The 133,918-nt window shown below is 33.3% G+C and overlaps 5 protein-coding genes and 2 long non-coding RNA genes across 9 annotated transcripts; 2 read left to right on the top strand and 5 right to left on the bottom strand.

The window, feature by feature from the left end:
• Positions 1 to 17,040: 17,040 nt before the first annotated feature.
• MED4 (Mediator complex subunit 4) lies at positions 17,041 to 21,075 on the bottom strand. Its single transcript, XM_023165898.2, has 3 exons — positions 20,895 to 21,075; positions 20,325 to 20,842; positions 17,041 to 17,349 (listed from the first exon to the last, which is right to left on the bottom strand). Exons 1-3 carry the CDS (start codon positions 20,957 to 20,959, stop codon positions 17,177 to 17,179), a joined length of 756 nt encoding a protein of 251 aa, XP_023021666.1. The 5' UTR covers positions 20,960 to 21,075; the 3' UTR covers positions 17,041 to 17,176.
• LOC141481393 (uncharacterized) lies at positions 19,610 to 20,520 on the top strand. The gene is made up of 2 exons (XR_012464932.1): positions 19,610 to 20,185; positions 20,260 to 20,520. It is a non-coding gene; the product is annotated as an uncharacterized lncRNA (long non-coding RNA).
• A 3,906-nt stretch (positions 21,076 to 24,981) lies between the features above and the next one.
• On the bottom strand, positions 24,982 to 26,294 carry LOC141481392 (uncharacterized). The gene is made up of 2 exons (XM_074172828.1): positions 26,131 to 26,294; positions 24,982 to 26,076 (listed from the first exon to the last, which is right to left on the bottom strand). Exons 1-2 carry the CDS (start codon positions 26,147 to 26,149, stop codon positions 25,262 to 25,264), a joined length of 834 nt encoding a protein of 277 aa, XP_074028929.1. The 5' UTR covers positions 26,150 to 26,294; the 3' UTR covers positions 24,982 to 25,261.
• A 109-nt stretch (positions 26,295 to 26,403) lies between these two features.
• On the top strand, positions 26,404 to 36,036 carry Smu1 (Smu1 spliceosomal factor). The gene is given in 9 exon segments (XM_023165899.2): positions 26,404 to 26,569; positions 26,635 to 26,740; positions 26,796 to 26,862; positions 26,921 to 27,598; positions 35,038 to 35,261; positions 35,349 to 35,634; positions 35,691 to 35,748; positions 35,751 to 35,842; positions 35,901 to 36,036. Coding segments are annotated over 8 exon segments (1,530 nt in total). The 5' UTR covers positions 26,404 to 26,569; positions 26,635 to 26,714; the 3' UTR covers positions 36,000 to 36,036.
• A 5,003-nt stretch (positions 36,037 to 41,039) lies between these two features.
• Positions 41,040 to 41,883, bottom strand: LOC141481391 (uncharacterized). Its single transcript, XR_012464931.1, has 2 exons — positions 41,466 to 41,883; positions 41,040 to 41,410 (listed from the first exon to the last, which is right to left on the bottom strand). It is a non-coding gene; the product is annotated as an uncharacterized lncRNA (long non-coding RNA).
• A 1,910-nt stretch (positions 41,884 to 43,793) lies between these two features.
• Positions 43,794 to 88,652, bottom strand: nocte (no circadian temperature entrainment). 3 transcript variants are annotated; one of them, XM_074172826.1, is made up of 15 exons: positions 88,472 to 88,652; positions 85,589 to 85,735; positions 82,996 to 83,355; positions 79,721 to 79,928; positions 75,365 to 75,534; positions 72,877 to 73,115; positions 63,165 to 66,546; positions 59,587 to 60,165; positions 59,329 to 59,520; positions 51,882 to 52,329; positions 51,586 to 51,816; positions 50,159 to 50,491; positions 48,357 to 48,478; positions 47,037 to 47,166; positions 43,794 to 44,989 (listed from the first exon to the last, which is right to left on the bottom strand). In XM_074172826.1, exons 2-15 carry the CDS (start codon positions 85,679 to 85,681, stop codon positions 44,802 to 44,804), a joined length of 6,675 nt encoding a protein of 2,224 aa, XP_074028927.1. In that variant the 5' UTR covers positions 85,682 to 85,735; positions 88,472 to 88,652; the 3' UTR covers positions 43,794 to 44,801. The 3 variants fall into 3 exon arrangements, with proteins under 3 accessions (XP_074028927.1, XP_074028926.1, XP_074028928.1); XM_074172825.1 differs by having other exon boundaries at positions 59,578 to 60,165; positions 88,472 to 88,651; XM_074172827.1 differs by having other exon boundaries at positions 51,586 to 51,789; positions 59,578 to 60,165; positions 88,472 to 88,651.
• A 9,907-nt stretch (positions 88,653 to 98,559) lies between these two features.
• Positions 98,560 to 123,058, bottom strand: LOC111507922 (phosphoserine aminotransferase). Its single transcript, XM_023163307.2, has 6 exons — positions 122,853 to 123,058; positions 120,909 to 121,039; positions 107,703 to 107,980; positions 103,591 to 103,685; positions 103,362 to 103,531; positions 98,560 to 99,050 (listed from the first exon to the last, which is right to left on the bottom strand). Exons 1-6 carry the CDS (start codon positions 122,910 to 122,912, stop codon positions 98,681 to 98,683), a joined length of 1,104 nt encoding a protein of 367 aa, XP_023019075.1. The 5' UTR covers positions 122,913 to 123,058; the 3' UTR covers positions 98,560 to 98,680.
• Between the last annotated feature and the right edge of the window lie 10,860 nt (positions 123,059 to 133,918).

The raw sequence follows: 133,918 nt of genomic DNA, 5'->3' as shown, positions 1-133,918 counted from the left end.
GTCGAAAGCCACTGATCTTTCAAATGCCTTAAAACGTTTAAAGAGCGACTACCTACGGTGTAGGTATCTTGGTATCAGATTTGTGTTGGGTCTCCTGAAAAACACAAAAAATAGGATAGAAAATGCGAAAGTTTTGTTTATCAGAATTTTGTGTGAACTTGAGAACGAGTTTTGATCGCTCAAAAAAAAACTAGACGAATATTTGTTTGGTATTCAAATTTTAATTTACATATCTACAATTTATATTCGTCGAAGTTATTCAGGAACGTTACAAAGGCCGGCCATTTTTCAAGAGTCCTTGCGCATCCGATAACAATCTGTTGATATCTCTCAATGACCTCTACATTTCATTCATATTAACTAATGAATTGATGCTTGCAAAGACAGAAAACATCTCCTCGCCTCTCTATTGGGTGGAGTATTGGACGAGGTATTTGTAGCTGATCTGCCGTTGTTCCTGGTGGTGTTGTGTCCTTCCTATTAGTTGGGCATCGCTGCGGTTTGATTTCCATGCGAGTGTTGATTTATATTCTGGTTATTGCCTCCCCAGGCATTTGTTTTAGGCATTGTTGCTGGAATGATTTTTTTAGAGCGGTTAGTCACTCTTTGGAGCATTAATTCATTTAGTTTTTCTTTGTATGTTGGGCAGTATGAACTATTTGTCGGATGTGCCTCTGCACAGTTCACACATCGAACTGCCCTATTGCAATTGGATGTGGCATGGTCCTCCACAGTTGGCACCGGTGGCATTGTACCATTTGTCTGGACTTTTTACGGAATTGCGTTGAAGATATTTGTCGGTTATTTTCTTGTTTGTGATAACGAAGTATCCGTCCTCCGTTCTCATTTTGAAGATATTTTCATTTTCGAGATGGTATTTTTCTCTTATGTCAGCTGTGATGTCTTCTAATGGAGGTTCAGCGTCTAAGCTCCTGAAGACGAATGCGTGAGTTTTATCCTCAGGTAATGTGTACGATGACCGTTTCGTGGTCATTACGATTTTGCATATAAAAGAGTGTGGTATTTGACCGCAAAGCAGGCATTTATCAATTAATTTAATGCTTATATATTTCAAATTGATGGATGTACGTTAGTACGTGGTAGGAGATCATAATGAAAAAAAGAGAATTGAAACTTTCTATATTTTTTACCACCTTTATAAAAGTTGTAAAAAACATAGAAAGTTTCAATTCTCTTTTCTTCATAATATATTTATGTTTACTACAAATCTAATTTTTTCTAATTATATTACAGATGTTGAAATTGCTTTCGTATTTTTCATACATAGAAAGTTTCAATTCTCTTTTCTTCATAATATATTTATGTTTACTACAAATCTAATTTTTTCTAATTATATTACAGACTTTAAAATTTCTTTCGTATTTTTCATTTCAATTAGAATCAATTTGAGTCTTTTCTTCGAACTGCTAAAACACTGGCATTCATAAATTTAATTTCATGAATTTCAATAGAATATTCATTGGGGGTATCTAATCTAATCCAATTTCAGGGCATTTCCATCGTATATAAAAAACTCAACAACTTCATTTAAATTTGATAAAATTTGTATTATCTGTTTCAAATGATCCAGCTGACTAAACCAGTCAATCATATCGGTTTCATTGTTTGCAAATTCGCAAAGACATCGTTGAGAAGTTGATGAGATAAGATTCATTGAAAATCAAGTACCTATTCACCTTGTTCATCTTTATTCTCCATAGAGAAAGTCTTGTCACTATGGCAAAATTTTGAAATTGTTTAAAATTCACCTGCTCAATGTATTGAATGACGAACGAAATATTAATCAGATAGCAGTGCGACTCCTTGAAATTGCAAATATATTACTACAGGTCAATACATTTCAACTTTTCGGAAAATGACAGGACTCACTTGGAAAAAACACTCAACCCAGGGTGTGAAGTAAAGGAATACGTGTCATCTATAGTTGAACGCAATATGCTTTCCTATTACCATAGATCATTCAAAATCACACAACCTTCTCGCAATATCGAATTGAAAATTGGGCCATTTTTTTCAAAAAATAATAGTGGATACAGATTAGGGGAGAGTGGGGTATTTGCGAACATCTAAGGAAGAACTGAAATTAAACAAAACCAGTTAAGGTTATCAATGCTATTTATTACTTAAAGTTAACTATAACTAATCAATCTTATGTTCTCATAATCAACGTAGATAAATGTTCCATATAAAATAAAATATAAATACCAAAACAAAACATTGGAGTTCGGGATTACCCCGGGATTACTTGGGGTAATTGCGGATGGTCTATGGGGTGATTACGAACATAGTCTAATCAGAACAGAAATCATAAACAAAGCTTCGTGATGTTCTTTCACCAGTCGTACAGTTTTCGTGGGCCCATAAATTACATTTGTAGCATTTTATCCAGTCTAAATTAGGTGGATCTTCATACTTTTCATCACAAATTAGGCAATACTACTCGTTTTTCTTTCCATCACCTTCAATTGCAACTGTTGGATTAGCAAAAGATATGAAGTGGTGTAATCCAACCTGAATCACTGACGGCTGCTATTATATCAGGATTGCCTCCACGTAACAACTGAGCATTCATACGCTTCCTTTTAAAAATAAAAAATGGAGGATCATACTTTCCTGAAGCACTACAAGCGCAAACAACTGTCGTTGTAGTACCTCTTTCACCACGTGTTGCCATACCGACTTATTTTTGGCCTTTTGTATATTCGATTGGCATCAAAGTGGTGTTTGGTTTGTAAAATTTCCAAATTATTGAAGAATATTTTCACTTCTGTTTCATTAAAAGCCGTAATTCCATTGATAGAAGTGGACTCGGATTTACGTAGTGAAATATTAGGGTGCCTTTTGTAAAATCCATAGAACCAGTCCTGCCATATGAGATGTTCTGTCAAAATTGTGCTTTAAATTATTTACTTCGGCAAATTTTATTCCTATTTTTCGTACCATTTATATAGTTAAACCATAAAATAATTTACTGCATTTCATGATATAGTCCTCTAACTCTCTTTCTTATTCTTCAGAAAATATAGCCTTTCTGCCAGTTTTTGACTCCTTTATAACTTTTTTCTAGAGATAGTTGTTTATACTACTTTTCGGAATAGAATAATAGCAGCTGCTGTTAACATCCTGAATAGCCTTTCCTGTCTTCTAATTTGTATTTGGTCTCAGTGTTTCTTTGGTAATTTCGTGGCATCTGAAATATAGTCAGTTGAATATAAGTATATTTTAAAATACATCATTTACAATTTCATATAGAAACAGGGCAGAAAACAAGGATATATAATAAAAAATGGATATGAAATGAACTATATGAACTATGTAGGGGTAATTGCCGATGGCCGGGATTACCCCCCTAAAATCATCCGCCATTAACCGACATACACAATACCACAAACCAATATTTTTATTTGAGGTTAGAATAGCGTGGTGCACGCGGTTACTCCCTAAAAACATTGTTAAATGATACATTAATAAGAAAAAATAATGTAATATTACTATGTAATACCTAAAATATCATACTCCTATTCAATTTTAGTAAAAATATATATGAAATTATTGATAAATCTTCAAATAAACATGCCTTGTAAAACGAGCGCGTCGTCACTTCACTACTTATTGTGCGGCCCTACGTACGTCTGGGATGGACTCACGATTGCATCACTCGGAACATCTTTAATTTTTTTCTTACATAGTGAAACATACACGTCCGCGATTACCCCGCGTCTGTGATTCCCTCACCTTCCCCTAATGAACGAGAAAACTTGGAAGCCTTTTTGTAACAATTTTTTAACGAATGTGTTTGTCATCAACTTTTTTTGAAATCAAAATAATAAAAATTGATTGTGTTTTCGATATTCCGCCCCACAGTTGATTATGGTTGTTACATGATATTTCAAAAACTGACCTCATGTTTTCAAAAACTGCATGTTTCCCGCCAATCAAGGCCGGAAATATGGACCAAAATTTAAATTATTAAAGGTGTTTTCTGGCGATTACTATCGTAATCGAGCATGTATTCAAAAACGATTCGTAGTAACGTCAACCAACCTCACGCTAGTTTTGAACCATTATGAATACGTTTCAAGTCATAGTTGATGTGGCGTCATCGTTTCAACGCCAGAATAAATGTATTTGACTCACAGACGAATACGTTTTGAATACATGAGCGTCAAAAAACGCCTTAAATTTGTGTATTCGCTTCGATATGTGATTTTGACGAACTATATTTTTGACAATAATTCAGTTATCACCCGAAGACGATTGTGGATACTAACGATCGAAACATCGTGGCGTAACTTGGTTTGGAATCCTTTAATTTTTAATTTTCATTTCTTGTTAATAATAATTTTTTAATTTTCAGCTCGTATTGATATTTAAATTTTTCTTTTCATTTTTTTGGTTGTTGCTTGTATGTTATCTCTTGTAATTTTTAGTTTTTGGTTCAATAAAAATTGTTATTTTTCAGTTGAATATTTTAATTTTTTACAGATTCTTTCTCGGATTTCAAATCAATTTATATTATATTAGACAATGGAAGTCCAAACTGATGAAATACAATAATTCAAATCCCAGAGTACTGAAATATAGTTTATTGGAATATTGAAGATTTTTGGTGAACAGAAACAATACAATGATAAACAACAAATTTAATATTGCGCAAATATTAACAAATACCAATGTCTGGCAGAGACGACATAGAACGACAGAATACAAGATTATATTGAAATGAAAATGTGCACAGAAGTATGCGCAAAAGGTTGAAAATCAACATTAACATTCCAAAGTTGACCTATTCTTATAATAATAATGAATTCACGAAATTAAATGTGCGAGAACAATATTTTAACTTTTTAGTGATAATGATAATGCTAAGTCCTAATATTAATTTAAGCTGCATGTTTCCACTCTCAGTAGAACATCCGAAATGGTAATTGAACGACCGTTAAGAAAATAAAATAATCTGAAAGATATACACTCACATTGTTCGAAAATGTTTAAATTCTTTCCTTCTAAATTATTATGATAGTTGATCATGTAGTTCAGAGCCTATAATTCGATAAGTATCTCAAAGCTATTTTGTTGGCCGGGGTTCGTAGGTTTAATGTCTGATATGTTTCATCTACAGCTGCTTTTGTCATCATCTGGTTATCCTCATAGTAGAAACATGTTCAAGGTTTGAGTCTCCTGGTTTATTCCATTGGTGGTGGGTGTGATTTCCTTCTCATTACCCAAGAAGGCGAGTGAGTGTTCCTTGCGCTTCTCATTCCATACTGACAGCGTGCTGTCATACTACGGATTTATCAACAACATAATGCAGCCAACAATAAATTTCCATAGCTGCTTGCTCTAAGACACTTTGAATGTTTCGATTATGATGCCAAACTTTATGGAACAATTTGAACATCTTGCCTTAGAACGAGCAGCCATGAAACCATATTGTTGGTTTCGTTACGTTGGTAGTACCTACCATAGTATAACGATCTTATTATTTTTATAGTAGATAGATAGATTATCTTTATTAGTTCTTTGGTACAAAGACCCTTGCGGGTGTAGAACATGTCAATGTATAAAGGAGTATGATAAAAATTACAAAAAAAAAATAAAAAATAAAAAATATAAAATGAAATATATATATATATATATATATATATATATATATATATATATATATATATATATATATATATATATATATAAAATATATATATATATATATATATATATATATATATATATATATATATTTTTTTTTTTTTTCTGATTGATTCGGCCGTTACTTGATGAAGATCCATAGTAATTTCACAAACTACACTTAAACGATTTGATCTCCACTAACTTTATTGAAAATAATCATAACATGTTTCGCTAAAACATTAGCTTTTTCAAATGATTAATCATTTGAAAAAGCTAATGTTTTAGCGAAACATGTTATGATTATTTTCAATAAAGTTAGTGGAGATCAAATCGTTTAAGTGTAGTTTGTGAAAATATATATATATATATATAAATAAACACCTTGCATACTACAAGACATTTCAGACAAACATATAGTACAATAATAACATTGTAAAAGTATACAAACAGTCAGACAAAGAATATAAACAGGCAGACAATTCAAAGTCTATCAGCGAAATATTCTTCTACCGAATAATAAGCCTTTGATAAAAGCATGATTTTTAGTTCCTTTTTCATTTTTCTAACAGGCAAGTTTTTGATGGAATCAGGTATTTTGTTATAAATATTAATCACAGAAAAAGGAACATTTTTCTGTACAAAAGAAAAACGTGTCATTAAGTTGAGAAGACTGTTTTTATTGCGGGTATTATGAGAGTGATTCCTATCAAAAATTTCAAATAATGACATGTTTTCTTTAACAAAAATAACACATTCATACACATACATACTTGTAAGAGTGAGAATTCTCTTTTCAGTAAATATTTTCCTGCAACTCTCTGTTCTAGGTAGATTAAAAATTTTTCTCAAACATTGTAGAATGAATATTCGCGGAGTGTCCACAGACATTTCCCAAAAGATGATACCATATCTAATGCGATTTTCAACGTATCCATAGTATGCCAGTAGTGCTGCATTTTGAGAAATATTTTGTGTATGGTAACTGTATGGTAACTGAACGAATCAATTTACAATGGACCGAAAAACGCATGGAATAGGTAGGTAATCACTCTGAAGTGTTTTTGTTTCCTTCTACTTTACTATCTACATTCATTCCTTATATATATTTTCTTCAATTTTCTAACACTTTTTTACATCCACAAGTTATATTACTCGAACTCAACAACTTTGAGACTCCCTAATAAGATTTATTACAAATCTTGCTTGAGAAAGCTAACGTATAGCGAAACACGTATTGCGATTTTGAAAATCTTTCAAAGTAAAAATCAAAATAAATCTTATTAATAAGTTTTGATAAGGATAAGGATTTTCATCAAGTATCGGCCAGTTCCTCAGAGTAATAATAAGACATAGAGTTGCCATGCCTATACCAGTACAATACATGTATTTTGAAACGGGTTTCTTACTATCCTTTTCTGTACAACTTATGGGCGAGGGGGGTGACGGGTAATGAGAGGTTAAGGAGAGTTTGCTAACATTTGAAATAAGTTGGACCATAAAACAGTGGCGGTTGATTTAGTTGATAATCGGAGGGATATTATATACATATTTATAAAATGAATCATTTCAGGTGAAAATGTATTCTGTTCAAATAGTTCCTACAGGAAATATGATTCTATTATTTATTATTATGGAAATGAGGCCAGTTTTTCTACCACCTACTAGATATTTATTTATGTATAGCTTTATAATAAAGCACGTGGTTTACTGGGTTAAAATTAAATTATTTCAAATGAACTAATTCATAACAATGATAAATGTTAATATCAAAAGTAATGAACTTTGCTTCATATAATCAGATGAAGAAATTTGTGATTCATTCTCAGGTTTGATGAACAAGCGGTACGGTTTGTGACGTCCGATATAAAAAATTTTCGATTAGAAATCATGAACATTCATAATTACGATTGAGGTTTGATATTATTATGTGATTTCATTCAAAATTGGTATCTAGGGGTCTTTGTGGACCGACATTGTTTTTTTTTTTTCAATAATTCATGCTGACGAATTCTATAATTACGAAAAATCATTAATGTAAATGAAAAAATCTGTATTCAAAAATGAAAATTATGTTTTTCATATGTGTACCATAGGTCATATTCATTCTGTGATCAACAGATTGAAAAGCTTTCGCTCATTGTTCAGTTTGTATACTAAATAGTTATTCTTGTGCAACCGGTGTTATATCTGTTTTTGCCAACTTAACAACTTACGTCACAGAAAGAATATTATTTCCGTTTTGATTTTTCTTTCTTTGCACGAGGCTCTCGAGTTGGATACAAACAATATTCAATAAGAAATGACGGACGGACCATTTTTTTTCTGATTGGGATATGTCAAATAATGAAATAATATAAACCTAGTTTCAAAAACTTCATTCATAAGAGTGAGATCAAAAAAATGATCATTAAAAACATCAAAAATATCCCCTTTCATAATGTCGGTCCAGAGAATAATATCAAACCTCAATCGTAATTATAAGTATTCATGATTTCTAATAGAAAATTCTTTATATGGGACCTCACAAACCGTACCGCTTGTTTATCAAATCTGAGAATGAATCACAAATTTCTTCATCTGATTTTATGAAGCAAAGTTCATTACTTTTGAAATTAACATTTATCATTGTTATGAATTAGTTCATTTGAAGTAACTTAATTTTAACCCAGTAAACCACGCGCTTCATCATTAAGCCGTACATAATATTACTGAAGTTTTTTCCCAACACCAAATCGTTATTTTTAACACCTTGACACGTATTTCGATAACCAAGTGATCATCTTCAAGAGGAAGATAAAACAGGAAACTACGCGAAACTAAAGCTATTTATGCTATACAGATGTATCATACAGGTAAACCATACAGGTATACCACCCTAAATTAATTTTACAATTAACCTTATCTATTATTTTACAATATATCCTTATGTGATATTTAAATGTTATAGCTACATATAAAACAATTTTCAGCTATATAATAATTAATTTCACAATATTGCCTATCTAAATATATTTACAATGTGTCCTTATGTAGTAATCAGTAAACCCAACGAAATTGAATGTAAGGACTGCGATGCCAAATATTATGGACAGACAAAAAGATCTATCAAAGTGAGATATAAAGAACACATAGCACACTTAAAATATGGAAGACCTGAAAAATCAGCAGTCGTCCATCATATTTTGCAACAAAACCATTCCATAGACTTCAGTTCGTTAAGATTAGTTAGACAAGTTAACAACAACGGGCAACTAGATGCCTATGAGAGTGTAGAAATAAGTAAACATAATAATATTATGAGTAACGATGACGGACCAATACCAAATAGCATACTATACAGGGCTTTTCATGATGAGCGTTAATTAGCCGTTTCTGACAAACTATTTAACGGATCAACCTGAAAATTTCACAGTAAGCATAAATCAATATGACCTACACGCCTAAAATATTTCAGACGAAGCGGCGTTGTCGCTTCTACTATAAAGTAGCGGCTTCTTTGATTTTTCAAATGGAACACCCCGTATATAATATCATATTATGATTTATTATCACTTTGTCAACAAATTCACATACTATTTCCCTATACCTATCTATCACCGTTTAGAAGATATAAATTAATTTCGATATTTTTTTACCAAACATGAACTTTTATAAATGCTGATAATCTTGAACTCTCTTGCACTAAAACGATCAAATTTGAAATGGAGTGGAGTGATACTATGAGATACTCCGAGTCATATTTTCATTTGCCTCACACAGGGTCTTCAAAAAATGCAGATACATTGATCTCATGAAAAAATGAGTGGAACTCAAATTTTTTCAAATGGAACACCCTGTATATTTCAACATTTTTGAGCTCTACATCCAATTTTAGATTAACTTTGTTCAGATAATACTATTTCTATTTTGAACCGTTTTCGAGATAAACTGTTTCAAACGAAAACTGACGTGGTTTTCTTGCTCGTTTTTTTGAATTCATCACTTATTTGGATATTCAACATTTTTTTTATACTTAGTAATATTTCTTTTTGATCCAGTTTTCAACTGTCTCAGATCAGTCAATTCGAAATTGGTATGTACCTACCTTAGAAAAAGTTACAATTTGTATACATTGAGGTATTAGTCTCTAACGTACAACAGTACACATTAATATTTTTTAATAGTGTGCTTTGGAAAAATAAATAAACCAATTATTTAACGTCAGACTTTCGTTGGTGGTTTTGACTGATTGTGATAGCTACCAATTATAATAGAATAATGTCAAGATTAGGTTACAGTAATGAAGATTTCTTGAATTTATTAATAATTTAAGGTGAGTTCAATAGAATTGCAAGTAGAACATGCCGAGTATTTCATGAAAGATATCCACAACTTCCAAAACCGAATAATAATGTGATAAATCGACTACTAAAAAACTGTAGGTTGAATGGAACCTTCCGTCCAAAAATTATTCGTAAGAAGACTAAAGTGGATGATGATGACAATGGTATAACAGTACTGGGATACTTTCATGCATTTCCAAATGCTTCTCTGCACGAGACTGAAAGGGAGATAGGTATACCCTACGTGACAATTTGTCGAATTCTTAATAAGCATAAATGGCATCCCTATAAGTTCTACTGTGTCCAACAATTGAAAGAGACTGATTTACCTCGTAGAGTGGAATTCTTTGAATAGTTACTTGTCAAGACTGAAGAGGATGAACATTTCCTTGACAATAGCATATGGACAGATGAGGCCAAGTTCACAAAAAATGGAGTTTTCAATAGACACAACAGTCATTATTGGGCGCCAGAAAATCCCCATGTTGTCCGCCAAAGGGGTTTTCAAGAAAGATGGCAATTCAATGTATTTTGTGCCATAAATAATGAGCCAATTTTTTATATCGAGTTTTATGATGATAATTTGAATGCATCAAAATATGAAGATTTACTGAGGAATGGAATTCAAATGATTTTAAATAATAGACCAGGAAGAGAACGTGTATGGTACCAAATGGATGGTGCTCCACCCCATAATTCTCATTCAGTCAGCGAAGCTTTAACCGAAATCGAAGACAGATGGATTGGTAATAATGGACCTTTTCGTTGGCCTCCTAGAACACCAGATGACAATCCATTAGATTATTTCGTGTGAGGTTTCATTAAAAATATGGTTTACTCTACTCCAATAACAACAATGGAAGATATGAAATCGAAAGTTACAACTGCTTTCAATAGTTTGACTCCAGACTTGATCAGAAGCGCTACACATGACAATCTTTTGAAGAGATTACATGTTTGTTTAAGTAGAGGTGGAGATGTGTTTGAACATATTCTGAAATACACTGACGATTAAATTAACACATTAATTTATGGGTTTATTATTTTCAGTTCGTGTTTCAGCGTTAATAAAACCATTGTTTGAAGAGAAGTTTCATTCGATGGTTGAGGAGTATTTTAATAATTATTTTTTCATTGTATTATCTGTGACTAATTGAGAAACATCAAACGAAATGTGTTTTACAAAAATGAGTGATGAACAAGAAAACCTTGCAATTTCCGTTTGAAACAGTTTATCTCGAAAACGGTTCAAAATAGAAATAGTATTAGCTGAACAAAGTTATTCTAAAATTGGATGTAGAGCTCAAAAATGTTGAAATATACAGGGTGTTCTATTTGAAAAAATTGAGTTCCACTCATTTTTTCATGAGATCAAAGTATCTGCATTTTTTGAAGACCTGTCTGAGGCAAATGAAAATATGACTCGGAGTGAAGATCCTCATAGTATCACTCCACTCCATTTCAAATTTGATCGTTTTAGTGCAAGAGAGTTCAAGATTATCACCATTTATAAAAGTTCATGTTTGGTAAAAAAATATCGAAATTAATTTATATCTTCTAAACGGTAATAGATAGGTATAGGGAAATAGTATATGAATTTGTTGACAAAGTGATAATGAATCATAATATGATATTATATACGGGGTGTTCCATTTGAAAAATCAAAGAAGCCGCTACTTTATAGTAGAAGCGACAACGCCGCTTCGTCTAAAATATTTTAGGCATTTAGGTCATATTGACTTATGCATACTGTGGAATTTCCAGGTTGATCCGTTGAATAGTTTGCCAGAAACGGCTAATTAACGCTCATCATGAAAAGCCCTGTATAGCTTGTTAAAATAATATTGTTGGGTTTACTGATTACTACATAAGGACACATTGTAAATATATTTAGATAGGCAATATTGTGAAATTAATTTTTATATAGCTGAAAGTTGTTTTATATATAGCTATAACATTAAAACATTACATAAGGCCATATTGTAAAATAATAGATAAGGCTAATTGCAAAATTAATTTAGGGTGGTATACCTGTATGGGTGGTATACCTGTATGGTTTACCTGTATGATATATCTGTATAGCATAAATAGCTTAAGTTTCGCGAAGTTTCCAGTTTTATTTTCCTCTTGAAGATAATCACTCGGTGATCGAAACACGTGTCGGGGTGTTAAAAATAACGAATTGGTGTTGGGAAAAAACTCCAATAATATTAATTACTACACCAACGGTTCCAAACAGTACATCATAAGTAAGCCATACATAAATAAAAATATAGTAGGTGGTAGAAAAACTGGTCCCATTTCCATAATCATTGATAATAAATCAGATTTTCTGTAAGAACTATTTGAACAGAATACATTTTCACCTGAAATGATTTATTTTATAAATATATAATATCCCTCCGATTATCAACTAAACCAACCGCCACTGTTTATGGTCCAACTTACTTCTCGTAAACAAAGTTATGCTGCCTTCAATGTAAGGATGGAAAAAGCCCCTCTATTGTCTTGTGTTACTCTGAGGCCAGTTTCATTCAATAACAACTTTTTGGCATCTAGCGAAGTTGCCAAAATTATAATTATGAGATCACAAATTTAAATTGAGATTTCATTATGACCACTTCCTTGATACTAGCCTATCAAGGAAAGACAACGATACCATAGTATCGAGGAAAGACACGACATGAAGCGTGTCTTTCCTCGATTTTTTAAATTCATGATATGAATTTAAAAAATCTTTAAATAAAACAAATTTTCAAGAAGCCACGTTCAAAATTCAGAATATCATTTTATCTAATGAACTGAGTGAGTGAAGATAATAGTACAGTAATTTAGATTCTTAGAAAGAGAAAATAACATAAAAACAAAAAGTAGATGCATGTTTTCAAATGACACTTTATTGTGTTTAAAAATTGCAAACAATCGCAACACATGTTTTGCTTTAGGTACAATAGCTTACTGAAGCGTTTTTATGCTGAATAAATTTAATACAATCTGTGCTTTTTCCATATTATCTTTTGACTTCAATTGATGTGCTTTGTCTGTGTATCAGAGTACTTGATTCTAATTCTGTTACCAAGTTTGGGTAAAAAAAAGTTACACTGTTATTCTGAATTGATGTGATATATGTATTGTGTGGTTTTTTTCTAATATAGCATATGTATCGTTGTTAGAACCAAACTTTCGAAAAATATTCTTGCCAATGTTACAAAAAGTATTCGTTGAAGTTGTCATATGGCAAAATTTGGAGGCTAGAAGGAGAGACATTTTGGAATTTATGAGTGACAATGTCATTTCTTGCTTTTATGATTAGCCAGCCTTGAGTTATGTGATATTTTTCATTTTGAATTGCTAATCTATAACGTTTCCTAATTTCCCTCAAAGAGTGGTACCGTCAACCGGGGTTATATCGGATGGCAGGGGTTATATTGGACGATGTGGTTGTATTTCAAATTGAGCGCGCTACAGATGTTGGGTGACAATTCGGTTACTAAAAAAAATATCCCTAGATTAACGGATAACCTACCAGTCGTACGTCGTACATGTGTTTCGCGATCGATCAGAAAATCAAGGTAAGCTCACAAAAAATTAATTAGTAGTCACTTTTTTTTTTAATTGAGACAGCCAAATAGTGTCCTCTGGCGTGTGAACCCTGTGCATGATAGGTACATGGTGCAATGGGATTAATATTTGTTTTTAATCTTATAAAGACCCTGAAAGTGTGTTTTTCAGGGGTAATATCGGATATGCCACGAAAACACCTTCATAAGCTGGGAACGCCTTATCGGCGCAATTATTTCCAAGAAAGCATGGAAAGAGCATTGAAGACCGTATTAGATGGTGGATATTCATTCAAACAAGCAGCAGAAATGCACGGGGTACCAAAAAGCACCCTTTACGATATTTACAGAGGTGAGCATTCTGACAAACTCGGGAGGCCCCCAATTTTGTCAGTGACTGAAGAGCGTTGGATAGTAGATGCCATGACTACTGCAGGAAAATTCGAATATCCTTTTGAGAGGCAAACAATCAAGGACTTCGTGCGCCATCATTTGAACAGTAAGGGCGTAAATATACAATGTTTTAACGATAATAGACCTGGTGATGACTGAATTGAACACTTTATGGGGCGACACAAGGAGTTATCACTCCGTAATTGTGAAAATATTAAACGAGTGAAAGCTGAAATCACAGAAGACACGATTAAAGAATACTTTAAGCACTTGAACGAGACAATCTAGGGGGTTTCACCTGAAAATATTGTTAATATAGATGAAACAAACCTATCAGATGATCCCGGTAAAAAACTAGTTTTTATTTCTCGTGGAGAGAAGCATGCGCGAAGGATAATGGATTTTTCTAAGATGTCAACGTCTGTTATGTTTGCTGCGGCTGGAGATGGCACTTGTTTACCTCCATACGTTGTGTACAAAAGTGCAAACCTCTACCCAGACTGGATAGAAGGTGGTCACAAAAACACGCAATATAACAGAACACTAAGTGGATGGTTCGATATTCAATGTTTTGAGGACTGGTTCCTCAAAACAGCCCTTCCCTATCTGCGACGAAAGGAGGGCAAGAAGGTTCCTATTTGCAACAACCTGGCAAACCATCTTTCCTACCGCATTATCAAAAGTTGCACAGAAAACAATATTCGGTTTGTTTTTTTGCCGAAGAATTCGACACACTTATGTCAGTCCCAGGACGTTGCAGTTTTGCACCTCTAAAACGGGTGTGGCGAGAAATTCTGACCGAATGGAAACGGACCCATAAAGGAGTTGTGCCAAAATCTGTATTTCCTTCGCTGCTGAAGAAGCTTCTGGAAAAATCGAAAGATAGCATTTCGTATAATATACGGTCTGGTTTCCGAGCATCCGGCATAATCCCATTCGATCCAGAACAAGTTTTGAAAAGTATTCGGAAACAACCAGCAGGAGGCACAGATGATGCAATGAGAGCGTTATTTACAGAAGTGATGAACGCGATTGCTGTTCCTTTGGATCAAACCACGACTAGACCCAAACGTAAGTCGAAGATTAACGTCCCCGCTGGCAAATCGGTGGGTCTTGAAGACCTATGCGAAGTGAATGGTGGTACGTAAACGGTATCTATTTCTCAAGTAGATATCATTGATGAAAACGCATCAACATCTCAACAAAATGCCAATAATGATACTACAAACTCTGCGATCTTTTTAGAAAACGATAGTGTTAACGACGACTCCTCGTCTAAAGTGCCGGACGATGAATCCTCGTTGGAAGTACCTAACGTTAAACTTCCAGTAACTTGTGATACATTACAAGAAGGCTGTTTTGCTATAGTTAAGTTTTTGTACAATGAAGGGACCAAGAAAGAAACGACGCAAGAAATCGCAAATTGAAAAGATTGCAAGAAGGTATATTGATGTGAATTGCCTCAGATCCTATAAGGGTCACAAAGATTCCTTTGTTTTTCCGGACGTTGAAGACAAGATCAAGATCAAACTTAAACAGATCCAGTGTGTTTTAACTGCGCCTAAAATCCATCGCGGTATTTTTGTGTTTGAAGGTCTGCAGTTACAGAGTTAAGGGATCAAGTAGGTATACCTACCTATTTGCGTTTTCAGAATGTTATTTTTCGTTTTTTATCTAATGTTTGAAGTTTTTCTGTTTTATTTTTTGACGTTCCTAAAAGATTTTGTTTTATGAATAAAGACGTTTATTTCCATTATATCGATTTTTACTTTTATTTTTTCTACATCACCCTGTATCCTGTATCCTACATGGTCAATTTTTTTTTAATTGTCCGATAATGGTTTTTAACCAAACCTATACCGGATACCAGGCTCAACAAGTTCTTTTTCAATTTAAAAATGGAATCGTCCGATATTCCCCCAAAACCGGGGTTATATCGGATGCAATTTAAAAAAATAAATAAATATAATCGTGACAATTTTTAAAATATTTTTTAGGTAAATATGTTTACTAGGTTAACTTCTTATTATGGAATGCATTTGTTAGCGTTAATTTCGTATAATAAAAGAAATACAGACAGATAATTAAAAATATCGTCCTATATAACCCCGGTTGACGGTAATTTTTAATGATTTCATCCAGCATAACCAACTAATTTGTGAATTCTTTGATGGATTCAATGATTTCCATTTTTGATTTTTCAAATTTCAATTCTCTGATGGGTAGACTGCTTCATAGCTGTTAATAGTGTTGTTTCACAAGGTTCTGCACATCACATCAGTATTATTGAAATTCTTTCCAATTACAGTTAAGCAATAGTTTGTAGTTATTAATATTATTTGCATTTAATACTGGATGACTCATTTGTACAACATTTCCAACAGAAGTGCAACTATTTTTATATTGAAAACTTGTATATTTATTATCTGATAATCCAATAAGTATTAGCTGAACTCTGTGCTTCATCAATGTTCGTGAAAATGTTTATTTTCGAAGCAGAAATATTTGATACCCTAGTAAAATATTTTGTTTGCCAGTTAAGTCAGACAGGTACAACAGATATTGAGCATTTTCTGTTTCATTAGCGAAGTTGACGTTGAAATCCCCAGAATTACAATTTTCTTATTTGAAGTGATCAAAACCTATAGTCAATTTTTTCTTGTGAAGTTCGAGAATATATAATTCAAAATGTTTCTTTTCACACTTAATTTTCAATTATTTCAGTGATTCGAATTCTAAACCTTTATATATTTATATTTACAGGGTACTTTCATTTTGAGCACACGTCAATTACTTCAGGTAGAAATTGCCGAGAAATTTTCTCGTGAAGGTTCCCGCAAAGTTTAATAGGCTGTTTGGAATAGAACCTTTGTTGCAGTTAATAGTTCTCATGCAACACGCTATTTCCAGACTTTCCAAAACATTAGACACTAGACTTTTTTGGTCTCCGAAATTGAATATCTTTCCAAAAAACTCAATATCAGATTACTGACTTCCAAAAACAAAACTCCATTTGATGCCAGAAATTCTAGAACAATGACTAGGAGGTGCCTTCTATTACCTGTAGATAATAGAAGGCACTAGGAAGGCAATAGGTAATTACCTGTAGGTAATAGAAGGTACTTCACTCTATTATGTAATACAAATTTCATTGTAAAACTAGATATGTTCCTCAAGGAAAAAAAGTTAAGATACCAGTTTAATATAAACAATATAAACAATTTAAGCTAAAATTTTGATCTCATAGGGCTATTGAGAATCACTGGAAGAACTACTACTAGAATCAGTAGACATCACCTCCACATCTTCATTTTCTTGCTTATGATTCCTAGTATCCATAGGAACAGTACCTTGGCCAACACTTATATGCATTTCCCCTGACGGATGCCAAGCAAACTGGTTTTGTTGTGCTGCAGGTATTTCTATAAAAAAAAATTGTCATTGCATTAAAAATTATCGATGAAAAATAAATACTAGTATTAATATTATGACAGTGAATTTACAATACATATATTAATTTTCAATAAAAGGAAATTTGTCTAAATGCATAGTCTTCCCAACAAATTACTAATGTGTAAAATAAGTATGTTGATACTCATTATTATTTTCAAGGCCTATCTCGGGGAATCAAGTTGTCACCCTCAGGAGATGTTCTTCACAAATTCCTCACGACTAACTCAGTATTATTTATATTTTCAATATAGTCCTGGTATATAGAAAAAATAATTTGTGTTTCCAGAGGTTCTGGTTCTACCTATTGATGAGGCTCAAGAAGAGGTCATCAAAACTAAATTTATACCATACCAAGGTTAGGTTAATAGTCAATGATTGACATGTTGAAGTAAATATTGCTAAAAATACTCCAGCTGATGAGTGATTTTTTTGCTGGTATCTTTTTGCCAACACTGTTTTTAACACATCACGCGTAAATCGTGTCTTGTGTCATTGTCAAACTTTTTCAGTTTGGTCTATAATTTAACATGAATCGACTTACGAATGAACAACGCTTACAAATGATTGAATTTCATTATCAAAATTCATGCTCGGAGAAAAAAAGTGCATCGTGCACTTCTTCCAATTTATGGGCAGTTTCGTCGGTCTACTGAAGGAGCTATTCGGAAGCTTGTGACAAAATTTCGAACCCAGTTTACATTTCATCAGTTCGGACTTCCATTGTCTAATTTAATATAAATTGATTTGAAATCCCTGAAAAAAATTAAAAAGATTAACCAAAAATAATTTTATTAAATAAAAAACTGAAATTACAAAGAAATAACATACAAGCTACAACCAAAAAATAAAAAATAAATAAAACCAAGTTACGTCACGACGTTTCGATTGTTAGTATCCACAATCGTATTCGGGTGATATTATATTAGACAATGGAAGTCCGATCCAATTAAATACACCGCGAAACATTGTCAACCACCTTCAAACAAACCAGTTTACATTATTGGACATTAGGCCACCAACACGCATACGTAGAGTGAGGACCGAAGAAAATATTGCGGCTGTATCCGCCAGTATTCGTGATGACCGTGAAATGTCGATTCGCCGCCGTTCGGAGCAATTGGGCCTCTTTTACTCCACTACGTGGAAAATTTTGCGAAAGATTTGGGTGTAAAACCTTATAAGATACAATTGGTGCAAGAATTGAAGCCTCACGACCTCCCACAACGTCTAACATTTGGTGAATGGGCGCTGGCAAAGTTGGAGGAAGATCCACATTTATATCGATAAATTGTGTTCAGCGACGAGGCTCATTTCTGGTTGAATGGATATGTTAACAAGCAAAATTGCCGCATCTGGAGTGAAGACCAGCCACAAGCATCGCAAGAGCTACCGATGCATCTCGAAAAAGTCACTGTTTAGTGTGGATTATGGGTCGGTGGCATCATCGATGCCGTACTTCTTCAAAGACGCCTTCGGTGAACAGTTTATCTCACGCCTTTGGATTATTTCTTGTGGGGTCATGTTAAGGCTTATGTCTACAAGGAGAAACCAGCAACGACTGACGCTCTGGAAGCCAATATTGAAGCATTCATATGAGAAATACCGGTTGATATGTTAGAGAGAGTGTGCCAAAATTGGACCTTGCGCAACAGCCATCTAAAGCGGAGCCGCGGACATTTGCATGAAATCATCTTCAAACATCAAATTTTATTGATCGTTCTATCGATTCCAATAAGGATTTCATCAATTTTTTCAAATTTTTTCTGTTGTTTTGAAAAGCAAATCCTATACCTCTTAAAAAATCACCCGTTACAAAGGTATAGCTTTTTACAATATAAAAATACTTGGTTGTAAATTGATACCTTTACAGGAATATTGTTGAATTAGAGGCATATGAGTTTGACAAAAAACTAAAATATATGCTTGAAAAGATAAAACTTGGCTAAAAGTCAGAGATAAATGTTAGTTGTTATCCAATCTTAAATTTTTAAGAATATGTCAACGTAGAACAAGAAACTTGATAAAACTTGGAGTTCACAAATCAAAGCAACAATATTCTTACTTAAATGAAGTAAAATGTAATCTAAATCTTCAGAACAGAAATTAACCTAGTTCACAATTAGCAGTCAGCCCCTTTCCACCAAAAGCATGCCTAACCAATGTTTGAGATAAATAATTCTCATTCGGAAGGTGAACTCAACAAACGATCAAGACATGCAGCATTATCATTATGGAAACCAAATGTAGACCCTTGCGTAGTAAAACAGGAGTCCATACATTAAAAAATTTAAATATCTATCAATTTGCATAGTTTCAACCAGAAACTTATTTACTAAACAATTTTTTCAGAGTCCCTGAAAACTCTATACAAGTAAAAATGTTACCCACATTGCAAAAACCACTTTTAACAGAAGTTGAATTCGTAGATCTCAATTGAATTATTTATGTCACACATTCATAGATCTACATAGAAGTGGGTCTAGGTGAGTAAAACAAATTTGACTTACAGAAATAATGCTAGAGAATCTGAAGATCTAACTGATTGCAGAAGTGAAGTAAGATTATTACCACCCTGTATACCAATGCTAATTCTATATTAAAAAACAAATATTTTGATGCAATCCCCTTAAGTTTCAAGTAAAAATCATTGTCATCCTTGTTTTCCATTGTTTGAAACTTCTTTGACATCTGTCGCGAAAATTCAAATATAAAACGAATTAAATGAAAAAACTGCAAGTTATTTGACTTTTTCTATTCTGAAGACAGAGGTAGATTTTGGCCTCCGAAACGTTAAGATAAGTATCTGTAGGTCTTTGTTTACACAGTAACTTATAGGGGGCGATTTAAAGATATATTTTCCATTACAAATAATTTTTTAGGTGGTAAAAGGTGAAAAGGATGATGAAAATCTATTAAAATGAACTAATCCAAGTTAGATACTCACCGCCTGGATGACCAGGTCTATGCAAATCAGACATATTATTTTGTTGGGCCATCAAATGACCATTCATGGGGTCACCAAGCCTGCCAAGCAAGCCTAATCTCATTTCAATATCTGTAGGATATGGTCTTCGTGGATCGCCTTGTTGCCAAGTGAGAGGAGCGCAAATGGCATTTGAGGCACTAATTCTGTGAGCAAATTTTATGAGCTCTTCTGACGATACAGGTTTGCGATTTGCTCGAGCAATAGATTGTAATTTTTGATTTGCTTGGTATATAGCCGTGGAGAGAATTTGTTCAGCTTCTTTCAATTGTTTTTGAAGATGGTTTATATCTTGATCTTGACGTTCCACTTCCGCCTTTAGGATATCCAATTTTTTGTTGATGTGAGCTTGCTCAGCTGCCAATTGTAGAGTTTCCTTTAATTCCTGATCTTTTGCAACTAAAAGATCGGTTAATTGGGCATACTCGGGTCCAGATAGTTTTGAACTTTTTGGGGCAATTGCATTTTCGATTATTTCTCTGAAATGGTATTTACATAAAAAAAATATATCATCAGGTATGAAATACTCACTTTGATATCAGTTCCATATCATCAATTATATATAACAATTTTTCCTTTGTGCTTATTTGAGTCATTTTTCGACTGAATAATAGGAACAACTTTCAAAATATTCTCTACTGTTTTACAATACATACAACATAAACAAATAACATACAATTCTTTTTCTTGTCGATTCAATGGCCTTAGCAACTAAGGCTATCCGGCCAGTTGGTAACGATCGTTGTTGTTAAATCCAAATGTGGCCACACTTAAGTGGACCTGGGGCGGGCCAATCCACAATTGGGTTGAAATTACTGTCCAGGAATTTGTCAAGCACAGTGAGCTAAAAATAATCCAGATATATTATACAGGCGAAAACAATGGTCTATGCACTACGAAGACATCGCTCTAGCAAGCACATATGTTTGTTCGCAATGTAAGCATAGAGTCTATTCAATAGGTAAGCACAACTATCGTCAATGGTCTTCAATGTCAGCACAAATCCATCCGTTACAGCTTGAGGTGGGAGAAGGTGAGGAAATTAAACCCCAACAAAACTGTATGGCTTTTTGTAATTAACTTTCTGAATATTTGATTAAGTAGCTGTTACAATTTCATAATGAATCGAACATTTCATTTTGTTAAAAATAAAAATTTTGAGGGAAATTAATTATATGTAAACCCTCTCCAAGGTGACTGCCATCTTAAATCATAATTAAAAATTAACTAATCTTTTGATTAAAGTTTGTTGGCCTGTGAATCAAACACTTATTTTGGCTTATATTTTTTCACACCTTTTTATTATGCGCAGTACCTGGTGTCCCGGGCAGGGTTAGGCAACCACAGGTATTCGTACTTCTCATTCCATAGATACTAGCCCTTCAAAATTTCAGAGTGCATCAAACACTTCATGAAACATGCGTCACTGGCTCTCCGACTAAATGTCGTAAATAATGGACAAATGAGTAATAAATTGACATTCCGCCATACCATTGTATAAAAGGCCATACACTTAATCAATATTCCATATATTTCATAAATTACTTGTGAAAACTCAAAAGAGCCAATGAAAGTTCGCATACATCGACATCATCAACGGCTGAACCATTACCTTATTTTCTCTACAGCATGAAGTTACATCTCAAATAGTGTCTGCCCATAGTCCAACTTCTGACTTTTTCTGACTAGAAATACACTAGAAAAATAATTAGAATAATCAAATGGGGAATGTTCCTCAATTTGGGTTATTACCGCAAATGCAAGTTTGAACAAAATAAAGTTGAGTTTAGTTCATGAGTTTTTCAAATTCACTTCGAAAAGTATTCAAATTGATGTTTCAAATGTTGGGTTTTAATTTTCAAAGGGATTTGTTTCTAATTCACATATTATATATGCGCCTTGATATGATATATCAAGTTGGAATAATTTGTACGTACCTAGATATTCCACTTTAAAAAAGGAAAATTATCTTTATAAATCAACAATTAAGGCAAAATATAAATTATAGTTCAATGCCACCTCCACAAGCCACATAAACAACAGTTGTTTTGTTATTTATTTATATAGAGGAAGATAGGTTAGGTGCACAAAATGTAATATGTCACAGAATGTCATATGTCACAGAATGCCTCGGAACTCGGAACATAAGTAAACAGAACAGCACGCGCCTCTGAAATATGTCATCTTTGTTTGTCTCATACAGGTAACCGATTCATTGTCCTTTATTAGCTATAACCAATGTTGCCAAATGGTGAAATAGAAACGAATCCCTTTAAATGTTGAATGCATTATTTCATTCCTCGTTTTTAAGTATTTTAATAATTTTTTAAAGAAAAAGTTTGAAACGATAAGTTTGAAATGCGTTATTTTAGAGCTTTTTATGAAAACTACTTGATTTTCGTCAGGAGGAACATTCCCCATTATGAAAACGTAATAGATTGTGCTTCAGGGTAACATCGTAATATAAATATCCAATAGTAATACATTATTTACGGAAGTAATGAAATTGAATTGGCAACGCTGTATAAAAGAAAAATGAAACTGTGAAGGTTTGTCTTGTCATAAATTAGGATTACTTGTCACTTATAAATAGGTTTGTTCCAACAACACATCTGATCGGTCATAAACTGTCCGAAGCATGCGCACAACAAATATTCCGTTCCAACAAGAGTCGATTCCGAAATTCTGACTAGGAATGTCATGTTCCAACTAAAACTCTGATCGATTTGCAACTGATTTCCAACCGCTTGATCAGTCCGAAGATTTTTCTCGGATTGCTGCTGACGGACCTGCGCAGTTGCTTTGTTACGGCAAAGCTGAGCTAAATTCAAAATGTGATGGTATGAAAACAGCGGGTTTTGTTTGGGTTAGGTTTAGGTTAGGTGTTTCTAAAGTTTCTATATACAGTGGTCAGTGGTTAAAAGTGTATCTGTCAGAATGATAGATATATCATCAAGCTCTGGTTCCAGTGAAGATCTCAATGAATGGACGGATTCATCCGACGATGAAATTATGCTGGTGGAAAATAGGGCAAGGCCCAAAAACCAGGACTTTTTGGAACAAACAGTTTCACAATATAATCAAGAATTCATGGAACATTTCAGAATTAGTAGAAGGCTGATGGCTCAAATTGTGGAGCAGTACCAAAATGCAGATTCATATAAACATCACTCTGGAATTTATGGTAAAATCAGTGCATCAAGCCAAATTTTAATTTTCTTATGGTTCTCTGGTCATGCCACAGCTTCTTTTCGAGACGTTGCAGATCGGTTTAACATTTCTATAAGCAGCTTATTCCGTATTATAAAAAGAGTTATCCATGTTTTAAGTAATCTATCTCCCCAAATTATAACATGGCCATCTCATGAAGAGAAACGAGAAATTGAGATGTTTTTTCATGAAAAACACTTCCCAGGTGTTATTGGGGCTATTGATGGAACACATATTCGGATTGATAAACCCGAAATCGATCCTGATTCTTATTTAAATAGGAAAAAATATTATTCGTTACACGTAAGTTCAGTATTCAATTATATGAATATTTCATCGTTCTGAAGACATTATTTGAGTTTTTCCTTCTCGAAAATAATATTAAACAAACTTCTATAGTGACTTTTCCATTATTCAACGCCAGACATGCAATAAATATACTTGTCCCATTTGGGTATGAATGAACTGTCTGTGACTGATATAAAAATCCCCCTGAGAGTGTTATTAATATTAATAGTTCTATTTTTTTAAGAAGCCATATTTTTTATACTGGTTTATTGGGGAAGAAAAAACCAAAAGTTCTTCAGAACTTTCAACAGAAATATATTTTTTCACTTCTGATTGTATTTTCTTTTCAGATGCAAGCTGTTTGTGACAATAAAATGAAAATTAGAGATATATTTATAGGATACCCAGGATCTGTTCACGATAGCAGAGTTTTCCGAACAACACTTGCCGACTCCTTGCCTCAAAAATGTGGTAACAATTATTTCATATTGGGAGACAGTGGATACCCATGTCAACGGCATCTGATAACTCCATTCAAAGATAGAGGCCACCTAACTAGAGCACAGAAGGCCTTCAATAGTAGAATTTCAACAAACAGATATGTGATAGAGCATTGTTTTGGCATACTCAAACAAAAATTCAGACAATTATACCATATTAAGCTGAGAAAAATAGATAACATTGTTCATTTCATTCGAGCATGTTGCGTGCTGCATAACATTGCACTGGATGATGGTTTTGAAGATGCCGGGGAACCTCTAGGTGCAGCCGATATTCCAATATTGGAAGAAAACGTAAATATACCAGACATTGAAGAAGAGGAAGTAATTAGAGACGATATCAATGGAGTTTTATTTCGAAATCAATTAATGTATGATATACTTTGAAATAAAGACAACACAATGGTATACCATAGCCATACAGTAGAAACACTGTAGTGTATGGCTATGGTATACTGGGGTAACACCAAAGACAAAATTCTCTATGGGTAACACTAAGAAAAGGATTGTTTTATTTGAAGAAACATCTATTGAATAAATATCGTATTATTTGGCACAAGTTACTAATGAAATTAAAAAATATACCAACCCACTATACTGAACACTATTTATTTAAGTAAGAATTAACACATGAAGATACTCTTCAATACAAATAAATAACTATTGAAAATAATAACAATTGGAATTGATCCCAAAACAAGACAATATAACATTCTTAACTTGAATGAAAAATAATTAGGTTCACAGCAATCTTAGTAAGAATAAATAACTACATTGAACATAATACAATTCATAGGAACTTCAAAACAAAATCACATTTCAATACCAACAATTGGAATGAACCTGGAAACAAATTAACATTACTGAGAGATAGTCTTCCTAAACCCCTACAAAATCTATTCATATATTCTCATTGGGGAAAGGAATGTTTTTTTCGATACATCGTCTAATTAAAGCATTCCTTTCCTCTATTAGATCATTTTTACGTTTCTTTTCTTCAAATTTTTGTTTCTCTAGTAATATTTTCTCCTTTTCTATACTTAATCGTTCAGTATTATATTTTAGTTTATCACATCTAATTTTTTCTAAAATATCATTTCTAGTGAACTTCACTTTATGCCTTTTTATTTCGAAGCGTTTTTCTTTGGTTTGAGGGTTTGGGCTGTTTCCTTGTTTGTCAGATTGATCTTGACAAGTGTTCATAGATTCTTCTTCGTTATCTATAGTTTGCATTGAAACTTCACCTGCTTGTTTTTCCTCTTTGTTTGTTTCTATCAGTCCGCAGACACTTTCTGATGATAACAGCATTAGTGGTTTTACACTTTTTTTGTGTCCTAATATTTCCTCCATCTCTTTTTCAAATTCGAAGTGAATCCTTCCCCTTCCAGTCTTGTTGTTATTGTCAATTAATTTTTTATAATTTCTTTCTAGAACCCTCCACCTGTTTTCACACTGTGATGGGGTTACGTTCACTCCATATTTACTCTTCATTAATTCAGCTAACAACTGCCATAGCCTTCGTAAGCTCTTAACTTCCAGGGTGCCCACTTTCTTTCGATTTTCTTGAAAAATCTCTATTAAATTTAATGTGAACGAGCGTGTCCATATATAAATCTGCGGGTCTTTCGACTTTTCCTCATTTACTGTTACTGCTTGAAAAGGAGGCGAAGAAGCACTATTTGTTATATTTCTCAGAATTATGAATTCTGATAAATCTGAAATTATTAATTACTTATATTACGGCAAATTACAATTTTTTGTTATCTTACCGTCTAGTTGTTCACTCATTTCCAAATTTTCCTAGTTGATCGACAGAAAATCACAATTCAACACCTAGGTAATCTTATTAAAGTTCACAAATTCAGTTTAACCGGTCTGACGTTTGACAATGTGATTTGATAGTTTGGTTTTGGTTGCGTTCCAACAGTCCAGAATCACGGATTAGTTCCCAACTGGTTTCTGATCGAGTATGCCCAATAAAGCAGTTCATCAAACGGTTTGCAAACTGTTTGCAATCGTTTGTTGGAACAAACCTAATATAATAAGCAAAGAGTACACAAACCACAAACACCAACAATAAGCAGTATCACATTATACGTTTTCTGTATCAGTATTTTGTCTAGTTTGGAGTTAGGGGGGCACAATTGAACATTTCTGAATAACAACACTTGACCACAGATTTCCTCTGTGACTTGACTGGCACTGGATGTTAGTAGATTTTGGTTATACCAATGATAAACGATATTAATTTTTATTTTGATTATTGTTTATAGCTTATTGCTCTGTGGTTAGTGTCCAGAAAACAAAAGGGAACGAAATATATTACTTGAAATAATCTACTATCTTTTGGAAAATGTCTATAGAAATTGAATCTGCAGAGTAAGAAATTGAACTTTGATTGAAATATATGTTGTTAATATTTCTTTATTTTTAGTGTTATACGCCTAATCCAACAGTACCTAAAGGAATCTAACTTATTGAGAACATTACACACATTGCAGGTGATAATTAGCCACACATATTTTTTAATTTATCAATTTTATCACAATAATATTCCAGGAAGAAACTGGTGTAACTCTCAATACTGTGGATAGTGTTGATGGATTTTGCGCTGATATAAACAATGGACATTGGGACACAGTTTTGAAAGCTATTCAGTCATTGAAACTTCCTGACAAAAAGCTGATTGATTTATATGAACAGATTGTCCTGGAATTGATAGAACTTCGAGAATTGGGTGCTGCAAGATCATTACTTAGACAAACGGATCCTATGATAATGTTAAAGCAAAATGAACCTGAAAGATATATACATTTAGAAAATCTATTGGCTCGGTCATATTTTGACCCTCGTGAGGCATATCCAGATGGAAGTAGCAAAGAAAAAAGACGTGCCGGCATAGCTCACGCACTATCAGGAGAAGTATCTGTTGTGCCGTCTTCTCGTCTCCTAGCATTACTCGGACAAGCATTAAAATGGCAACAACATCAAGGTTTACTACCTCCTGGAACAACTATTGACTTGTTTAGAGGAAAAGCTGCTGTTAGAGAACAGGAGGAGGAGACATTTCCAACACAGATGGCCAAACAGATCAAATTTGGTCAAAAGTCTCATGTTGAGTGTGCTCGTTTCTCTCCTGATGGACAATATCTCATCACAGGAAGTGTTGATGGTATTATTGAAGTATGGAACTTCACAACTGGAAAAATACGAAAGGATTTGAAGTATCAGGCTCAGGTAAATGATACACTGTTTTGTAGAATAATTCAATGGCATTGTGACACATAACATTAAGTCAATAGTGTGTATTGAACAACAGATATATTTTTTCAAGCTATTCTATCGACTTTGTGGATTTAACTAGCATTTAAGGGAGATTAATTTTTCAATCAACTTATTAAGTAAACCCTCTTTTATGATTCGAGTTTTGAAACATGTCTACTCAGAAGTTATAGGCTTTAAAATTATCAATCACTGTTATATTTAATGTACTTCAAACAACTTGAGCATAATGTGAATGAAGTATTAGGAAAACTTGATAAATATATGAAATTTGTTAAATTGAAATTCAACGTGATGAAGACAGGCTATGGTGATAATTGACGTAAATGATATAAAAATCTGAGTAGATGAGAACATCGAATTTGTTACTTGTATAGAATATTTGGGGTTTCAGCTGGATTAACATATAATCTTTGGAAGAGCATGTTGAATATATTCACAAAATATTATTAAGAAATTGTACTTCTTTTCAAGAATATCTAGTAATTTATCCATTGATAAATTACTACGTGAATAGACTGTCTGAACTACAGAAATTGAAGAATCGAGGAATGAAACCAATCTTGAGAACAAATCAATTAACTACTGTTAATGCTATGTCAAATTCATTACAATGATTTTCTGTATCACAAAGACTGTTATGTCTTACAATGATATTCATATTTAAAATTCTTAATAATGTAGCCCCCTCTTATTTTCGAAAATATATCACGTTCAATTTTGAAATTGATTTCTACTCCACCAGAAATAGATCAAATATTTTCATTCGAAAGCAAAACAAGCAGGTTTTAATGCATTATTTTTTAATGAATTCAACAATCTACCTTTTCAAAAAAGCAATTAGATTATTTAAATAGCATCAGGTAAACATTTTATTTATTGGTATTTTTAGAACAACTTTCAAAATTAAATTTGATTGTCAAGGGTCACTGAACGTATGTTTGTTTTCAGTCGTTTTTAGTATATTTGCTGTCTATATGAATATTTATGAAAATATGTTTGTATATCAGCATATACTATTTGAATAAATACGTTCCTCCTCTCAAAACTTATTAATAAATGTAATCTTTATTATTATAGGATACATCCTAATCTTACAAGACATAATAACTAATTAATAATTTAAATTTCCACAGTGCCAAAAATATTAATAAAATTCAAATATGTATATAGATAATAACAATAATGAAGATAAACTAAATAAGAAGATAATAATAAAAAATATACAATTAATAATACCCAATGTTGAAAACCAATATTGATATAGTAACTATATATATTATACATATTTTCCAACTAACGCTCTAGGTATTCCAATAATTTACTTTTAAACCCTCTTACAGTATTTTCCTCTTTAATGGCATTTGGTAAATTGTTAAATTCCCGTAGTCCCTTGTAGAATAAGTTTTTAGTTCCGCCACCAGTGTTGGTTCTATATATATGAAAATTATTATAAGATCTTGTCTCATGTTCATGTATTTGATTATTAAAAACCAAAAATTCATTAAAATTTGTTGGTTGGAGACTTTTGGTTATTTTAAATATAAAAACCATTGTTAAAAAGAATAATCGATTTGAAATCGACAGCCATTGTAGTATATTTAACATGTGATCAATGGAAGTATAACGACTGCATCTTAATGTAATTCTCATGCTCCTATTTTGGAGTTTTTGAAATTGGGAAAGCCTATTTTGGTTCATTAAATGCATTAAAGTTGGACAGTACTCAAAATGAGGTTTAATTAAACAATTATATGTTAATATTCTGGAGTTGATAGTCAAATTATTTGCTATCCTAGAAAAAAAATATAATTTTTTTGAATTTTTTTTATAACGTATTCAGCATGACTGTTCAAACTCAAAGTGTTATCAACAATAACTCCCAGATACTTTATTTCAGACACATATTCCAAGGTAGTGTTACCAATTTCAATTTTTATTTCATTATAATCAATAGAGTTCAGTTTATATTTAGTTGTTATCACCATAGCTTTTGTTTTATCTGCATTTAATTTTAATTTATTCATATGTAAATATTTTTCGATGTTCTTCATTGAACCTTTGAGAGTATCTACAGCATCATTGAGTTCTGTATTCGAAGTATAAACTAACGTATCTTCTGCAAACAGATTAAGTTCATGTAGCCCAGGAACATAATAAATATCATTTAGGTATATAATAAATAAAAGTGGACCAAGTACACTTCCCTGGGGAACACCAATGTTGATATCTATCTCATCAGATATTTTTGAACCAATTTTTGTTTTCTGTTTTCTTTCACTAAGATAACTAAGAAACCATGCCAGCACAGAGCCTGTTAACCCATAATAATTTAATTTTTTTATCAAAATGTTTCTGTCAATTGTTTCAAATGCGCGCTTGAAGTCAAGAAAGACAGCTACAGTGTATTTATTTTCATCATACGCATTTTTCCATCTAGAGAAAGTATACTGAATAGCTGATTCACAGGAATGATTTTTTCTGAATCCTGACTGTTTACCTAAGAATAATTCATTGTCATCCAAGTATGCAACTAATTGTTCGTAAACTGCTAGTTCAATGACTTTCTCCAAAGTTGGTAGTGTACTAATTGGGCGAAAATCGCTTGCTTCAATTGTATTACTAACCTTTGGTATAGGAATAACAGAAGTTATCTTCAGTTGATCGGGAAATATTCCTTTATCCAGAGATGTATTCACCAGGTTTAATATCACATACCCAAATACCTCGAATGTTTCTTTTAAAAATTTGCTATTCAGTACTTCAGAGTTGTTTTTATTGTCTAAGGAATGAATAATCTTCCGCAGTTGAGTCATCATTAATAGTTTAAATTTGGAAAAAGAACTGTTTATAACTGAATAATTTGTGGATGACCATTCATCAGATTGAGGGATACTCTTGGAGATATTTGAAATACTATTAACAAAGTAATTATTGAAATTCTCAGCTATCTCATGTTCATTTTCACTAATTGTTATTGAATTGTTTTCACGAAAGATGATTTTATTCATTTTACTATTGTTAACCGGATTTATTATTGATTTGAGATGTTTCCACATCTTTCTTGGATTATTACGATTTGCGTCAATTTGTTGTTCATAAAAACGTACCCTTTTCTTTTTTAACATATTAACATACTGATTTCTAACAATTTTATAGTTTTCCCAGAATTGTTCACGCTGAGGTGAGCTGTAATTATTTTTAAATGTTTTATATATTGTATTTCGTTCCTTAGCTTTATTTTTCAATTCCAAATCATAGTAAGGTAACTTGTTATTTTTTATTGAGATAGTGTGTTCAGGTGCAAGATTATCTATAATTATTTTAGTTTTATCAAATATTTCATTCAATATTTCGTTAACATCGATTGAATTCAATAGCCATGTTTGATCAATTAGTTCAATATTTATGTTTGAATATGTCTCGGAAGTAATATTTCTAACAATCAGCTTTTTTTCAGGAATATTTATATTAGATTTGAAACAACTGACAGATATCATTAAATGATCTGTTATCTTAGGCGTATGAAAGACAGATGCTTGAACATCGCAACAGTTAGTTACCACATAATCTATCAAGGTTTTTGCGTTTATTGTAATTCTAGTACACTGCGTCACTATTTGAGCAAAACCATACATATTTAACAAATTTTTGATTTTTCTACTATAAAAAGCATTGTTATCTGCATAATTAATATTGAAATCACCCAACAGTATGAAATTATTTTTAAGAAAATAGTTTTCAAATAGTTCCTCCAAACAATCAATAAATATAGCATCACTTGAACTGGGCGAGTGATACAGACCTCCAATTAACCACCTCTTATTTGATATGTTTACTTCAATACATCTCATCCAATAATTTCCAGGAATAATACTGCTCTTTCGAATTCTGTAGTCCACTCCCTCTCTTATGAAAATTAGAATTCCTCCTGTATGTCGACTATCACTGTCACAGCGGACTGCACTATAGTTATTGATTTGTATTTCGAAATCTTCTACATCCTTGGTAACTCTTGATTCACTAAGCACTATTATTGTGGGGTTATAACGTACAATATAAGCAATTATTTCAGTTTTATGTGGCAAAAAACTTTCAGTATTTAAATAAATGATGTCTTCATTAAAATTGGCAATCATGCACTTCCATACCTTTTCTTGTTGTCAATAGTTTTTTGAAGGAGGACAAATGTATGATTTTCACTATGCTTGAGAAAGCCATTGTATAGCAAAACACGAGTCGCAGTTTTTGTAAAACCCTTTATAGTGAAAATCATACAATAATGATTGTGTTAACCACAGAATACTGCTGCTACATCATTATGGAATGGCTGGAAACTGCCTGAAATGGTTTGAATCCTACCTTACAGGACGTAGACAGTTTGTTAAAACCAATAGTTGCTCAAGTACAAAGAACGTGAAAGCAGGAGTGCATCAAGGATCGATCTTAGGACCCATACTTTTTTTATTATATGTAAATGACCTGGCTACTGTACTTATTTCTGGTACTTTCACAATTTTTGCAGATGATACCACAATTTTGTGGCATAATATAAATCAACAGAATTTATATGAAAACATCTGTAATGACCTCAGCGAAATTAAACAATGGTGCGATGCAAATCTGCTGTCATTCAACACTAAAAAACTAGTATAAATACCTTTAAGTGCAATCTACCAGAAACTCGTATGCAAAATACAGTAGAAGAAAATAAGATCTCTACAAAATGCTTGGGAATTAATATCAATGAGTGTCTGAAATTTGAGGAGCATATAGGCATTATAAACAAGAAACTTTCCTCCGGGTTTTTTGCACTCAGAATAGTATCAAAGGAACTAGGATTTTACACAGCAAAAAATGTTTATTATGCCCTCATAGACTCTCACTTACGGTATGGCATAGCATTTTGGGGTATATGCAGTAAACAGCTGTTTCAATCTGTTTTCATATTACAAAAACGTGCGGTACGGTATCTCTGTGGAGCAAAGTGGAATGATCCTTGTAAGCCACTGTTTTTAATGCATGGAATTTTAACTGTGACTTCATTCTTTATTCTTGAATCAGCATCCCTTATACACAAGAACAAAGGTACCTTTACTTATCTGCCTCACTACAATAATACTAGACAAGCTAGCCAATTGAAGGTTCCTATTCCAACAAGTAGTTAAATCAAGAACTCAATTATATATAATGGAGTGAAAATGTATAACAAGTTACCTAAAAGTTCAACAGAATGCGTCACACTACTATCTTTTAGGAGAAAACTTGAAGGCAATTCTGGTCAAAAAGGCTTACTATACTAATGTATAGGATAACCTCGACACATAATAATACTCATGTGTAAGTATGTATAAACACACACACACACACACACACATATATATATATATATATATATATATATATATATATATATATATATATATATATATATATACACACATACATACATACATACATACTATTTGTTGTGGTTTCTATTAATACTTTTATACAAAAATTACTCAGTCATTACACTTTAACAAAGATACTGTTTGTGAATGTGCTCATTTGTGTTTATATATTTACTTAACAGTTTATTAATATTTATAGTTGTTTTTTTTAGCAGTAAAATGTTTGTCGACAAGATGTATTTCTTATGACATTAAACGTATGTAATATATCTCTCTCTCTAATGAGTATTAATGAGTTTCAATATAAATTTTCATTTTTCAAGTATTGGCCAGTTCTATTCAATAATTCCTTGTCTTCCCTTTAACCTGATTCAAGACTCGATTTTTCTTGGCATGCTCTGGATTGAGGTTGGAAATTGTATTCTGAGGATTTTTATTTTATGCCTCAGGAAGACTATCACCCGAATCAGCAAAGATTTTTTTAACAATCTCATGAGATCTGATTTGCCGCTCTAGTTCATACCATTAATACCAGCTTGGGTTTATTTTGGAAGATAATTTTGATTTTTGAATCGGATGTTGCTTCAAGTGACAGCTTCAGGCAATAGGCTGTTTCTTTTGAACCAGTTGAGATAGGGATATAATCCAAAAACTAAACCGTAAAATAGAATTTAAAGTACTGGTAAAATTTGTAGGGTATTCTGGAAATAGCATGAAAACATCGACCTTTTATTTTGGTTGGATGGAAGAGCAAGGTCTGCTCATGTTGCGATTTCTCCGTAGCATGCTCAGAAATTGAATCCTGTCATTTGATAGGAGGTTAGATTTTTGTTTATATATATATATATATATATATATATATATATATATATATATATATATATATTATTTGTATCTTGTTCCTATCAATAAAATCAATTATTATTATTATATCACAAACTCCTATATTAATAGTATCAAAATTTTTGTTGTTCCTGCTTCTTGAACCATCAGTGTATAATTGTCAAATGTAGTAACAAAGTAATGACAATGCTCACCATACCTATTGAAGAAGTCAAAACGATGATGAATTAGTTACTTTTGATTACTATACTCAAACTTTTTAGGGCACTATTTATTGTTTTGCCTTACTAATAGTAGTATTTAAAATTTATATGAAATATAATATTATCCATACAATAATAAGAAGTGATGAATGGTTATTGAATTTGTAAGAATACAGTACCAAAAGATGACTCACAATACATTTCAAAATTATTCAATATGAAAAAAAAATCATGTCAAATGATTGCAACTCGTTAGTATAATAAAATAAAAGTTAAAACTGGAACATCTGGCCTAGAATTAGAATAAATTAAAAACAAGCACTTTTTCTGAATACCAGAAATGCAATACTCTTCTTGATGCAAGCTTTACCAACTCTGTTGGCTTCTTTGGGAGATGAAGAAAACTGCTTGGCTTTATACCGAACCATAGCTAGAACCACCATTGTTTATGTTTGTTATTCATTTGACTTTTCTGTTGAATCCATATGCGGTTTAAATGGGGATTTTCAATTATCACATATTGTCAAATGACAATCCGTCAAAAGTCAAAACTTGTGTGGTCTGATCATTAACGAGTTCTTTTGTGCGATTCCTAGCACAGATAATACTTTTTACTCAAAATATTCCACTCAGAGATAAGAGCTTTAAACCCTTTCACTACCCCTCCTAGTAACACTTATGAGATCTATGACAAATCAAAACAGCACTGTTGGTATAATAATATAACGGAATCACGACCATATAATTATTGGATTGGATAATTTTCCCTGCATATTCATAAATTATTTTGAATCATTCAAAAAATTGTTATGTTAATGTGGAAATAAATGCCAGTTTTTTTCAGTATTATATGTTATGGACGTAACACAACTAATGAATAATAAACAAAATTATCAATAAGCTGTCCCTTATAATTTTAAATTTCTACATCGTAGTTCAAAATATATATTTTTAGGAAAATTTTATGATGATGGACAGCCCCGTTTTATGTATGGCATTCTCGCGGGATAGCGAAATGTTGGTGACAGGATCCCAAGCAGGAAGAGTGAAAGTGTGGAGAATAAGTTCTGGACAATGTTTGAGGAAAATTGAAAAAGCACACTCCAAAGGTATAACTTGTTTGCAGTTCTCCAGGGATAACAGTCAAGTGTTGAGTGCATCTTTTGACAACACCGTAAGGTATTGATTTATGAAAAATTAATTATGTACCATTTTTATTAACAGTGTTGAACATAATTACTTTCACATACATTCATTTCATTACAGGATACATGGATTGAAATCTGGAAAAACTTTGAAAGAATTCAGAGGACATACCTCATTTGTTAATGAGGTCATTTTCACTCAAGATGGACATAATATACTGAGTGCTTCCTCTGATGGTACAGTGAAGGTATGGAGTATAAAAACAACTGAATGTACGAATACTTTCAAATCTCTCGGAGCAAGTGACAGTGCTGTAAATAATATCCATAATTTTGCCAAGAATCCTGAGCACTTTGTTGTTTGCAATAAAACAAATACAGTGGTTCTGGTTAATTTACAGGGACAGGTAAAAATATGAGTGATTGTTAATAGTTTTTGGTACTTATATGTTACTGTTTTCAGATTGTTAGGTCTTTTGCTAGTGGTAAACGTGAAGGCGGTGACTTTGTGTGTTCAACTGTTTCCCTAGAGGAGATTGGATCTACTGCGTTGGTGAAGATATGGTTCTGTATTGCTTCTCCACTAATTCAGGAAAATTAGAGAGAACCCTAAATGTAAGTCTCTTTTTCATTTTTATTCAGGTTTTTTATATTACTTCTTTTTCTGTTTCAGATACATGAAAAAGATGTAATCGGTATATCACATCACCCTCATCAGAATCTTATTTGTTCATATAGTGAAGATGGACTTGTTCGTCTTTGGAAACCATAATGTGTTTATATTGATTAAAATAATATTAAAAAAATGATTGGGTGTACTTTTATGGAGTAGAGTAGATGACGCCAATAATAATTTTGATTATTGCAACAGAATCTGCAATCTGGAAGTATGCACACATTCATTTACAGATTTTTCCAATTTGTAAATGAACGTGTTTATCTCAAAATTAAAAATCAATACCTCTACCATGCTCATGAGGATAGAAAAGGATAAAACCTGTGGTATAAAAACATAATGAAAAGGAGACCTGATTTTTTCAAGCATATTTTTTATACTATAATTATACTTAGCAAAAAATATGAAAGATTAAAATCACGGTATGCAGAGTGAAAGAAAAATTGAAGTGAAAAAATGTAATTCGACTGGAGTTTTTTAGTTATAAAATTCTGAATGTTCTCATTGTGAGCGATTCCAGAATGAAATAAAAAAGTATTCTTGGGCTACATGAAGTTTAATATAGGATAAAGGAAATAACCTTTTTCTCATTTCTGCTAAGATTTTTTTTTGTTACGACTGGTTTCGGTTTATTGAACCATTTTCAAAACCGGTCGAAACAAATAAAAATCTTGGTGGAAATTAGACAAAAGTAAATTTCTTTATCCTATATTTGATACGAATTTCTACAAAATGAATAGATCATTAAATGAACAAACATGAAGTTTAGTTTTTAAGTTCATCACAGTTAACATATTCGTCCCCAAATTATATAAAAGAACAAAAGAAATATTCGTCCTCCTCACATCAACACCATGAAACTGAATTGAAGATTTGATCCTGTCGTCATTTTGCTTGGTGATTCTGATAGCATATTTCATAAATGCACTGTCAAAACTTGGTTAAGTCACATTTTCTCAATTTAGTTTTGTTCATATGACTGCATAACGTAAATCTACTTCTTTCTATTTCATTTTGATTTTCTCCATGCATTAGGATTTATGTTATGAAATCCTGATTATGTAAGTGAACAATTCTAGAATGAAAATCACGCGCGTTGAAAACTGATTCTTTGCCTCCTGAAGACGCCAACTTAGTTGGTGAAACAAACCGATAAGAGTATTGCATTTTGGTGCTTATTTTGAATTTATTCTACGTCATAGGTTTTAGTTTTTTTTATTCATGGATTTAAAAAAATAGTTGTTAGTAATCTGAATTAATACGAGGCAAATTATAAAGAATTTCATTAGTTCGAACTTCCATTGTCTGATATTATATAAAATGATTTGAAATTCCTGAAAGAACTAAAGAAGAAGAAAATTTAAAAATGAATTACTAAAAATAACAATTATATTAAGCAAAAAACCTGAAACGAAATAATAATAGTGAAACAAAATACAAGTAAAAATAGAACAATTGAACAAAAAATAAAAATAAAGAATGAAACAGTTAAGAGATTCCAAGCCAAGTTAGTTCACGACGTTTCGATTGTTAGTATCCACAATCGTCTTCGGGTGATGACCCGAAGTAAAAATTGAACAATTGAACAAAAAATAAAGAATAAAAAAGTTAAGAGATTCGAAGCCAAGTTAGTTCACGAAGTTTCAATTGTTAGTATCCACAACCGTCTTCGGGTGATGACCCGAAGATGATTGTGGATACTAAATCGAAACGTCGTGAACTAACTTGGCTTCGAATCTCTTAACTTTATTATTCTTTATTTTTATTTTTTGTTCAACTGTTCTATTTATAATTGTATTTTATTTCACTATTATTTCATTTCAGGTTTTTTTGCTTAATATAATTGTTATTTTCAACTATTTAATTTTTTTCTTTTTTAGTTTTCTCACGGATTTCAAATCATTATATATAATATCAGACAGTGGAAGTCCGAACTAATGAAATTCATCATCAAACATTGTCAATCACCTTCAAACAAAGGCAAATTATGGTCATCAATATATTTTGGCTTTGTAACCTTCCACGATCTAAAAAATGAATAAATCTAAAATCTAGATAAAAACAAATCAAAAAATTTATCCCAAACAGTTACCTATAATAAGTGCAGAGGTAATAGTCCCCCTTCTCTTTTGATTGAAACTAGATATTAAGATAGGACAAAATTTAGATAAAAAGGTGTAATTTCTAGTTCTTTTTGATGAGGAAGATAACAGTGTTAAATCACTCTTCGCCGAGAGGGCGCTACTTCTTTTTTTTAATGGAACTGGGGGTCTTGTTTTAATTGTTATGATAGCCATTTCAATTCTCTATTCAAACTTTTTCATTTTCGGAAATCGGTTAAGTAGTTACTGAGTACTTAGCAGTTCTATATTCGTTTGTTTGAAGGTGATTGACAATGTTTCGTGATGAATTTCACTAGTTCGGACTTCCATTATCTACTATATAAAATGATTTGAAATCCCTGAAACAAGTAAAAAGGAATAATTAAAAAAAAAAGAATAGCTGAAGATAACAATTATATTAAGCAAACAATAAACCTGAAATGAAATGGTAGTGAAATAACCTACAAGTAAAAATATAATAATTGAATAAATAAAAATTAAAGGAATGAAAAAAGAAAATAATAAAGTGTAGGGATTCCAAGTCACGTTAGTTCACGACGTTTCGATTGTTGGTATCTACAATCGTCTTCGGGTGATGACTGGACTGATTCCTCCGAGAGATGACTATTTATAGGTCGTTGAAATATTTTCACTTTCTCTGCTTTCCATTTTCCGCTTCACTGATTCCGTGAGAGATGACAGTTTTGGCGTGAGTTGGCCATTTTTCGTTTGATGATGGGTTTCCATATGTTTCGTATTTCTACGCTGGCCTGGCTGAATACGTTGTTGGACAACATGTATGCGGCTTCCTTAAGTTTTCTCCTAAACCAATGTTCCTCTCTGTGCAAGATCTCAGCTTGGTTCCAAGTACAACATCAGAACCTGTTTCAGATCCGGTAACACTATCCGTAGCAGCCTCACGAACACCAGGCCCCCAAACGCGGACTGCGATTCCAAGAATTGCATTTACCGGATACCCTGTGAGTGCGGAAAATCCTATATTGGTGAAACTAAGAGACCATTGAATGTTCGCATTGCCGAGCACAAGAAGCACACACAGCGAGGAGAAACCAGCAAATCAGGAATAGCAGACCATGTTTGGACCCATCAACACAACATCGAGTGGTCCCAAGCTGAGATCTTGCACAGAGAGGAACATTGGTTTAGGAGAAAACTTAAGGAAGCCGCATACATGTTGTCCAACAACGTATTCAGCCAGGCCAGCGTAGAAATACGAAACATATGGAAACCCATCATCAAACGAAAAATGGCCAACTCCCGCCAAAACGGTCATCTCTCACGGAATCAGTGAAGCGGAAAATGGAAAGCAGAGAAAGTGAAAGTATTTCAACGACCTATAAATAGTCATCTCTCGGAGGAATCAGTCCAGTCATCACCCGAAGACGATTGTAGATACCAACAATCGAAACGTCGTGAACTAACGTGACTTGGAATCTCTATACTTTTTTATTATTTTCTTTTTTCATTCCTTTAATTTTTATTTATTCAATTATTATATTTTTACTTGTAGGTTATTTCACTATCATTTCATTTCAGGTTTATTGTTTGCTTAATATAATTGTTATCTTCAGCTATTCTTTTTTTTAATTATTCCTTTTTACTTGTTTCAGGGATTTCAAATCATTTCATATAGTAGACAATGGAAGTCCGAACTAGTGAAATTCAGTTCTATATTCGTTTTAAAAATCTGCAAACAAATGATAAACATAGTTTCAAGAAAAAATGCTTTCAAAACTCACTCCGGTTCATTTCAATGAATATTCAAAATGTTTACCTTTTACTTCCTGACAGTAATGAAGTCTGGTTACAAATTTGTTTCTTACATTATTAAATATTTCTGGGGTAATTTCGTTGCAAACTTCTCTTTTTCTATCCACGAGATTTGAAATGAGCTGCAGTGTGTATCTTACACTTTAAATGTCACATATTCCCTCAAAAACATCTTCAGGCGTCATATCAGGTGATCTATTGAAAACTTCGTAGGGACGTCTGCCTGTCTACTGGTTTGGATAATTAACAAACTCAATGTCTTCAGATCGGATATAATAATGTCAGGTCAGACAATTCCACTTTCTGCTTCGATAAGTTTGTTGGGGATTGAAATGGACAACAATATGTCTTGGCACAATAATGTGGCTGGAATTGCAGGAAGCCCTTCTCAAAAGCTTGGAACCAGAAAACTGAACACACCTCAGTAACTTTTGATGCCTTATAAAGCTCAGATCAGACCTTCTTTGGAGTATTGTTCTCATGTATGGAGCTCTGCCCCCAAACATCCCCTGAAGTTCTGGTTCCATCCAGAGAAGAGCCACCCGCCTGTTTGGAGACACGAACATCACTTGCAACCTTGATAGTCTGGATCATCGAAGAAAGGTTGGAAATTTGCCTCTCTTTTATAAATACTTTCACAGAAAGTGTTCAAGTGACTTGGCACATTTGATTCCTTTAAGAGCGGTACATATCAGAAATACACAAGGGACTGTGGCTGCACATCGTTTTGAGGTTCAACTCAGTACACCTCTATCTTCACTGTTCAAGAACTCTTTCATTTGGAGAACTGCTTTATCTGGAATAAACTTCCTGAGAAATTTTTTCCAAATGGATTTAAACTCCAGCGATTCAAATCCAATGTGAATCACTACTTCCGTACAGGCATCGCTCTTAGAGAGCCTCAAGGTTTTTCCTGTAGTGCTTGTGTTTTGTACTTAAAAAAAAAGAGATTTCAACTGATGTTACTTTACAGCAAGATTAGGATCTCTTATTTTATCCATGAGCTCTTAGCTGCGGTTGTTGTAACGTTTACTTTAGATTTCACAAATCCCTACAAAAAATCAAAGAGTATCTTACCTTGTGAGCCATTGTGAGGGACCACGTTTGCCTATTTACCAGAATGGTGAATCCAGCCACTTTCGAACCTGCTGAACTTGAAAATATGGCAAGTGGGTCTTGCCAAAACCTCGTGATGTCAAAGACGAACGGATGTACATCCGGGATGACACTTCACTATGTGATATCATCAGTGAAGGACTATGCCAGAACATATATAAATAGTAAGAAATAGAAATACATTTATTCATCTGTTAAAGCAGTAGAAATATGTTTTAACACGTGGTAATACACAGATGTACCTACTTTATTAGACTAGTACTTATGTTTTTCTGACTGTTGTGATTGACGTGGATTGTCCAAAAGTGTTGACCCAATTTGAAGTTGAAGCACCTTTGGCCAAAAACTGTTTTGATGAATTTGTTCTCAGAGATGAGGTTCAACACCGATTGTGAAAGTTGTCCCGCCTGGAATTTCTGGTTGGTAGTTTTTTTAACGGTTCTATTTAGCTTGCCCTGTTTGTTTGTCATATTTAGTAAAAGAAATTTGACCCCCTTCCTGTTGAAAGATTGATCTTATATTCAGTACACATATTTATTTTTGATGACAATACCATTCAATGAACTCCGCATCATTTTAAATCCAAGATGGCCGCAGCTACAAAATGGCGGATTACATACTGTTTCACAACTACTAAAATATGAGTATCAAATGACAGACCTTGACTAGTAAAATAGTAGTAACTTTGAAAAAGATGCAAATTCAAAATGGCCGCAGCTACAAAATGGCGGATTAGATATTTCTTCACAACTACCTCAATATGGGTATCAAATGACAGGGCTTGACTAGTAGAATAGTAGTAGACTTTGAAAGAGTTGACCGCAGCTACAAAATGACGGATTACATATTACCTTACAATACTAAGGCAATAAATGAACTTAACAGAATGAGAAGAATTGAGTAACAAACCTGGAAACAGACAATTAGAAAATAAAATAAGTAAAGAAAAATTATGTTAAACGGTTTTATTGAAAAAAAAAAGATGCTCAATACTGTAGATTGTCGAGGAGAGTGGTGTGATGACTACTACCTAGTATATATATATATATATATATATATATATATATATATATATATATATATATATATATATAAATCAAGAATGGAATAATTCGTGGACACAACACTCAAAAAAAAGGGGGGCAAACCGCGGACACGTGTTTCTGGCTATTGGCCTCATCAGCGCGGTGCAGCCAAGTGTAAAGATGGGCAACACTTGTTTGCCGAAATCAGGAAACAACACAAACGCACGGAGTCAACAACAGGAGCCAACCGCACATTTGTGGTTCCAGTTAGAAGACCTAGAATTCCCAGGCTACATCTAACATGACCACGGAGGCAGCTATAGCTACCTGCGAGACATCCGGGTCCAGGATATAAATACAGATAGAGATTTTATCGAGTGTGTATGATACAAATCAAGAATGGAATAATTCGTGGACACAACACTCAAAAAAAAAGGGGGGCAAACCGCGGACACGTGTTTCTGGCTATTGGCCTCATCAGCGCGGTGCAGCCAAGTGTAAAGATGGGCAACACTTGTTTGCCGAAATCAGGAAACAACACAAACGCACGGAGTCAACAACAGGAGCCAACCGCACATTTGTGGTTCCAGTTAGAAGACCTAGAATTCCCAGGCTACATCTAACATGACCACGGAGGCAAACAAGTGTTGCCCATCTTTACACTTGGCTGCACCGCGCTGATGAGGCCAATAGCCAGAAACACGTGTCCGCGGTTTGCCCCCTTTTTTTTTGAGTGTTGTGTCCACGAATTATTCCATTCTTGATTTGTATCATACACACTCGATAAAATCTCTATCTGTATTTATATCCTGGACCCGGATGTCTCGCAGGTAGCTATAGCTGCCTCCGTGGTCATGTTAGATGTAGCCTGGGAATTCTAGGTCTTCTAACTGGAACCACAAATGTGCGGTTGGCTCCTGTTGTTGACTCCGTGCGTTTGTGTTGTTTCCTGATTTCGCAAACAAGTGTTGCCCATCTTTACACTTGGCTGCACCGCGCTGATGAGGCCAATAGCCAGAAACACGTGTCCGCGGTTTGCCCCCTTTTTTTTGAGTGTTGTGTCCACGAATTATTCCATTCTTGATTTGTATCATACACACTCGATAAAATCTCTATCTGTATATATATATATATATATATATATATATATATATATATATATATATATATATATATATATATATATATATATATGTATGTATATATATATGTATATATATGTATATATATATATATATATATATATATATATATATATATATATATATATATGTATATATATGTATATATATATATATATATATATATATATATATATATATATATATATATATATATATATATATATATATATATGTGTTGTTTTTCCGGGTGTTCATCCGTTGTGTACTATTCGATAGTCGACGTTTCGCCATCATCATCATCTTCGAGAGGTGTAACTAGGAGTTACACCTCTCGAAGCGAAGCAGTAACTCGTCTTGATAATGCCATCTGAGATGATGGCGAAACGTCGACTATCGAATAGTACACAACGGATGAACACCCGGAAAAACAACACATCATATTCTACCATCCGTGAAAACCTACATTGGCCAATAGCCAGAAACACGTGTCCGCGGTTTGCCCCCATTTTTTGAGTGTTTTGTCCACGAATTTTCCCCTTTTGATATATATATATATATATATATATATATATATATATATATTCATGAAGAAATTGTCATGATGTACACAGGGAAGGATGACAGTAGATCTTTGACCTGATATTCAAACTAATGTCAGGAAATTCACATTTTTAATATGTTCTTGAACCAAACAGAAAACATCACTTCTTGAAATAGAAAAAAACTACACAATCATATTTAAACCATTTATTTTCATCGACGAAGATTTAAATATCTTGAGATGTAATTCATTTCAGTTGAGAATAGCAGTTTCAAAAGAAATTGGCCTAGTCTTTTCATCATGTCACCTTACACTTTTCACAAAACGTCCCAAATAGTTTTTGAATTATCATATTCAATTTCACCACAAATCATTAGTATAAAGTCTCTTGTGAAATGAAAATAAAGTCCATTTCCGCATCACTCACTCTGAATATAACACATTTTACATTTTTTTGTCTACAAAAATCCTATGACACGGCTATAAACAAACTAATGAGACCGTGCATTAAAATGAAATCCGTAGAAAAGGCGAAACCTACACAATCTCAGATTACAATTTGTCTACTGTGGAAATGTGCTTGTGACAAATTCAATAGATCTCTCAAACTCACAAAAGTTTGTAAAAGTATTCCTACCCCCTCTTCAATTTCGAGCCTTACTCAAACAGCTGATCAGCCTTCTTTAAATTTTACAACTCAATAAAGCGTTTCAAGCTCATAAAAACATTCAAAAGGGGGTAACGAAATTCCTCCACAACAGTACAGTTCCTTGTGAAAGTCTGGCTAATTTTCAATATAACCAGTCTGAAAAAATCAACTAAGCAACTTTCTTTTACAAATTAACTTAATGCAACCGTTGCATTCAAGTCGGTAGCAATAACAATAGTAGCTTTTTTTCTCACAATACACATAATTAATACTAGTGTACTACATTACGGGTTACTTAACGTCAAGAAATACGATAATTTACACGAAGATGTGTGGGGAGTATTCTAATGAAAAACTTACTCCTCCATTTTAGTCATTGAAGAGACAGCACCAGAAATTAATATAATAATAAATATACTATATTCTACTCTGAACAATAAAAAAGTTTCTGAACATAAATTTCTCTTCAGATTTTTGTTTTCTCATATGTACTTTGATATCATACATGCGATTGAATAGTTTAGTACTTAAAGTAAAATTATTTAAAAATTTAATCTTTTGCCGCAGTTTCTTCCTTAATGTTATCCTTAACCTTGTCTGAAGGGGCGCTCACTGCGCTTCCTGTGTTAGAGCCCAAATTGGACTTTGTGGTACACACTGAATTACCACTGCCCAATCCGCTGCCATCATTCATCTTCCTGTCATCTGACTTATCATTATGACCAGTCATTGAATGATCTGAAAAGAAACATTAATTAATAATTTTACATAAAATAAATACTGTTAAGATATTAATTATATTTTCTAATTGATCTGGTCGTTACTTGAAGATCCATAGTAATTTCATAAACTACACCTCACGATTTGATCTCCACAAACTATCACATGTTTCGCTAACACACTAGCTTCTTCAACAGTAATTTGAATACAGTATTCACCAGTTATTTGAATACTGTATTCAAATCACTGTTGAAGAAGCTACTGTGTTAGCGAAACATGTGATAGTTTGTGGAGATCAAATCGTGAGGTGTAGTTTATGAAATTTTAAATATATTTTGTTAATTTGCTGTTTCAATAATAATTTAAGTGTCCTTTGAATATTAGGGTATCCTTATGAAAAAATGATTTTATAAATAATAATTTTAAGTAAAAGTACTTTAAAATACACTCTTTATTTGTCAATCATGTAGGTCAAATCATTTATTATTGAAAAAAACTAGATAATAAAAAAAATACCTTTAAGTGATTATAGTCCTAAGAATCATGGTTACTTCATCAGGTATAAAAAAGGGAACCTTGAAAGATATTGCTTCTGACACTGAATCCTTCAAAAGATTTTGTGTTACTGGCGATTTCATTCCAACTATGTGTTAAGGATGATATTACAGGATTTAAAAAATCATTTGCAGAACTATGTATAGGTTGAACTCTCGAGCAATCCAAGAATAGATCCCCTGGTTCTACTTATGTTATTAAACATGATCCAACCAGCTACTGATACATAGTTTTTTGATATTATTGTGGTTTAACACGTTATTTACGATATTCACGTTAAGAATTACATTATTTTTGGTAATTTTGTATATCCAACATAATAACTTCAAAATTCCCAATGAAATGCGTTAAATAGCAATGAAACTAGTAAAATTTCATTTTGTAAGTTGCTCAACTGCTAAAATTTCAGACATTTCCAAATCGAAAAAACTCAAAAACTGTCAGCTTTTCTTTTCAGAACTAATCATTTCTTTTGATAAGATCTGCGTATATTCAATATGCTTGAGCATTGTTGAAACAGTCAACGAAGTTGTATTTCAACTAAGTAAATTAAACGTGAGTAAGGTTAATAGCAATAAAACAAATCAACAGTACAAATAAATTTGAAAGTTCAAAATAGTGCACATGTTGGCAAAGCCTCAATTTGTCATCTTGTGACGTCATTCTCTTCTTAATGTGAATATCCTATAGATTATATGCACTGGGATGAATGCAAGAAACAATAGCGGATTTCACTGGCATTTCCAATTCATCAGCGTATAAATAGGAATTGTATCATATACAATTGCTTTACTACATAAAGACTTGATGTATGAGACAAACGAAGAGATGGAAAGTGAATCTAAAACATTTTATAATATTGAACCAAAGCGCTACCGAAACAGCCTGAAAAATAAACCAGGCATTTGACAATAATAGTGCTAATGAACGCACTGTTCGACGTTAGCTTGTAAAGTTTTGTTACAGTCTTGTTAGCCTCAGAGATGAGCCCCGAAGTGATGAACCTACAGTAATCCAAATCGAGCATTTAGGGACCCTGGTGGACACTGACCCATTGTAGACGGTTCATGGGATGGCGTCACCCATAAAAACAGACACAAATTTTGAAAAACCTAATACATTACTCCGAGAATGGAGTAGAGATCTAAAAATTTAATTGGGTACGCTTTTAATGTAAATGAATGAATGTAATCAAGTTGAGAAAACCATTTTAGCTTTCATGATCTCTTCAAGTTTTTGGAATTTCATCATGAAAATGCAAACCTAGTGTCTGATTTTGGTCTTCTACTTTTCCATCTTGACACAAAAAATTAGGAAATCTTCCAAATAAATGAAGGAAGCAATCAATTTAAAAAATGTATTCTATATAAAGATGTGTAGATCATGCAAGATGAAGAAGTAGAAGGACAAAAACTTTCTTTCCTAAAAATATACATATAGTAATTGGACCAACATTAACGAGATGTAAATATCCTGAGCAATTCAACAAAATATAGAAATTAATACTCACTTTGTCCGCCATAATACCTATTAGGAGCCTTATTGTTGGGGTTACCGCGGTGTTTCTGATTTACAGATATATTCTGTTGCATCTGCTGGAAATTAACAGGCCTCTGTATGGGAGTAGGATACCTCTGCATCTGAAAAAAATATTTCATGTAAGAATTCAGAGTCAATGAAATTAATCCTGTACAATAGTATTACATTCACAAATACCATCTTTACTACATACATCTCTCAACTAACCCTCTTCAATGAAAAAAACCTTTGGACCCACTAAAAACATCATCATATGGTTAAGTGTATGTAATGAACAACAGTGAATTTAATCAATGTGGTGTAGACATGGAAATCTTCAATCATGAAAAGAAACCAGATACAGTTGGAGTTAGTTATCACTAAAACAGGAATGTGGATACTAATAGTTGAAACATCAGAAAGTAACTAGTTGTTTCAAACCTATTAAAGTATTTGGACAATAAAATGTTATTGCTACTCCTAAAAATGCATCAAGCTCTTGAGGTTGTACTGTTATCCAAATTCTTGGAAAAAAAGGATGGCTCCCAAGTATCAGAAAAAAATATCCTACAGGACATTACCACAATTTTCCAGTTGCATCCGTTGTGTGATTTAGGTCCACACTCTAGACAGTCTAGTTGTAAAACTCCAGACATCACCAGAAGAAGGCAAATGAGACTGCCAAAATGTTGTGAAATAATACTTATGAGGATAAAAAACCCGAAAAAACAGCATTAATAATAAAACTTCAATTTTTTCATTTTATATTTAATATAATGAATAATTTATTTATATCAAATTATATTGTTTATCAATTATCATTTTACTGTAACTAAAATGCTTCATCAAACTCTAATTTGAACTTCTAGATTCGCTTTCTAGTAAATCTATTTTGTTACAAATTATGTCATTTTAAAATGAAATCGACAGGCGATATGCACATATTCTAGAGCTTAAATCAATTTAATTAATTGATAAGATTTACTCTCAAATCCAAATTCATATTACTTTAAAAGCAATAATTCCTAAATATTTTTATTATAACCCGTGTCTACTTTTTATAAGCTGCATCTTGATGTGATTTTCTTTTTAATTAATTATATCTGCTCTGCTTAGTGTTGAACTTAATGTATTTGTTACTTTTTTTTCAATTCCCTCTACATAAGCTTCCTGGGATTTATTAAAGTTGCACTTTATTTTTAAATATTTTGTACTCTATTAAATGAATTGAATCAGTTCACAAACTCCACGTTTCAGCCTACAAAGATCCTTTCAAAGTTTCCAAAAAAAACATCAATTTTGAAGTACTTACATTTGGATTTTGTTGTCCTCCGACTCCTTGATATAAGTTATACTTGTGTTGTGCTGTCGGACTGGATTGAGGTGGGGGATGTTTACTATTTTGTCTCGACTTAGGCGATGGTATTTGAGGCCCTGAAAATTAAAAACAAAAAAAATGCTTGAAATCTGAAATCATTGATATATGACAAAAACAGTGAGATTTGCAATATTGATCGAAACATTTGGGACAGAAAACAAAGAAATTTTGACCTTTCTGAATGAAAAAAATCATTCAACCAAATTCATTTGGTATAAAAATAGACGAATTAAAGTAAGATATTATCAAAGGTATGAATTATAATAATAATAATACTTATTATTAATCTACGAGATATGAAACTGATAAATCAAAAATTATCTAGTATGCAGAGGAAATTCAACAAGTGATTATACAAATAGAAGAAATTTTATATAAAAAATTTAATAAACAAGGTGATTATGAACTAATTTACAGCATATTGAAATCATTGGGAAATTTGACTATTATTCTCCTAAAGTTGTATTAACATTAGTGGACTTGATTTCAAATCCTCTAGTTCATCATAGTTCATTAAAATTTGGCACAACGAAACCAATGCAAGAGATTAAAATTATAGACATATTCCCTTGAAATTTTTTCCTGTAAACAATTTAGATATTGAGAAAATAATTTAACTGCAGATACAATTTGTCATCTCACAAATCATATATATCTAGGAAGCTTTAAATAACAAATCATAGTCTGAAAAAAGTTGTAGCTATTATAGTAAATCTAAAATTTGTGAAATCCGAGTCTAAAGATATTTATGTAAAATAATTGATAGGTATTTGAAGAAATGGGACCATCATATTTCTTATATCATACAAATTTGTGATACTTCTAAATTTAAATTTTTGAAACAATTTCTTTCAGAAAAACATTTTGTTATATTTTTCTTTGAAACAGTTACTAATAATGTATTCAAGGATAGGGTGGTGTGAAACAAACTGTTCTCCATAATTAAGGAATGATTAAAAAAAATTGAAAATAATATATTACCAAAATGTCTTTCAGATGAATTATATAAAAAATTCAATATAGTTCAATTATCCATGAACAGAATCTCGATTCATATTTTCTAATTTGGAAAAATAATTTAACAATCATTTATTCATATGGCACAAGATACGAAAATAAATACCGGGAGTTTTACATGTATTATACCAAAAATATATGATTTTCTATTTTGGTCCTTATGGACACCTTCCAAAAGACGTCTAAGAAACTCCTAGGCATCTTGCTGCACATGACTTATCAACCCAACAGCAAGTTTTGGATTTGACTCTTTAAGAACACATTATATTTACTACTCTGCATGATGAATCTAGAGATTAGTTTCGTGACGATTTCTGCAATAGCTTTAATTCGTTAACGTCTAAAAGTACCATATGGATCTGAGAAACAAGTATGTGTTTAAGGAGGAGGGGTGTGGATATGTTCCGATTCAATTTGTTTAATGGAATGATATCATAATTATATCAATATTATATTATCAATATGTTCAAATTATTTGCTAGGAGGTTATTATTTTTAGGAAGAATTTTAATAAGTCTGTTTATTGAAAATTAAAATAAATTCGCTAGAACTAATTTTTCACTTCACTTAAGTCAAATAAAATTACTTTATGTAGATCAATTAAGTTTTATACACTGCTACAGCACAGTTTTTCTGCTAAAAATACAATTTATTAACTTGGACAAATGATAGTATTTCAAATTTCTTGCAGAACATCAATATATTTAGGCAATCCTCACCTGTATTGAAAACTGAGGACAAAACTTCTTGGCTGCTGGGACTTTTCAATTGTTGAGGCCTTCCAGTAAGATCCCCCACTTGTTGACTTCCCATACTTTTCATATAGGCAGCTGGTATACCAGATCTAAATTGTGGTACGTTCAATGCTGCCGCTACTTGCATTGGGGCAGTCAAGTAGTGTGAATTGTAGTTTGGCATACCAGTGTTGGTATGGGATTGATTGTGAGTTCCAAAAACGTTGCCTTGGAGTCCATAGCTGGACTGGTGCTGCGCAAGTTGAGCAGAAGGCATTGTGGAACTTCCTGGCTGTTGGAAATACCCAGACTGACCCCCTATAAATGAATTATTAACAGAGGTTCAAACATTTTCAAGGTACTATAAATTCATGCAAAAAAATACACGAAGTAAAATATAAGTATTTTATTACAAATTACACTAAATTAACTACAATAAAGTTCCATAATATCGTTAGTAATTTATATAAACTCAATTGAATAATATAAATAAACTTATTGAATAAATGACGAATTTTGAATAAATAATAATACTGCAAATCTTTGGTCAATATATCATAACCAGTAATAATATTTAGATCAGTTTATTTAATATTTTTCTTCAATTGATTAAAATTATTTGTTCAGTATTTTGTGATTATGGTAACAAGGAAATATAATACAAAAATTGAAAACAAATAATATAGAAACAAAATTAAAACTAACAATATACAAAACATATTTTTCGTAAATGCATTTATGCACAACCAAATTTACTAATCATTTAATAACAACAATATATATTGCCTAGTTGACCAGCATTCAGAAAAATATTTGTAGGATATTCAGATACGGAAGAAAAAAATCAAAACCTCTCAAAGGTTTACATGATGAAAATTATATTTGCAATAAAAAAAAAATCACACGAACCAAAAGATGTTATTTAGACATAAGTGTTTAAAATCAACGTACTATTTCATTTAGTGTTTTATATTCAACAAAAGCTGTGTATTTCCGAAAAAAATCAAAGTTACAATTCAGTTGCCCCATCAATACTAGAGTCGTGTTGATTAAAAATTACATTCAACTTATTGAATTATGGACAAAGTACAAAAAAACACAATTTATGTGTACCTGAATTACTGTTCTTCTAGGTATTGAATCCACAGGCCATGAACAATCAGTTACAGCACACATAAAAGCAAATTATATGAAAAGAAATGATATCTTTTTCAACAGTTTATGTCAAAAACTTTTCACTACAATAAAATGATAGATGATAACCTTACAATTAAACACTACAAATAACCACACCAAAACTACTTAATTAAAAAGAACTACTCAAAATATCCACCAACTGGAGAGGTGCATAAAGCCAATTCAAACCCAAGCGCAATATCAATACCTCCAGGGAGTATGAAAAACTTTGGTACCTGTAGATCCAGAATAATATGACGACGAAGGTTGCAAAGCAGGGACGACATTGTTCTGAGATGGGGCTACAGGACCCCTTTGCATAACTCCAGCATTTGAAGCCAAATAATTAGCTTGTATAGAAGGATCATATGCCATGAATACTTGCTGACCTTGTTGTGATTGTGGCTGGTAGGCCTGTCCTACGCCTCCAGCTTTTGTCCCTAGTGATAAATTACATAAGTAAGCACCTATGAAGAAGGGAGTTCAAATAGTCAGCTCAAACAAAACAAACATCAAGAAAAATACAACTTACCGATCGCGCTGATCTGTTGACTGCTGGGCTTCACAGAGGCAGACATGAGACTGTTGCTCGTAGAACTAATCAACACAGTGGTTGGATTGTTCAGCTGTTGATTTTGTCCGAATTGTGCCCCAGCAGAGAGTCTATAACTGTTCATGTTCTGATACAGCTCTGGAGGCGCCTGCGCCGTAGGAGGAGGGTGGGGAGGTGCTGTTGGCAAATACACATTCTGGGTAGAGTACGGACTGTTGGCTGTCTGACCTAATCCGTGATAGTTTGTGTACTGAGGAAACTGAGACCTAGCCTGACCACTCAACTGGTCCAACTGGAATGCCCCGTATAATCCACTTTGTGCAGCAGCTGCTTGTATTTGCGATTGACTGGAATTATAGACAAGTGGAACAGTTGGCGGAGATGGGATAGCTGATATACCGAACTGTGTGTTTCCAGTTAGACCCGTCTATAAAAAAAACGTAAATTCAGTGAATCATGCAATTTTTTTTAAAAGATGAATTTTGTGTAACCTGAAAAGGTATCCAATTATCATTTGTAATACTGATTTTTTTTTCATCAGCAGAACATATTGTAACAGTATGTAACAATATAATACTAATAATAGGGCAGAATTATAAAATTTCACATTAGCATATCTTTTCTCCCACACTCGAGTAAACACTTGTGCAGTGAGAAAAAAAACAGCGTAAAGTGAATACATAGACAAATATCAAAAGGAAGAGTAAGAGAAAAAAACACTTTTCACAATATAAAAGTAGACAATTACTGATAATGAGGTAAAAAATAAAAATTTCAAATTAGCATTAGCAACAATATAAAAAATAGAGGGTGAGGAGGTACAAAGTGAGGGCATATTACAATAAAAAATATAGTTATGCAAGTCAAAATTTAACAGAGTAGTTGTTATGGTAGTAAGTTGGTAACTGATAATTTTATAGACTTTGTGATTCTATGCCTAAACTAAACCTTCCATAGATTATTTCTACGCCAGAGGTTCTTTTTCTACCTTTCGTTACTAATTCAAATAGGAAGCACCCTCATAAAAAATATATTTTTCATCAGATTGGAATCATTTTTTCATTAGGTACGTATTTAGGAAGTCTACTATAACCCCAAATGAGTCTTCATTTTCAGGGTCAACCTTGTTAATCTCACTACACCACTGAATTCGCGTAGGTTTGAAATGTTGAAGTTGAAGTTTATGTGTAGCATAAACTTTAGACTTTAAATATCCCCATAAAAAGTAGTCCAGTGGTGTTAAATCTGGTGATCGTGCTGGCCATTCAATTGGACCTCTCCTGCCAATCTATTGTCTTTCAAAATGATTATTCAAAAAATTTCGAACCTGCTGGGCATAATGGGGTGGTGCACCGTCTTGTTGAAAATGGATAAATTCATCTTGACATCTTGGATCCTGTTCAATTATTTCAACTATACGAGGTTGTATTGCCTCTTCAAGAAGTTGTAAATAAGAATCACCGGTTAAATTTCCATCAATGAAAAATGGACCTATAATATGATTGCCTAATATTCCGGCCCAGACATTCAACTTTTGGGGATGTTGAGTATGTATTTCTGCGTATTGTCTTGGGTTTTCATCCGACCAATAACGGCAATTGTGACGGTTCACGCAACCATTTAAATAAAATGAGCTTTCGTCCGAAAAACAGATGTTATAAAGCAGCTTGGGATTTTGCATTAATCTCTCACTCATGCCCTCACATAACTCCTGTCTTCGGTCGAAATCATCCTCATTGAGTTCATGAACAAGTTTAATTTTGTAAGGAAGGAATTTGTAGTTTTTAATGATTCTCCATGCGCTCATATGGCTTATTCCGGCCATTGCTGATAAACCTCTGGTACTTAACCTGGGATTGGCGATGACTTGACCAATCACTCCAATCGCATTATCGTCATTCACTGCCCTTCTCTGAACATTTCTTTGCTTATTTAAAACCGAACCTGTCTCCCTGAATTTTGTGACCAAATCCAGAACGTGATTTCTGCTTAGGTGTTTACCAGGGTTTTGCTCGTTGAATAAAATTGATTTTCTATCAGCATTTTGGTTGTTGCCAAAAAATAAAGCAATAACTTAAACCCTTTCAGCAGTAGTGTAAGGCATTTTTAAACAAATAACAATACAGGACCCGTTCAAACAAAACAATCGAATGATGTACTAATGAAAACTGGAAGAAGAGGAGTGGGTATTGATTTAAAAAAAGGGATTTTATTTAACAAAAAAGTGATAAGAAAAAATGCCCGATTTTTTTTTTATTTAGGCATACAAGTTACCGAGTGGTCTGTCTAATGTATTATTAACATGGCAATTTTAACTTCAAATTATCTCGAAAACTAATCGTTACAAAAATTTTCTTTCAACAGAGTTGTAAAGGTATTCGAAATACCTTTAAAACAAGGTGCCACTCGACCTACTTTCCCTATCTAAATAAGGGTCGTCGGACGCACCCCTCCGAGAGGGTGCGTACTACAAAAAATCTGATTAGTCTGAAAGGTGTCCCCCTTCAATTAGAAATCGACGTGTTCGAGTATTTATTTTAAATCTTACTTTTTATATCCAAAAACGGCACTGTTAAGTTTTCGTTGTTACACACTGTACAAGAAAAATTCAATAACTTTGAAATTTCATTTATGTTTTATTATAACATTAGCTTTCCACTCACTAAAGTAAGATTTGAATCAAAGAGAGCATGAAAATGCTTAAGTCCTGAAGTTACAGCCTCAAAAGATATTTTAATGCTTACATATGATAAACAAAGGCAAAATCTCTCTGAACAACATAAAAACATCTATAAAACTTGTAAAGACAATATCAAGAGTCACTATTGGAGGCTAAAAAAGTACATTACCACAGTATATTAAGTAAAACAGATAATTACAGGAAAACTGTGTGGCAAATCATTAACTCCGAAGCAGGTCGTAAAAACAAAATCTTAAATGGACCGGAAAATCTAACAGCTAACCAAACTGAAGATATAAACGGTGTGAATGTTTTAGTCATAAAGAGTGCCATTGAATGTAGTGTCCGACCGAAAGTTCGGTTTCGGTCGACTTTCGGCAAAAAAACGGGTTTCGGTAACAAACCTGCCGAAACTACACCGAAACTGCATTCGGGAGTTCTCGCGCTGGGATTGGGAATGTTCGGCACATTGAATATCATACTAGTGACGAAGACATTTCGCCGTGTCCACGTTCCTAAATTAATACTTTTCCTTAAATAAGGGGTTATTATGTTGATTTGTTGATTATCAATAAGTGAAAACGTCGAAAACTGCATAACAATGTTATTTAAAGATGAAAAAATCAAGACTGACTGATTATAATAACGTTTTCTTTATGTTTTCCTCAAAACACAATCCTTGTAAGAAAGTTTCGGTTTCGGTCGAAACTGAGACCGTTGAAGAAATTCGTTTTTGGTTTCGGTCGGACACTAATTGAATCTATAACTCAACCGTTAACGGATATTATCAATACTTGTCTAAGTGAAGGAAGGCTATTTCCCTCAGCAATTAAAAATTAGTAGAATCCTGCCAATTCATAAAAAAGGTGTTACATCCGTACCAAATTTTTTTCGACAGCAGCAATACTGCCAATCTTTTCAAAGATTTTCAAACACATAATTTACGAACAACTAGTAAAATATTTTGATATAAATAATCTTCTGAGTCTTCATCAATTTGTGAGCGTTTTTACAGACATAACTTCAGCATTCGATTCTGTAAATCACTCGATTTTATTGGCCTACGGAGAGGTGTCTGATGAAGTCATACCTTAACGAAAGATATCAAATTGTTGATCTAGGAAATACCAAAAGTGAAAAAAGAAAAATATTAAGAGAAATGCCACAAGGGTTAATAGTGGGGCAACTTCTGTTTCTAATCTATATAAACGACCTGCCTCACGTGATGAACTCGTCAGTCATAGAAACTATATTGTATGCAGATGATGCAACCTTGAGAAAAAAAATAGATAAAATAGACCCATACTGACATATTAGAGAAAGTTCGATCATGGTTCACACCAAATGACTTGATTCTCAATGAACAAAAAACCGAAACTCTAACTTTTGAAACAATTTGCTTAAATCGAGATAACAAAAATTCTACCAAATTTTTGGGAGTACAAATAGATTCCAACCTGAAATGGATAGAATAGCATGTGTATTAAACTTAGTAAGACAGTTTTTGCAACAAAAATTCTACCAAAGTGTTGGGAGTACAAATAGATTCCAACCTGAAATGGATAGAATAGCATGTGTATTAAACTTAGTAAGACAGTTTTTGCTATCAGAAGAATTAGAAAAATAGTAAATCAAAATGCGGCACTTGCAACATATCATTCACTTTTTCATTCAGTCCTTAGGTATGGTATAATCAATTGGAATAATGTACAGTAAGATGTAATGTACATCTTAATAGAATATTCGTCATTCAAAAATCTGCAGTAAGAAGCATATCTGCCAATTATGTTAAAAATGTCGACCAATATTTGTAAAACTTAAAATAATGACCCTATATTCATTTATTGTCTATGAAAATCTGCTTCTTGTTCAACAAAACTTGATGAATAAAGTTGCTCACAAACATGTACACCAACATGATACAAGAAATAAATCAAATCTTGTTCCTACAGCTAATAGGTTGAAAAGAACAGATAATATAGGAATTAGGCTATATAATGCCTTATCTGTCGAATTTCGTAACTTTCCATTCAGAAGATTCAAAAACTGATTGATGGAAATATTAACCAACACCCTTTATATGAAACTGATCAATTTTTCGATGTTATTCAAGAAAAAAGAGACACTTTTGTGGTCACCTCCCAAACTTTTACTCAACTTGGAATATACAGTAGAATTCATATATAACGACTCCGCTTATAACGACTATCCGTTTAGAGCGACGATAATGTTTACTCAAGTTTACTTTTATATTTAATTATTGAGAAAATATACCGTTTAGTGCGACTCCGGTTTGAGCGACCAACCGCTTATAGCGACCGTTTTTCATGATAATACATCCGATTAAAACGTCGCGCAATGTTTTATTTACACAATCTGCGCACCAATACTTCGGCGCACTCCCTCTTCCTAGGTACTTCTATCGATAGGTACTACTATTAGATATTAATAGACTGATTTAACGCCAGAGGTTCCACAAAATGAATTCTGTGAAGCGAAAGTGTTTCGCAATTGAAGAAAAAAGTAGTGCCGATTAGAAGCCGGTGAATCAAATGCGGCCCTCACAAAAGAGTTTGGCATATCCCATTCTACAATATCCACAACTAAAAAGAATAAAGATAAGATGGAGTCGCTGTTCAATGCCAACGTTTTAAAATGCAAACGTGTAAGGACTTCTACTCATGAGCAGTTGGATAAGGCATTGTTACAGTGGTTCAAGCTTCAGCGCGACCAGAAATACCCCTTAATGGAGCTCTGCTCCAAGAGAAAGCAAACTTTTTTGCTAGACAGTTAGAAATGCGAAATTTCACATGTTCCATGACAAACCGTTTCAAAGGACACATCATCGTCTGTTGTAAGATTGCTGGCGAGTCTATGTCAGTAACACAGTTTTTTCATACACTGCATGTGTATTTTATCTCTTTGTATTACAGTACATAATGTTAGTACATATGTTTGTACATTAGGATATTTAAGAACTATAAAAATAAAATATATGTGATTCCTATAAAATGTTTTATTCACCTATCGATCAGCAATCCGAACAGCTAAATGAAAAACTAATAAACTAATGTACACTTTACTACCACAAAATTAATCCGTTTTGTGCGTTGTCCGGTTAGTGTGACATAGTATATCTGGTCCCTTGAAGGTTGTTATATCCGGATTCTAGTGTATATAATATGTTAGCTATGTAATTTATAATTTGTAAAAGCTCATAGCTTTACATTTTAGTCAATTTTTATATGTTCAGAATTTTATCTTGTTAACTTATATTTTTTTGTAAATCTAATTTATCTACAAGCATTTTTTAGAAACTATATTGACGAATCTTATCCTCTGAAACCTATTTTAAAAATTGTATTGACGTATCTAAAAACTGTGTTTATTGAGACTAATGAAATTATTATTATGGTTTACGTCAAAATGTGTTTGTCATTAAACATTTCAATTTTAGAATGTTCATCGAAATTCTGACTACTCCACTGGATTCAGCAGGTTTTGGTACACCAATGTCCATAATTTCATTGAAATATGTTGCCATTGAAAAAGTTAAAGGTAAAGAAAGTTTGATGCAATAATTGTATGTCATTCCAACAAGTCTTATTGAAATCGCATAGAATATTACGAATGTTCCTTTAGTAAAAACTTATTTCAAACTACTGTATACTTAAACTGTATTTAATGAAATCTCAATTTTCTCTTCAGTTTCTATATGAAAAATCTCATCTAGTAGTCCTTTCATCTGAAGAGAAAGATTAAACTTCCTCTTGAAGATGATCACTTGTTGATCGAAATACGTGACGAGGTGTTAAAAATAATGGTTTGGTGTTGGGATAAAACTCCAAGAAGACACTACAACAAGATCAGTATTATCCTCATCATTATCAATGGATACAAACATTAAAACTTCTAACTCAGTTAATTCAAATGAAGATTTTACAAAATAAATTTTGTGTACAGATGAGGCCACATTTACACAGATTCTGTTACTATTGAAGCAGTTAAAAGTCTGCATGTTGCACTCTACTTTTATCACCTAGAATGATCAGTGAAATTCAATTAGATTTTGACACAAGTCTATTAAAGCAAATTCCGTGGTTCACCATGAATTAGAAATTATGCGAAGTACATATTGTAATTATGATTTCAAAACTGAGTAGTAGAATATACCTTCTTATTATACAACTTAGAAATACTGCATTACTCAATATCCTTTAATTTGCCTATCATGGGTTAGAAGCACAAAGTTACAATCATTGTTAAGAAATGGGAATGTTTTTTAACATGTAGATATTTTCAGCTGTTTGCCAAACCTATTGAGACGAAATAAGTCGTTTGCTTGATTAAATTTAAATTTGTATATGTTTAAAGTAATACTATACATTTGTATTGTATTGTTTGCCATTTTCACACTTTGGAGTAATACAAAATTCTCATCTATACTAAAGCATTATTTGCTACAGCCACACAACATATATTCTTGGTGATATCAGAAAGGTTCAATTTATTCAAGAGACAGATTATCTGAGTACCTTATCTAAAACACTTTTTATTCTGTAACTTTTAGAAAAAGTCTATTTCTAAAATTAAATGTATCATAAAACTTGCATATTATATAATGTTATGTACATTTTTATATAATTTTGAAGAATACTACCTTTAAATTTGTTGACTAGTCCCAACAATCTCTATTTAAAGCTATAATGAATAAATAATTCTATCTATCTTCAAATAAGAACCTACCTGGTACCCAATATGCTGATTGGCAGTATACTGAGGCCCTATTCCCACTCCTGTTCCCAAAATAGGTGGAATCGGAGGTGGGGAAAGTGGATTTCCCATCAGACCAGGAGCTATAATTCCTGCATGTTGCTGGTGACCAGAAGAACTCAGGACAGCTTGCCCACTTCCTGAGACTTGCTGTGTCGGTTTCACCTGAGAGGAGAACGACAACTGAGTTGGTATGAGGATTCCTTTTCCAGTAACACTCACCTTACATACATTTGTGGTAGTTGAGGCAGTCTGATTAGGTGAGGGGCTGTATCCTTCATGGTTATCATCTGACGGATCCTTCCCTTGACTGAACACGTTAGAATCCAGTTGTGAAGGAACAAAATTGATTTGGTTGTCTTCGCCCTCTTGTTCAGAAGTCTCCCAGACTTTTTTCACCGACGCTATCTTGTAATCCAAACTATCAACAGTATTATTACCACTGGTTATTGCATGTATAGATTTTGAAACAAAATTCTTAGAAGCCTTATCGTCTGAAAACTGAAGATCTGCACTGAAAAAGTCCAGCTTCATATCAGCTGTATCTTCTTTAAACAAAGGTAATTGAATAGGATCGGATTTATCACTTTTGCCCTGTAACAACTCGTTCATGGTTGGTTTGTTAAAGCCAGATATAACACTATTGTCAATATTGCTTTCATCCAACTTAGATCGAGGTTTGTCATTTCGAGCACCACGAGCTCCTGGTGCAGACTTGTAATTAGTATTTTCGAAAATGATCGTGTTTACTGGAGGAGTAGCGCCATCCAGGAGCGTTTTATCTTGTAGTGAACCAACTTTGTTCATCATCTGCAAACGATAGAATCAAAATCAGTAAAGTTAAATTGGGTGAGGCTTTAGTTATCATGTTTCAATCTATGTATGTGTTATATCTTTATCTTTTTTCTTTTTTTAAATTTGTATTGTATTGACACTTCCTACACAATTTTATTGTCCTACTGGAAATGAAGTATTATTATAATTATTATTAAATGAATTCTCTATTCCTCAAGGATTGTTACAATATATTTAATAACCTTCCTCATGAAATTTTCTTTCTCGTTTTTTAATGAACTGGTTTGATATATACTACGCAAAAATAATTTATGTTGGAATGTTCCACAAGGCTCCTTTACATCTTACAGTATGCAGATGATACTGCCTTAGCTTTGCAAAAAAAACAAAACTAACTTGAATACCCTGCAGGCATTATACAAGGAAAGAACTGAAGGACAACCAATCAACTCAAATACCCAGAAAAAAATATTTGGGAAAATATCAAATCTCTCTCATAATTTATTATGGACTCTTCCTTTTTTCCTCACAAATCTAATGTACCTCAATCCTATTTTGTACACTGGCTGAAGGACATTTATTATTATTTTTAATGTTGGAAAGAGTTGATAATTTACTCCAAATTTATTTGACACAAACACTGTACCAGAACTTCAGCAATTTTCTCTACTTCATCTCCTGAAGACACCAACTTGGTTGGAGAAACTTGTGTTGACAAACTTTATAACTTTTTTGCCTTTCTATAACGCAAAAAATATTTCTCTAAAATTTTTGAAATATAATCTTTATTTGTTCTCAGGAAAAAAATCTTTTCTAGAATGGAACCATAAAGTTGAATAATTTTGAATATGTTCCAAGAAACACATTGTGAGATATTTCCTAAACAGTTTATGAAATTTCCCAGACACTCTCAAGCAGTGCAAAATAGATTCCTCAGGCTTGTTGCCTTCAAATCTGGCCTCACAGTTGGAGAATATGATCATTCGGATATACTTGATATTGCGAATCTCCACACCCTTTCTTTTCGTATTTTCTATAATGTTATCCAATTTGGTACTGAAGAGCCTTAGGGCAAGTGTCTTACGGCAAAACATCGATGACATTTTGAGAGTATTTGCTAGAGCTTCTCCGATTTTTTTATATAATACTTCTATGTTGTGAAAGTTTGTGGACGTGAACCATATTTATTGGTTTTGTATTGTTCAACTTCTGTAGTTTTATTTTGTTTTTTAATTATGACTTAGCACATGTACTCAATGTACCAAAGTGTCAAATAAATAAATAAATATACCAGTGAGGATGACAGTGTTCCATGTAAGTGCAATTTATTGCCATTCATTTAAAGTAGAACTCATATGAATGATATCTGATTTTATTCCACAAATAATGTTTGAAATACAAACTGAGTAGAGAAAAGTATCTTCTGTATAATTCAGTGTATTTGTTTCGAAAGATATTGTTTCTTTCGTGTAATTCAATGTTTATATGAAAGTAGCTGTTTCAGGAGGACTTTCTTTCAGTTTGTTTCTGAAAGTTACTTCTTTGCATGATCTACATATCCATGTATAGAGTTACTTATTGTCAAATTTATTACTTCCTTCCTTCCTTTGTAAAATTCCCTCATCTTTTTTGTATCAAGATGGAGTAGTAGAAAGACAAAAACTTTCTTTCCCAGAAATTAATCACTCCTAAAAATATAACCCCTTCAATTCAATATCATTAACCTATTCAAAATTATATCAGGTGACATTAATCGTAATTATCTATGAAGTCTCACTCCAAGTATCTGTTTATTCAACTAGGAACAATCATCTTTATACTGTCCCTAATCACCATACTAAGTATGGATACTTCTCACCCGTGTCAAGGTGTAGGAGAGAAGCCACCCATCCCAATTATGACATTACAGGAATTTCACTGAATACTTTAAAAAACAGTGTAGCAATAGGATGTTAATTTCAAGTTAATATTACTTAAATTTTACATATTTACCTTGATATATGTCTACAATTATACATACATCAAGTTCAAGTTGCTTTTTAATGTATTATTGAATTTGTATATTTCTTTTTCCTCATGGGGGCAGTTTTGTTAAATAATACTGATAGGAAAGGGTTTCAATAACAGTCTAAATGTGTATCCACTACTGCTGAAGTTCTAAGAAATGAAAATCATGGGATAGAAAATATAGCAAAATACAGAAGAAATAAATAAATGAATGAACAATAAGAAACTTCTCAAATCAAATTCTGTCTGAAGCAAAACTGTTATTTTCCGATAACAGTTGTAGATGCCACTGCTCTATCCAAATAGCAGCAAATTTAGACGGTTATTTTATGAATTCACAGAATTACCTGCCTTCCTCAGGTTCTCCTGTCTACAGTCGGGTTCATTAATAACAGAGTTTGTTTCATAAATCGATTTCTGTCAATTTATTATTTTTATTGACGCAATCAGGCGTCTCCGGTAAGTAAAAAAACTTATCAACCAGATTTCAAATTTACTTCTTTTTCAGATTCACTGGGGAACACTTGTTCGCGTTCTAAAGACACTCGTCTCCAGTTAGTTTTGCAATAAATTACTCAAGTATAGTCACGATTTAATAAAATACCAGATAAGAAAGCAAAAGCATCTAAAGGCTGGCTTTCGACTGTAGTAGGTCAGATGTCAATCTTGCTGAAGTGCCTATCAGTAAGTTGAGGACCGCTCCGGAGGAGCAGGGGTGGATGGACAAGATGGGATGTTCTACACACAGTAACCGTGTGGGTAAGATATCAACTCAGGGCACTCAACCCGAGAGGGGGCATTAGGAGGAGTTTGGTGTTGAGTGCTTTGTAGGTGAAGTATGTTTAGTTTTCAGTTAGTTGTTTATACATTTACCTTCAATAACATTACAATGTATAATATGCTGATTTAATTATATTTGAAAAACTGAGAACAGTTAGTTATTTAATCATTTAAAGTTTAAGTTTCATAAACAAGTAAAATCTTAAAATCAATTTCTTGACTCTTACCTTGTCACTAGAAGGACTGATTCCATGTGAAGGCGAATGTGTTGTTTCTAACCCTTTAACACCTTCCATAGATACTGCAAGCATACTGTCGTGTTCCAGATTCCTCAACTGTGGCCCCAAAGGTTTATCCCAAGCACATGTCGGAACCGGTGGAGGGGGAACACTAGTGTCTTTTAAACCATACACATTAATGTTCTGGCTAACTTTATTAATATCATTCATATCACACATGCCATGATGTTGCTGCTGCTGATGTTGCATGGCCTGCTTTTGAAGTTTCTGTTTAGCAAAACGAGGGGGAAGTTTTGTCTGCCTAGACCTATCGAACTGACTCTTAGTTTGAGGCAAGACAGGGGGAGGATTTACAGGTGTTGCCATCAGAGAAGGAATGCTTTGTATTTGTTGTTGTGTCAACATCTGCGTGGCGGGACTAATTTTATTTTTTCGCTCACGTTCAGGTTTAACCATTTCTTTTACAGTGTCATTCTTTGGAATTGTTTTAGGTGCTTTATCATCTGCTGATTTTTGCCTTTCTTTTACGGTTTTTTTGCTTTTAACTTCTTGGAAACCCTCAGAATCACCATTTATTGAAGTTTTTTCCTCCTTTTCTTCTACTTGATCACCATCTCGATTCTTTGCAGCCATGTCAGAAATCACATTTGTATGAGCATTATGATCATTTGACTTGTCATCCTTTTTCAAAGAACCATTGGAGTTCTGCCAGATATTATCAGTGCGAGGAGCCTCGTGCCTAGTATCAGTGCGAGTAGTGTCGTGCCTAGTATCACTACGTGCAGTATCATTCCTGTTTTCATTTCGATTAGTATCTTGTCGGGTATTATCATTGCGGTTGGAATCGTACCTTCGATCCGCACCTAAACGTGATGCAGGAGCAGAGCTTCTTCCACCACGGTTTACATTTGATGTGGATCTGTTACCCTGCATTTTCCCCTGCATCTTCCGATTATCTTTATTTTTCTCATCAGAATTTTCCGTAGCATCACATACTTTATCACCCATTTTGGGTTTGTTTTTTTGACTATCAGGTTTACTTTTTGACTTGGATTTATCATCGCTCTGTGCTGGCTCAGCTCGATTCCCAATAATACCTGCCGCAAGTGCTTGCTGGTTCTGCTTCGTCTTATCTTCAACAACCGTTAGGTTTTCAGAAGAGTTAGCTTCGTCACTGAAAACCTTCTTTTCCCTTTCCCTTTCCTCTTGGTGTCCTCCAAATGGACTCTTAGCAGGAGGAGGGCCGTACCCATCTATTCTCTTACCCATACCCATTCTACCAGATCTAAAGTTTCCACCACCCCTGCCGTGTCGAGATGGCTCACCTCGAGGTACATAATTACTATCTCTTTTATCAGACTTTTCCTGTTTCTTTTGCTCGCCCACAAATTTTTCTTGCCTGATTTCACGAATTTTATCGTCCTTCTCCGCTTTTCTAGGTGGATTTGAATTCTTTTGGTCGTTTGTTTCAATTTTTTGAGCTTCAAGTTTCTGTTGGACTGAATGATCTTCTGCAGACCCATCAGAATCAGTAGTCATGTATGATTCCGTGTTTCTACCACCATGTTTCTGTCCACGGCTAGAAGGTCTTCTCTGCCAAGGCTGCCCTCTTGGTGTATGATAATCATTGGGTACATTACCCCACCCTTTTTTCTGACCATAGGGTCGATTACGATTTGTATTATGTTCATCACTTTTTTCCTGCTTCTTCGGTTGTTCTACTGATGATTTAGGTACAGGTTTATGTGTGTCCACAGTTTTTTTTTCCTCAACAACAACCTTATTCTGAATTTCTTCCGAAGGGGGTGGTATAGAATCTGCCCAAGCACTTATGAACTGTGGTTCTTTTTTTTGCTCTTCCTCTTTCTCATACTTTTTAATTTCCGATTTAACTTCCACTGGTTGTCCGCGTTTCAGCTGAGTTAAATTCCTCTTTTCATTACGCATATCATCAGCTTCAATTCGTTCCTTTGTGATAGGTCCTGGGACTGCCCGGCGATCTTCTCGAATATGGTCCCTACGTTTCTCCTCGTATGCTGATTCAGACCAAGAGCCCATGTATTCCCTTGGTTCTGATTCACGGGAATGTCGTGCTGAACGAATATCCCGATTATCAGGTCTCTGTTGACGATCTCTCTCATATCTGTCAGGGTTTTCCTCACGCATTTTTTCTCTCTTTTCCCCCCAATCTTCATGGCTCAGTCGAGTACTGTGATCTTGTTTCTTATTATCCATTTTCTCAACCTCCTTATGCCAAGTATTTTCTTCCTGTTCCCGTCGATTGAACTGCTGCTCATGATGTCCTTGATGTCTATTTTCCCGACCCTCTTCTTGATAAGCAGCTTCCTGAACAGGTTTTGGAGTATTATCTTGGGAATGGTAGGAGCTCCTGAAACTATCCTCAGAGCTTTGTCTCCTGTATTCCTTTTGCTCTTCTTCCCTTTCCACTTCAAGACTATCTTGCCTTGCACTTCTGCTATGAACCAGATTTTGACTTGAATTTGACTGGTGTTTCAGATTATTTTGGTTATTTGAAGCCCATCGATTATCAAAAGATTGATGATGATATTGCTGCTGCTGTTGTTGCTGATGTGATGACTGTTGATGAGGTTGCTGCTGCTGCGATTGTTGTTGATGAGTTTGAAGATTTGAGTTACTATTATTCCGTTGATGTTTGAGGAATCTCGGAGGAAGGTCTTCTTTGAAATGTTTTGAGAAACTTGGGCCATTCTGTTCTCTATTATCTCTTGGCTCTCTATCAGAAGGTTTCATGTGCTTTCTACTTGGGAAATTCTTTCCTTCGATTTGTGTTAATTGTCTAAACGAACTGCCCTGAGTGACAGATTGGTTTTTATCTTCTACAGTATCATTAGGAGTCCGTGATCTATTATCTCTTTCTCGAGGAGGATCTTTATTATCACGTTCTTTGTCCTTCTGAAAGTCCGGTAATGGAATATCTACATGGTTGATAGGCTTGGGTGGTACTGTACTGGGATTGATTGTACCGATTCCTTCTTGGTTATCCCTATCCCGCTTCTGGATTCTTTCATTCAGTTCAGACAGTTTTTTGGCTGCAGCTTGGCTTCTTTCTTCACTGAACCTCTTTTCTTCTTCCTCCTTTCTTTGCTTCGCCCTCTGCACTGCTATTTCGACTTCCTTATCGGTTTGACTGCGTCTTTGAGTCCAAATGTCTTCTTCCTCAGAAGATCGTCCCCTCGATGTATTTGATCGTGAACTGCTCCACTGCCGCTGGTTGTCAATATCATGACTTTCACTACGCTCGTCTCTGTGTCCTCGTTGCTGCTGATGCCTTCTAGTGTCCCTTTTGGTGCTTCTTTCACTTTCTTCGTCGCTAAATGCCAATTTCTGACTGAAAATACATTTTCGAATAATTATTCCAAAATATACAATATGCGAGTTTTTTTATATTATATTAAACTTTGGCATTTGTTTCTGCTTGAAATTAGAATAATAATAACTTGGGCACTAGTTTGCTAGGAGCAGTAGCTAGGCAGTCTCTGAATTGTTTTTATTATTATAGATAGGATAGACAGTTTCACATAGAAAGATCGAGACTAGAGTCAAAATTTAATGTTGAAGTAACACAGGTTTGTAGGAGTCTCTCGCCTTGGACTTTGACCCGAAAAAGTTCAGAAAACATGCTATAAATCATAGTCACTTGAATAGACTTATCTCATGTCATGTAAATGATTCGAAGAGATCAATAAATTTATCTATCTATCTATCTAGGAGAAAAAATTCACTTCAAATTTCCTATACGTTGCCTGGCCCTCACTTAAATTTTATGATAAATTACCATGAACACTAGGCAATTTAAAATATACTGTTGTTTAAAGATGCAGCTTTATATCTTACTATATGATGGAATAGGCCGATACTTGATGAAAATCCATAACTAACATATTCGAAACGTATGGCGAAACAAGTGTTGCATTTTTATAAAACTATCTAGTGAAAATCGCACAATAAAGTGTTTTTAGAATACGTTATATCTTACTTGTGGAATTGAACCATTCATGAATCACAACTCAAATTTTTTATAAGTTTTAAGTCATTAAATTATTTTATTTTATTTATTTATTTATTTACGGGTAACCCCAATTTGTATACACGAATTCAATACATTTTAGGAAGTAAACACTAATACTAATCTAACTTTAATTATACTAATAACTTAAGAATAAAAATATTTGAATATTTGAGCACTTATTCCTGTGATTTACAGTTGAATATTTTTCAATCTATTTCTAAGAGAACATTCAGGAATATAAAATAAGTCAAGATCAACCTTATTGCCATTAGAAACTATTCTAGAAAGTGGAGAATTTTTACCATAATTACACCTGTGGAAGTCAATTGCAAACATTTGATTGTTCCGTGTCCTTCTAGGAGGTACGTGAAGTTTAATTTCAGAAAGAAGAGTTGAACAATCAATTTTCGAACTGAACAACTTATGGAGGAATATAATATCTGCATGAATTCTACGAGTACTGAGTTTTGATATATCTGTTTTGAGACGGATATCTGAGAGTGAGTGATCGTTCAGAGGCCGGCCGGCCGATCGATCTTGACCCACAAATCATTTATCTATTAATGCAACTGCCATTTCAATACTTATATTATAAAAAAACAGGGGAATTCTGATAGCAATTGACATATAATCTCAAATTATCGTTATCCCATTTGGAATCAGGAGTATTGTAATTACCAGCTAAAATGATTGTGCTATTGGGAGGGTTGGCAAAAATAATTAAAAACAATAAACAATTATCGATTTTTTCGTGCAGAAAAATCAACTAATACTGCCATTATTTCACTGTCATGAGGTAATTGGATATATTGAGGCAGGTGAATGCCCGGCGGCGATATTCTGTGATTTGAGTCGGGCATTCGACTGCGTCAATCATCAAAAACTTTTACTGAAATTGGAAAGGTATGGGCCAAGAGGTGCCTCTCTCAATTGGATATCCTCATTCCTTGAAGGTAGGAGTCAATATGTATCTCTCCAGTGTACGGTCAATAATGAAATCCAGAGTATAAATTCTGAGCCTTTAAGCGTAGGTATGGTCTATATGTAAACAATATAGACTCTGTTGTTTCTGAAGTTCAGTATACAGCTTATGCTGACGACATTTCTATGATCATCTCAGCACCAGATGACGAAATACTGAAAGACAAATGTGCTTCTGCAGTTGAACAAATATCAGATTTTTTCAATTATCATGATTTATTTTTTAATTCGGATAAAACAAATATTATTCGTTTTCATAATAAACAAAATAGGATAGAAGCTTCAGTTTCAGTGCTGATAACGTGACATACTCAAAATCGAATAAAAGTGTTAAATTCCTGGGAATTGTTCTTGACGAAAACTTGAACTGGTGCTCATTGCCAACATCTAATTTCTAAGCTCAACTCAATAAAATTTCTATTTATGAATCTGCGGACAGTTCTAACTACCACTCAACTAATGAGAATTTATTATGATTCAAGACTGAGGTATGGTGTCTGCTTCTGGGGTGGATCATCCATGACTCATAATTCATTGCTCAAAAACGTATTACACAGTGTATTGCAAATGTCTCCAGGAGAGAATCTTGCAAACAAATTTAAAAAAAAAATAGATTTCATGTGCCATATGTAAGACTAAGAGTGACTTCATTTGCACCAGAATACATTGGAATAAAAATATTCGACAAACTGCTCAATCATTTCAGGGAAGAACATAATTTTGTGATGTTTAAGAGAAATTTGAAGAGTTTTTTAATTGAACAATGTTTTTATTCATTGAATGAATTTTTAGATTAGGTAGGGTATTTTAGTTTTAAGGTGATGTTTTCTACTTATATGTTTCTTATACTCTGTCTTTATTTTTACTTCTTTTATTGACTATTCCTAAACAATGTATATTGTCTACATGGAAAATAAAGTATTATTATTATTATTATTTTCGACCACGCCACTGAAAATGACTGCCGGAGTTGCAGTTGATCCGTTTGGAGATTGTAACCACAGCAAAATCCGGAAACCAACCAAAACATTGACGCCAGCCATGAAAGCCTACATTTCTATACAGAAAAACTCAACAGCATGACATATTCAGGTCCAGTCAGTTTTCGTTATTGAATGAAAGTAAAAATGGCAAAAAACAATTCAATTCCAGTTTGGTGAAATTTGGTATATGATTATAGAATTACATAAGAAATAATATTTCCCAGTGAATTCGAAATTAAACAAAAAATGTTATTTCTCAACAAAAAAGGCCTGTTTGAAGGTGGTTTACAATGTTTCGTGGTGCATTTCATTAGTTCGGACTTCCATTGTCTAATATGATACAAATTGATTTGACATCCCTGAAAGAATCTGTGAAAAATTAAATTGATTAGCTGAAAAATAACAATTTTATTAAGCAATAAACTGAAATTACAATGAAATAACATACAAGCAACAAAAAAAAATCGGGTTATCACCCGAAGACGATTGTGGATACCAACAATCGAAACGTTGTGAAGTAACTTGGTTAAGAAGCTCTCAATTTATAATTTTCATGTCTTGTTAATATTCAATAGTTCAAGTTTTTTTTATTTTTTTTTTTTGGTTGTTGCTTGTATATTATTTCATTGTAATTTCAGCTTTTTGCTTAATAAAATTGCTATTTTTCAGCTAATCTTTTTAATTTATTACCGATTCTTTCAGGGATTTCATACAGTGTGACCCATTTAAGATGGAAGCACCCTTATAAAACTTACATTTTTCAACCGATTGGAATGTTTTTTTTTTTGTTAGGTAGATATTCTAAAAGTCTATTAGGACACCAAATATCATGAATAAATCTCAATTTCCAGGGCCAACTAATCTTATTTTTCAAGGTCAACAATCTGAAAAAATTACTAGCGATTTTTTTAGAAAAACTCTGAGTACACCACTGGATTTGTGACATTTTCAAATGTAAATTACGTTGAAATGCGTCAATCAATAAAAAAGTTATAAAGGAATGAAATTTGAAAAATATGTTGTAAAATGAAATTTTAACAACGTTCTTACTACACCACTGTTGATTATTGAAAAAATTATTGGGGTGATTATTGCAATGTCGTACAATTATAACATCTGAAAGTCATGATGGTAAAAATAGTCTATACGTATTTCTCGAAGTGGAGTGGATACATAAACAAGTACAATCAGGAGAGAACTCCTGGTTAATCTTCATGAAAACAATTTCAACAATATAAGACAAGTCTAATGTACTCCCAATAGAAATTATAACGAAAAAAATATGCAATGGATAATAATTATTATCATTCCAGTAGGTAACATCAGCTGTGATTTCTTCCTTTTGTTGAATAGCAAAAAAATGAGATTTGCAATTTTAACTGCCTGTTATTCAGAATGCATTAATGAAATAAACAAGTTAGCTGTGATTTACAGTTTCTCATCTATTTATTTGCGCATGAATTGTCATTTTGTTACGCACCATTAGTGAACTGAATAATTTGTGTTTCAAAATAAAAACAGATAATGGCTCAATTGTCAATTCAAGAAAAAATGGAAATTATACCTCTTTCCGGTGATGATTACCGGAGTGAAAGAGAAGTAACTAGAATATTCAATGAAAGACACCCAAATCGTCCAGCCATAAGTAACAGCACGGTACATAAAATAAACCAAGTTTTCAATCGGACTGGAGCAGTAACCACATATATTTTAAAGAACAATTTACGAAGAAGGAACGAAAATAATCAGACTATATTAGATTACTTCAGAAATAATCCAAATAGTAGTTTGAGGGATGCCAGCTTAGATTTAAACTTACCTAGGGAGAATGTTAGGCGATGTCTGAAGAAAAATAAATTGAGGCCATTTAAACCAAAGTTTTTACATACTCTGGAACTAGGTGATCAAGAAAAACGATTGGAATTCTGCTTATGGGCCCAGGGCGAGTATCTTAATGACAGGCAATTTTTAAAGAAAATTTTATTTAGTGATGAAGCTAGTTTCACAACAAATGGAGTGGTTTCATCACAAAATATTCGCTATTGGGCCACTGAAAATCGTAACTGGGTGATAAACTGTAAAAGGCAGTTTTCAGAAAAAGTGAACGTTTGGTGTGGAATACTGAATGAAAGGATAATTGGACCATTCTTTTTCGACGGCAACATAAATGGCGCAATTTTCCTACAATTTTTAAGGAATGAATTTTCGGAAGCAATAGATGAACTTCCCCTTGCAGAAACAAGAAATTTATATTTTCAGTTAGATGGTTGTTCCATACATAATGCGGGAATTGTGAAGAGTTGGCTGAATCAAAATTACCCTAATCGTTGGATAGGAAGGGAGAGTACATTAATTGGATGGCCACCAAAATCGCCTGACCTTACTTCACTCGATTTTTTCCTTTGGGGTTATGTTACACAAAAGGTTTACAAATCACGACCAAGGAATCGAGTGGAACTGTGCACCAGAATTCAGCAAGCTTGCGATACAATTACTCCACAACAATTGAGGAATACTTTAAAAAACATTCGTAAGCGATATGATAAATGCATTGAATTGGATGGAAGTTTGGTGGAGGCCACCAGAATATGAATTGCACTCATTTATTTTTCAATTCGGTATCTTCTTGGTTTCTATTTTTACATTGATTGTGAATAAAAGATTGTTTTCCGCTAGTTTGTAGCAATTAGAAAAATGTACTTACAGTTAGTTTTTTGTAGATTCATTTGAAATTATTGACACTAAAGTTTGTTATGATAAACTGATTGATTGATATGGTTCGACATACATTATGAAAGGAAATTGATTCTCCCATAAACGTTTCATGAATTTTATTTGAATAAATAATATTTTGTTGAATATTGCCCCTAATCCAGTGGTGTAGTAAGAACGTTGCTAAAATTCCATTGAACAACATATTTTTCAAATTTTATTCCTTTATAACTTTTTTATTACCGAACAGATTTCGATGAAACTGTGATCAGTAATATTTCAAGACATCCTGAATCCAGTGGAGTATACAGAATTTTCATAAAATTCCTGAACATGAATTGGTGGGTTGATTAAATGGCATATTTTTCAAATTTCATTCCTTTATAACTTTTTTTATTGATTGACGCATTTCAACGTAATTTACATGTTACCCATTTGAAAATGTCACAAATCCAGTGGTGTAGTCAGAGTTTTTCTAAAAAAATCGCTAGTAATTTTTTTAGATTTTTGACCTTGAAAAATAAGATTAGTTGGCCCTGGAAATTGAGATTTATTCATGATATTTGGTGTCCTAATAGACTTTTTGAATATTTACCTAACAAAAAAAAAATCATTCCAATCGGTTAAAAAAAGTAAGTTTTATAAGGGTGCTTCCATCTTAAATGGGTCACACTGTATAAATTTATATCATATTAGACAATAGAAGTCCGAACTAATGAAAAAAAGGCTCGATGAATGTTCATGAAGTGTCCGTCTAATTAAAAGCAAAAACCAATGACAAATTTCAATTTTATTTAAATCTTTTAATTGAGACTAGAGTCTTAAATAACCGATTGTAATGATGTCACTGTACCAGAAATATTGACAGTGAGGTTCTGAAAAATAACATTACAATCTTCAAAACTTTGTATACTATAAAAAGTAAAAATTGGGCTTCTATCATTTTTTTTCAATGATTTCAACTTCTACTCACTTGTAATCTATTTCATCGGATTCGGCCCAGCCCATATCTTTACCGATTTCATCCATTCTATTCAACTCTTCTTCCTTTATTATTGGTCTGGGGGCTACTTCTTCGCCATCTCTTTCTGCCAATCGTGGCGGGCGATTATCCAAAGGTCGACCACCTCGCCCATTAATAGACGTCGGTAACGTCGAAGGATTTTGATTACCAGTTCCCGGTCCTTGTTGGAAATTGCTACCTTTGCACATCTACAATGAATAAATGAAATTGAAGTCATCAAACAATAGATTAATACTGATTAAAACTGTAGTGCCACAGAGTCTGTTTTTGTTGTTCAATACAAGATTGATACATCTATCCCTTTCGCATGATTCGCTTGATAATGATGATCTTTCCATTTTATAGAAATTCATATTGAATATAGCATAAAGAAAATAACTTTTGTCTGATTTCTACTATGTTTATCATTTGATAAGACCGGTTTCGGTTTGTTAAACCATTCTCAAGTAAACTTGATATTTAGAAAAGTGAAAAATGGTTCCAAGGCTAATTCATTAATCTTGAATGTTTCAAAAACAAACAATAGTGTGATTTTCTTCACAAACTTCCCATAAATGGCTCTTAAAGAAATTGATCTCAAAGTTTCTGGGTGATTTAATGGACATTTTAAGAAACTCAAGAGCAAGACCTCTAGGGATTATACAGTGAGAGTGGTATCTAAATAATTCGGCTTTAAAACTGTGGAAATGCATTAACTGATTTCCAGCTTCTTTACAGTAATTAATGCATTATTTATGTTAGAGGTTGTATACTAGCTACACAAGCTCAATCGATATTCATCAAAATGTTCACTTCTTATACTAACACCCCTAGTTTATAATAATGCAAGGTAAGGTAAGGTAATGCAGAGAGGTAAGGTAAAGTATCCATTTTTTGACGTTAACGAAAAAGTAAAGTATGAATAATTGCCATAGTGATTATAGGTTTTGGTAATTTTTGAGTTGGCAGGAATGCATAAACAAATCTTGACAGCAGCAATCACTCATATGAAATAAATAACTTCCATTTCTATATATTTTCAAATTCAACAATTCACTTTACTGGAGTGTTATAGCCAATTTCTCTTCTAGAGATATCGATCCATACCTTTTTTTTAACAATGAAGGCGTTAACAATTTCACTAAATGTTCATAACATATTCTGTTCATTCTTGTGTACAAAAATTGATCATCATTTTTCATTCTTTTATATAATATCCATCAAAATTCGTAGTATGGCGCTTTCTGATTGGTCGGAGGTAAGAACGCAACGCAGAAAGTTTAAATCAGCCAACTTTTTACCTTGCCTTACCGACGTTACCTTACCTTACTTTTTATCTAGAATGCAAGTGTGTTTTCTCAATACTTCAACTTTCTTACCTTACCATACCTCGTTACCTTGCGTTTTTATAAACTAGGGGACAGAAATAGTAGACACCAGACTACCTAACCCTAGACTCTCACTGTAAGGTCAGATAAGGATCCCAGAGAGAATTTAGTAATATTAGATCCCTTGAAACTATGAATGGGTCTACACTGGAATTATGTAAAGATACATTCAGAGAAGGCACTCACGTTATATCATTTGAAAAGACTTGAGTACTTGACAGAACCAATAATATATAGAAAATCAACTGAAATTCAATATCACAGACAATTCCAATGGAAAAAAAGAAAAAATCAACAATTTAATCCATGCCCGCAACAGATGGAATTCAACTGAAGATTCAATCTATAAACAATTGGGTTAACGAAGGAATTTACACGAAAGAATATATATGTTATAAAACACATACTTTTATAAAACATACTTTTCGCCTAGAAGTGAAAAATAAATAGAATACAGATACTGTTTGCTTTGAAACAGCATGGACTATTGTTTGGATGATATCTAGAATACAGTACATCGAAGAGAGATAGCTATGTAAAAGTGTGTAGTCGGTAATTTCTATGATATTCCTACCAATCGATGAAGTGTTCCTCTCGTTTGACATTTACATGTTGTTTATTGTAACAGTTTCTACGATTCTACAACTAATAAACTACGGGCATTTTACCAGAATATTCAATATGCCAGATATCAGGCTTGAAAAATGTAATTGAAAACGTTTGTACAGAATAATTAATAAAGTTCTGACGAATTTAATGGAATCGACCCAAAATAGTTATACGGGGGTTGCCTCTATTAGTGAATTTAAAAAATAAAGACAATTCTTCATGTACAACTAGAGTTGTAGATGAAACATCAGCTATGAAAAATTTGCAGGTTATGATTCACAAATTCGGAAAATTGCTTCAACTCAATTATCACTAGCCATGAGAGTCATAAATTTTCAAAATTATAATTTTTATTGTGTTTAGCCATTTTGGTCAGCCATTTTAGTAAAAGTTTGTGTTGTCTGTTTGGATGATACGCATCTTTCAAGCATGTCAACATAATCGATGCTGAAGAAACTTACAAAAGAAGGCATCACACCACGTATTTGGGGTGGAAAAGGTTGTTGCTGTTGGCCCACCTGGACCGAAAGCTGCGGTGGGGATCCCTGGTGGGCCGGGCCCGGTCTTCCTGATCCAGAATTCTCTGCTCCTTGAGCTCCAACAGACTTTTGCCCACCTTGGGTCCAAGAACCTGCAAATAATAATGAGATCAAAGATTTAAAATTACCAAACAAAATTTTATAACTATAAATATATATGAGTGCATACAGGGTGGTCACTAAAAATAATTATATGAACTCTCCAACCTTCCAGGATTTTCCAGTCCCACTGAAAATTTCAAATTGTTAATGTAAATTATCTGATATTTCTCATGAAGGGTTGAAAAGTATTCAAGTTTAAAAGTATTAGTAGTATTATTCTGTTTGATTTGGTTACCCTTATGCACAAACCTTCATTAAAAATATAATACATAATGTAAGCATAAGTACAAAGTACTAATTGATTGGTAAATATAAAATGGTATATAGTTATTATAAAAAGTTAATATAATAACATATAGGATAAAGAAAATAAATAATGAGTTTTTTATTTGTTATGACCAGTTTCAAGTTTACATTTTTTCATTTATTGAAGTCTGTATTGTAAATTCATTCAAAATATTCAATCAATCAAAAATACTATGAAACAGGAAGACATGCTTCAGAGATAACATTTTTCCAACAATTGTGTTTGCTGTTTGGTTTTTTTTTTTTTACATTTTTTTCCTTTATTGAGGCTTGTATTGTAAATTCATTCGAAATATTCAAACACCAATCAAAAATACAATGAAACAGGAAGACAGGCTTCAGAGATAAAATTTTTCCAACAATTGTGTTTGTTGTTTGGTACTTTCTTACATTTTTTTCCTTTGTTGAGGCCTGTATTGTAAATTCATTCAAAATATTCAAACACCAATAAAAAATACTATGAAACAGGAAAACATGCTTCAGAGATAAAATTTTTCCAACAATTGTGTTTGTTGTTTAGTCTTTTCTTCTTCCCTCAAGTGAAGCATAAATATCCAATTGTGGAATACCGAAAACTTTGAGGTCTCAATTAGCAATAAATCAATTAACTTTAGAAGTTATTTTTTTTTTGGACAAAACACAAGTACTACAGGAATATACTTGTGAAATTCACCAATTTGAAATATAAATCCTCTCATATTCTAGGCCAGAATTTTCCACAATAATGTAAAATTTTCCAGACAAAAGGATATAGTTAAAAGGATATAGTTATAACTGAAGAGGAAATTATTGAAACCAGACTATAGTTGAAAATGAAATTCCATTTTTCTCAGTAAGACACCATTAAAGATTTTATTCAACTAGGCGCTAGAATTGAAGACATTTCCAGATATGTGAAGACGAATTAAAATTGTCAGTCTTCAAATCTGGTGATAGATGATCTCACATAAATAATTATTGTCCTGTCTCATCTGTTTTGTCAAATTGTTTTAAGGTTTTTAAAGTGGCCATATGTAATTTCATGTAACCTGTAGTTGAAGAGGCCACAACTCCATATCAACATGGTTTCACGTATTGGAGAGCCATGTTATATCTTTGATATTCAAGTATTAAGTTTTCTGTCGTTTCCATAAATGGCGTTTTCGCAACGTGAAATGTCATCGCCCTTATCAACTCAGGCTTGTTATTCAAGGACAGTGGAGTTCAGCATTCGTGGTTCAGCCTAGCACCACTGACGAGACTTATGGCGGGTTGAAACAGGGCTGTCTGGTCTTGTAATCACCTTAAAACTTTCAAATACTCTTAATTCATATGATCAGAAGGATGTGATAGGTCAATAAAAAATTCGTCTTTTACAATGGACACTTTTCCAATTCATGTCTCAATGCTATATGCAGATGATCCAAAAATGTATCTACCAATATCTGACCGTAACCGTAAACAACTTCAGAATGACCTGAACGAAGTGCATGGTTAACATTTATCACCTAATGTATCTGAATATAAAAAAAACGAGTGGTCCAATTTTCGATGACTCTTCCGCATAGATCCGGCTGAATTTAAGCGATGGCCTCTGTTATGTTCACCTTTAGGGCATCGGTCGATTGTGGTTTATTTGCATAGACCTGCGACTTCAAGGAAAAAGTCTAGCGGGGTCAAATCGCATGACCTTGGTGGGCAATTCACATCACCCCTGCGAGAGATAACCTCACCCTCAAATCATTCATGCAAAATGTCAATCGTGGCGTTTGCTGTGTGGCACGTGGCGCTTTCCTGCTGGAATCACATGTCGTCTAGGTCCATATGGTTCAATTTGGGCCATAGGAAATTAGTTATCATCGTTCTGTAGCGCTCGCTGTTGATGGTGACCGCCTCACTAACGTCGTTTTCAAAAAAGTATGGACCAATTACGCCGTCGGCCCAAAATCCACACCAAACGGTAACTTTTTGAGGATGCATTATCACCTAGTTTACCTCGCGTGGGTTGGTGTCGGCCCATATACGGCAAATTTGCTTGTTAACACAGCCATTCATCAAAAAATGCGCCTCGCCACTAAAGATGATTTTTCGGCCAAAATTGGAGTCCTCTTCCAAACGATTCGAAGCCCAGTCAGCGCGAACAAACGGCGTTGTTTATGGTCATGAACTTTGAGCTCCTGGGTCAATTGGAGCTTGTACGGGTGTAGGCCCAAGTCCCGACGCAAAATTCGCCAAGTTGAAGTCTGCGAAAGGCCGAGTTCTTGTGCACGGCGAAGACTAGACTGCCTCGAGTTCTGCTGTACACTTTCACGAACCGCGACGATGTTCTCGGCCGATCTTGCTTTCCTTAAACGTACGGGTGTTGGCTGATTGTTTACTGAACCGGTCGTCTCAAATTTGGCCACCAAACGTTGAAGAGTCGACTGTGAAGGGCCACCACGTCTACCGTAAAATGGGCGTAATGCGCGCAACGTTTGCGTTAACAAACACTCATTTTGATATTAAAGTTTCATTTGAACGTGCTGTTCAATCGTGTAACTTGCCATGATGATTTAGCATAAACAACTGAATAATTAACAAAAGATTTGACAGATGTCACCAAAACAAAATGGCCGCCACGGGGCGCCAAAATCTACCCGCGCCAATTGAAAAACCCTTTATAACATATAGAAGGAAAAACATTTATTGAATTTTCTTATATAAGACATAGCACTTTCACTGAATGAAATTCCCGAAGTCTTCCAGGTTTTTCCTGACCAATTTGTCCTGTTTTGGGGAACCTTTACGTATGAGTTAGATAATTCATAAGGTCAAACTATTTTGAATCAGGGTACTTCTACTTCTGCCCAAGAGGCTTTCATACTTCAGATGTAGCCCATCAAAATGTTTGCTAGTTAAGAGTGACTTTATTCAATCGTGCAAATATCACTTCAAGGAAACGTTGGCTGGACAGTACTTATATGAATAGACTTTTTAATTTTTCAAAAACTATTCCAGGTTGCTATAATCTTCAAGAGAAAGATCAAATTGATTTTCCCCTTGAAGATGATCACTTGGTGATCGAAACACGTGTCGAGGTGTTGAAATAACAGTTGGGTGTTGGGAAAAAACTCCAATAATGTACAATCTATTGGAAAATAAATGTCGTTATTGTTATTATAAGTAAACTATTACCAATCATATTTCAAATTTTATTTCCAAATGGAGTGGTTTTCTCCAACAGGAAACAATTCCGATTCTCAGAAGAAGAAAAAAAAAATTTCATTTGTGATCAGCTAATTATGATTATCAATAATAAATCCAAACCTTCCGTGCTGATGTCCGAAGCCTGATAAATTTCAAGATACCACAATTCGCTAATAGGAAAAATTCAATATTCTATAATTACCTACCAAGAACAAATGTCTTCACGTAATCAACAATCACTACAATGTATTATAATTTTGATGGGATTTATAACAAATGCTATTTAATTTTTTGATCAAGTAAACTGGGTGATAATTCACTTCACATATAATAAGAGAACATACTTGGACTGGTTGTAAATAAAATTATCTAAAAGAACAATTAGTTCAGCCCAGTCTCAACTCACCTACACTGATACCCATCAGAAAACAACTACTCCTCTGGCTAATACCACGAAGGCCATCGGATTATATCCGACAGGTGTCATTTCATTAACCTTCAGTGTAAGCGAGTTGAGACTGGCCTGAACGAATTATTCTTTTAGATAATTTGATAATTTACTTGTTTACATACCACCGATCATATTTCAAATTCATTTTCAAATACAAAACTTTTTCCAACAGAAAACAACTCTGGGCCTCAAAGGAAAAATTTATATATTTTTTGGTGATTAGCTTATTATGATTATCAATAGTAAATCCAAACCTTCTGTCTGTGGCCTGAGACTTAGCCCTGAAGGGTACTGAGGAGCATCTGAACCAGTGCGTGTGGGGACGCCATCGCCAGCGGACAAGCTGGGGAACTCGTGTTGAAATTGTGGGCTCTGGTAGAGAGGAGGTTGTGGTACCTCTTGGCCGGTCATCACCGAACTCCATAGCTTGTCTGCGGGAACAGGCTGGGCAGTAGGAGTCAACTGAAAATACATACACTAATAATTTCGATTTGAAAATTATGTTGTCATCTACATTTCTACTGATAATACAATACCGACAGACCAAAGCTAGTCCCTGAAAGGAGTTGGAAAAAATTTACTGATATACTAATTTTTCACTTTAACCTTCCGAGACCCGCGAGAACTTTTGGTAATCGGGGACTGGCGTGGGACTGTGAGCCCGCCATTCTGAATTCAGTGTAATTGTAAGAAACATCGAAAATATTCTTGCTGGTTTATATCAAAACATCAAAAAAATAATCATACATTTATTTTGCACCAGAGAAATAAAACAGAAACATTTTTTGGCATCATTAACGAAAAGAGAGTCAAAAACGTCAATATCCAAAACTAGCAACTTAAAAGAAATGAAATCTACTATAACAGATTATAAACTTCCTCAAACATAAAATTAGATAGAATTATCCTGTGTGACATTCCAAACATATAGAATTCAAATGTTCAAGGCAGAAAAACTTCCCGCATTTTATGTACGTAAAACGTGTAGGTCGATTTTTTTTCCTGTCGCAGAGACAGCAGCGATCTCTCGTTAATTCTGGACTTTATAGTTCGCGGTAGACAAGTCAAAGTTGCGCGAAATCGAAGATGATTGTCGGCCAACTCGGAAGACAGCAAGTGCAAAAACTGTCGGCGTGTCATATTATTATCCACATTTTGTAGATTGAACAACACCATGGAATTGACTCCAGCTATATTCAGCATGGAATAAAAAATAACCATTGGCCATCTTCATGTGTTTCTACTGCAATCATACGCCGCGCACATCTTGTCCAACGTGTCCACCCCTCCTTTAGTATCGTTATAATCCATTATCATTTCCGGCTTGCCTGTTTCTTGGTCAATTTTATCGTCGTGATGGAGACTGGATACTAGTAGCACATTTTTTTTCTTTTTAGGGATATACGATGCCAATGTTATGCAACTATTATAAGCAAACATACTTGATCCTAATGGCCTTGTCGTTGGATTCGAAAATTCTAGAGGTAACTCCCGCCTATTTTTCCGTATGGTGCCCAAGTATGTCAGTTTGTAATCATTTAGTAATTTAGATATTAGTGGGATAGTTGTGAACCAGTTATCACAAGTAACATTCCGTTTTGAATCTCTAATTGGCTCTACTAGTCTTTGTACCAAAGCAGATGCAGAATTGTCACAAGTATAGGGACCGTCTGGTTGTGTTCCAACATATACTACCAATTTGACAGAATAATAGGTTCTACAGTCAACGAGAGCAAATACTTTGAGACCGTATCGATTTTCCTTACTCGGAATGTATTGCCGGAAACAACATCTTCCACGGAATGCTTCCAATTTATCATCAATTGTCACATTCTGAAATGGCGTGTATGCAGTTTTACATTTTTCGACAAAAGAATAAAAAATATTTCTTATTGGTGCCAGTTTATCTATTTGATTTATATCCGTACGAGTATCTATGTCATCAAATCGCAAATGCTGAAGCATGATCATAAATCGAAATTTGGACATGGTTAGTCGGAATAGTTCTACACCGGTTCCATCATTGTTCCATAATTCATTTACATTGAGGCGGCCTGTCTTCAGCACCCTTGCCAAATATAGTAAACTAATAAGTACCTGAACTTCAACAAGGTCTGTCTCTTTTGTATTTCTCTCGCTGGAATAATTTACGGAACGCTTCTGAATGTGTTGATTCGTATACTTGACAATCGTCCCTAGCATTTGCAAATCAAATAAGTGTTTCCAAATGTCAGATGCACTCTTCAAATGTTTTACAGCTGCTTTTGGTCCTGGAAGCTGTGTTATCAAATTTTTTTGCCCGAGTTCTGCTCGAATGGGGAACATGTTTTGACCATTTACTTGTTCGATCTTTTCCAATAAAAACTGGCCCTACTGAAACTTCTTTCTCAATTTCAATATTGATTCTGAATTTGATTCTTGAGTTTCCAATACGTCTTCTTCATCATCCTCATCATCTAAATCTTCCTCTTGCTCGTCATTGACAAATCATTCTAACATTAGTTTATTTAGTCTATCCTACTCGCGCTCATATGAACTCATCTCATAAACGGCAAATGGGAGGGGCTGCGGAATGAGAATCCCCGCGCCGGTCCCGGAAGGTTGAAGGTCAGATAATTTTGATTTTTTTTAAATTCAATTGGGTTTATTGTCCCAAGAAACAATGAATGCCTATAATTAGGGACTATAACTTTCTACTACTCCATCTTGATACAAAAAATGTGGGAATCTTCTAAAGAAAGGAAGGAAGCAATCAATTTTAAAAGAAGTAACTCTATACATAGATGTGTAGATCACGCAAAGAAGTAACTTTCAGCTGGAAGAAAAAACCCTCCTGAAACAGCTACTTTCATATACATATAAACATTAAATTACACAAGAAAAATTCTTTCGAAACAAATACTCAACTTTTTTTTTTATATGAATCTCGAACTACCATAGACATTGACAATTTTGAGATCAATACTTTTTAATGCACCTATTTCACACATTTTTCAATTAAATTTGTACAATATTTGAATTTGGCCCATTTGTTAAGTTAGTGATGATTCAAAAACAGTAATCAATCAGTCCTTGTTAATTAAGTGCAGTAGGACAGTTCTGATAAATCAAATATATTTTTGAAATGATTAAAACCTTTTTTTATAAAGAGGCATACCACACGTGTATTACACAAATACAACATTCAAAAGTTATAAAATATATTTTAGTATTTCATTTATCAGCTACTAAAAAGAATAAAAGTTTTATATGAATATGTCCGATATATTTTTACCTTTAATATGATACATACTTTTTTAACTAAGATTTGTGTGAATATTCTACAAGGATAAATTATTTTCAAATCTCTCATTCATTTATCTTTGAAATAAAAAGTTCTTATGTATATTAGATTTTACAAATATTTTGTCAAAAACCAAAAGACAATTTCTATTGATTCAACTGAATGTATGCCTCTTGACAGAAAGGGTTGAAATAAGAACTTGGAAAGTCTTTAGCTACATTACTTAGAAAACAAACAATAAATTACCTGTTTGTGTGGATGTGGTGGAATTGTTGTTGTTACTGGAAGGGCAATGGCAGCTTGATGGGGGCTGATCTGTTGGGTATTTTGTTGATTGGCATTCGACGAAGGGGCTGTTGAATTTTGAGGTGGTGAATGGGAGGTGGGAGTATTGGGTTGTTGGGTGGTATTCGAATCTTGTTTGCCCCATCCTTGCGCTCCTGGTGGTACTAAGGGTACTGCTGCGTCTGATCCACTATGTTCTGCTTTCAAAGAGGGTAAATTAACTGGAGCTCGCCGTGCGCTAGGGACTTTTCCCAATGATTGCATTCCATGTCTAACATATACATTTGCACTCTTTTGTTGTTGTTTTTCCAAATTTTCACCCTGAAACAAAGATAATATAAAAGGATACAATTCATATAAAAAAAGTTTAGACTGCAAGTTTGAAAGTATTTTATTTTCACTGTCTCAGCAGACAATTGACAGAACAATCCGTTTTGGAAATACTGACCACAGAAAAAGGATAATTTACTATTTAACAAAAGTACTTTTTGTAGAGGAAATCAACGTTTTTTTCATCAAGTATCATTAGATTTTTTTATTCTGAAGAAAGGAGACAGATTTTAGCCTCTGAAACGTTGAGATAAGTATCTGTGTAATTCCTCAAAACTTTTGTTTAATACGCGAAATTATTAAATACAATAAGTTACTGATAAATAGAACATTTGTCTTTATGAAAATTACTTTGAATTTATGCAGTAACTTATTGGAGTGAACCAAAACGTTTGCCCTTTCTACACCTGCATAAAGTTCTTCATTACAATTTTTATATTTTTCAAATTATGGAAGGAGAAAATGCCCAAAAAAGGCCGATAAGATAGTTTACGGTTCTGTTCATAGATTAGATACTTTCTGAGGCAGAGAACAGTCATAGGTCTGACATTTTCACTCAAGCTACACTTCACACAAATTGGTGAAGATCACTGAAATTGGCTTCCTTCGATCGAAAGCGATGTCCCGAGGTCCAACAGTGGTACCTTTCAAACTTCAACATCCACAGCCAAAAGTTTCTCAGCTTCTATTGCAAGTAAGTAGCTATATGATACCACAACTCAAAATCTAGAGCCCAATAGTGATGAAATTCATGGCAGATTGAAACAGTGATTACTAGTATTGATAATATATTTTCTCAAGACAATTAGATCACGAATGCAATACTCAAAGCTGTGGTATCATTTAGCTGTTTGCATTGAAAGCAGCAGCAACAGTCAGAAAACTATTCAATAAATTGATGGATGTAGCCGTTACTATGTGGTATGGAATCATAATGAAGAAAAGAAAATTTGAACTTTCTATGTTTTTTACCACTTTTATTTGTAGCTAACATTACTGCAGTTTAGTCCTATAAGAACATTTTGAAACTTATACATTACAGTTTAATGTGTAAGTTTGAAAATGTCCTTATAGGACGAAACTGCAGTAACGTTAGTTACAAATAAAATACATTAAACTGTAATGTATAAGTTTGAAAATGTCCTTATAGGACGAAACTGCAGTAACGTTAGTTACAAATAAAAGTGGTAAAAAACAGTAAGTTCCAATTCTCTTTTCTTCATTAGAAAACTATTTTTCTTTCAGTGGTTTCTCTAGAAGCTTGGCTTCGCAACAGACAATCATTGGACCCTTGTTTGTCTATATCTGATATTTGACTTTTCTCTATATCCTACAGAAGAGTCTTCTCATGAGGACTCTTCATCTGAAAATTTCTTACTTGAAGCTTATTCTATATGTTGTTCTGCCTTATGACTTTCATCATTTAAGCATTTTATTACCAAAATATCAATAAAATTTTGACCGTTCGTCACAAAAAAAGTCATGCTAATAGGATAATATTTTTATTGTCTACAACTATTTACTTTCAATTCTGGACCCTATATACTTCAAATTCTGGAAAACCACTTGAAGTATTATCGTCCAACCCGGGTTAGGAATATCACAAGTTAAAAGGTAATACCTCGTTAATCCTCAACTAGCAGAAGTTTTGACTTCTGAGGGTTGTCGTTCGTAGGGGTGCGACAGCTGGTTAACGGAGAAGCAGATTTTTTTTTTAACTCAGTTTGTGTGACCTAGTTTGCATATTTTATTTCTAATAGAGTTCTGAGGAAATTTAAATCTACTGAAGATATGTTAACTTAAACTTATAATAAAAATTGAATAGTTCTTATATGTATGAATATCAAAAATGTATCACCTGGATGAATCCAAGACCAATATTGCATTTGCTGTGAATTCAATTTATATTACTTTCTCCAAAATACCTCCTTATAAGTACTTAAACTGCACCACATAAAACTCATTATGTCAATATATAATTATATACATACCTTAGTGAAAACTGTTGTTTGAAATAACTTTGGAGATTTAAACTTTATCCTAGTATAGAACCTTCGAACAACAGTATTTCTTTTAGTAGCAACAGATGAACAAAAAGTTTAAGTAACTCAAAATCAGTAAATAAATATTAATATTACATGGATTTGTTGATGAAGAAGAGATGTGATAAGGAGATATGGTATTCAAGATAATAATTATAAGTCAAGTAGGTACAGTAACTTACCCTGCTTACTCTATACAAGTTATTTATATCCAATGACTGGTACTTCGATTTTGTTTTCTCCCCCTTGGAGGCCTGCCCTGGCAAAGTAGACATGCTGTCTGCACGCAACCATTTAGATCTACAAGACCCAGTGAACGAACCCTATTTCTAGAACAAAAAGTCGCCCATTACAATGAGTAAGCACCCAAGACAAAATATATTTTGTATTTGAATAACACTCAATTGTGAGATTTTTAACTTGACAGTGACATGTGTTTCACTATTCAATAGCTTCTTCTGGAATGTAGAGTAATAATTCTCTTGAAGAAACTATTGTAGCTGCATTTGAGTTGACACAGATCTAGAGGGCAGTGCTTCTTATTCGAACCTTATTATAATGCTCTCAAATACCCTTTGGATAGGCCAACATGGCTTTTAACATCATTTGCAGGTTGCCTCTGAAGAACCTTATTTAAGGGTGCCATAAGGTTCATAGAATACTATGTTAATGACAAAAGAAACACTGCCTGCTCAATTGGGGGTCAACTCGAATGCAGTGTGTGAGTGAAATACATGTCCTGGTTTTTGTAAACTGTCAAAACTGTTTTATATGGGCATAATCAAATTTTCCAGTTGACTATTTACCTAACAAAATAATATTTCAGTGAACAGTACTCTATAAATATTATTTATTTACAAAAAAAAATCACCCAAAACATTACAACAATCAGTAGACAAAGGCAAGTGAAGAATGACTCGAATCCCAGTTCATGTGTAGAAATGTATGTGCTATTATGTGTATAGATGTAAACAAATGAATAAAAATATGTATATACTTATGGTATACATAAATTAGAAAAAATGCAGTGGGTTAATCATGATTGAACTAGCAAAATAAGGACCGGGACCCTAACATATCATAGAATAAATCATTACAATTCATATCAGTTTTTCTCACAAGTATCATGCATTTTTTCTGCCTATTAATTAATGAATTTTCATGCTGGGAACCCTATGAAGTCATACTTGACTTTTTTCTGAAAAGTTCCTTTGATTAGTCTTACACCTTCATGAATGTCTGTTTAACAATATCTGGCTTAAATAAGTAAAACATCTTTGTGCTATTGTTTTGTGTACTGATATTTCACTCATTTTTTCATATTTCCTCATATCTCAGTTATTTGTATAAGGGTGTGTTTCACTTTATGATGTGTAAAAATTACACCTTGGAAGACTAATTTACATAGGTTAAAAATGTTAATAGTTCTCAAAAAGGATCTGCTGGAGATGTCAATAATTTTTAGGTTTCTTCAAATAACTGTTAGTGATTCCCCAACAGGTGTGATTGGACGAGTGCACTAAAAAAGATTTCAAGTGACTTTTGTATATTATGATCTGTATGAAAAACAATTACAGTTACCTGCCCACAATGTTGAGAGAATGTTCACATTATGCCTATTCAATATTTCTTTCAATGTTAGGAATTATTTGTAATATAATTTGTAATATGTAATAATAATGTAATATTATTTGTAATTTATTTGAAAATGTTTGTTGGTACATTGAAATGTTCAAGTAAACATGATTTTGAATGTGAATAATTCACATCTTGACTATTTATTCAGTAATCTATGCCTATTCTTAGAAGAAAAGTTTGTTTCCAGAATTTTTAAACTTCAATAATCTGCAGAAATAAATGAAACAAAATCAACAGGTCTAAATGAAGTAAAGTAGTTTTGTAACCTTTCATCACATTGTAGATTATAAAATATGAAATTTTCACAAAAATTCATTCGGAACTCTTTCTAATGCCAAACAATGAAATGATGCTTTGTAGTTCATGTGTTTTTGTAAATCTCATCTGATCCCCAAAAGTTTTTTATTGAGTACTTTACAGTCATTAATTATAAAATTATAATTTCATTTTAGTTATTTCTGCAGATAACATTAATAATTTGAAGCTACAAAATGTAGAGAATGAACTGTTATTTCAAAAAAGGGTTAACTTATCTACTTTGACAAAGCGTTTGTTATCGATTCAACTATAAGCAGTTCAAAACACACCAATGACAGCAATAGACAGTCTAGATCCAATTTTTTTTATATATTACTGGCATATATTTTCAATTCACATACAATGATAATAAAATTTGTGGTGAAATATGTAACTTATTGAAGATACTAATACGTCCCTTGATTCAAGTTCTCTTGTGGTAAGGTTAGTTAAACTTCTACAATAGTTATTCATTGAAACTATTTTTTTTTGTTTCAATGATATAGATACTGTAAAATACTTTAAAGAACTTGTTGGAGGAGTCAATGTAAACTTCGAGTTTGCCCTTATAATTTCATTTTAGTTATTTCTGCAAATGACATTAATAATTTGAAGCTACAAAATGTAGAGAATGAACTGTTATTTCAAAAAAATCTTACTGCAATGACACTACAGGCAAAAACTCTGTCCAGATATTGGAGTTCTATTCCATTGTTAAGAAATATGTTTATTATTCAAATCACAATAAAGGATAGTTAGCTTTAAAACACAAAACATCTTGTTGACCTGGCAATGGAGATATGAAAGGTAATGGACAGAAACGACCAGCGGTAATGTTGAATAAAAAGCATTTAGTGGCAACTGTAAATTCATAAACTACGTAAGCAATACAAACGCTTTAATATCGTAGCCCAACCCAATGCTACCGAAAATATGCATCATATTGCGTAGATTTTTAAACCATTAGCACAAACATTTCACAGGAAATCACCACTAGACATTGTAGATAACATTTCAATAAACTGAGGCACATAACGGTTCACAATTTTCTTCACTCTTTGGCTATCAAAATGAAAACATTGAATTATAGATAAAAATCCGTCACTATACTCAGGAAAATAATAGCTAACCTTGGTCCGTCCAAATGGGTTAACAATGATTAACAAGAAATTAACTTTATCAAACTGGAACAGGAACGGATGGACAAAGATATCTCAAATTTTTGCCACTATAGAATCTTCCTTAGGATAAGTCAAAATGGCGTTCGCCGACTATAGAAATTTCAATCAATAATAAAACGTCACTATTACTGCTGCTGACATCTACAAATAATGAACTAAATTGTTAGCGATGCAGGACGTAGCTGTCGGTAACGATTCAAACTTTTGAATTGCTGACATCTATGAGGGTTTTTTCCAACTAGTCCAAAATTCCAAATAATCCAAATTACTGTGACCTGAAATGAAACGTAATAATTGAGTGTATCACAGTACTTATGACGTCCGAATATGCTATCGTATAGCGAAACACGTGTCGCGGTTTTGTAAACTTTCTAGTGAAAATATCACATTGAAGTGTTTTTTGAATACGTTATACTGGATTTCCATCAAGTATCGGCCAGTTCTATCATACATATTTTCAAATTTAAATATCTCGATAAATAAGGAGTTCACTGTTTGAGATATCCAACAATAACATCGATTCAGTATTTTTCCATCATGTTCATCAAATCAATTTATTAGCCATACAATCATTCTCACATGGTCATTTTTACAAAACAAAATTGATTATTCTGGCATTTTTATGTCAATTGTCACTTTGTCTTTGGTGTCCACCTCTTGTCACTTGATGCTTATTATTGTCAACTTAAAATTCGAAATTAATGAAAAACTGTAACGTATATAGGAAAATAATAGTTATATACCGAATAAATCAATTATTCACGGATTAACTTTTTTAGTACTTTCTTATTCGATCTACTACTTTTTTCGTTCACCATTTTTTTCAAAGTCTTGCGGTAACACTGCTTTTAAGGCGTATGATCATACCTCAGAGTAACAATAAGACATAGAGTTGCCATGCCTATACCAATACAATACATGTATTTTGAAGCGAGTATCCGACTATCCTTTTCTGTAGGTACAACTTAATGTCGAGGGGGGTGGCGGGTAATGAGAGGTTATGGAGAATTTGTTTACAATTGAAGTAAGTTGGACCATAAAACAGTGACGGTCGATTCAGTTGATAACCGGAGGTATATTATCTAATATATAAAAATGGATGTTTGTTGGTTGGTTGGTAAGTGATAAACTTCTACATCGCTCTACCGATCGTGATGAAACCTGACATGTATAAGTAATTTTTCATAGAGAAGGTTTTTAGGCTATCAATTTTTCTGTAACTCGCCACTAGATGGCGCTGTAGAACACTTTTTGGAAAGTACTGTTCTATAACGCTGCGTACGCCTAAGTTCGTTGATTCTGATTCTGTCAAAACATTGGAAGAGCAGTGAAACAGCAACATAGTACTAGTCTAATATATAAAAATGGATGTTTGTTGGTTGGTTGGTAAGTGATAAACTTCTACATCGCTCAACCGATCGTGAAGAAACTTGACATGTATGAGTAATTCTTCATAGAGAAGGTTTTTAGACTATCAATTTTTCTGTAACTCGCCACTAGATGCCGCTGTAGAACAATTTTTTGAAATAACTATTCTATAATGCTGCGCATGCCTAAGTTCGTTGATTTTGATTCTGTCAAAACATTGGAACAGCAGCGATACAGCAACATAGTACTAATTAGTACTACAACTACCAAATTTCAGGTGAAAATGTATTCTGTTAAAATAGTTCCAACTGGAAATCTGATTTATTATTAATGATTATGGAAATGGGGCCAGTTTTTCTACCACCTATTAGATTTATATTTATGTATGGCTTCATAATAAAGCGCGTGGTTTACTGGGTTGAAATTAAATTATTTCAAATGAACTAATTCATAACAATGATACATGTTAATTTCAAAAATAATGAACTTTGCTTCGTAAAATCAGATGAAGAAATTTGTGATTTATTCTTAGATTTGATGAACAAGCGCTACGGTTTGTGATGTCCGATATAAAGAATTTTCGATTAGAAATCATGAATATTCATAATCACGATTGAGGTTTGATATTATTCTGTGATTTCATTCAAAATTGATATCTAGGGTTCTTTATGGACCGACATTATGAAAGGGGATATTTTTGATGTTTGTAATGATTGTTTTTTTGATCTTATTCTTATAAATGAAGTTTTTGAAACTAGGTTTACATTAAATTAAAAAACATAATGTCGGTCCACAAAGACCAATTTTGAATGAAATCACATAATTATATCGAACCTCAATCAAAACTATAAATATTCATAATTTCTAATCGAAAATTCTTTATATCGGACCTCACAAATCGTACCGCTTGTTTATCATATCTGACAATAAATCACAAATTTCTTCATCTGATTTCATGAAGCAAAGTTCATTACTTTTAAAATTACCATTTATCATTGTTATGAATTAGTTCATTTGGAATAATTTAATTTTTACCCAGTGAACCACGCGCTTTATTATAAAGCCATAAAATAAAAATCTAGTAGTAGGTAGAAAAACTGGCTTCATTTCCATAATCATTAATAAATAATGAATCAAATTTCCTGTAGGAACTATTTGAACAGAATACGTTTTCAACTGAAATGATTTATTTTATAAATATATAATATCCCTCCGATTATCATCTAAACCAACCGCCACTGTTTTATGGTCCCACTTACTCCAAATGTAAACAAACTCTCCATAACCTCTCATTTTCCGCCACACCCCCTTGCCATTAAGTTGTACAGAAAAGGATAGTACGATACCCGTTTCAAAACACATGTATTGTATTGGTATAGGCACCGTACCCGTACAGGCATGGCAACTCTATGTTTTATTATTACTCTGAGAGATGAAATCATGCTGGAAGTCAATAATATCATCTTACACATCATTGATTTTGGATTTCCACGAATCATTTTTAGGAGGCCCAACTTTCGAGGAGATGGATGATATGTTGATATGGCCTTTTACAGAAGATTCGGACTGACCAAGCTGACATCACTATATGTGCTGGAGCTCAAAGAAGATGTTTTAGAATTCGAAAACGATTTGTAAAAAAAAATATTTAATTGTTTTTTTTTTCAAAACATTCAAATGTTTTTTTTTAATACAATCACATAAGATATAATTGACCACATATGTAAAATAGAACATTTATAAGTGGTTTTATAGTATTATTATTGTTCAGCAGAGCTGGCCATCGGCTGAGATGCAGGTAGTCCTGAGTAGAACATTTTTCTCTATACGTGGTCAGTTAGATCTTACTTTGTAATATAGGGGGTTATGATTGAATTGCAAAAATTAATTCTCCGTTGAGGTAAAGTTTGGAACCCTTACTTTTTCATTAATTTCGCTTGTAATAAATATGAAAATTCACTGGTAAGTATATTTTTTTGTCTGATTCTGATACTTTTCGACAACAAGGTAAAAGTAAACCATCGAAACCCCAATTTTTATTAAATTCACCTAACATTCGGTTCTCGTAATTTGAGAATTGACGCGTAAACAGTAATTATCCCCACTAAGTAGTTTGTGATTATCCTGAAAAGATACAACGTTGCCAAGTTATTTTGGCGCTTGGCTAAGTTACGTTTATTGTTCTGTGGTGCATACCGCAAACATTTAAGCTTGGCTTGAGTTTTAAGCAGGTTTACGCAAGCTTCGCTTTACAGAGAAAACGGCGAATACGGGCATAAACAACATCGAGCAGAATTGAAATGAAATATTTTTTGTTACTCTGAGGCAGAGATAGTTAATACCCTTCGTTTCGAAATACTAAAACTGAATTATCATTAGTACCACCAGGTCCATTGTAAGCAGACGTGCAAGGCGTGCACTGCACGCGGGCAGCAAATCGAGCGACTCATCACTCATCACGTAATATTCACAGTCATTGTTCTGTTGAATAGACACCTTACCTATAGCTTGATAAACGTCATCTTAGCTTTAACACTGTCATTTATTGGCACCCGTTAAGACCAAGATGCAATACCAATCGTCGTTTGTCAGAAGGTGGATCCGCCCTCCCCCGCTTGGAGGCGATCCAAATTCTATACAAGTATTCACAGTCGTGCGGTCGTGCCCTATGAAAGGCAGGACTGGCGAAGTTAGGGGAATCCCATCTGAGCTTATTCTTCAGTTGGTAGGTTAAGTAGGTATCGAGTAAAACTCAAAATTACTATCCAAGAGTATATAGAGAGGCAACAGAAATGCACAGGGCTAATTTCAATAGAAAAGAAGAGGCAATGAACATCTGTAAGATCTGTGTACCTTTCATTACAAGTACACCAAGGTCAGGTAATCCAGTTGAGGTAACCAAGCCACGCCCACTATATCACATTGATAATGTCTACAGCAGTAGTAGACGAAACGTCAGGCAAAAAACCTGCAGACCACGGCCAAAAAAACGGAAAATAGCTTTCGCACAAACTTGCATTGTTTTCCATCGAACCCCGAACCCCAGTGCATACTTTTTTTCTAAAACAGTTTCTGACACTTCAATTTCGGTACCTACATATAGTACTTTGCATACTGTGGAAGATACCCATTCTTCTTCATTGAATGCTTCGATATTGATATGCATGATAGAATCCGAGCGGTCCGACCTTTGCATGTCCAAAGTTTTTCTATAATTTACCGTTTTTGGCAACATTTTTAAATATAATTCTGTTATTTCGTGTATATTACCCTAATATTTATAGTTCAAGTATTATAGTTGTAATGTGAGCATTGATTCATGAGTTGATTATTCTTTACCATAGGGTATAACTATTTTGTAGGTTGCAGGTCAGCAAATTGTTCATATATTGCTCTCGTAATCTTGTAGGAGGACAAAAATTCTTGCAGGTCGGGTCTGCCAGACATGAATCTCGACCAGGTTAATCATTTTCGACAGAAAAAATTCCAACCCTCACATTCCACATTAAATTGAAAATAAACCTTTCAGGTCGGGTCTGCCAGACATGAATCTCGACCAGGTTAATCATTTTCCACAGAAACATTTTTCAACCCTCACCCAAAAGTTTCACAATTCTTAAAAAATTGGAAATACATTTTGCAGGGAGGCGGAAATTCTTGCAGGTCGGGTCTCCCAGTCGAAAATGATTAGCCTGATCGTAATTCATGTCTGGCAGACCCGACCTGCAAGAATTTTGTGTCCTGCTCCTACAAGATTACGAGAACAATGTCTACTGAGAACAATTTGCTGACCTGCAGACCTGCAAAATAGTTATACCCTTTACCACGTTATTTTCTGTATGCAATCTTATGCCTCATACAAGGTTTGCAACAACTAGGTCTATTTATTATATATGAAAATGTAATATTTTATCCATATTTTCAAATGTAATCAAGAGGTGTATTTGTAGCAGATACAAATTATTTTCATCCAGGGCTCAATGAACAATTAAATAAATATTTCAAGTGAATTGTTGTGTTCTTATTTGTAGTACATTTTCTTGATGTCAATAACCAAAAAAATGTGCTAATACTTATTTCCAACAATAGTCAGATTATATTAGAAGATTTTATCAGTTTATTTTTTTGATATGTAGTCATTGAACTTTTCTTAACGCAATCAAAGATTTATTAAAAAACCAAATATCAAATATTCTTGAATTAAAAAAGAGCATCGTTCCTTTTGTCATGTGCTACTCTAAACCTCTCAAATTTGACGTTCTATTCGAAAATCCTCAAAAAATCAGTATTTTTTGGAACTTTCGAAAAATACCAAAAAAGTTGTTCAGTTAACAATTTAATACCTTTGCTTGAAATTTGGACTCTCTACTGTCACTTTGACTGTTTTCCAATTTTTTTGAATTTTCGAATCTTTCGCTGTATCGATCGATTCGAAAGAAACATGTTTCAAATTCCATAATTTTGATGAATACAAGACTTCAATGTCATATCTTGCCCAGAAAATACCCGCATTGGCCTGTTACAAAAAAAGAAATAAATTCACCTACAGAAATTCGTCTGTGTTTTTGTTGTAAAGTTCATCTAGGTAGTTTTTTTCATTTCATTGTTAAACTAATTCGGAATTTCAATGTATGGACGTTATCGAATAAACTAATTCTTATTACACTCGTATTTTTTAGCAGCTTTATATCACGTTAGCTGCAGATGAGTTCGAAATATTTTGATGCAGTTTACACCCAACACTGTGACTGTTGGATGTAAACTGTTAGATGTAGTTATCATTGCACCATTAGATGTGTAAATAACATTGAACCAAAATAACTAATGTAATAAATGACCGTCGGGTCTGAATTGGCGATCCCTATATAAGTACTACTAATGAATATATAATAATCATCTCAGTTTACTCGAACCAGAAAAATTCACCCCCCCTGTATATGGGATCGTTCAGCCAAAGGTATTTATTTTCTTAATTTAGTTTGGTAGCGTGAGAGTTGCTGCCACCAGATCAGAAAAAGTTTGAAATCCGTCCTGATCACACGGATTGAGGATTAGTAGGCAACTTGGTCAACAGTTGACTTTTTCCTACCTTCTAATCTTCGTGGAGAAATGGCTTGGTTATGCCACCAATTATATCCTCAGAGACTAGATTCGGCCACGGCTTAAATGCGTGGCCTTTTAGGGGTTTGAGGAAATGAAATAATATTAGCAAAGTTTTCACAAACCAACTTTATTGATGGTATATACTATATAAAAGAAAAAGAAATAAATAATTATAACCATGAACAAACTATGGGTAAACTACTAAAACAAACTGACAGGAGTATTCCTTTGAAAATTGAGGTAACTTATTCACTCAGGGCATAAATATGCCTTGCCTGAATTCTACTAGCTATGCTATAAAACCAATTAAAATACAATACTGAGAAGCTATCAAGAGACCCCCCTTAATCGCTCCTCTCTGTAAAACATAGGAAATTACTATGACCTATAATAACCTAATAGAATGAAAAGGGAACCCTATTATGGTAAATGTTCATTAATACTCTAGGTGCCAAGTCGAAAATATAATCCACATACGCATGCATGCAATAACATCTACACTATATATCAGAAATGTTTAAAATATGCTCACCAAAATTATCGTAGACGGACTCCCCTGAAAACTCCAACAAAAGCCACTGTTTCCCCAAAAACTCTTATCAGGAACTCGAAAAAATCTCTAAATCACTACATTGAATAAACCCGCGAATACTTCCAAAACCCAATTAGTGTCACTTCTCTAAACAGTGACTTGAAATAATTTCAATATTTCAATTCACTCAAAATTTCCTCTAGAATTTCCAGCTACCGTAGGAAATTCAATTGGATTCACCAAATCTCCGCGCACCACTGACTTAAATCTCAAATCAACTAAACCTCGATTATTTATCAATTCCAAAACACCTCGCAAAACGGTGACCTGAACTACCTCGTATTTCAGTACCTCCAGAAGTCACTCAGAATTTCATAGGAAGTGCAACCGACCTACTTCTGAGTTCGTACGCTCCTGACTTTTTACCTCAAGTCAGCTAGCCAAATGAAACGCGAATAACTCCCAAATATCGAGATCACTTCTCGAAACCGTATTTCACTCTATTCGAGTATTTCCCAAAACTCTGGAGGAAATTCATCCGGCCTATTTCTGCCTTCGTACGCTCCTGACATTTTACCTCAAGCCAGCTAGTCAAATAAACCGCGAATATTCATCGCCTACTGAAATCCCCTCGCGACCCAGTATCTTAAAATCCCTAGTACCTCGGTCCCTTCAATAGCTTTTCCAGCAACCTCCCCAAAGGGGCGAACTGCCCCGGGCAAGAGCCCCTGGGGTCCGCGCACGACTGACTCAATCTTTTCAAAAAACCTCATCACCTTTACTATGTTAGGGGATGTAAGTAATGTTATCTCAGAAAATTCTAACCCATCAGAAAGCTTGAAATTGTTTTCTAAGACTGGTACTCTTTTTGCCACCTCATGGTCCGGCGAATAAGTCCGCAAGAATTCACGTCTAGTTCCCGACATTTCTAATGTCGTGAGTCTACTACTGAGATATAGATGTCACTGCAAGGGTCATTTTTGATATTTTCTTTGCTGTCTCGAATGAAACATATGTAGATTAGCCACTTGGGTGGCTTCATTTTATCATGTTGTTAAATTTTGAGCTCATAAGATAAATTGCGATATTTATTATACGTTTGAGTGTTTTCTGACTTTTATTCTAAATGGAGTATACAGACTGGATGACATCTTTTCGACCCTTAACGAAAGATAATGAAATGAATTATGGGGTTGAATGTTACAAAATACCGAATTTCTTAGTATCAAGCAGTTAATTTTAACGACTTTTCCTTTAAATGGCTTGGTTCTGTTGGCCTTAAGGTTATTTCTGAAAGATGATAAGGTTCCCTTTTCATACGAAAAAACGTGTGTTTTGCTATCTAAAATTCAACGAAAAATATAATAAATCCAACTTATTACACTAATAACCAAATTCACAACAAAACATTATAATTTTCATCTCTAATAAAGAACCCGAATTCATCACTCAATATGCCGTCCTTCTATACAAATTATAGTCCTTTCATTCACAGACTTTGTGACATTTTTAATAAATAGGGGATTGATGATAACAGAACACTCCCGAATGGTATTCTCTATATAAATGTTCTTTGTCAATGGTCTGTGCTTATACACTTTTTGTTTCAGATAGTCTTATAGAAAAAAGTCTTTCGGAGATAAGTCCGGTGATCCTGATGGCCAATAATCTTCCCAATTTCGTCGTATCACTATGCCCCTAAACATCTGACTGAGACACTGTTGTTTCACTTCTACCGTTCGGTAGATCGGTGCTGATTTCACAAATAAAGTCTAACATTTAGACGCAGATTATCCAAAATTTCAGACAACTGATTCATAATGAAATTTCTGTACATGTCTGTACTCAAATTTTCTTTTAAAAAATTGGGCCAATTATTCGGTTATGTAATAACCCACACCACACATTTGTTTTGAATGAAATTGGTCATGGCATTCTATTACAAAATTTGGATTATTGTTGGACAGCGACAATTTTGGGAACTAACTGTTACGTTCGACGTGAAAGTTGCATCGTCTGTCCATAAAATCCTGTAGGTAAATGCGATATCCACTTTTCTCTCACTTTGGAACCAAAATGAAAATCCTATTCGAATATCGAAATCTCTTTCTTTGAGAGTGTGTATGAACTTTGGCTTCTAGGGATAGAATTTATTTTTGTGAAAAATTCTCATAGTTTCTCTGCCAACCCCTGTATCTTCTCCAATATTCTTAATATCAGTGTTTTCATTTTCAACAACTCTCAAACAAACATTGCGTAGTTCTTTTTCACTTTCCGCTAAACATTTGACTGGGACACTGTTTAAGCTCTACTGTGCTTTTATTGCTAGTGTATGTGTTCTGAAATGAGCCAATCAGCGATCATTTGCGCTCTAGATGCGTACTAGTAGAAAAATTAATACAATTAAAGCCTATTAGAAAGCTAAAGACTGAAGACCATAAACGTTTCTATTGAAAAATGTCACTAATAATTGTTATTTGCTTATGGAGTGTGCATAAATTTACCATTAGGGTTTGGAATCATCACGTTAGGAAAGAGTAAAAGTTTAAAAATGATTTGAATATCCCTAACTTATATACAAGTAAAATATAAAATATTAGTTATAATATATTGGTATTATGTATTCATTTTGATATTTTTCGTTGTAATTTTGTATAGGTGGTAGGACTGAGGGTATGGAAAGCCTTTATCTGTTTAAAAAAAATCTGTTTTTCCGTTAATCAGCTGCGGCCTTCATACGAACGACAGCTCTCAGAAGTTGAGAAACTTGTGAGAGCTAAGGACTAACGTGGTCTTACCTTTTAACGTGTGATTCCTAACACGTCCACTAATAATATACAACCTCAGCAGTTGCATCAGTGATAAAAAAGCCCTGCTGAAAACTTCGGCTATTACTTTTTATTATGCACAGTTCAATATTTACGATAAATAGACAATCTGCATTATATTGCAAAAATTTTCAAGAAAAAGGAGTACGTAATGTAGGAAAACAGAAAAGAGTATTTTTCTCTGGAATGAAAAATGATAAGAACAATTCTCTATAAATATTTTAATCTCGAGCAGTCATGTACTAAAATCACTGATTGCAAACAGTTCACAACAGATAAAAAAATAAGAATAAATTAGCTAAGTTTTTTTGGAAGATGAAATTACGTTTAGTTTGAACCATGGCTTTTCTGAAATTCTTTCATAAATTTCACTAGTAACTGGACATCTTCTAGAGAAACTGCGTTATAGAGACTTGCCCTTATTCCGCCTACTGATCTATGGCCTTTCAGCTGATACATCCTCAATTTCTCTGCTTCTACTAGGAATAACTCTTCCAGTTTATCATCTCCGCCAGCAATTCGGAATGGAACGTTCATTCTGCTGCGTGCATTTTCGTCAATGGGGCACGTGTAGAATGAGTTTGATTCTACCATTGTGTTATATAGAAGATCGCTCTTCTGTTTGGATTGCTTTTCCATTTCATCTAATCCTCCGTTTCTTTTAATCCATTGCAAGACTTTTTCCATCACGTATACCCTGCAAAAAATATTTGTGTTAAAACTCATACATATCTGTAAATGTTTATTGTACATAGAGAGGGGCGAATACATAATAAACTGGTTCAAGAATGTTTTGGTTTTCAACAAAAATAAAACCTTTCCAATTCAAAACTTTTGCAAGTATCTGAATTTTCTGCTCATTTAGAAATAATTAGATTTTTCATTAAATACTAATAGTCTAGTCCACAAATTGAAATTCTAACGTTTAGAAAAATGCGTTTCAATGATAGTACAACACACACAAATTGATATTAACAAATTAGGATGATAAAAAGGAAGGCTTCGAATTTTTCGTTAATAACATGAAAAAAAAATCCTTATATTTTTTATTGTTTATAATCGTTTACTTTTTCTTCAAACTCAAAATTGAAATTTTTCCGACAGAAAAACGAAAACAAATTACAATTCAATTGTTTATTGGGTAAAAGATCAATTAATGTTTGAAATGATTCAAAGGCGAAAGTTGCAGCTAATGTTGATCATTTGTTATAGCAGTTTCTTTATGAAAATCAAAGATTTTTTTGATATTTTTTCAGTGACCATACTTGGCAGAGGTAAATTCAGGAATGAGTCAAAATTTGTAGCATTTAGAAGATGGCGCTCCAGCACATTTCAATAGTGACGTTAGGGAATACCTTTTCAGAAGTCTAGAAGTCTAGATCTTAACCCTATTGATTTTTGCCTCTGGGGTTTTATGAAAGATGACGTGTATTCTGTTGAAATAATTGGCGAATAACAACTGAGACATCGAATCATTGAAAGTGAAATTGATTTCGTCAGAAGCCTTCTTCCAAAAGTTCGTTTAATTTTTAAACGATGCCGAATGTGTATTTAGGGGAATGGAGGCCATTTTGAACATTTGTTTTAAGAAATACCACACATTTGTACATATTTGTTGTAAAACAAAACTCTTCAGAATTGAATAAGGAAACTAGGATTTGATTTAATATAATAAACAAACGTCAAGTTATGGAAAGCAGAAGAATATTGTAATTGTGTAACAAATACTTGTAACAAATAACTAAATATAGACAAGAACGAAAAGGTGGACTGATGATTCGAGAATGTGTACGCCTAACATGCCTGCAAACAAATGATCGCGAATAATCATTGTCCATTGCGGAGGAAGTAAATGATGGGTTCCGAATTCTTTGAAATTATGTGGAAACAAACTTGAGGACTGCAATGTTGACTATCATAAGAATATGGAAGCTAATATTTTTGAGAAATGGTTTGAAAACACATTGATCCCAAATTTGGATGTGAATAGTGTAATAGTTCTTGACAACGCTTCTCCATTCGTGACAGCTCATCAAAGTACCGAACAAACATTCGGGGAAAGATGAAATACAAAGTTTTTTAATGGATTTCCATTTTTATTTTGAAGATTACTACACCAAAAACCAGTTACTTGAAGTTTTCAGACAAAAACATTTGAAAAAGTGTATGCCCTTGATAGTATTACTGAAAAGTATGGACATACCATACTGAGACTTCCCCCCTATTTTTGTGTTTTCAATCCCATCGAGTTGATTTGGGGAAGTCATCAGGCGTAAAAATAATTTTCCAAAATATGATAAGAATGTAATAGAGCTAATTAAAAAATAAGTAGTTAATATTATGGAAGAAGACTGGCAGAAAAGGGTTAAAAGAGTAATTTTAGTGGAAAAAGACTAAATGGAGATTGGACACTTCCATATTAATGGTGGAAATAAATTCATTATTGATTTAAATGACGACAGTGATAGTGAAACAGAGAATATGGAAGAAGAATTATATTATCAGTAGCTTTCGAAGAAAGTTAGTAAAGTGTTTTTGAAGCGATCGATATATTATATATATATATATATATATATATATATATATATATTATATCATTATTGTGATTTTTATACAGGGCTATTCAAATTCCTTTCTCTACATGGGGATCCCGTAAATGATAAGAGATAGAGTATCGGTTAAATTGTGGCAAAGTTGCGTATTCCTATTCAAGGATGTTGAAAAAATCGAATATAGCTTTCTTGGTTCTGGAGATATACAGGAAAAACCAAAAAATCCCAAATTATTTTTTTGCCTATATCTTCTTTATTCGCAGACATATTGAAAATCTGTCAACATTTTGCTATAGACACTTGATAACGGCTACCAGAATATTTCCATGAATCTTTTAATACAGGGTGTCATCTGACTTGGGCCATCCCATCTTTGAATTTTAAAATACGGACCTGCATTTTTTGTTGTAGTTTTTGGATAGTAGACGTTCACTTCATACTGAGAAATTGAATTTTATTTTATATTTCAAGATGTTTTGGTAATATTTGATTATAATTGGGTGAACTATTCCCTTTTAAATTACGGTCCTGGAAATTGCTTGACTGAGTTGAATAAAAACATAATAGCAACTTTCACGTCTCCCTATGTTTTTCGAGAGTTTTTTTTTCATTTTTAGGTACCTATTAATATTTTTTCCATTGCTCTGAGCGTTTTCTACAATGAACTTCGAATAAGAAAACCTTTTAATATTATTTGAAACATATCCACATCAAAAATATATTATATGTGTTTCAATAAGCAGAAAAAGAAATGATAATAACATCCGAAACGAACACTACAATTGTAATGAAAACTGAAATGAAGTAATTTATATAGGTACCCAAAAAAATTATTGGCGCAATAAATGTTCGAATTGGAGTCCTTCCATTTCGATACATTTTTAAACTCGGTTTTTCATATTATTTATTGCCCTCAATACACTTATTTGCTGCATTGTTGCGAAATCATTCAAAATCCTCAATTTCGAGTCTTTCACATAGAAAGTCTCCCATAGAAAATAGTCCAAAATAGTAAGATCTGGTGATCTTGCAGACCATCTTATTGTCCCATTATTTGTCTCGAAATGGAAGGACTCCAATTCGAACATTTATTGCACAATTGTTTTTTTGTGTATATAAATTACTTACTTCATTTCAATTTTCATTATAATTATAGTGTTCGTTTCGGATGTTATTATTGCTACCATTTTTTTTTCTGTTCATCAAAACATAATATATTTTTGTTGTAGATATGTTTCAGATAATCATAAAAGGTTTTCTTATTGTAGAAAACGCTCAGAGCAATGGAAAAAATATGAATAGGTACCTGAAAATGAAAAAAAACTCTCGAAAAACTCTACGGTACATAGGGATACGTCAAAGTTGCTATTGTGTTTTTATTCAACTCAGGGCCGTAATTTAAAAGGGAATAATTCACACGATTATAATCGAATATTACCGAAAAATCCCGGAATATATAAAATTTAATTTAATTTCTCAGTATGAAGTGAACGTCTGCGATCCAAAAACTACAACAAAAAATACAGGTCCGTATTTAAAAATTCAAAGATCGGAGTGGCTCAAGTCAGATGACACCCTGTATAAAAGATTCATGGATATATTCTGAGAGCCCACATCAAGTGCCAATAGCAAAATGTGGACAGATTTTCAATATGTCTGCGAATAAAGAAGATATAGGCAAAAAAATAATTTGGGATTTTTTGGTTTTTCCTGTATATCTCCAGAACCAAAAGAGCTATATTCGATTTCTTTACGTCATTGAATAGGTCTCTAAAATACGCAACTTTGCCACAATTCAACCGACACTCGTATCTCTTATCGTTTACGAGATCCCCATGTACAGAAACGAATTTGAATAGCCCTGTATAATCAGAAATGATTTTTGAATAACGAAATTAGTTAGTTTCCTAACTATATTATTAAAGGGGAGCTGTTGGAAGGTAAGTTGCACTATATCATTTACTTGAACTATACCAGTAACAGATTTTTTGTTACTGACCATTCACACTTTCTTATTAATATCTTTATGCCATTTTCTATCGATATTATCAACCGTGTGCAAATAAAACTCAATTGTTTATACTATTCACTTATTGATATTCATTACTGAAACTGACAGACTAATTACCGACTGTATGGTTTACCTATTAATGAATCGAGCAATATGAAAGTACATAGCACGTAAGACTTCTATTTTACGTGGTGTCATCGAGAAATCTATTTTCCAGCTTTCTCGACTTGTGATGTTACATTTCTGCCGTTTTTGAAAGGACAGCTTCTATGATAACTAATTTTGGAATTTCAAGAAAATAATCCCACCACTTTTCTCGCTTTTCCATATTTTCTCTAAAAAAATATTGTTCTTGACCTTTGTATATGTACTCAATAAACAGAAAAGTTCCTCGGGATTCATAAATAGATAAATTAATTTAATTGTTAGGCATGACAATACTTACGAGAAAGTTGCTGGTGTATTGTGCACCGAATTTTCTTTGGAGATATGTGTGAAATCGAATACTGATGGGCAACACTTCATAGGGTTTCCTAAGAGATCTTCTCTGATTATGACTACTACCACCCCAGATGGTCCTATATTTTTCTGAGCTCCACCGAAAATACAACCAAACTGAAAAGTAATGAAAATTGATTACCTTTCTGAAATTTCAGTATTTATGAAAGTATTACCTTCGATATGTCCAGTTTTTTCGTCATTATACTTGAAGACATGTCGGTTACTAGAGGTATACCATTGGTTTCAGGAATGAAAGAGTATTCAACGCCTGCAAAAATATTTCAAATTAACAATGCCGAACTAATTAAATTGGAAAACTATTTTCGCAATGTCCTTCAGTCTACTTCCAACATTGAAATAACTTTTGTAGCTATCAGAGAAAATATTCTAGAAATTAATTTTCCAAAGCTAACCAACACATAAAATATGTTTTATGGAGATTTTTCACGGAAAGTTTCTGTGATATCTTTAAGGTCTTGATGTAGAGAAAGATAATATTTCATCAGTTCGGACTTCCATTGTCTAATATAATATAAATTGATTTGAAATTCCTGAAAAAATATTAAAAAGGTTAACCGAAAATAACAATTTTACTTGAACAAAAAAACTGAAATTACAAAGAAATAACATAGAACCAAATCACAACCAAAAAACAAACATTGAAATATAAATAAAAGGTGAAAATTAAAAATTATTATTAACAAAAAATGAAAAATGAAAAATAAAAAATTGAAAGATTTCAAACCAAGTTATGTCACGACGTTTCGATTGTGGATACTAACAATCGAAAATCGAAATAACTAGGTTTGAAATCTTTTAATTTTTTATTTTTATTTTTTCTTAATAACAATTTTTTATTAATATTTCAATTTTTATTTTTTGGTTGTTGTTTGGTTAAATATTAATATTTTTTGAGTTATTAACGAAAAACTAAATACCATTTTTTCAAAATCTTATTTTGTTAATAACAATTGCAATTTTTTACCTGCACTAAAATCCTTTAAAAACATTTTTCTAGAGGTGATTCCGAATCGAATGAGCTATCGCTCATATTTTTAGGACCTTTATCTCTATTTTTCATGTTTTTGAACTTGTTGATTAGAATATAACCTCCACCGGAGACTTCTGGTCTGGTTGGATTTTCTGAACTTGAATATACGAGAGGAGCTAGTTATATGATGGAAACATGACATTGCCTTCGTATCAATTATCTTATTCTCGTATACTGAAGAAATCTAGTAACACCCAGCATTCCGTTCATATTGTATCGCATATATAATATTATTTAAACTCGAAAGTGGATTGCCTTGAAAAACCGAATGCCATGCTTATTAACAAATAATAACCATACTATTTTTTTCGAATGAAGACTGGCTGAATAACTTAAATTTATTATTTTCATTATTATTTTGGGAGGAACGCTAGCCGTTACGTTAACCACGGTTCAATCCCAACTGCTGGACGATCGATTTTCACTGCGAATCGTCCAACCAGTATTACGATTCGCATGTTAAAAGGTTAGACCACTTCGTTATCCTTAGCTCGTACGAGTTTCGACTTCTGAGCAAGGGCGGATTTACATTTAAATTTAAGAGGGGGAGGGGGTGATTTATGAATTTCGGTGTTTCTCTACAATATTATGCATTCCTCTTGAATCACTTCATCTATTTGAAAAACCCGCATCAAAATCCGTTGCGTAGTTTTAAAGATCTGAGCATACATAGGAACAGACAGCAGAAAGCGACTTTGTTTTGTTAGTGAAGTGATATTCACCAACTTGGTTCTGGTGTTTGGGAACTGTGCTTGTTTTTAACTTTCAGTTCTACCTTTCATTTCAATTTTGAATGTTGATGTCGGGTGAAGTAGATACCCCGATTGTCCCCGCCCCCCCATAAATCCACCCTTGTTTCTGGAGGGTTATCGTTCGTAAGGAGGCGGCAGCTGGTTAACGAAAATAGTTAGAAAATAGGTAGAAAAATAACAGCTTCACTACCGCGACTACCAAGACAGTCAATATGTTTCTCTGCCGTAAAAATAATCATGCTATGATTACAAAGAGCAAAACGAATTATCGAAGCAGTGCAGTAATGTCGCTCATTAATATAAATATCCACAACAGTCATTAACATTATAGAATCCTGTATTTCATCAGTTCGGACTTCCATTGTCTAATATAATATAAATTGATTTGAAATCCCTGAAAAAAATAAAAGATTAATCGAAAATAACAATTTTATTAAAACAAAAAACTGAAATTACAAGGAAATAACATACAAGCTACAACCAGAAAATTAAAAATTGAAATATTAATAAAAGCTGAAAATCAAAAAATATTATCAACAAAAATGAAAAATAAAAATTGAAAGATTCCAAACCAAGTTACGTCACGACGTTTCCATTGTTAGTATCCACAATCGTCTTCGGGTGATAACCGGACTCATTCCTCCGAGATCTGACTATTTATAGGTCATTCTGGTGCTTTCACCTTTCACCTATCCCCTCTTTTCTCTTTATGCTTCAATGGTTTTCGCGGGAGATGACCTTTTGGCGGGAATTGGTCGTTTTTCGCTTGATAAGAGGTTTCCATATGTTACGTATCTCTACGCTAGCTTGACTAAATGCATTGTTGGACAACATATACGCGGCTTCCTTGAATTTTCTCCAAAACCAGTGTTCCTCTTTGTGGATGATTTCAGCTTGAGCCCACTTGATATTATGTTGATGAGTCCAAATATGCTCTGCTATTCCGGATTTGCTGGTTTCTCCTTGCTGTGTGTGTTTCTTGTGCTCAGCAATGCCTTCAATGGCCTCTTAGTTTCACCGATGTATTGATTCTTCGCACTCGCAGGGTATCCGGTAAATGCAATTCTTTGAATCGCAGTCCGCGTTTGGTGGCCTGTTTTTTGTGAGACTCTACGGATAGTGTTCCCAGATCTGAAGCAGGTCCTGATGTTATACTTGGACCCAATCCTTTCCGATAATCCTCTGATGTAGGTAAGTACAAGTTCTAGTTGTGGCGGTTTCTCTTCCTTGTGGAGCTCTTGCTGTCTTCTAGCTAAAGCCTGTTCTACCACCACTCCTTTGTATTACAGAGCTCGAAAGCACGGCCTAGTAGAGTCTTGATGATTCCTCTCTTAGTCGATTGATGGTGGTTGGCTTTCTGGTTCAGATACTGTCCTGTGTGAGTGGGTTTTCGATATACAGATGTTTCCCATTTAGTGTCGGTCCTCTTCACCAATACGTCTAAGAAAGACAATTCGTTGTGGACTTCCTTCTCCATTGTGAACGTGATGGAAGGACTTACGTTGTTGATGTGCTTCAGGAAAATGTCTAGTTCTGCATTCCCATGGTTCCATATTATGAAGGTGTCGTCTACGTATCTCAACCGAAGACGATTGTGGATACTAACAATCGAAACGTCGTGACGTAACTTGGTTTGGAATCTTTTAATTTTTGTTTTTTATTTTTGTTAATAACATTTTTTAATTTTCAGCTTTTATTTATATTTCAATTTTTTATTTTCTGTTTGTAGCTTGTATGTTATTTCCTTGTAATTTTAGTTTTTTGTATTAGACAATGGAAGTCCGAACTGATGAAATACACCACGAAACATTGTCAACCACCTTCAAACAAACATTATAGAATCCTATTTACATTTTTGTTATGTTCTGTGTTATGTTCGTTTTGTTATGTGTAATGTTCTGTGTCTGGACATTATATCCGACAGACATTTATGCAAGATACCTCACATATGTTAGTCTTGCAGATGTTTCTCGAGGTGATACCTCTAAATCGGTCTGTAGGTGATTTATTTGATTGATTTCAGCGTAGTACTGCTGCTGGATGAATGGGAAACATCTGATATCTCTATGAGGTATCTTGCATAAATGTCTGTAGGATATAATTCCATGTCAAGTGTGGTATTCGCCAGGAAAGTAATTGTTATCCGGCAGGCATTTACCGCTATCTTTGTTGTTGTAGAATTCAAACTTATTTTGATTTCTGTCTGTTATTTTCATAAGTATCTGCCTCCAATTATATTTTCAAAATCATATACTTACAGTTACTTTGTTATGTAATTGATGCATTAGAGTATTTTTGTCAAAAAAAGAATAAAAAATTATTCTTTTAAGCATAGGCATTGAATGCTAAGGCATTAAAAATGTCACTTCTATGATCGATAAATGTCACTGAAATTGCCGTTTAATGCCAATTGGAGAACAAAATATTTTTTGATGTAGTATTTTGAACGAAATATCAAAAAGATACTATGAACGCTACTTACCATCAACAGTTTCGTTATCACAATAATAAACGTAAGAAGCATTTGGATTCATTTTCCATGTGCTCTGATCTGGAATACTGCCTGGTTTGTCGGCTTTGGGAAATACTAGATTCACTTCTCCATATTTGGCAGCCTCTTTGGCGGCTTTACCCGACCAAGTGCCTGTTACTGCATAATCTGCGGATCCAGTTCTATTGATGAGATTCATCGCAACCGCTGCAAAGGCTCCACAACCTCCACCTTGCATGAATAGAATTTTGTAATTGTCGGGAACATTTCTGTAATTGAATCATTATTTTTTTTCAATTTGCGTCTTCGAGATTATGAACCCATCTAATAACTTATTGGTACTAATTCATTATTCATCAACGACTTCCATTGTTTTCATTTGATCAAACTAGAGGTCACATTCATTGAATTTGTTTTCCATTTATTAAAAGTGGTCATGAATGCAATTTAAACGTAGAATGGCAAAATACATTTACGTCCAACTAGCGACTGTTTCCGATGCGAACGCCAAAAAAATTACTTTCATAAGCACATTTTGGATTCCTTGGATTAGGTTAATTATTGAAATTTTCTTCAATGAAAACAAAAAGAAGAAATATGTCCCATGTTACTTGCTGATAAATGAAGATTTTTTGAAATTGGTTTCGCAGTTTTTAACTTCATTCATCTCAAACAATTTGTTTTCTTCAAAATATCAGTTTGAAATTAGATATGGAATTAGTGTAAGAAATATCCTGCAATATTTTCCATTTCAAACAAAAATGGCATTCTGTGAGTTACAGAGTATTTACAGCGGAAAATTCAACGTCACAGTAACTCTGCGAAGAATTATTGACATTTACTATTTGAAATCAATGCTAGAACAGTCAACACGGTCAAACGCGGACTCTTGTATTCCGGTTCTTTAACAAACAAAAAAATCTGAACAAAGGTAGAAAACCCAGTGGGTCTGGCTCACTGTTCAGGAACTAAGAACTAAGTTCTATTTACATAGACCAAAGCAACAACTATTCGATGTTGTGTTTGTTTATTATAAAAATACCCAAAGAGGGAATGCGTCTGGAGGATCAACTGAAAGTAACGGTAGTGTAAGAATTGAATTTGTTGATAATAACTTGATTCATTTTGTAGTTTTATACCAATTTCGGTTACCCGATTTTTTTTGTTTCTTCACAATTTTTTTTGTGAATCACGAACCTAGTTACATTATAATAATGATTTATTTTTATTTAACAGTTGCCATCAAACTCAAAAAATTTCATTTTGTGATTCATTAGAGTTGCAAAGAAAACAATTTTCAAGAATCTTTGAAAAAAAACTATGGGTACATAATGATACATACAATCAATATTGTAGTATGGGATGACGAAGCTCAGGTGTACAACTATCATAAGATATCAATTACAGAAGTTTAGATTATCACGAATATTTATTAATTTGACTGGAGTTTTATCTCAACACCAAATCGTTATTTTTAACACCTCGACAGGTGTTTCAATCACCAAGTGATCATCTTCAAGAGGAAGATTAAACTAATCAAATTGAACTATTGATGGTTTGGTGTTGTAATATTCATTACTACACCAAAGGTTCCAAACAGTTCATCACATATACTAATAATTATGAAAATTTCAGTGATATTATTTCGTGAAATGGAACATAATCGCAATTAGATGTTCTCTGAAATTGAACGAAACGTAACTTAATCCGTTTACTGTTTTATTTAATTGTAACATACTTGAACGCAAATCGGACCACCCCAAATACTCGTAAAGCTGTAAGCAGTGCCGGATTAGCCACGTAGCAAGAGTAGCAAATGCTAGGAGCCCCGCGACAGAAAGGGCCCCGCGGTCCAACACCTGTCTGACCGTAAAAAAATATCAATTCAGATAGGAGTGTAAAAATATTTTGCTAGACTATGCTACACTCCCACCTGAAAATCGAAAAGATTTTGTCACGTTAAATCTCATCTGACATTAATCATTTATATTTATATGGTATAAAATATACTTATTAGATAGGAAATTAATTAACTAATAGATTTGACAAGTTTTCGAGTCTATCAATTAACGTTCATGGTAAAATAAGTGACTTCACTTTTAACGTTAATGTTTTAATGTTTATGGTGTTGGATTACTACAACTCCTGATAAATATATTTTTTTTTATTTTTCGTAATACTATTGAGCAGATCCCTTTTGAAAATTGCGTTTCACTACTTTTCGGTTTGATTATAATCGATTACTATATAAGGTAATATTTTTTTAAGCACAAATATTTTAAGGCGTGTTCGGGCCATGAAAGTGAACAACTTTTCACAGTGAACTTATGTTGAAAAATTAAAACGAATTTTCGGTTTCCCATACAAAGTTGTTGATCAGCTGATCAATTTCCTATGGGAAGACCAAAATTTTGTGACCTATGTTTCATGGCGAAGGTTGTTCAGTTTCATGGTCCGAAAACATCCTAAAACATTTGCGCTCAAAAAAGTATGGCTTTATATAATATCTAATTTATTTCGAGAAAAAGGCGAACTGTTTATTTTTTTAACTCAGTCATGATCTGTGGTTGCTTGATTTATTATAAAATATACATTGATTTCATGAGTGAATAAAGGAATATATAGGACCTTTTTTGAATCGATTATCATATCGATCATGTTTCGAGATTATTGAGAGTTAGTGACAGTACTATGCCTATCAATTTTGAGCAAGGTTTTGCTTAAAGAAGTCGATATTGAATGTGTCATCTCTGAATTTGCCCAAATCAAATCCAGAAAAGTTTCTTTGTATCAGTTTTGTTTTATTTAATACCCTTAACTTTAGAACATATAGCAAACCAAGGGCTTCTTGACAGAATTGCTACAGGCCACGCGCTGGCTTAACCCGGCACTGGCTTTAAGTATATAAAAGTTCACCTCTGGACCACATTATACTATATACAGTAATCCCAGTTCGGGTGATTTTTGGTTTGAATTTTCTACACGCAGACCCAGGCGCAGGTCTGCGCAAACGACGAGACGGGCACGCAACCCTTCCATAGTTGTCGAATTTCATGGGTTTCACCCAATCTACTGAAAAATTTGTTTGTTGAACACTACACAATTACTTTTTTACTTCTTCAAGTCCTAAATAGTACTACATAATTAAAAAAAATAGGCTCTAGAGATTCTCAAATCTTGAGTGATGAATTCGATTAGGAATATTTTCAATAATTGGCCCTTAATATAATCGAATCTGCAAACTCGTCCGTCATCTTTAATTCTCAAATCAATAAATTAATATACTATTACTATATTTAGCCCCAAAAATCACTACAAAGAAATTTCGCATAGATTCGTACCATGGTTCACGAATAACAAAATTCATTCTTTATCTTGTCTTTTTTTTTGTTGAAATGAAAATATATTTTGGTCACATCCGAATATGAACATCTACCGATCCCATGAATTTTTAAAATCTACTTGAAACATAGTTCATCATTGTCCAAATGATCTGTTTTACTTGAATATTACACAAATGCAAAATTATCATTTGTACAATTTTCTCAGGTTCCCAACATGGTTTTCATCGATTGTATTTTTTGGAGCAGTTTATATGAATAGTTGTTATGTTGAGCAGTGTTTAGACGCTTTGGTTGAGATTGTAGTGGGGAGAAATGTCATCAGTGTCAAATACGTCAGCATTGCAAAAACAAACTCCTGGACACCAACATCAAAGGGACCAACGCTAAGTGGGACTACTGTATAAAAGTATATCTACTGTGTCTGGACAATCGAAACTACTATTTTCTTTTACATTTATTTTTGTAATGCGGGCTTCACACGTGCTCTAAGATAGGTGTCCAATTCAACAATATGAAAGCTAAGAAGATATCGAAACCCTGATTCCAAATTCCAACGACTCATTATCTACAATTTTCAATGGCATAAGGCTCTAGTCAACTGATATTATAAGCTAGGACTGTTATGCAGTTGACAGGCCAATCTGCTAATGAAATTTGAACCGGCCACCGGCTGATTTTTTACTGTACCATCATGAAGAATATTTCGTGATAAGTCCAGTGTCGGATTCAGGATTATCACTCGAAGACGATTGTGGACACTAACAATAAAAACGTCGAGAAGTAACTTGATTTGAAACCTTTTTTTTATTATTTGCTTCATTTATCTTTATTACTTTTTTATTTTTCTACACATATATGCCCTCAATTTTTATTGAATATCACACTCCCATACTCCAACTAACTCATCCGAATATTTCGATTCGGTTATTTTTGGTTTTATTGTAATTGAATATCCATTCATTTAAAATTTGTTTTCTTAGATTGCAAATCTGTTTTTTTCAGAACATATCATACATTCCATTGAAGTAAAAAAAAAACTCGCGATATTATTATTCTTTCAATATTTAGTTCTCAATATGTTCATGATTTTTTTCATAGAGGTCGCCGTTTCTCTCACATTTGGAATACAAATCATGATATTCATATATTTCATAAAATATGAAATCTGGAAACTGTCAAAGCTATAAAATACTGAGTTGTATTTTTTTTTTAAAAAAGTTCAGACTCTTTTTAGTTACCTACCGATTTCAAAACATTCGGAATTAAATTCATTATACAGATGATTCTTTTTTGAAACTATCGAAAGTCATAGAAAACTACGTGCATACAGTGCATTTCTTTAATGTCCCCTCTCCTTTTATTTTTTGAACGGGTCAACTAAAAAAATTGAAATTTGGGATGATGAAATTGTTGCATGAACACTTTATTTTGAAGTGAAATTGACAGGATGACAGATGAAACCTCAAGGGGGGTATTGTGACATATCATTTTGAAGCTCCTGACGAATACTTCACAACCCTAGAATATGAAGTTAATATCTTCACCTACTACAAAATGGCGGAACATTTACTAATTTCCTTAAGACAAACACATTAATATCGATATTTCTAGAAATCCTTTTTATCTGCCATATGGCAATTCCAACAACCCGATAAGGTTTGTTAGGTTATTTTTTGTTTATATAAACGTCAAAAATGTCAGTACGACAATGAACATCATTGTTCAGTTACAATATTCTCATTTAGTTTTCGATTTTACTAGTAGAAAGGTACGACGTCAACAATCTCTAAAATGGTCAATTCTTGTCCATTGGAAGAAAAAATTGAAGCGATTTTTATTTACAGTGCGACGCGTAACTTTCACGAGACCGAAAAGATTTTCAATGAACCTTTTCCGAATCGTCCTATCTGTAGAAAATATTTGAGGGAACTTGTATCCAAATTCACGACTACCAGTAGTGTACATAACAAAAAGCCCCCAGGTCATCCGTCCATTCCGGAAGAACAGCAAGTGCAAATAATTGGTGAGATGGTAGTAAATCCTAAACAGTCTACTTATTCCTTCGCGAATGTTTGTGAGGTCTCTCCTTCTACTGTGTGGAGACTTTTGAAAAAGAATAGGTATCATCCATATAAAATTGAAATGGTACACTAATTAACTGAAGATGACCCTGATCGAAGAACAGAATTCTGCGAAATAATGACAAAAACCATTGCATTGCATCCTACCTACCTCCACAATATTTGTTTTAGTGACGAATGTATTTAAACGGCAATGTTCACAGGCAAAGTTGCCGTTATTGGAGTGACACCAACCCTCACGTTTTCCGGGAAACAGATACTCAATATCCTGAAAAAATTCACGTTTCGGCAGGAATATTGGGAAACCATATTGTAAGACCTCTATTTATTGATAAAAATTTAACAGGAAAACTGTATTTGAATATGCTGGAAGCTACTGTTGACCCTCTCATCACTGAAATCGTCAAAGCGAATCCTAATGAATTCGATATGGATATTGTATTCCAACAATATGGAGCACCACTACATTACTCCAGACAAGTGAGAAACCATTTGGATACTACTTTTCCCGGTCGTTGGATTGGCCGTCGAGGTCCTACAGAATGGTCAGCCGGCTCGCCAGATTTGACATCTTTGGAATTGTTTTTATTGGGGCTATTTGAAGCAAAATGTGTACGAAAATGAACCTGCTTCAATATTGGATATATAAATATTCGTAGAAATATTGACGTTACTGTGTTCGAAAATGTTCGGCGTGAAATATCGGATAGGCTGTTCATATGTCAAGAAGTTCAAGGCAACCATTTCGAGCATCTTCTGAACTGACCTCAAGCTCATTACCTCATATTATGTAGACTTTCATATTATGTAAACTTTCAAGATGGCGCCCAGTCGCCATCTTGAAAGTTTCATCTGTCAATTTCAAATCAAAATAAAGTATTCATGCATTAATTCCATTATCCCAAATTTCAATTTTTGAGTTGACCCGTTCAAAAAATAAAGGGGGAGGGGCATTAAAGAAATACACTGTATGTTGTAATTGCAAGAGATGCATGATTTTAGTTATCGGGGATGAACTACTTGATGTATCAGAAAGCTTGAATTGGCCTGTTTCGCAATTTGAGACCACTACCTTGTTAGTTTTGTTTGAACAACCTGATTGACAATGAATAAGCCAGTGTAATCGACATTGTTGAAAACCTAGATCTTATGAACTTCGTAAGTTCATGTTTATTTGTAAAGGGATAATAACAATGAGGCGTCTTGTTATGCTATACCTACATAAACCCGAGTTTATGCTACAGATAAACAATCTCTTCACCCTTTGAGACACGAGAACACTTCTTATTGTCTGGTGGTCAAAAACGCCGCAATCAATCATTCTTTGAGACCAAGCGGGGAGACACTGTAAAACTGTAAAAATTGTAAAATTAGGATTCGTTTATCTTGTGGAATTTAAAGCAACTGAAATGCTGTGTTCTTTCTTCCAAAGCATAATGGTGGAAGATATGTCTGTTGCAAAAAACTTTCTTTAGATGAATGGGGCTTTTAGAAATTCATCTTCACCCTTCCACCGCTAGAAGTTACCTTTTGGTAACTTCTGGCGATCTGCGATTCTGGGATATTGAAGCTTTTTCAACTAGTACAATGAAAAACAATTCGTGCATTAGCGACCATCCTCAAACTAATGACGTTATAGGATCACAAGTAGGTTTACCGATGAAAAGTGTGCATTGAGTCATTTTTCATCCATTCGATAATAACATTATCCTAAGGTGGATTAAAGGGTACGACAGGAGTGAAGGCAATCGCATTACAGCCAAGGAAGCGCCAGGACTAAGAATTTTAGGACCTAGTGGCACCTATGGCCTGATGACTTCGACAATTGCGGAACTAGCCAAACGTCACACCCATGCTCAGTCCCTAAAGAGATAGGACGGAATCAAAGTATGCAATCTTGCCAGGATCACCTTGGGCGACCCTGGGAAGCTGGCGCCGAAGAAATATCTGGCGATGACCAGGAAAAATCTACGCTTAACAGTAGGATTTCTGACTGGCCACTGTCACCTAAGGAAACACCTCCACAATATGGAGCTAATGGACCCACCTCTGTGCAGGATATTTGAACAGAAAGATGAAACTGTCAGGCATGTCCTATGCCTATCGTCAATAAGAGAGTGTGTGTTCGGCGAGTCTTGGCCTAAACCTGCCGATATAAAGATGTCTCCCAGAGACCTGTCAACCTTCCTGGAAAGGACAGGATGGACGATGACCTAGGAGGACAACTACTCGGGAGGATGTAAAATGGGTCACATGTGGCCTAAGTGCTGTAAGCCTACACTCACTCACCCTACTCTACAGATACAGATCCGTTTGATTTATGGTCTCTCGCCTATGAAGCACATACCCTTGAAGTAAGAAAAAATAATGTTTCTCAGAATTTTCTCAAATACACGTATTTCATTCTTTCAATAGTCAGTTCTCTCCAGCTTAAATATATACATGCAGATTTCTTTGGTATTTTGTTTCGAACTTATCAAAAAGTAAATATTATTTTTCCAACATATCATGTCCGAGACGATTGTTGAGAAGCACAGTTTGCGTTAGATTTTTTGTCTGAAACGAAAGTTCGAACCTTTCAATAGTATGAAAAGATGGTGATCGTTTCAATTATCAATTCATTGATCTATGGTATGATAGGAACTGGATATATATCGTTTCAATTATCAATTCATTGATCTATGGTATGATAGGAACTGGATATATATGAACGTTTCATCCTCTTGTTTGTTTTTTTATGCGGTCAGAACGCCTTAGTGCAGGTACTCCAGGTACTGTAGGTGAATTTGCCTGTATTTGGGTTACATCAGGTAATATCCTTTGTGTTGGAGTTTGTCTAGGTTTACTGTTTCTAGTGTGTATTGTTTTGTGTAGTATATTGAATGTTAGGTCTTGTTATCTTTTGGTTTGTATTTGTTCCTCGATAAGTGAATTATGACTTTAAAATTTAGGGATGTTTAAGTTTTCCCAGATGTCCATACGGTTTCCCTTATTTACTTGTTTTATGAGTTTTATGTTTTCTGGTGGGGGGAAATTATGTTTGTTTTGTATGGCGTGCGTTGCGAGGTTTGATTTATATACTATTGGGTTTATGTATGCCTTTTTGTGCTCGTCGTACCTTTGGATCAGTTTTTTATTGGTTTGGCCGATATAGAATTTGTTGCAGTCCGAGCATTGTATGCTGTACACTACGTTTAGGATTTTGCCTTCTTCTTTTTATAGCTGTTTATTTTTTGTGTTATTTTCATGTTTGGTTTGTATGTGATGTTGATGTTCAGGAGTTTGAAGACGTTTGTTAGCTTTTTGGTTTGGTGACCTACGTATGTAGGTATGATTCAGAAATTCAACACGAAGGATATTATCGGATGTAATTCATATACAGGCAAATTCACCATATATATATATATATATATATATACAGAGTGACCCATTTGAAAGCGGGCCACCTCTCTAAAACTGTTATTTATTATCCGATTCAGAAGTTTTTTTTTTCAATAGATAGAGCGTCAATAGTTCTATTAGAGTGCTGTGAAGTCGAAATATAAATAAAATTTTCAAGGCCTACTTCGAATTTTTTTCAAGGTCAAAAATCCAAAAAACATACTAGCGATTTTTTTATATGAAATTTGACGACGCCACTGGATTTGTGATGCTTTCAAATGGTTGTGACTGAAATTTCAAGATAAAATAATGTTTTTTAACAGAAATATGGCATAAGTAAAATATACCAATCACTGTCAAAATAATTCAAATAGTTGTATATTAAATAACAATTTTGTAAATAATATGGTTTGAAATACTTCTTCAGAACATAACAACTTTATGTGCGATATAGTTATCTTTATTAGCACACTGCAGTTTGTTGTCAAAGAATAGAAATACACATCTTTATATCATAATATAATTATCAATATTAAAACCATAAATGAACCACTACAAAAGAATGTATTAACATGACAATGCCCACACATTAAATTTTGGACTGTTCCACCAAATCTCCATTCAATTCGATACATTTATCATATCGTTTTCTAATGTTAACCAAAACATTCAATAATTGATTTGGGGTGATATCTCTGCAAGCCTGTCTTATTCTTTCACGCAGTTCCTCTTTGCTCGTTGGGCGAGTTTTGTATACTTTTTCCTTAACGGTGCCCCATAAAAAAAAATCAAGTGGAGTCAAGTCCGGGGATCTGGGGGGAAACTCAATCAGTGAACTATTTCGCCCTATCCACCGATTAGGAAAATTTTCTTCCAGCCAATCTCTAACAATCCTGCTATTGTGGATGGAACAGCCATCTAATTGAAATAGAATATGGGCCTCTTCTGCTAGTGGAAGTTCATCCATAGCGTTGGAAAACTCGTTTTTCAAAAAATTCAAAAAAATTTGACCATTCAAATTGTTTTCAAAAAAAAAGGGGCCAATTATTCTGGTATGTAATATTCCGCACCAAACATTTATTTTTGGGAGTACTGTCTTCTGCAATTTATTATCCAATGTGGATTTTCTTCCGTCCAGTACCTTGAATTTTGAGAATTAACTGTTCCATTGGTTGTGAATGTTGCCTCGTCACTGAACAAAATTTTTTTCAGAAAATTCCTGTTATTTAGATATTCTCCTTGAGCCCATAAACTATACTCCATCCTCTTTTCATTATCGCCTTCTTCTAAGGTGTGAAGAAACTTTGGTTTAAAGGGCTTCATATTATTATATTTCCTAAGATTTCTCCTTATTGTTTCACGCGGTAAGTTGATGTCCAAACTTGCAATTCTCACACTTGTTTTCGGATTATTATTAAAATAATTTCGAATTCGTTCAGAATTATTTCGTCTCTGCCTTTGTACAGTATTAATATTCTTCAGGATATGTTTACTAACAGCTCCATACTGATTGAAAATTTTGTTTACTCTTCCAACTGTAGCTCTGCTAATATTTCGACGCTCCGGATGCATGTTATTGAAAATTCTACATACTTCCCTTTCGGATCTGTCGTTGTTACCACGAAGTTTTACTATTTCAATTTTCTCCTGCAAAGTCAAATTATCTGCCATACTTCTTTATTAGTGTAGGTACTTGAAGAGTTATAAACTTCACTATTAATACTGACAAATTTGCGTCTTTTCGTCTTTTATTTTAATGACTTGTCATCTCCACGGCAACTTAACTTTCAAAGCCTTCTAATAAAAATAATATTTTCGAAATGTGGCATCCCAAACATGTTTGAATGAAACCAAGATATGTAGATATTCGGAATAACTGACAACCACCAAAGAGGAACTGCGTGAAAGAATAAGACCAGGCTTGCATAAATGTTACCCCAAACCAATGATCGAATTTTGATCGAATCTTATGATTAGTTAGCATTAGAAAATGGTAGAATAAACGTATCGAATTAAATCGGAAATTAGTTACAAAGTACGGAAATTAATGTCTGGGCACTCTCATCTCAATCCATTTTTTTGTTGTAGTTCATTTATTTCATCAGTATTGGTTATTATTGATTATTGAATATTGATTACTATTTGATGTAAAGATGTATATTTCATTTCTCTGATGACAAAAAAACTGCAGTGTTTTGATGGACATAACTATCTTCTATACTTTATGGAGTTCTGTTTGAAAGAAACATAATTTGACACCATTTTGAATAACTGCTGTTTACAAGCTCGACTGCTAACGACGTGAAAGAGCATTTTAAACGATATTATTAATAATATTGTGATTTAATATGACGACAATTCGAAATATTTAGATAAAGTGATAAAAATTTTACTTATGCTATATTTCTGTTAAAAAAACATATTTCATCTTGAAATTTCAGTCACAACCATTTGAAAGCATCACAAATCCAGTGGCGTCGTCAAATTTCATATAAAAAAATCGCTAGTATGTTTTTTGGATTTTTGACCTTGAAAAAAATTCGAAGTAGGCCTTGAAAATTTTATTTATATTTCGACTTCACAGCACTCTAATAGAACTATTGACGCTCTATCTATTGAAAAAAAAAACTTCTGAATCGAATAATAAATAACAGTTTTAGAGAGGTGGCCCGCTTTCAAATGGGTCACTCTGTATATATATATATATATATATATATATATATATATATATATATATATATATATTACAATGTAGGTTTTCACGGATGGTAGAATATGATGTGTTGTTCTTCCGGGTGTTCATCCGTTGGGTACGGATGAACACCCGGATGCCATCTCACCTCCCCCCATCTAGGGGGAGGTGAGTGCCCGCTCGCGGCTGGAGGCTACTGAGCCTCATCTCCAACTGGCGTTGGCCTCTTAGGGGCAGCGGCTCCGCTAGCGGGTAAAGGGATACAGGGCTGCGGTAATCCATTCATGGGTGCATTGCAGCCCCATTATGAGGCACTGGACGGCTTACGCTGTTCCGTGATCCTCGCCTGCTTCTGTACGGATCCAAGCGTTCGAGGTGTCGGGGCTTGCGGTCCTTCCGGGCTCTAGTATCCGAGTCTAGCCTTGGAGGGCACCAAGGCAGACGCTTGAGGTGTCGGAACCCGGATGGACGGAGCTACTAGTATCCGAGCTTAGGACCCCGGCCGGCCACTTCCGGGACCATATTCCCAATTGATTTGGCATGGCTGGCGGGGGCAGGTGTGCGACGCGAGCACTCTCTGGCGAAAGAAGATCTTAGTTAACTTGTACGAACGTTCGGTCGAACGCTGCCGATGGTCCTGTCTCTTGGTTAGCCACACTAAGTAGATGTAAGGAAGCAATTCCGGGTTCGGTGAGCGGGAGGAAGCCCTGCGAAATCCTGTTGGTGTGGGGTGAGGGGCGGTACCCGCAAGGATTTCCCGAAAATCCACCCCTCCACGCCCGATCGCATCCAACGCCAGGGTACGTCTGGGGGGCCTAACCGGCCCCCCAGGCCCCCCGGTGCGGTCGTAACTATGACTCTCTTAATGGCATTATCAAGACGAGTTACTGCTTCGATTCGAGAGGTGTAACTGATGTTAGGTTCTTCTTGTGGTGTTTTTATATGGTTTCGCTTGCGTAAGTTGTATGGATTTGTTACCTGTTTTCCTACCTGACGGTTTGAGATATATATATATATATATATATATATATATATATATATATATATATATATATATATATATATATATATTTTGATTGATGCAACTAATTTTCCTTTATTTTGAGTATTTCAATATTAAATTCTACAAAAAGGATTCTATTAATTATCTGCGAGCACTTTCGACAGCTGGTCGTACTGTCATCTTCTAGGCACTCCTCTAACTAAATTTGTGCCTCAAAATACTGACAGTATTTTAAGGCACAGTTATCGAAAAAAGATGCCCCAACTGAAGATATTGAAATTCAACTGTTTTCACAGCCTCCTCGATTGTACTATTCATTTTATTAACAGCAATTACTTGATTCCTTCAATATAATACACCTACGAACTGAATATATATATCTTGAAAATATAATGGCATAATTACTGAAATAGTAATAGGGAGATCTATTTGGAATAAAAAAGTTTGTATTATTTCGGCAATACTGCCAATGATAAATTTTACCCTTTTCAACGATAGATCCATCTCAAATTTGGTACTAATATTGGGGTGAAATACTGAAATAATAATGAATGTATTAAAAATATCAATCTACAACATAAAAATTTATACATCCATAAAAGATCGATACCTTTTTGATTTAACCAACTTTTCAATATAACTTTACAATCAACTATCATAATTATACTATTGAAATATTTCACTTCTTATACTTACAGTAATTCTCTAATGATTGCTTGGGCATCTTTGTTAATTTTGGAGTATTCTTTGCCCCTATGACTCATCTCTATCAAACTCATTCCGCTATCTTGGTAAGAGAGAAATTCCTTTTGAACATCTTCTAAAACCTACAAATAATATGTATTTTCAGACACACTTCATGTAATATTTGATTATGTTATCTCGAAAACCAAAATAAAGTGATAATTTATTTATGTAGTTAGTGGACATTTCGGATAAGACTTAAAATCTAATATCCAAGTATATGTAGGAACAAGTCTTCGCATATTCAGTTACTCTAAAATATTCATGTAAAGTAATACCCAAAACATAGAATCATGAAATTGGTAAACTCTAGTGGCATATTTTTATCTGAGAAGGTCAATTTCGACTTTTAATCGTACCTCAATAACTTCTTTGTTATTGATTTCCCGCTAATTTGAAAAAAAACATAATGATAATCTTGTTTGAATTGAAATGTGGGAAATTTCCAAAGTGTTCCATGTATGTGAGAAATTATATCTTAAATAACTCTTTCATGTATATTATATTGGGTAACGTTCCTGTGTTTCAATTCTTTAACGAATTGTTATTATATTTATAATTCAGTGTTCATATGAAAGTAAATATTTCGGGAGGGTTTTTTATTCCAGTTTGAATCTGAATGTAAACCTTTTGGTTCAAAATTGTTGAGATCAGTCAATAACATTAGACTTTTGAATACTTTTGAAATTCTAGAAATAGCAAAGTTGGACACAAGAACTATAAACAGCGAAAGAGCGACAAAGGTTCCATTACAAATAGCACATTTAAAATGTAGCGGAAAAATGTGTATTCAATGTACAATGTAAGAGAGGAATATGAGTATTCATATGAAAAAAGGTCAGCATTTCACATTGGTATTGACATTTTAATAACGGATATTTTTTGAAGAAAAATTTTGAGATCAACAGACGATTATCTCTCACAAAGGGCGGTAAGTCAGAACGAAGTATCTGACAAGTATGAAGTATTCTCATAGGTAGATACGTATTTTTCAAAAATATCTATTTAACAGATAATAATGTCGGTTATTAATTTTAATGATCAGACGTTAAAACTATATTAGTTTGGAGTCTCAAAATAATCAATGGAACCTAAATTCAGGAGAATATTGTGGAAGTGAGGGAATGTCGTTCTTTATCAATTAGAAACAACTTTGAAAAGTTCAGGAGGTTATCACTGATAATTTTTTAAAGAATTATGAATACTGAAGAGTGATATAAGAATAAAATTTGGAAACATAGGGTTTGTGGAAGACAAATTTCATTCCTACTCGATAAAACAGTTCAATAGGAATAACTTCAAATAAATAACACAATATCAGTTATTGAAAGAAAGTCATTTTTTGTGGAGGAAATCAGGGTTTTTATCGAACTTTTTTGGGTTGTTTCACCTTTCATGTTGAGATAAGTAGGCAAAATTATTGAATACTTACAAGTTACTGATAACTATAACATTTTTCTCAGTGAAAAATATGCAGTAATTTATTGGGACGAACTAAAGAGTTTGCCCTTTCTACATCTGTATAAACTTATTAAATTGCAATTTTTATATTTTTCAGATTATGGGAGTTAAGATACTCAAAATAAGGTCGATGAAAAAATAATATTTACTAACGGAAAGTTACTGGAAGATGAAGTGAAAATAAACGGTAAAACAATGAATAGAAAATATCGTCGCGGTTTAATGCGTACTTATTAAAATTCAATAAAAATTATCAATTTGTGTATTTTTTTTGTCATTCAAATTAATTCACAAAACAATAACGACTTCCTTAGAATGCCAGGTATTTGCCTTTCACTCCTGTAATTAGTAGGAGTTTTACAAAAAAACATCCAATAGTTTTCGAACTAAAATCCATTTTCACTTTCAATATAAATTTTTCGAAAGTATCCTCACCTCTCTGGGTAATTTGGCTGGACCAGCACCAAAATTCAAAGCCGACTGTGCACTACCCATTTTCTTTTACTAATTACACTTTCAAAACAAACAATATAAACCACAGACACGTTCGACTAACAGCTAGACTAGTTTTGTAACTTAAAACTTTTGAGTACTGATCGATTTTCTTCCTGCTCGGTTATAAAGACGGAATGAACGATTGCGTTTTGTTTTATGATGAAACGCCAGTCGAAATTAAGTAGGCTTAATGGTGGAGGGGATTCGCAATCGGTTCATAGTGTAGCAGAGGCGATGAAACTGCGGTATAAGGTAGAAAAGAGAATGGAATCTTTCGCAAAATTTATTACTGGAAAAAGGCGAAAAGGAGACGGGCTATTGTTTCTTCAGCTCGGCAATGAATAGTCTGGTTCACAATGTGCCATTTTATCGAAAACCTGACTTTTAAGGCCGAAAGTTATGATCAAAGGTGTCATTAGATTCAGAATAGCATCTGAAAACTTAATGAAACTTTTGAAGAAGGGTAGGCAACAATTGCAAAAATAACAAAAACTAAGTAAAAACAGGTTAGAATTTTTGTTAATATCTCAAAAACTATTCGAGATATCTGAGATCTGGAAAAATATCCTTGTAGAGCAGGAAATGTCCTAAAGATTTTTTCAGCACTGAACTAGCAATATTTATAATTTTAATAGAACTTACAATGGGTAGTAGCGCTTTCTTGCGTGTTTAGCGAATCAGAAGTTGAAAAGAAACATTTTTTAAACCGATTATTTCATCTAAACATACAATATGATGAAAACATTAGACTAGGCCACCTAAATCTGTTTAAATCTGTTTGAAATATGTTTTTCCAGAAGTCGAAACTTGTGCGAGCTAAGGACTAACGAGGTCTTACCTTTTAACGTGTGATTCCTAATACAGCGATTGTTTCCATCAAACCGATGATATAATGAAAAATTTGAAAGCTAGGCCAGCAAAACTGAGTTTTTAAATGATAAAAACGTTTCTTTCCAACAACGATAAAACTGACAGTAATAAAATTGCCCAACCATGAAACTAACATCTAGGTGTAATTATTCTTGAATCATACATACCTTTCAGGGCCTAGTTGTGCATCACTCTCACAATACCAATCGCTGTCACTGCCCTAATCAAATTGAACCAATGAAATCAAATATGATTGTGACTAAATATTAACACTTTGCATAATACTTCTATAGAAATTCATAGGTTTAATGTGATATTATGATTATTACAGAGACTAGACTCTACTCCACTGAGACAACTCAAATGAATATGTACATTAAATAAAACTCACCAATACAATGAACAGATACAAGAGACCGAAATGAAAAACGAATTGCCACGCCTCACTGATTCACATAACCTCACGAAAATTAGACAATCCTTCCATTGAAACTACATCTTAAAAATAAACAATTTTTAATGATATTTGGTAATATCAATATTTTAATTGAAGCTTTTTGGTTATAACATTACATTTTTATTTCGAATCGAAACATTATTCTGAATGGTGATAATTTCATTGAGGCGGATGACTCAGGTGCCGGCTCTACGGTCTCATGTCATGGAATGATAGATTTTAACAATCAAATTCTATTGTTGAAAAATACAAGTTATGTTGTCTCTAATAATAGTACTTTCGAATAAATTTTTGAAATTTCTCGTTCAACTCGACCAGACATTTTTCACAGATGCATGTCCATTTCTTAAAGTCAAACTTTGTTAGTTTTGAGCAATACCTACCAATCGAGCAACCAGCAGTAGATAAAACCGCTCGTCCTACGGACGTTTTTCTTAAATATGGAAATGAATCGATAAAATTCAGAGGTCTTGTGGTATCGCTTTCGATTCAACATAGAATAAACATGAATAATTAATAATTCTCCGATGAAAAAAAATTACCGAAATTTTTCAAATAACAAATCTTCTGTTTATTAGTTGATTTTCAAAGTTGCTGGTTAACAAAAAAACCCAGATAATCAGATATCTGCTTGGAGCCATTCTTTAAAGGCTTCAGAAAAAATCTCCGTCGTAAATATAAAAAATTCCAGTTTTCCACCTTTTCATTAAAAACTGAAAGAATTGAAAAATTGAAAATGAATCCATCATTTTTTTTTGTTAATTCCAATGTTTTCGTTTTTTTCATTGTGAAAAACTGCATGTTTTTTTAATTCTTCACATTCTTTTAAAAAATCACTGCTCAAAGATTTTCAAATAAAATCGTTCCTCTAATAAAGAGCCATTCGAAAGAATCTCAGTTCATAGTGTCCTTTCATCAAATTTTTTTTGTTCATTGAAAAAATTATTCGATTTGAAGAAATGAATTTTTGTGCCATATTGTTTTACATTGGATAGTATACTGAATACAGCCTCGTATATTTTTTAAAGATTTTTTTCCATTTTCTATTCATTACCATTTATTACAATAATAACAATAAAAACGGTTGCTCAAGATTAATGTACAACAACAAAGCAACCTATAGGGAACGAGGCTTTTGAAAATTTAAATTACCTTTAATATCTGTTTGTTTATCATGATGTTTAATCAATATAATTGATAATTCATCAGAAAAGTGGCAATTATGATTTTCAAAGGAAAAATAAATGATTATCCATTATTACATTTAAATATTGAAAAAAAAACAATTTGGATAATATAAAAAATTGAAAAACAGAAAAAATCAAATACTTAATTCGTCTGTTTGTTTATAAATTACTTAATGACAATGGCGTAATACGGTTGCGAATACGGTAATAATGTAACATTCCTGAAAAACAGTTCTATATCATTTTTCGGACATTCCAATAATTTTCAACTTCAAAGAATTATAATAAGCAAAATAATTTTTTTCACAAACTTTTATGGAATGATGTTTTTGAGTTCATCCAATGAGGATTCCTTCTTGAGTCTATTTTATCCAAAGTTTTAAATCGACATTTCCGAAAACGGGGGTCGTAAAAGTATTTGTTAGTAAGTAATTTTATAACTGTTTGAAATTTTTTTTTCCTTCTTCAAAGTAATTGGATAATAGTGCAATTTATTGAAATTATATTCTATATTATACATTTTTTTTTTAATAAACAATAACGAACGAAAAATACTAGTATTATTGTGAAAAAAGCGACGAGCGCTTGATATACAAAAAATATGGCACAAAGCGCCCACGCTTTTTTCACAATAATACTAGTATTTTTCGTTCGTTATTGTTTTAAAACATATTTTCAACTTTTTGGTTCAATGTTCTTTAAAAGCGTGTTTTTCAGTTTTTTGAACTATATTTATTTGAGTTACAAATAAGGCAGCGCCTGCTGCCTCATTTTTTACCCATGTACTTGTAAAGTGAGTTCGAATTATAGCAAGAAGGTTACGTACAGCGCCATCTGCCCGCGAATAGATCAAGCAATAGTGTTGATATATCAAGGAAGTTACGTACAGCGCCATCTGCCCGCGAGTAGATCAAGCAATAATTTCGATAATTCTGTGAAATACAGATCCCGAGCTTGAGAGTTACAAATAAACAAACATACATACATACATATTAGTGAAGCTAATATAAAGCGTGTAAAAAATAGTTCATTTGGTATACTGGCTTCTGTCTTCAGCGGCGATTTGTCCATGAAATAATGAATATGTAATGGAGGTAGATATCTGGGAGTTGGGACATTTTCATTGTGATTTTTTCAATACATTACAAAATTCTAGTAGGGTACACTTCTTTTTACTTTCCTAGTCGATATTTTTTTTCTTGGTTTTCGTTATAATCTACCTAAATATTTTTAAATAAACTATCAGTTCAATGAATAAAATTGAAGTAAGTAATTATCAAGGCTCACTTCCGATTGAAAATAATTGAAATACAACTGAAAAGTTATGAATTTGCTTTTCTGTGATTGGCCTACAGGTAGTGAGTTATAAAGTTATTACAAGTAACCATTGTAATTGATTCGAAATTGTGTGTTACGGACAATTTTGTCTACTTACTCAACAAGAAACGGTAAAATAATTGATACTCTTCTCAATGGTCATAGAAAAAAAGAATATAATTATTCAAATTGAATTCATCATAAAAAATTAAAATCAATGTATTTATATTCGGCCTATAACTAATTGAGATATTTTATTCTTCGTTCACTGTTCTAATATATTTGTTAAAAAATTCATATATTATAATCATACGATTGATTTGTTTACAGTTCGTTATCATCGATACTTGACACTACGTCAAACTCCTAAATTTGTTTATAGAATTGTTTATACCGATTATCCGTTTTTGTCGTTTCGGGTAGAGTTTTACTGCACGCTGTGGAAATATTTTGAATATTGATGATATTTAGTCGAATGAAACTACTGCAATATCGTTAAATTCCTTGAACTAGGACAAGAAATATCTTCTTCCGTGAGTCAGAAATCATCTGATCGCCTGAATTCGTATCAGATGATCAGTGGACACTAAAGTCTGTCTGGCTTATTTCCACAAGAATGCTGTTGGTTCGTTTATATCTTGTTTCCGGCAGAATATCGTTCATTGTCTTATTGTCACTGATTGGTTTTCAGTAGCGTCACCAACGAAAATTATTTTCCTGAAAGTGATTAACACAACAGTAAAAACTCAAAATCATTAAACTTATTCTAACAAAGAACTTGATAGTTGTCTTTAGATGAACAGGTAATCTCACAAAATCACAATGTCAATTCGAAAAATAATGAATTATATTAGTTCGGACTTCCATTGTTTCGAATTATTATATAATAGAACAAATGAATTTGAAATGAATAATTATAACATCTAAAAAAGGGAGGAAGCTAGTATATGAATTTTAGCAGCTAGGAAAGTTTCTATCGAAAAATATTCTCATATTAATTTACAAATCTCTAGCTGAACCACTTTTTCGTTATGGTATTCTGGTGTGGGGAGCAATGTATAAAGAGTTCCTTGCAAAAACTGAACGTAATACAGAATTATGTTCTGAAAATAATCTTGAAGAAAAAAAGATCATATCACACTAATCTTAAATATTCAGAAGATCATAGTAATATTCGAACATTATACTTTCATAGTTTATGTACGTATGCATTCAAAAACAAAATATTTCATAATTATGTTCCCACAGTTTATAGTCTGTGCTATAAGTTTAGGTTCGTGTTAAATGGACATACTTTTAGTAAAATTAAGTGGTCAGGCTCATTCGATCCGGAATATTGTCTAGATCTTTGTGCAAAAAAGTAAATTAGTTCATAAAAAATTCTAAAAGTTATAAACAATTGAATACCCTAAAAAGCAGTGTTCGGTTTTGTTGTTTATAGTTCGTAAACTATTAATATTTTTGAATTTAGAAAAAAAGATCCTTGAAGAGGAAGAAATTCACTAAAAAAGTAAACAAAAAAGAAAAAACACAATGATGTTGTGAAAAACATTTTTTTCTTCATTTATCATTATTTTATCGTTTTTATGTCAATGAAAGACATTCATAAACTGAAACAAATCATTTTTATCTCCATTTGTTTATACATTTTTTATAAACAAATGGACTATTTCAATATTAAAAAAAATTTTTTACAACTTTATAGAGAACTGTCAATTATAATTTTTCAAAGAAAAATTTTTCTTAAACATATTATTTAATTGTTTATAATCGTTTTTATATATATATATATATATATATATATATATATATATATATATATATATATATATATATATATATATATATATATATGATGTGTTGTTCTTCCGGGTGTTCATCCGTTGGGTACTATTCGATAGTCGACGTTTCGCCATCATCTCAGATGGCATTATCAAGACGAGTTACTGCTTCGCTTCGAGAGATGTAACTGATGTTAGGTTCTTCTTGTGGTGTTTTTATATGGTTTCGCTTGCGTAAGTTGTATGGATTTGTTACCTATTTTCCTACCTGACGGTTGTTGATGGCTTTTGGTAGTTCTCCTACCTGTTTTTCTACCTGAGGGTTGTGAATGGCTTCTGGCGGTTCTCCTACCTGCGATGGTTCATTATCAATTTGTGGTTGTCTTTGGTGGTTGTTTTTGATTATTGATTTCCAAATCCTTGGGATGTTTAGTGAGTCATCCCTTTTGTTGATGAGGCCTTGCTTTTCGATTTCGATTGCTTCCCTGATTTGTCGAATTCTTGGGTTTTGCACCTGTGCTATCTGTTTCGTGGACTCAAAATTAATCTTGTGACCTGTTTGTAGATGGTGTTGAAAGAGGGCAGAGGAGGTTTGTTTTGTTCTTATCGAGTTTTTGTGCTCCTGGGTTCTGGCAGATATACGTCTGTTGGTCTGACCGATATATTGTTGTCCACAGTCCTCGCATGTGATGCTATATACTCCTTGGTTTTCTAGGGAGATTCTCTCTTTCGGTCTGGGCAGCCAACTGGATATCGTTTTGTGTGGTTTGTAGGTTGTCCGAATGTTTTTACGTCTTAGTATTCTCCCGATTTTGTCGGTCACACCTTTGATATAAAGTAGTGTCACAGATTGTCTGTCGTGTGGAGAGTCTTCTCTTGATCTAGGGGATGTTTTTTTGGTTCTTCTTTGTCTGTCGATGCCGATGGCGGAAAACAAGAACTAGACCGGTTTGTGACCTACCTGAACAACATCCATCCCCGCATCCAGTTCACTACCGAAAGAGAGGAGAACAGGCAGCTACCTTTCCTAGACCTACTCATAACACGAAAACCAACTGGCAACTTGGGTTATACAGTTTACCGAAAACCCACACACACCAACCGCTACCTACAAGCAGCATCACACCACCACCCTACCCAGCTACAATCCGTAGCCAACACGTTAATATCCCGCAGTTTCCGCCTAACAGAACCAACAAACAGGGCAACAGAATTGGAGGAGACAACAACGGCTCTGCGACAAAATGGTTACGGACCAAAGATCATTCAAAAGGCCATCGACAGACAAAGAAGAACCAAAAAAACATCCCCTAGATCAAGAGAAGACTCTCCACACGACAGACAATCTGTGACACTACCTTATATCAAAGGTGTGACCGACAAAATCGGGAGAATACTAAGACGTAAAAACATTCGGACAACCTACAAACCACACAAAACGATATCCAGTTGGCTGCCCAGACCGAAAGAGAGAATCTCCCTAGAAAACCAAGGAGTATATAGCATCACATGCGAGGACTGTGGACAACAATATATCGGTCAGACCAACAGACGTATATCTGCCAGAACCCAGGAGCACAAAAACTCGATAAGAACAAAACAAACCTCCTCTGCCCTCTTTCAACACCATCTACAAACAGGTCACAAGATTAATTTTGAGTCCACGAAACAGATAGCACAGGTGCAAAACCCAAGAATTCGACAAATCAGGGAAGCAATCGAAATCGAAAAGCAAGGCCTCATCAACAAAAGGGATGACTCACTAAACATCCCAAGGATTTGGAAATCAATAATTAAAAACAACCACCAAAGACAACCACAAATTGATAATGAACCATCGCAGGTAGGAGAACCGCCAGAAGCCATTCACAACCCTCAGGTAGAAAAACAGGTAGGAGAACTACCAAAAGCCATCAACAACCGTCAGGTAGGAAAATAGGTAACAAATCCATACAACTTACGCAAGCGAAACCATATATATATATATATATATATATATATATATATATATATATATATATATATATATATATATATATATATATATATATATATATATAATAAAAACGATTATAAACAATTAAATAATATGTTTAAGAAAAATTTTTCTTTGAAAAATTATAATTGACAGTTCTCTATAAAGTTGTAAAAAATTTTTTTTAATATTGAAATAGTCCATTTGTTTATAAAAAATGTATAAACAAATGGAGATAAAAATGATTTGTTTCAGTTTATGAATGTCTTTCATTGACATAAAAACGATAAAATAATGATAAATGAAGAAAAAAATGTTTTTCACAACATCATATTCTACCATCCGTGAAAACCTACATTGTATTATATATATATATATATATATATATATATATATATATATATATATATATATATATATATATATATATATATATATATATAGTTTACGAGTATAAAAAAACCGAAAAATTGTTTTTCCATTATTTATTCAATTTCGAAAATACACGTTCTGTAAAAGTTGCAGCAGCTGATCCATTGAATTCATTTTTGTAGATAATTAAATTATCTTACAAATGTCATCTTGCATATATTTTTTATTGTTAATTGTCAAAATAAATAATGTTATCTTCTTTTGTATGTATCTAAGGAGGGCTCCACGAAGCGAAAACATTTTACGGTAATTATTTAAATATTTATTCTACTTTGAACGATAAAGGAAGTTTTAGAAAATTTTGTTAATTAACAATTGTCTATATTATTGAAAAATTATCTTCAATGAAAAATTACAACAGGAATCAGTTCTCTATGGTGTTCAGATTATATCACAATTTTTAAAAAATTTTATATTTACTTTAGGTACCTTAAAAATCATTTTCAAGTTACGTATTCGCTTAGAGGCCGTGCGCGCAACATAAAAATGGCGCGTGGACGGCTATTTTCAGCGTTAAATTAAAATTATAAATAATGGAGATACCTTTTCGGGAGTTGAAACTTTTTTTAGTAAATTTTCTCCTCTTCAAGGATTTTTTTTAAATTAAAAAATATTAATAGTTTACGAACTATAAACAACAAAACCGAACACTGCTTTTTAGGGTCTTTAATTGTTAATAACTTTCAGAATTTTTTATGAACTAATTTACTTTTTCTGCACAATGATCTAGACAATATTCCGGATCGAATGAGCCTAACCACTCAATTTTACTAAAATTATGTCCATTTAACACGAATCTAAACTTAAAGCCCAGACTATTATATTACTAGAAGTACAACAAACGAATTGCTACCCACTCCAAAATTCAGTAAAAATATTTGTCATCGCATTTTAACTTACACACTACCAAAAATTTGTAATATTCTCTATAGAATAAAAAAAAATATTTTCGAAAATTACTGCCACTGAATTGTTTCCTAACTCTCTGTACACAACTGTAATTTTATAATAATTAGTTTTACTTTGTAGCATAACACAAGTGTTGTCACTTAGATGCTATTTTATACACAATTCTTACTTACTGCATTTATTGTCTTTATATATGTCTCCTCATAAGTATTTTATTCTTATTTTTTTATATTTTGTGTATCAATCAAATAAATAAAATAAAATAAATAAATAAAATTTTATTAAACAATAAAACGTGAAATAAAAACACAATGGAATGATCACAGAGTAAAAAATAACTGAACATAATAAGAATGAAATAAAAATAAGCAAAATATTAAAAATAAATTAGAGTTTTCAAACCAAGTTACTTCAATCGTCTTCGGGTGATGATTGTGGAAATTCGAACTAATAAAAGTTGACAATGGTCAACTATTTTCAAACAAATGTTGAAAAATAATATCCTAATATCTCCCTGCCTGTACCCTGTACGTGTTAGGTGAAGTTTCAGATTAAAGAAAAAACGGTTGTCGGAAACAAACACCACTAAAATGCCCGACAAGGTCAGGCGTGTTCAACATCAGGCGTGTTCAACATGCCTGAGAAAGCTATTGTAGTGGACTGTTGAAAAATAATGTGAATGTTTGAATTTCGCGGGCTACGCACATTCAACTAGATATTTTGATAATTTTTTTATGTTGATTTTACCAACATATCGAACATATGGTCACAGTTTCAGCTGTTTAGCGTTTTTAGTTTGTTTGTTGGTAAGAATTTGCATCTAATTTTGCCTTAAAAATGGAATTAAGTGCTCAAAAACACTCAAAAAGTTGACAGTGGCATACGGTGATTGTACTCTGAGTTAGAAAAATGTTTACAAATGGTACAAACTTCCAACGAAAGGTTGAGGAGATGTGAATAACAATGCTCGCCCTGGACGTCCCAGCACATAAACAACCGATGAAAATATTTGGAAAGTGAAGAAAATTGTTATGGAGAATCATCGAATCACTATCGGTTGCCTCATGCCATGGAATTTTTTCGGGAGTTTTGGGCATGAAGCGTGTGGCAGTGAAGTCCGTTCCAAAATTTCAGAATTCATACCATGAAAACTGTCGCATGAGCATCGCTCAGGAATTGTTGAATGATTTGGATATATATGAGGTTCGTTCCAACCTTGAGTCACAAACAGATTTCCAACTGTTTGTAAATCGTTGTCAACGCGCATGTCTGGTAAATATTGGTTTCTGATTAATTTGAAATTTCTGATTGGAACAGCTGATACTTCAACTGAAGTTTGGCATGGAATTTCAACATAACCTTTAAAAATAATTTGGGAAAGAAAGTTTTTGGCTTTCTACCACTCCATCTCAATACAAAAAAAGGGGATGAGGGAATCTTCCAAAGAAAGGAAGGAAGTAATCAATTTGAAAATAAGTAACTCTATACATGGATGTGTAGATCATGCAAAGAAGTAACTTTCAGACACAAACTGAAAGAATGTCCTCCTGAAACAGCTACTTTCATATAAACATTGAATTACACGAAAGAAAAAAAAAGTCTTTCGAACCAAATACTTCTATATGAACACTGAATTATACAGAAGATACTTTTCTCTACTCAGTTTTTATTTCAAACATTCCACAACGAATGTCACTCATAAAAATATAACCCCTTCAATTCTTTAAAAATAAATCTAATCAAGTGTATTTCTGGAGAGTAAAAGAAGGTTGCAGTATTTTATATCTCTATTCTATTTACTTATCAACATGGAACTGGAAGGTCACCGCAATAATTAATTTGTGCAATTAAAGATGTTCATATTATAGGTTCACTTAAAGACTTCCCAATTTTTCGTACGCAAGCAAATACATAATTTATTTTATAACAATTTTTGCAGGTTATGTTGTTTGTAAGTTGCATGAACATAAAACAGAAACAGTAATACGGAATACGCATGCGTCAGATTGATGGTTAGAAGATAATCCTCAAACCATTCTGATAGATTTCGAACAGGTTTGAATCTTGGATGGAACAGA

The sequence above is a fragment of the Leptinotarsa decemlineata genome, unplaced genomic scaffold (genome assembly GCF_025532065.1).
Source record: "Leptinotarsa decemlineata unplaced genomic scaffold, Ldec_3_MD MMD2_tig00000199_RagTag_RagTag, whole genome shotgun sequence".
Taxonomy (NCBI): domain Eukaryota; kingdom Metazoa; phylum Arthropoda; class Insecta; order Coleoptera; family Chrysomelidae; genus Leptinotarsa; species Leptinotarsa decemlineata.
This window is presented reverse-complemented; position numbering and strand designations above follow the sequence as displayed.

What these genes read in the sequence shown, in the direction of transcription:
- MED4 (XM_023165898.2), bottom strand. Translation starts at nt 20,959, where the DNA reads ATGACTCAAATAAGCACAAAGGAAAAATTGTTATATATAATTGATGAT. An exon ending in GATATGGAACTGATATCAAA is followed by an intron (nt 20,843 to 20,894) that starts GTGAGTATTTCA and finishes ATACCATTTCAG; the next exon opens with AGAAATAATCGAAAATGCAA. An exon ending in TAGACCTGGTCATCCAGGCG is followed by an intron (nt 17,350 to 20,324) that starts GTGAGTATCTAA and finishes TTTTTTTTATAG; the next exon opens with AAATACCTGCAGCACAACAA.
- nocte (XM_074172825.1), bottom strand. Translation starts at nt 85,681, where the DNA reads ATGTCTACTTTGCCAGGGCAGGCCTCCAAGGGGGAGAAAACAAAATCG. An exon ending in ACTTGTATAGAGTAAGCAGG is followed by an intron (nt 83,356 to 85,588) that starts GTAAGTTACTGT and finishes TCTTTGTTTCAG; the next exon opens with GGTGAAAATTTGGAAAAACA. An exon ending in GTGGTGTGATGCCTTCTTTT is followed by an intron (nt 73,116 to 75,364) that starts GTAAGTTTCTTC and finishes TATTCATTGTAG; the next exon opens with ATGTGCAAAGGTAGCAATTT.
- LOC111507922 (XM_023163307.2), bottom strand. Translation starts at nt 122,912, where the DNA reads ATGGGTAGTGCACAGTCGGCTTTGAATTTTGGTGCTGGTCCAGCCAAA. An exon ending in CAGCCAAATTACCCAGAGAG is followed by an intron (nt 121,040 to 122,852) that starts GTGAGGATACTT and finishes TATTATTTGTAG; the next exon opens with GTTTTAGAAGATGTTCAAAA. An exon ending in AAAAACTGGACATATCGAAG is followed by an intron (nt 103,532 to 103,590) that starts GTAATACTTTCA and finishes ATTACTTTTCAG; the next exon opens with TTTGGTTGTATTTTCGGTGG.